A 144,179-nucleotide genomic window follows, 5' to 3' on the forward strand; every position below is an offset into this window, starting at 1 on the left:
ACAGCCATCCTGCACTGCACGTGACAAACAGGTTTGTATTTTACTTTAGTGAACAGATGATATACTCCCCACTTGTCTTGGGACTTAACTGTTTTTCCATTTTCGTGTGGCCAGTTTTGGGAAGGGGAAAGCGACGAATAGCAGACACACTAGTAATGCATTGTGGGACCTGTATGTAGCATTCTTTGTGCATGGCAAGCCAGCTCTAATACACATTTGATATGGTCTTGTGGGCCAAATATAATTAGACCGTGGGTCAAACCTGGCCCTCGGGCCTGAATTTGACGTATATGCTGTAGAACAAATGATAACTGAATGAATTTTGCCTTCCTCCAAGCAATGTGGATCGCACATTATTTGCGTATTGATTGAATGCAATCCTTTTCTGTGAGCGGAGCTGAATTCGTTTGTTAGAGCTTTAATTGAAATGTATGTGCAATCTATGTGTTTGGGAGACCCATGTTTAATTTCATCTTGATGTCTGCATGGCAACAGGATGTAAAATGACAATCCGAGAAATAATTGCACATCAGCACGATTTGACTTATAGTAAGTGTCGAATGCCAAATGCCGCCAATGACTCCTGCTAAAATGTCCTTGTGGCCAAAAGTTCTCCGGGGATGACATGAGCTCCATGTGCACTTTGATGGCTTTTATGACCCTTTTAGTGTGCTCTATCGGTAGTTTCACTGTTCTACCAGCAGATTCTGGGGATGGTCAGAGTTTAGTGTCGATTTATGCATTTCCCCACGCATAAATTTAAATTGAGAAATACCACACTTTGCATGGAAATGACAGTACATACACTTTACCGCACACTTCATAAATGAGGGCTGTTTTTTTCCCCAAAAAATTTGTTCAAAACTTAATGTCACCTCCAGTACAACCTCTATCAACTGAACAAAAAAACCCCTTATCAGTTCAGACCTGAAACAATTACTTTTATGATATCATCATTTTCTTTGAGTAGTCTATTAACTTGGTGATATTCATCCAGTTCTGTGCAAAAGGCCATGCATCTGCTTTTGTCTTCCAAGATCATTATATTTCATGTGGTGCATGCAAGTCAGCTTTCAAATAGAATTGGGAAAAAAAAAATGTTTCTCTTAACCTCAATCTAAACGGGTGGAACAACAGGGGTGTAGATACCTTGATTTTTTTCACAATGGGAATCTGTCATCTGTGTGATCGCTTTTAATAAAGTTCATCAAATGTCGCATTAAATGTTCAGTTTTATTCTTTTTCATCTTTAGGGAGATTTAACCAAAGTTTAAATACCGTGGGTTGAATAAACTCAAATCTTGGCAGTGGGTGGGGCCAGGTCAAAATATAGATTTATCAATACTGTACATTTGAATTCTTCCCTCCGCAATTCAATCCTGATTCAGCCAATCTTCTGGATCGATTCACCTAATGGACAGCGGCAGACACTTTGCATGTGATTCGTATTGTACGGAGGGAAGCAGCAGTTGACCAATCGACAACAAAATGGTAACGAAAGCAAGCGGCAGCCTCTGCATCGTGAGGCTAGCGACTTCTACTTTTAAATGTGACATTTGGGCTCATTTTGGATGACTCTGTGAATCTGGAACATAGGAAATGGACAAAAGATACCTGAACCATGAGGTGCAACACCAACACAAAGATGTCAGAAGTCGCTGTCACAAATCTGGACAAAGAGTTTAGTTTTGCACTTGGGAGTCAAGCGACACCCTATGTACATAAGTAGCACTTCTCGTTTCATCTCTAAGGGGTGCACTACAGTAATACAGCAAACTTGTTGACAAGGGTAATAAATAGAGTGGTACCGGCAATTGTCACAATGACACTAACATGTTACTTAATTAGGGAAAATAGGTATTACAAACCCTAAAAATTATTGTAACCCCAACCCTAGTCAGTAAAGAAACATGCTTCAAGTATACATTCACTTTATGTTTTCAAGAGAGAGGTGTCATTGTATCCTTACTTTTGTACTCCATACCCACAAAGAAGTTATTGTGCAAATTTCCATTTTTTTATGACAATCTCCAAGAGGAAATATTTCAATTTCCATTGTTTATATTGTACAAATTTGCTTTGAGTCACTTTCCATTTGTTTGGCAATCATAATTTGTAGTAATTTATGAGTCAAGCACAATACAGGAAATTCTAATATTTTGGGTGATCTTCGCTAATCATGGCTTTTTACTATTTGTGGTCAGGCTCAGTTCCCATCAGCTACAATATGTGGGGTCCGCGACATTTATTCCTTTATTCTATTGGAACAACGTGTTATGTTAATGGTCTTGTTTTACTTTTTGATCCACTTAAATTCAACTGTCAGAACCAAGAGTGAACCAAAGGACTCGAGACAGTAACTTAAGTGGACAACAATATTGAACACAGCAATAAAAACACAAAAATATATCAATGAAAAACATCTTTATTATAATTAGATACCCCACAGACACAAAAAAAAGTTATAATTTACATGAGGGTGAAATTTTCAGTTCTAATAAGCCTTTGCTAATGAGACAGATGATTCAAACATTGCACAGCAATTGCTTGTTCAGAACTGCTATCAGACTTGTGCAGCCTCCTTCCACCTTGGTGCGTCGATACTAAGGCTGTGCGATGAGAGATGAATGTGGGACAGGAGGCGAGATTTTGCCTGTCTTCTTACTCATGAAGTCATCTTGAGCTGCAGAGTGACTAATTCAATGAATCAAGTAATCATTTATGACTTTCTTTTTCAATCAAGGGACATTTGTAAGCTTTCCACATTCACCTCCACACTGAGAAAACAAGTGACACAAATTCTGCAACTTCCATCTGTGACAGGTTTTGGTGTCTTAATGCATCATAATAAAATATATATAAAAAAAAATATATATATATATGGGCTCAGTTTTCAGTAAACATTAGTCACCATGGGAGGGCCCGCCTAATTTAGACCAAGGGGCTTGTTACAGAAAATGACAATTCATCGAGGCTTTCTGTATTAGACTTGCGTTTTTAGTGTGGTTGACATTTCAAGCTGCATGAACTAATACATCTGTTATTTGTTGATCATTTGATTATTAACATACTTCACAAACCAAATCAGCTGCTCTGCTGGAGTTGCAGATAGAGCACATATGCCAGTCTCTCCCGCCCCCCAATTGTCTCCCTCCACACCCGCCACGCACAAGCAAACATTGGCATTGATTCACAATTCAGCCCTCAATGAAAGAGCAAAGCAGTGGAAAAAGCATTTGTCTTCCACTCTCCTGTGAACATCCTGACGCGGGCATTGAACAAAGTCACTCATCACATACTAATCTTGAATTTCAGGGCTTTTAGTTTACACATATGCTGCCCCGATGGCCTTGTGAATAATTGACAGAGAGACACCAATGCAAAATGAGTCAAAGTGGAGGCGTCACAGATCAGAAGAGATCTGCTTGGAGAGTTTTACGGAAGTCTAATCCACCTCTCTTTCATGAGTGGCACCCTCTGGCCGCCCGTTTGTGGATCTGTCCGGCTCCATATTGACGCTAGTCCGCCTGAATGCTTAGACCGCACGCCTCTTGCTTTTTCGGGCTATCATCGTCTTCTCCCTGCAAGTCAATGCGAACTTGGTCTTTCAAGTCCAAAGCCAGTGCTGTGTCAGGGCCTACGACATCACCGTTGATACCGAGTGCCCCACCCAGCGCATCCTGTGAGCTGAGGTGTCCATCTTTGACAGGGGAGGAGCTGTCTGACTCGTTACTGACAGGAGAGATGTCGCTGCTGCTGTGGTTGACTGATTGGGAGCCGGATGCTGAGGGCCCTTTCAAGGGAATCTGCCATGAGGGGATCTTAGAAATTGAGGGAGTGGAAGGAAATTGTCTCCTGTGACAGAGAATAACGACATTATCATTTAGCAATTGGAAATACAGGAGTACCTTGACCTTTTGGCCATCGTTTTTGAACATGGCAAGACTTCTAATAAAGCATACAAGACTTAAGCCTCTCTTAAGAGATTCAACTCACATACAAAGCAGAAGAGTCTCTGGCGGTGTCCAAAATTGTTTTTGTTCACTGTTTAATAGTTGAAGATGATCACTGGCCAACATGTGAATGTCTACTAATTGTGATGTAAGATTAATGATTTAAAATCACATATATAGGTGAGCAGAAGTATTGGAACAAATAGACCGATGTGAATGAGACTTCACATTTGGTTTCAAATCCTTTGATTGTTGTAATTGCTTCAAGTTTATGACCATTAACATGAACAACCTTTTGTATTATTCTTATGTGATGGTGTCCCAGACTTTCAAGGAAACCTCTTAAAAGTATGCTTTTATTTTCTTTTTTGGGAGGGCGGGTGTTGCTCCCTTTAGGCTTCCTCTTTCACAGGTTTTTGACAGTGTCTAGCCTCATCTGGCTGCATTATCATCTTTTGTTGCTTTACTTTATGCCAAATTTCAGCCTGGCGTTCCTATTCTTTTTGTACAGTATCATTTCTTTTGTCCATGGAGGTTGTTGGTGAGGTCACAATATTTTAGGCTAACGTTTATGATTTGGCAGTGCGTGTCGAATAGAACAGAGACTATCATTTTGTTTCTCTCACAGTAATTCAGATTTTAACATTTTGGCTCCTAGTTTCGACGCCGACAGTCCGCCGAGCCACCGAAGAAACATGCTGAAAACCAATGAAGAAGAGCCAAAAACCAAAGAAGTATTGAGCGGTGTTCAAAAGTTTGACTTAACTTTGTTAAAACAAATGAACAGACGCCTCAGTGCAAAACAAAGGATAATAGCATTGTATGTATTGTGCAAAGGAGGTTTCATTATGTGTACAAGTAACGGGGGTGGCTATCTTTGACAAGCCTCTGATTGCTATGAGTCTCCCTCAGCGAAGTCATAACCGGTTGAGTAAAAATAAAATGCATCTAATGCCAACATTGACGCAGCTAACAATTCAAACTGTGACTTAAAATGGTGAGTCAAAATCAATGGAAATAATCAATGAACGTTACAATATGTATTATTGATAGCAAGAATGTGCAGGAGACACTCTGTCCATACAAACACACATTACCTGAAAAGGCAGATATTGTAATGCAATAAAAAAAAATGTTTTAGAGTTTATACTTTACCTGCTGTGAAACCTGACTATACAAGCAGACATTGAATGTTCGACCAGAGACACCAACATTCTTTACCACGGTAGATGACGCGTCATACTGTGCTATCCTTGTGCAACTCTGGGCTCGTCTGACCACTGCTGTAGTGACTATGTCCCAAATCAGTAACAAGTTCCACTATCACATTCATGTGAGGTACTGTAAATATCTAGAAATAAAAGAAAATGATGACCTCGTGTCCCACAATTATTTTTGCGGTCAACCCCAAATGTTTTGAGCCAACTGCCTGCTTCACTATTCTTTTTAATTCCTTCTTCATTTTCCTTTTACTGCCACAAAAGAGAGCAAAAGTAAAGTCAAAGGACCGGTAGGTAGTAGTCTTGTTTACCTATAAAAGTATGGAAACACAAAAGACAGTGCTGAGATGCTGAAGACTGCAGTATGCTAATGGCCAAGGCAAGCTGTGAAATAAAAGTAATAGTGCGATCTGTAATATCTAGTGCCACAGTTAGATAATATCCCCAAACCCCATTTGACATTTATGGTTGTTTAAGGGTGCAAGTAGTTTGGAATACCGTATAGTGTTGTATTAATTCGTACCTGAACACAAATGTTTGTGATACCTGAAGCAGCACTACAACTTAAAATCAGGCTAAGACCACGGTGTGACACTCTTGACTTGCAAGATGATGATCTGTTCATTCAGTGTTGCGAATGAGCAATGATCATTTGGGATGACTACAACTGAGAATCACATTTTAAAACTACTAGCTTACTGAAACGATAAACTAGAATCGCACAGTGGTTAAAAAAAAAACATTATTTCAATGGCATTCTCCAACAGTTTGATATTCATGCAGTCTACTGCTTGCATTTTTTGGACAAAGGGTTAGCTGTAACTGTTCACTGTCTATTGAATCTGTTGAAAAGACACTATTGTAGGTATTGTATCTTGTGATCTAAAACACGATTTAAATTTGAACATGATTTTTGTAAAATTTTAGAAATGCAAATATGGAAAACAGTCTTTCAAATTAATAATATATTAACAAGTACTTCATAAAGTAACATGGTGTGGATGGATAAAAATGTAGCGATATTAGGCTGATTAAAATGTACACAGTTTCCCACGTGTAGGCAAGAGATTCAAGAGAGATGTTCCCGTTCAATAATGTCACATGGGAGAAATGGGACACATCCATAGAAATCCAAACAGGCTAGAAAACAACGTTGGTCTTTGGAGTGCGCACACACACACACACACACACACACACACACACACACACACACACGCATGCACACACACACACACACACACACACAACACACACACACACCACACACACACACGCACACACACACACACAACACACACACGCACGCACACACACACACGCACACACACACCACACACACCACACTGACGAGGGGACTGAATAACTTTGTTACCTGCTAAGCAGTAAACCCTTCAAAGAGACTATCTCAGCTTTCAGCTCTCCAACTATTTGGTTGTCCAGGATGCGAGTGGTTGCAGATGCCGCCTAAAGGAAAATATAACACACAATACATCCCCCAAAGTCAACAAGACTGTTTCAACGATCCCTCCATTATCACTCAGTACAAAAGGAAAAAAAAATCAAAACCAGCTTTGTTTCGAAAAAGAGACATAGGCTATTGGGTAAACAAACATGGTAAACAGAAAGCCTCGATATTTGTGTAGTCGTGAAGGTCATCTGGTCACCTTGGCAACCCCTACACTGTACAGTATATGGGTAAAGACAAACAATAACATGACAGTCAAATTGATTTGCACCACAGGGCGAATGAATCAACGATTCAGTAGTTCCCTATTACTCAGGAAAAGTTAAGGCAGTGTGGAGTGTTTTGGATAATGTAATGTAATATAATATAATGTTGATAGTGGATGGATGGATGAAATAATAATATAAATCTAAAAACATGCTTTAGCTTTGAACAATAGCTACACTCATGAGTGCAGATCGTTCCTTTAACGTATGTGAAAGATATTTGCTCTGTTACACACACATGAAACCTATGTAAAAAATAGAAAAACAATGCATACCAATAAGCAGCTTCTGGAAAAAAAAGAAAATAAAAGGGATTTATGTTTATCTGCTTGGCGTTTCATGCATATCAAATGCTATAGTACCCTAACTCTCTTTTTCTCTCTCTCATTCCTCCCTTAGAGTTTCCAGTAAAAAAAAAAAAAAAAAAAAAAAAACACTAAAATATGCTAATAGTGCTGACATAATATTATAACTATCTTTTAAAAAATCATCCCTTCCTGCCCCATTTTATGCCTCTAATTTTTGTTTTAATTAGTAGTTTACAATTGGTCACGGTGCGAGAAGAAATAACTGATTGTAAAAACAGGAGCCATGACCGAAGAGATGTCAATCATTTGCTCAACTGAACTGCCCCAAATGGAGGCTTTCGCGAACACACCTCAGTCTGTTGGAAAGGAGACTACTATAGTTTCCTTGCTGAATGATGCAACTATGGTGAGCAACAAAAGTTTAAAAAAAAAAATTGGACAGCTCTTGAGACAAATCAAGGCTAAACATATAAAACGATGGTCGCTTGCATGGGTGGGCAAAGAGAACGACAGCATACGTTATTTCATCATTCTCAGCAGGTCGTCATGTTTGTTGATGACCTCTCGGATTTTAAATGAATTGTACAATCCAAAAACTACATCAAACTGCTAACATTACATGTTTGACAGTACACCATCATGAATAAGTCATGCTAACAATGTAGCTGTCGTGTATGCACGAGAGTGTGCTGGGATGTTTCTCTGGCCAAAGACACAAAGGGGACGGGAATTGGAAGTAACCCCACAGTGTATCAGGGTTTATTGAATATTTATTATTGATGTTATGAAGGTGTTATGAATTGTATCAGGTTTATTACATTACATACATATTACAGGGTTAATTCCTTCTGTTTATTTTTTTTCCCTTTGAAATCAATTGAGATCATAGATGTCGCACTTTATATTCAACTGTTGCTCTGTTTACCACACTATTTTGGAATGTACTTGAAAGTTAATTTAAAAAAAAAAAAAAAAGTTGCATTACAGTTCATTGAAAAGGAGTGTGTTCACATGAAGTCCAAAACTCCAACTTGAACTTGAGTTACAGGCCTACCAATATTCTCGTCCGGAAATGCATTTTGAGATTATATTTCCATAACTGCCTCATTTTGTTGCTTTAGTTCACCCATGTCAATTCATTGTCTAGAAAGCATTTTGGTTTAAAAACATTGCTTGTGGTGTCAAATAAATGTACTGTCTGAAATGAAAATGCTATTAATACTGATTAATTAATTCAATTATTGACAACATGCAAGAAATTCGTCTCCAGTAGTTGGATCCGTTCTAATACGACAACAGACAGTCAATCTACAGAGAATACTTTTGAGAAATAAAAACATTGCGATAATAGTCACGGAGCAATAATTTCTTTCTTGCTTTGAAACAGGGAACTACCCGGTTGATATTTTTGTAGAATATTGTAAAAAAGAAGTAAAACAAATACATTATGTCAAAGACATTTCAGTTGCTATTTTTTACTACTACAAAGCAGAAACCACATAGAAAATTCTCATGAGTAAAAAAATAAATATAATAAAATATATAGATAGATTCCACAGCTACTACAACACGTACCAACATGTAATAGATGGCCACACGTGTGTTGTATGTGCTTGGAGACCAAATGAAAATTGTTTGTGGTGGAGTATAAAAAGGAACATGTACTGAGTTGCTCTTTAACCTCACTTACCACATGGATCTTGTTACAAAAATCATAAAATCACAAAGGCTATTGATTTTGAACTAAAAGCATTAATCCCATAAAACTTCAGGTAGAAACCTGAACAGACAGTGGACCAGCTCCAAATATAGTCCTGTTTCATCTATTTTTCAAAGTTGGAAAATGTATGTATGATATTTAGCAAATAGTACTTCCATTAGTTTTATACAACCTTCAGATGCTTTATCGTTATATGTAACTACTATCTGTTTTTTTGGCCATGTTGTACAGACAAGTTGTTCCCAGCTATGATGTGACTACGAGCGGTTTTTCGATAAAGATAAGTTGAGTGCAGCTGGACAAAGAATTCATTTGCTTTCCTATTCTTTTCTCTCTCCGCCACTTCTTTATAATGGAGGTGATTGTTTTGGTTAAACTTCAGATTTTTATTTTTTTTTTGAGATCAAAACACAAAAATTGCTTCCTTACTTATTGTGTCAGAAAAAGATATGCCTCAACAGTTGTTTTGTTTTGTCTGGATGTGGGGAAAATAGGATTGACTGCCCATCCGGGGAACTGCAGGAGTGAATGATCATGCACTCATGAGTCCTGCCTCCACCCATAGAATTAATGACGTGAAGGCGGACCTGTGGATGTCCGCTATCACCTCAGGATTTAAACGGACATGTCCTCCAAATAAAAGGTTACGGTAAAGAATATTTTAATTAAAAATGTGTATTATATTTGAAACAATCTTGTGTTTATAATAGGTGGTATTAGTAATTGCTCTGCCCACATTCCATTGGTAGGGTCCGAGTCCCGTTGTGCATGTTAAAATCTAGGTAAAAGTCTTTGAGGTTTAAGAATTTATTTAAAGTCTAGGTTAAAGCTCTTCTGGTTGGAGTCCAGACATTTGGGGTTAAGGACGCTAACAATTTCAGATTTTAAAACAATATAAAAAAAGACAAAGAAAATTATTTTTAAAAAAAAGTGCATTATTTTGACTGATTACAAAAAAAAATCTGTTGTTCACTAGGGATACTGTAAGTATCTCTGTGTTATTCTTGTAATGTATTAAGTTACTGCAGGGGAAAACAAGTTGTGGGGAAAACATTTATTTATAGTGGCATTGACTGTAAAAGGATTGTTATATGCTACAACCTGCAGTCACAAATTTGCACAGCTGTGCCTTTGTTTTATGTAGTGTAGTCTGTACGTTTATGTGCAACATTTTTTTTTTTTGGTGTTGTCTCTGTGTATATGCACAGCTGTGTGTCTTATGTTCTCATTTCTCGAGTATTGTCATGTGCTCTTAGAGTTTGGCTTAGACTTCAGTAAGCGGTAACAACTGGTGACACCTGCACCTTCACGTCTCTGTGCAAAGACTTCTTTTTTGGAATAAAAACCCACAAAGACTACTTCCTCACTTATTCCTTTAAGAAAATATTTGCTTTGAAAATCATCCCATAAGATAGAAGGATATTTTTCCACACACTTTTGGGGAAAAAAAAAAAAATCATGAAAATATTTTTGTCGGGTATTGGGAAAAAAGAAGTAAAACAAACATTATTATATATTATTATATAACAGATTCCAGTTATTGTTTTTACTACTACAAATAAAAAATGTTCTTGGAAAATTCTCGAGTAAAAAAATAATTATAATAAAATACATAGATAAAATTATTCCACAGCTATTACAAAATGCACAATCGGTAAATAGATGGCCACGTGTGCTGTGAGCTATTTCACTTGTCATTGTTGGTTCAATGCAGAAAACAGTGGAACCTCAGTTTGATGGACCGAGAGGGTCGTCCAATCAACCAATTTTTCTGTTCATTGGAAGCACTTCTTTTTGTGTCCCAAAATACCTTGTACAGTACAAAATTATTGCAAATACATCAGATGAAGTATGTACGATGTATGCACAAGACCATTCTTAACTTTGGTAGGGTCTACATCACAACGTCACTGCAAAAGCTTAAATTCGTCCTTATTTTGATATATGTGACAGTTTGGTTTTTCACGCTGTATTCTTCATATACTCTAGCCATGGAAAACCCAGACTCAAGTTTTCACCAATACTAAGGTGAGTGTGATTCCTTTTCTCACCTCCATTATGACTGGATGTCATAGTGAAGGTCTTAACAAAAATCAAAACCAATGTGAGTAGTGTTTACAGGACCGAAATCAGACTAAAATTTGTCAAGACTTACAGAAAATGCTTGACCTCTGTAATTGCCAACAAAGGGTATAAAACAAAGTATTGTGATGAACTTTTATTATTGACCAAATTGTTATTTTCCACCATAAATTTCCAATAAATTCTTTCAAAATGAGAAAATATTTTTTTTTCCCCCTCATTTTGTCTTTCATATATGAGGTGTACCACTGATGAAAATTACAGGCCGCTTGTATCTTTTTAAGTGGGAAAACTTGCACAATTGGTGGCTGACCAAATACATTTTGACCCTACCGTATGTGAGGATACTCAAGGGAGAAAGGTCAAAGTCACAGGAAAACTGGACTAAAACTAAAACTATAGCAAGTCTCGACTAACTCACCGGAGGATGCTTGCCAGGGACTGCTATTGGATAAAAGGGAAAAATTTGGACTCTATCGCTTGTAATAAAATCCAAGAGAAATTAATTGAATCAAATCTGAAAGGGATCAACTCATTTACTGAGCAAGGAGGAGGCTGAGGAGGAAAAGTAAAGAACTAAAGATGAGGAGATCAGCTGTATTTCTCAGTGGGGTTGTTTATCAGCTCCATAACCTTGTTGATGCGCAGTGTTTTAGAGGTGCTGCATTGGGAGGCCCAGGAAAACATTCTTATTATAATTATCACTTTATTACTACCATTTTAACCCCTTCCCTCCGCAAGCTATCACTATAATAAAGCATGATTAAGATTACATAAAAAAATATGTATAGGCTGATATTGGATGGTTTCCTGAGATGGTAACTTTTTTTTTTTTTTAAGACTTCCACATCACACTAATGCAGCCGCACTAATGATGTGGCTACAAACACAAGGGAGGGAGCTAGTTTAAAACAAGTCATCAGCGTTGGCAACTTTGATTTTTTTTAAGATTTCTACTTCTCTGATCCCTGTAGCGACTTTTGTTTTAAGAAAGACACTTTGAGTTTAAATCCCGCTAAGAGACCATAAAAATTCCAGAAGTGGAAAAAACAAAACAAAATCAAAACTTGTTTTGAATAATGTGTTTTGCTAATAAGCCAAGTAAAAAAAAAAAAAAAAAAAAGTGACAAACAGAACTGAAGCAGATATCCCAGTTTTATTTCATTCATTCATTCAGCAAGCATTGACTTCGCAATAGCTTTGAAAGAGTGAGATAGTTTAGAGTCAAAACAGCTCGTTGATGGTTTCAACTGCTCAACCGGGCCACGGCCCATGGGATTCTTTAGATGAACGCTCATATTTGCTTGGCAAACTTTTAAGCCAGATCCTCTTCCTGACACAACCCTTTGCATTTATACAGGCTTGGGACCGGTCTTGTGCCCCTCTAGGGCCGCATTACTATCACGTATGTACAGTGAAGAAAATAAATATTTGAACACCCTGCTATATTGCAAGTTCTCCCACTTAGAAATCATGAAGGGGTCTGAAATTTTCATCGTAGGTGCATGTCCACTGTGAGAGAGATAATCTAAAAGAAAAATCCAGAAATCAGTGTATGATTTTTTTTAATGATTTATTTGTGATACACAGCTGCAAATAAGTATTTCAACACCTGTCTATCAGCTACAATTCTGACCCTCAAAGACATGTTAGTCCGCCTTTAAAAGTCCACCTCCAATCCATGTATTATCACTGACTCAGATGCACCTATGTGAAGTTGTTAGCGGAATAAAGACACTTGTCCACCCCATACAATCAGTAAGACTCAAACTTGGAACATGGCCAAGACCAAAAAGCTGTCCAAAAACACCAGAGACAAAATTGTACAACTCCACACGCCTGGAAAAGGCTAAGGAGAAATTGCCAAACAGCATGGTGAAAAAACGTCCACTGCTCTAGCAAACATTAGAAAATGGAAAAAGCTAAACATGACTGTCAATCTCAATCGAAGTGGAGCCCCATGCAAGATATCACCTTGTAGGGTCTCAATGGTCCTTAGAAAGGTGAGGAATCAGCCCAGGACGCACGACAGGACTTGGTCAATGACCTGAAAAGAGCTGGGACCACCGTTTCCAACTTGACTGTTGGTAATACACAAAGACGTCATGGTTTAAAATGGCACTTAAGGTTCCTCTACTTAAACCAGCACATGTCAAGCCCCGTCTTAAGTTGTCCAATGACCATTTGGATGATATAGAGGAGTCATGGGAGGAGGTTTTGTGGTCAGATGACACCAAAATTGAACTTTTTGGTCATAATTCCACTAACCATGTTTGGAGGAAGACGAATGATGAGTTCCATCCCAAGGACACCATCCCTACTTTGAAGCATGGGGGTAGTAGCATCATGGTTTTGGGGTGTTTTTCTGGACATGGGACAGGATGATTGCATTGTATTAAGGAGAGGATGACCGGATATATTGTGAGATTTTGAGGAACAACCTCTTTCCTTCAGTCAGAGCATTGAAGATGGGTCGTGGCTGGGTCTTTCAACATGACAATGACCCGAAGCACACAGCCAGGAAAACCAAGGAGCGGCTCCGTAAGAAGCATATCAAGGTTCTGGCGTAGCCTAGCCGGTCTCCAGACCTAAACCCAGTAGAAAATCTTTCGGGGGAGCTGAAACTCCGTATTTCTCAGCAACAGCCCAGAAACCTGTCTGATCTAGAGATCTGTGTGGAGGAGTGGGCCAAAATCCCTCCTGCTGTGTGTGTCAACCTGGTGAACAACTACATGAAATGTTTGACCTCAGTAACTGCAAACAAAGGCTACTGTACAAAATATTACCATTGGTTTTCAAATACTTTTTTGCAGCTGTATCACACAATTAAATCGTTAAAAAAAAAAAATCATACATTGTGATTTCTGGATTTTTCTTTTCAGATTCTCTCTCTCACAGTGGACATGCACCTACGATGAAATTTCAGACCCCTCCATGATTTCTAAGTGGGAGAACTTGCAATATAGCAGGGTGTTCAATTACTCATTTTCTTCACTGTATTTATTTCAACTTGTCCCTTTAGGGATCGCCACAGCGTGTCATTAGTATTTACCGGTCTATATCTGGCTATAAGGAACCCCGAGTCAAATGTAATTTTGAATCTATGCTACAGGGTGCTACGAATGTGGATGTTCTTAATTTGAACACCCTTAATTTAAATCATGCAGACTTAATGCCACCTGCATATCGACAGGAAGTCGCGAGACTAGAGCTTTGGTGTGGCCAACACAACCTATCATCTCCCAACCTCTACACTCTAAAGACTGTAGAGATGATTGTGGACTTCAGGAGGCATCCTTCACCAGAGATCGCCCTCACGCTATCTACAGTATCTGTCTGGTGTCAACTGTCGAGACCTTAATGTAAGCAAACTAACCGAACTACTAGAGACAAATTCCTTGTTTTTGTTTTTACATACTTAGCAAAACAAAGATGACTGATGAAAGAATAAATCTTAACAATGAAACAGTTAATCTCTTGCCACATATATATTATCTTACATCGATGCTGTCAAGCAAAAGTATCTCTGACGTCTTATTAAATTCAAAGAAACCGAATCAAATGTTGATCCCGTGCTGAATTTCAGCTTTGAGATACATATGTTAGCGTGTATGAACACATATTGTCTGGAACTTCAGTGTTAAGTGCTGGCTGCAGGCTAAGTGTTGGAGTATCAATGTCCGCCGAGACTGAAAGTGCGCTCAACCTCAAGTGCTGACATATCTCACACACCGCAGAGGCATATAAGATTTGATGCTTGCACAAACTGGTTATAAACAGAATTATCAACATTGCATTCCATGGCACTGACACTTGAGATTTCACTTTCACTTTGAAATGCATGGTGACTTGGATGTTAAACTACGAATATAACAAATATTTTGCACTTTTATCACTTATCTTTACTCGGGAATTTCAGATACAAAGTTGTTTCATGTTTTACATCACATACACAGGATGTAAGTCAGCACCATTGCTAAAAGCAGTTAAGGATCGGTTCAATGGAAAATAATTTTTTGGCAGGATGGAGTGTATTTTTTTTTATTATTATTTTATTTATTTATTATTGTATTATTTTTTTTCCCCAACACTTAAATCCCTTACAGCCTGGAAGCAACACATTTGCATTTACACTTATATACTAGATTTCATTGTATCATACAACCAGGCATATTTAAAAATACATTCAACCCTTATCAACTGTTTAAGGTTTTTGTAAAATAATAGCGATTTTGCAACACAAGACATTTTACTACACTAGTCCTACAAGCTAATATTTAGCCAATTTGTGATTTCATCCTGCAGATGACATTATGCAAATAATAATTTTGAGGTCGAGCCTGCTTCCTGGAAAGCAGGTGCAGGGCTCTTTGGCATCTGTGTGGCCTTAACAGCAACTAATTGAATTGTGCACTCAGATCACTGGGTGTATTGTAAAAAAAAACCAAACAAAAAAAACCCCTACGTTACCATCCAACACTACAAACAATACTAACATATTTTAAAAAGTTCAATTTGTGAGATTTTTATTCTGTATTTAATCAACACTTTGCACACTGTGTTAAATACTATTCAAGAGATTTCTCCTGCTAATCTTTTGTAAAGAAGAATATAGATTAAACAGACTGTACAGCATGGTTAAAAAAAAAAAAAAACTAATTGGGCATATTGTAAAAAACTGCACATGCAAATATCCAAACAAAACTAAAATATTCTTAAAAGTTCATTTTAAAAGATTTGTATTTAATAATTAACCAACACTTTACACACTGTATTATTCACTGTGTTAATACGATGAAAGAGACTTCCCCTGCTAATTATTTGTAAAGAAGAATATAGATAAAACAGACTGCATTGCATGGTTAGAAAATAAGACATCAACTGCAGCAGCACCCAAGGACAACAGCTCATCTGGTTAAATGAAGATAAACGCCTCTGGACCATTAGCAAAAAAGATCTTTAACAAGCCTTGTTTAAGAGTGTCTAAAGGCAAATTAATTCAGAGCTGCTCTGCCGGCAGACACTACATTTTCAAGTAAAGCATTTATATTTATGATTGAATTGTTTTCAAAAGGAAGTCCCAAGAGGAGAGTTTTTGAGTAGAAACACTGGTACAGTGCAATTGATTTCACTCTCTTTATGGTATTTCCCATTGGCGGTTACTCTCACACAAGCTTGGAGGCAGTTTCTAATCTTCAACACTGTACCCACTAATAGAGCCAATAATCAGTGAGTTGAGACAGCAGAGAAAACACAGTTAACAGGTAAATTTGTAATGATAATGGAGCAGATATACAGTATAGCAGTAAATTTAACATCAAGGATAAAGCATCCTGAATAAAATATTACTTCAGTTCATTTCCTGGAATACAGCAAATTCAACCGAGAAAGAACTGGGGAAAATGGCAAAACAACCACGTCATAAGGTATAGATATGTACATGCGCGCGCGCACACACACACACACACACACACACACACACACACACACACACACACACACACACACACACACACACACACACACACACACACGCACACACAAATAGAATTATTCAACGTTACATGCTGTTCAGCTGGCCTGACCGACTCTTACCACTGGTCAACACAAGTAATGACAGCATCTTATTTAATTGTAAACACTTAATAGTAACTCCACTAGCAATTCAAGTAGCTTTGATCTACCCTTTTTAATGTTAATTTGCATTGAGTTTGTGTAAATGTCACCGATTGCTGAATTTCACATTGAGAGTATATCTGGTCTGTCTGCATAAGTTGCAGGCGCACTGACTGACATCCAATTCATATTATATTCATATTATATTGTAATTCACACTTAGAAGGCCTCATTTTAGGATATCATGTATTTTAGTTTTGTTTTTATGCTGCTGTGACCCATATTTGTCACTTGCACTATGTAATGTAATGCAAAAATAAATTTGTGCAAGAGATATTTTTCCCCGAGTTTTGGGTCACTAAGAAACTTTCTTACGTCTCCTCTACAAATAAGTGGTTTCCAAACTACAAGAAATAATAGCAGTCAAGAGAAACCAAAAGCACCATATGTTTTGGCTTAAAGGCACATTTCCGTGTTGAGAAGTGCAGTATAATTGCTAAGCGTTGCACACTTTGACAGCATGGTGAAGCAAACCCTTAAAGCCGCAAACGGTGAATAAGAAGTAGCTCACCAACATAAACGTGATTCTGATCTTCTACACCTGTCCTACACCTGAAAACAATTTACCAATTTCCTCCCTGGCCAACAAGACTTCCTCCGACGCAGGGGAAATTTAAGATCTATGCTGTAACTACGAGGCTGAGTTTATGATTTGTTTAATGGGTATTTTGATGTGAAATATACTTTTTATACACTACTGCTCTCCAACAAGGTACTCACAGTAAATGAGGTCAACACAGTTTAATTCAACGAGTGATTTGGGAATGAAAAATGACAAAGAAAAACATTTTTCCATCCACCTGTAATGTGGATGGACCTTATTGCCACTACGTATTTTATTAGCAGGATTCCATTCAGGGACGATTTCCTTAAACAAAAAGAATGTCACAAGCAGAAGAGTCAAAATTGGATATTAACTGAACAGTGTGTCATTCATTTTATGTGGAATAATAACAAATGCAATTTTGTTTTTCATTTTAAAAACATTTCTGCTAATCTAAACAATCGAATATGACACTGAAAACTTGAAATGGCACAAAGTGAGCGACTAATCTTTAAATCAACTTGATCTCAGGGAGGCACTTATACTTTTTCCCCCTCATTTGAGTTGAAGCAGATGTGTCCACATATGTCTCCCTGTGCTATCCAGATGCTAGCCATGTGCTTAACAAGCTGTGGACATAAAACATTGTCTAAGATTCTTTTCCAAGACAGTTTTTAGAGCCCAGAGATCATAAAGTAAATTATGAGCCATGTTATAAAAAAGTGAGCAATATTTAATGCATGCACATCACTTTTTAGAACATAGCCACTTCATCTAAACACTTAAAATTCCAAAAAGATTACCAACACCATCTATAAAAATCAAGGCAAAGACAAACGATAATATGGCTTAACATTATGGCCCCCTAATGAGATGAACCATACTTTTGTTGAGCAGCTTTCATTCTGATGATAAACTGTATAATAAGGCTGTCGATGTATGGCAGTTATGAGCGAGGGCAGCACAGGAGGTTTTAGTGCATAGAAGCCCAGAGAAACCTCTTTGCCCCTCTCCTAATCAATCTTGAGAGTTCATCTGAGCACCTTTACAGGGCTCCTTTGCAATTTCAAAGTTATTGCCTATTCAGCAATCATCAAAAACATTATAACAGTAAGTCATTTCCACATTACAGGAAAACTCTTTTCGTATTGTCACTTTGTTTTCTCATACCTGTAAGGCTTTTTTCCTTTATTGGGGGAAAAAAGAAAAAAAAAAATCACAGGAAAGAAAGTCGCTGAAAGTGGCTTTCTTTATCAGATTAAATTAAAGCTTTAAAAAACGGGCATAAAATTACTATGTTATGAGGTGTGGGTCCACCCCTGCAATGCTTGCACTACAGTAAGTATCAAAACCTATTTTTTGGGAATATTTGTAATAATAATGGGAAACTAGCATGATTCACTGTTCGTTGTTGGTAATATGTGAATAATGCCAAGATGATCATGATAGTTATGATGATGCCGATTATAAAGGGGTGACTACCTCGGCTGCAGTCAGTTCCTGGGAGAGCTCCTGGATTTTCTGCTGCTGATGGACCAGGAGCTCCTGGAGGGAAGTCAGCGTCTGCTGTAGCTGTCCAACTGATAAAAACAGAACAAAAATATACAACGTAGTAAATTGGAAAGAAAGACTCTGTTGGATGTATTTCTTTTTTTTTTTTTGCTGGTCCCCTACACACACGCACAAAATGTTCCTACTGTGTCACATATCAAAGCTGTCCACCAAGAATTATAATTAAAGGCAACTGTCAGTCGCAATTTGGTAAGAGTAACAGGGTGCCGGGTGGGAAGGGTTCTTCACATAGGATGAAGATATTAATCTTTAGTGTCTGAACTTAAATTAAATAACAGTCTCTAACCTTCCATTATCCACCCAGACACTGGCTTCTAATGCATCTTAAATCCTCAAACGATCAACAAAGAAAAAAACAAGGCTCTCATTTAGGAGGAGGCTGCCAGACAAAATGTCCCTCCTAATCCGAATAAATATTGTTCTTTTTTCCATTGACTTTGAAGATTGAATTAGTTCAAGTGTTGGTGTTGGATGCGGGTGTATGATTTCAAATAACAGCAGGCACAGTTTGTTGCCCCCTGCTTCCAGTCATGCATGTATTACCAAACAATGCATTAAGTTTCCCTGAGCTGATTATATTATAGAAAACCAATAAACATTCATATAAATCGTGGCCGTGTAAAGTGTTAAATCAAGCCGAATAGAATTAACAACGGTTATTGTGGCAGTCCACTGCTGAGGTTGTCAGGCCAATGCTTAAGTGCCAGATCTGCAGCCGGCTGGACGGGATTCAGATAACCACCTAAATGCAGGCTTGGAGAAAACATTGAGCCACTCTGTGAAGTACAAAACTGAAACAGATAAAATATTTGATCTTTCAAAGGGTCGGGTTAGTATTAATATGGGTAAAGTTCTATGATGTTTGATCTTTCCACGCTAGTGGAATCCAATAAAACAAAAGTTTGAACAAGATGGCTGGTCCCAAAATGTTTCTGACTTTGAACGAGACCAAACACTGAGGGTAGTTATAAAAGTAAATGCGACAGCCCTCTTTAAAAAGTTACTGAGATATTGTGTGCTTCATTCAATTCAAGGGTTGCCTGATTGGTTTCTAACAACACCTTACTGCAGAATGACTTCTCCATATGAGTAGGTCAGTCCGTCAGCCCGTGTTACTGAGACTTCTAAATTACCATTGGCCCAGTTTTTAAAACAACTGCTGCCAAACTGTTCACAGTCCAACCTTTGACTTCTTTGTACCAACAAAAAATGCATAACTTCTTATCCACAGTCATCACAGACATGAGGCCAAAAATAATGAAGTCAATGACTTTGGCAAAGCATGAATCAGAAGGCAGCTGTAGCTTTGACGTTTGTGTTTGCGCACGACAGAAAGATGAGACACGATGTCATGCGAGGCTTGCAGCTGCTGTTTGGAGGGTTCATATTGTCCATTCAGTAAATTATTCAGTAAATACTTCAATATAATGTACACTACATATGTCCAGCCCTGTATATCTTAATGGCCAGCTGGTCACCAATATGGTGCACAAAGACAATGCCCAAACAGACTCACAATTCCATTACAGCCTGGGTTCACTGAAGTTGTTCCAAGATCCATTCATTAATTGTCTATGTGATGTTGCAGGCAAATCATAATGGGAGTCAAGGCCCCTACTATGGCGCTGGTGCTGGCCAGGGAGAAAAATGTAGTCCACCACTCAACTGGAATCATCACCTTGTTGCACTTGGTACAAGAGAAACACATGAACTTTAACAAGATGAGGTCCAAGCAGTTGGCAGCAACGAGATGGCTGATCGCTCTTATTCAGTGCAACAAGAGGTAGAGGCAGACAAAAGGAAGCCAGTGTGAATGGTGTACAGTAATTGCAACCTCCAACCCCAATTGTTTACTACAACAGTCATTAACTACAATAGCCACTTGGCTACCAAAAGTCAGAGCAAATTAGTTCCAACACAGGCTGAGGGAAAGAACAGGTTGTTTTGTTACTCAACTGGAATCTTAAGTACTGACTGCATAAATGGATAAAACACCCTAGACCTAACAGTAGACAAGTTTAAAAACGGATTCCCAAGTTACAGCAATATTTCTAAATGTATGTTCACTGTATGGACAAAAGGCAAGAGGATCAGCTTGAAACACCCATTCATTTTCCAAGCCGTTTATCCTCATAAGGGTCGCGGGAATGGTGTAGCCTACTCTGACTCTTGAGAACGCAACACTGACTAAACAAACTAATGAACAAGAAACCAAGACAGCGCTCGGCGTGTATGTGCGGGATTGTGCATATAATCCGAACAAAAACAAGCATGACAGCAAGTCACACAATTCCCACAATGCAATGTGTGTTTATTTTTCCAATAACTTATTCCATTGTCATTGTCGTTTCTGTGTATGTTATCAGTGGTTCTTGGAATGTACAACTATTTTAAGTGTCACATTTATCCATAAAAATATTTAGGTTTCCCGTAACCTGACCGCCCGTAAATATTCAAAAGCAAATAAAATTGCCGAAGTCGGCACTTTTATTTATTTATGTATTTTTACACGAAGGGGACGTAAGTCTGGACAAGGGAAGTAACCCGTGTTCTGTCTCAAGTATAAACCAATCAGGAAGTGATTTTCTCGCCGTCTGCCTCACGCTATCGGCTATCATGGCGGGCAGAGTGCCGTTTGCTTTCTCGCTTATTTTAAATGGCGAATACATCGTGAGTAATAAGTTGAGAAAGGTGAACCCTTCTTTAACACTCCAAGATGCATTGAAACAAATTGCACTGTGACCGGAGCAAACACAAGGTGGCATCCAATGCGAATGTTCTCATGATTTTGAGACAGTTCGATCCGGATCTTAGGGTATTGATTTTTCATTTGAGGAAAAATGCAACTGCTGAACGGCCAAAAATGGATGCATTTCACTATGATGGGAGCTGCCAAGGAAAAGTCAAGACCTTTCCTTTCTGTTAAAAAAATGGTGATAAAGGAAGTCACCACCTTTTTAGCAAAGTTCTAGAAGAGGTCGACTGAGCCACAGCGCCTCATTTCAAAGTTCAGTATCCAAAGAAGAAGGTACGTATGTTATTCAGGTATGCACATCGGTGATTTTAAATCATTTTTGGGAAGTTGAAAATGTGAAGAAATAAATATTTATATAATTCATTGCTAAAAGATAATCTGCATTAACACACAGAATATATTTATTGGTTGTATACGGGCCAAAATATTTGTAGAATATCACGGAATGACTTTTGCAAAAAAAAAAAAAAAAATTACGACCCACCTACCTATTAATTTTTCCCACTCTTGTTATTGGAAACCAAAATATTTTTATGGGTGGCTTCGTTGCTGATTTATCTTGGACTTTTTTAATTTTTTGTCAATGAAACCATTACTTTAGGTACTGTGTGGAAAAAAATGACCTCTTGGTCACTTCTTTTACAATAGCTATATCAGCTAATATCAGGTCATTAAATGTCTAGCGTTAGTTAGAAGTTAGAATTAAATATAGTAATAATAGAGTTGTACATCTTGACCATAACCAGAGAGATCTGTAGCAGCATGTTGTCACTTTATATATTTTTCTGTAGTATCACAATAAGTGAGCAATAAGGACCAATAGAATGCAAAGCTTTGACATTTGGTTTCTCAGTACTGTGGTCAAAGTAGCAAGACTTTCCAAGTCATTTGGTTGAAATCCAAATGAAGTCAGGTGTCATTGCAGCTCAAGTCCAGGTCAAGTTTGAAGTCTTTGAACATATTGTCATGTTCTATCTAAAGTCATTAAATTAATAATTTATGTGACTCTGTCCACACCTTGGTTGTCTGATTATGTATGAATAAATAGTACCTCTCAGTACCCGGTTCTACCAATGGAAATGCATCAAAGTAGTTATAGTGCCGGGAAGATGAAAAGATGGCATCAGTGGAAAAAGACAGTCTCCAAGCTTTGTCAAAGGGCCTCTCTCATTTACTCCATCCTGGATTTTTAATTATATTGACGAAGAGCAGGGGGGACATCTCTCTCGCACTGTCTCGCTAGGTGTTTGACAGCTACCTTGAGATTCCTCACTTGTCCAACATGGGAGCCGCACCTGTCATTGTGTACTGTGTCTCACCCACAAGGGCCAATGCTGAGACCAGACGCCACACAGTGCCATGCCTCATGCACATCCAACCAAAACGCAAACAAGCAACACAGCAAATTAAAATGAACTCTCTCGCCACCTATGGGGCAGAGCATGGCTGCTGAAAATGACAGTAATGCACTAGATAGACCTGGTGTAGTGATTGGAGAGGGATGGGGGTTGGGGGGATGAGAAAGGGTGGGTGGGGGAGGGCAACGAAAAGTTGTCATTTGCTGACTCCTCATTAATATTCTGAGGTTAAGAGCTTTTCAGCGAAACGTAATTAATTGAGCTCGAGCTTGACAGTAAACAAGCAATTTCAAATTAAAGCGAAATGACAGCAGCATCATTTGTTAAAAATGCGCTGGGCCTCCCAATTTTGGCAACAGATAAATGAGGGAAAATGTTAAGGAGGAAAAAACTGATGAAGATATTAATCTTCACCTGTCTGTGTCACCGTGCCACTCATCGCTCCAATGTTGCTCTCTATCTTCTGCAGATGCTTCTTGTCCTCGCGGCTGTCCATAATGAGGGGAAGGATGTATTTCTGCAATTAAAAGCGTGGCACAATATTAGACTTCGCTCTGCTGGGAAGTGGAAGAAAGATGAGGAGGCAAAAAAGGCCACCAAGACGTGGCAGTGGAGGGTCAAAGACATTGTTGTATTAGACTGGTGCATCATTGTGTAAACTGTGGCTGATTAAGTGCAAGCTTCCATTTCCGAGAGTGATTCAAGTATCAAGTGTTGAAACCATTAGTAGATTAGAAAATAGCATCACAGCTGTTCTTATTTTGAGTTTTAAATTCTTGTAATCTATCAATCTGGTTCTACATTCAACTTGGAGGATTTCAATTGAATATATTCAACTATTTTAGCTTTAGATTCATTCCAATTTCACTTGTGTAAAATTTATTGGTTTTAGTCAGGGTAAATGAGGAAAAAAAAACAGCCTAGTGGATAATGACAATAATAATAATAATGACAATGGGCTAGGCCAAGTAAACACAATTCCTGCCAAGGCAAGAGCAGTTCAAGGAAACTCACGTCAATTAATATGATTAGTATTCAATCAAAAAGGAGGCCCCGTAGCTCAGTGGTTAGAGCACTGGTTTGGTAAACCAGAGGTTGTGGGTTCGTATCCCACTGGGGCCTCCACTCCCTGAGAAGGGTTGCGTCAGGAAGGGCATCCGGCGTAAAAATTGTGCCAAACATATATATGCGTTCATCTGAGATGACACGCTGTGGCGACCCCGAAAGGGACAAGCCGAAAGAAACACACAGTATTCAATCAAAAACAATACTAATGTATACTTCTGATATGTGAAAAAAGTGTTACCTGAAACAGATGGCAAAACTGAACTATTAAAGAATGTGGTGGACTACCTCCCTTCAAAGTCACCTGGGCCCCAATGTTCCGTCCTACTCATTTGACAGCAGGCTATACCAGCACAAGTAATAAACACTTTTTGGAGAAAAAAAAATTGTGTCAACGCATGGTAATTAATAACTGGATCGCTGTGACTGAGGTGTTCACAAGGTGCAGAATAACAAAGTACTGGGCAGAAGCCAGGACATATGGTGAGACTAGCGTTATGCTCTTGTGACATGACAGCAACCTGTGCTATCCCACTGGGGGATCCTAACACTCTGGTGACCGGGGGCTGGTGAACCTTGCATGAAGGAAACTGAACTGCTACACTGTCTATTTTTGCAAAGTAACATCTGTTGAGAAAGAAAATGACTTGGTGATCTGAAAACTGTGTAAATAAAGCTTGAATATAAAGAGTAACACAAAAGTCTGGCTGTGTCATGTACTCTTCAGCACTCAATGAGGAAAGCCTTCGTCCTCCAAAATTAGCATAACAGGGTTCGCATGGCCCTCAGAATGCTACTATGGTAACAACCACTTTTGTATTAATCGGACTGAGGACAAGAGGTCCAAAAGATCATGTTTAAGGGCCTTTAAGAGCACTCCTAACCAGGATGATTATTTTGAGATGGTCAGATTAAAAAAAAAAAGATGGGGTTTGAATCATCTTTGCCACAGTACATTTTAAAAGAGAAAAACAACTCAGGGGAAACCAAGGGGAGTGGAAGTAAAAGAAAAAAAGGGGTTCTAACTGACTATCTGCTTTGAAGAAAAAAGTTACATGCTGCAGGGATGGGGGCTACTTTAAACATTTGCGCTGGCCATCAATTTAAATGTAATACCCTGAGGCACTACCAACAGATCTGTGTGTGTAAAACACATCAAATCAAACAGAAAAAACTTGGTGGATGTTAGAAAACAAGCCTACCGCACCTTGTAAAGATGATGAAAACTGTAGGCTATGCCCACCATCATGATGGCGAAGGTACCATAGCTTCTCCATCTGTAGCCTTTTGGACCTTGATAAAAGGATAAAATACTTCATGTCAATACAAAAATGGCATAATTGAAGCTGAGTATGTGTCTAACATCTTTTGGGGGATTTTAACCTACAAATGTGGCACTGTGATCCACCGGTTCACACATCTCCCTCACAGTTCTTAGAAGCTGGGTTCAAAGCCAACCCCACCTGTGTCCGGTTTGTATATTGTTCCATTGCCTGGGTGGGTTTTCTCCGGATATTCTGGTTTCTTCCCACACCCCCAAAACATGCGTGCTAGGTTATTTGAACACTAACTTGCTCGTAGGTGTGAATGTTGAGTGCAAATGGTTGTCTTCCAAACGTGCTACTGACATAAAATTGTCACCAGATGTTGGGAACAGTACAAGTATTTCATATATACAAAGTAAGTAGAAAAAAATCAAATCAGAAATTAAGTTGTGTCCATCCATCCATCCATCCATCCATCCATCCATCCATTTTCTGTATGGTTTATCTTCACTAGGGTCACCAGCATTCTGAAGCCTATCCCAATCAATGACATGGCAGGTATAATCCCAACCGTTCACACTCACTTTCACACCTAGGGTCAATTTAGAGTCTTCAATAGACCTAGCACACGTTTTTGTGTTGTGCGAGGAAACCGGGATACAGGGAGAAAGGCACGGGAAGAACATGGATACGCCACATAGGTGGGGCTAGGTTTGAGCCCTGGTCCTCAGATCTGTGAGACAGATGCGCTAACCAGTCGCTCACTGTTCCAAGTCAGGAGTGTGTGTAATAATGTGAGATGACACAGGGAAAAAGTATTGAACATGTCAACTTATATTTATTTTATACTTTATAAAAAAGCCTTCGTTTGTAATGACAACTTCAAGACGCCTCCTGTATGGAAAAAAACTAGTCGCATGCGTTGCTCTGGCGTGATTTTGGTCCATTCCTCTACACATGTAGTCTTCAAATGTTGAAGGTTCTGTTGGATTCTTTAATGGCCCTTCGGTTTCAGTTCTTTCCACAGATTTTTGACAGGATTCAAGTCAAGTGATTGTCTGGGTCATTTTTACAGCATTCGGACAGTGATGTGCAGATTTTTTTAAAACCCACTATAAACAAGCCAACAACTGAAACAAGCCGAAATTAACTTGGTTGTCAATGTTTTGCTGAGTGACAGATACCCTGTTCGCGTCAATGAGTATGTGTTTAACATCTTTTGGGGGATTTTAAAACCCAGGTACTGTGAAAGTATGTCATTGTGTTAGCAGTCATAAGCACCAACTGTCTGTCAAACTGGAAATTCCCCAAATACGAAAAGTAATGAACTGAAAATGTCACTTAACAAAAAAACAGGTCTTGTTGATCTTTTTTTTTTATTTAACTAGGTGAGGCTCAAATGAAAGACCACAGGCCTCTGGAGCAGAACAGTTTTGCAGGCTTCATATGATTTGGCATGCAAAATGAAAAACTGACTGTCATTTTTTGTGGTACATAATTTCAAGGTGAATGGTATTCTTTTCATACAAGGGCATGTTTTATCGCTGCTGCAGCATTCAGGGATGATCTTGTAACCTTCACTATCAAAAATATTTGAATCATTCTCCAGCATTCATATGGTAACCACATAAATTTGGGTCTTCATCAACATTATAGCTGCGATAGATTGTCACCTGCCCCACAATACTGTGCTTCTGAAAGGCCTCAGCGTCCTTGGTATGGGTGGATGACCCTGGACAAGACTGACTGTATCACATGGGATCTTCACCTGCTCCCCCTCCCCTTTTGAACCTTTCATTCTTTGTCAGTCTCTTCCTTTTTCTCTAGCACTTCCACTCTGCCATCTTCCATTCTTTTATTTGGTCACTTAAGATGGGGAACAGTGGACTCCATCCCCCAGTTTTCCAATCTGCTCTCAAATTTATTGGGTTCAGTGGAGGCCTTCCTGTCCTTCTACTCCATGGAAATAGAGATCAGAGTATCCATTACTTCGACAGAGATGGATGCGGGTCCCCACGTACGGTCCCTATAACAAGGACATCACAGGGAGGTAGCCCTCTCTTTTCGGCATGACCCCCCTTACAAAACTCCCCACTCTCACCTCATTATGCAGCTTCCTTATAGCAGTTTTGATATAAAACCCCCCACTATGGACGGAGAGCCACGAGTCCCCCTAACTACATGGCCATCCCATCAACATCACTTTCATTACAAAACATGAGATGCCGGGAGAGCCAAGGACAGTGTAGTAATAAATGAGGGTGGAATACATCTGGAATCATTGTCATATGGGTTAAGCATTACGCATCTTCATTCTGCATTGGTAAATCAGTGGACAGCACTCATAACCCCTTGAGGTAATAAAGACAAGTTGCCTCATGGGGTCTTGCCAGGGTGGAACTGTTTGAAACGCTATGGCAAGGGCAGAGGTCATGGAGCTGTGCAGTACAATGCCATACACCAGTGGTCTAAAATCTCTATCAATGTTATTGCTGTAATACAGGGAATAGTGTAAATAAATCCAGGGAATTGTCTAAGGGACTAAAAGAGCACTCAGTAGAGCACAGTCTAAATCAATTGTAATTTCAATCAATGCTATCCCTTCATAGAGAGCCACATACATCATATGGACAAAGGAGTCAAGATTAGGGCATTCTGAAGTTAAAACTTTTTTTTGTCGTCTTGTGTGCAAGCCCCATTTCTTTACGAAATGAGTGCCCATGAAATCAACCTCTTTAACAGAAATAAGAAGGAAGAGCAAAAATTGAACTGATATTTTAAGCACAAAGCGTTTACTTCCCATGTTCTGCATAACAATGCCATTATGAGGTATGAAAAACAGTTGTCCACTCACTGTCTCGAACAGCAACTAAATGAGGAGAGTCAAGAGGATGTGGAGGGTTCACAGATCTCAAAGGTACGCCATCTTCTCTCCTGTCTGAACGCTGAATGGCCAACTCAACCTCCTCATCAGTCAAGCCTGCAATCAATTAAGACATTTAAGAAACTCCTGAAGTTTCGGTGACTTACTGTACATGTTAACAACAAAATGACTCATTTGGGACCATAATGCAATCATTAAAACTGTTAATTCTCCTCAATATGAAGTCATTCAATTTCACCAACTGTAAAGCTCAAGAATATATGTTAATTTCATAATTCAACAATTCTTGAGGGAATTTGGGGGACATCTTAAGCTTTAGCGATGTCTATCAAGGGAGACAATGTGCCAAGCGTCCCTCCACTGAAATCTGAAACTCTGCAAGTCTATTAACTGTCACCAAAGGCAAAGAAAATAAGTCTGTCCACTTCTTGTTATATTTCCCATGTGGAAATTTCATACACCCCAGACAGCTAAAACGCCTTATTTTAATTTCTTCATTGTAATGTAAATGTATTACATAAATTTGCAAATGCCAATATAATTTAATCTTCAGATCTTTTTAATGATTTTAGTTTTGATTAAATTGCAAAGGACTCCCTGATGGAGAATCAGAAGGGAGGAGAAAAAAAAATCTAATATGAACATCCCATTTTGTGGGAATAAAGGGCTGTATTCCAGTGCTGTGAGCAACCACTGATGTGGGTCTAAATTGAATGAATGTTTGAATTGAAACAAAGCATAGTGCTACATCTTCATGAATTTTTGAATTTAAAAACAAAATTTATTGAACAAATACAAATATTTCAACATAGTACACATGATAAAATAAAGAGGATCAGGGGCAGCAGTAAATGTCATCTTTTAATACAAATGTTCAATAGGAGAAGGAAGAAGTGAAACAAAAAGTGTTCTACCCCTAATTCTGAGTACAGATTTGACTTAAATAACAACAATGAAAAAGAAAGCTAGTCATATATATACAGTGGGGCACAAAAGTATTTAGTCAGTCACCAATTGTGCAAGTTCTCCCACTTAAAAAGATGAGACCTGTAATTTTCATCACTGGCATACCTCACCTGTGAGACAAAAAAGGAGCAAACACAAAATCAGCCTGATTTTTAAATAATTTTTTAGCAAATTGTGGTGGAAATAAGTATTTGGTCTCTAACGAAGGTTCATCATCATACTTTTTTATATACACTTTGTTGGCAATGAGAGAGGTCTAACATTTTCTGTAAGTCTTCGCAAGGTTTTCACATAGTTTCTGGTATTTTGACCCATTCCTCCATGTAGATCTATAGAGCTCGTGCACCTACGTCACCAAATCACGTCACTGGCCGGAAGTGTAGGTCAAGCAAACCATTCTTCAATGCCAAGTCGGTTGGAGATGACACGAAAATACGTCTTTACGATGCCCAGAGTTTTTTCCAATACCGTAAAACATTTAGAAGGTGATGATAAACGAAGATATGTGGAAAAATGAGAGACACTTGGCATAGAGGACCCATATCTGATGGCGAAGTCTATGTTTTCGCCAATAAGAAATTTTACTATTAACCAGCTTCTGCTTGTTTTGGACAACTGGATTTACACATGTATCTGTTGAGTAAGTCGTCGAGATTGTCACGGAAGAGTTTGAAAGTGTAGAAAAAGCTGGATGCATACAAATACTTCGTTGTTGGATGTGTTCTCAATCAAGAATAAATCCCACATGGAGCCACTCAGAATTTTTCAATACAAATACCAATATTTAAATAAATAACTCCTGGTTTTACACAAACTCCAATTCATTAACTATGATTGGGGGGGGGGGGGGAGAGCGAGTCGGCTCCTCCGTACATGAAGTGCGTTAAACCTCTCTGTGACCGACGGTTTGTTTTCTTTTTTTAAATACGCATTGGACTCATTTGAGAACAATGCATATTATATAAAAAAAAAAAATGTCAGGGACAGGTTTATTGAAGATTAACGTGTGGCTGCAACACGCTTCATGTACATTGGGGACGATTCCCGGGTTTGTTTTTTTTTTAAACGCATTGTTTTCAATTGAGCCAACTTGGCATTATACCGCGTTTTCACAGCTATAAGGGGCACCACATTAAAAGGTGCATCCTCAGATACGGGTGCAATTCTAGAATTTAACACACTTAAAGGCACACCGTATTATTAGGCGAAGGCAAGGTGGCGCTCACGAGACAGTGAGGCACAATTGCACCTTTATTTTTGTAAGCAGAAGAACAAGCTTACACTGTTTTCCCCTCCACTATGAGTGGTGGAAGAGAGTCATGAGTCAACACCATCTTCACCCACGGTTTCACCCAAACCAAAATCTTTACACCACAGCAAACAGAAGAGCATAAACAGCAGACAACAAAACGATGAGTGAAGAAATAATTGACACAAAACATGCACTTTAAATGTTATTTACATACATGTTTCGGGCCGCAAAGAATATAGCTATATAGCAACATTAGATTGAAGCATACGGGAGCATCCATGCACGCTATTTAAAAAGGTACCGGAAAGGAAACAGAGTTCAGTGGTACGGACTTTACTGACATATTTAACAGTGTAAATCGTGTGTTCAGTTGTACTTTAAGTGTTAATATGTAGCTATACAGTATAGCTGCATAGAGATACTAGCTGAAACCACATGGTAGCGTGTATGCACGCTTTTTAAATGCTTCACTAAAGTACAACCAAGTTCACTGTTTACAATGTTAAATACTTCATTAAAGTATAACCGAACTCAAGTTTTCCTCCGGGTGCCTTTTTAATTAGCGTGCATGCATGCTACCGTATGCTTTAACCTTGTATCGCTTTCGTATAGCTACATCATTAAATACTTGAATAAAGTACAACCGAACTCACTGCGTATATGGTATATCCCACGCCGCTCGCAACTTCAATTTGCTTACCCTGTTCGCCTCAATGTCAAGTGACTGAAGTTGCTTCGTTGTTTTTCTTTCACGGCGATTGTTTGTTCTTTGTTAATTAATCCATTGCTCGTGTTGTTCTTCCAACTTGGACCACCTCATCTTGTTTCCATGGAAATTCAGCTTGGTCTTCTCGACTTGGCAAAGCTCGTTTTCCTACTTCCTCAAGTGGAAACAGAGGTGTGAGCCCAAGCATCCACAATCCTTTCAGAAATTGTGGCTAACTCGCCCGGGGCTGCTTTTTAATAACGTTGTGTTCACCATTTGTCATCCGTCGCTCCCACATCGCTTGCAACGTCACTTTATTTTGTTCACAGCGATGTCCAGTGAATGAAGTTGCTCTGTTTTTTTTTTTTTTTTCACGGCGATTGTTTTTTCTTTGTTAATCAATTGCTCGTGTTGTTCTTCCAACTTGGGCCACTTTGTCTTGTAGGCTCCCAGTATAACAGCAAGGTCCGAGCTCATTAGCTGCACTTGTTTATTCACGGCGGTCCTTTGTTCTTTGTAAGCATCTCTCTTTGTTGGTGCCATTTTTGGGGGACCTTATCCAAAGCTGTGTTGTTTAGCACAAAACACATACTGGCATTATGTACAGTGAAGAAAATAAGTATTTGAACACCCTGCTTTATTGCAAGTTCTCCCACTTAGATATCATAGAGGGGGTCTGAAATTTTCATCATAGATGGATGTCCACTGTGTGAGAGATAATCTTAAAAGAAAAATCCAGAAATTACAACGTATGATTTTTTAAACGATTTATTTGTATGATACAGCTGCAAATAAGTATTTGAACATATGTGGATCAGCTACAATTCTGATCCTCAAAGACATGTTAGTCCGCCTTTAAAAGTCCACCTTCACTCCATGTGTTATCCTGAATCAGATGCACCTGTGTGAGGTCGTTAGCTGCATAAAGACAACTGTTCACCCCATATAATCAGTAAGACTCAAACTTGTAACATGGCCAAGACCAAAGAGCTGTCCAAAGACACCAGGGACAAAATAGTACAACTAGAAGCGGCTGGAAAGGGCTACGAAGAAATTGCCAAGCAGCTTGGTGAAAAAAGGTCCACAGTTAGAAAATGGAAGAAACTAAACATGACGGTCAATCTCAATCGGAGTGGAGCCCCATGCAAGATATCACCTCGAGGGGTCTCAATAATCCTTACAAAGGTGAGGAATAGCCTAGGACTACACGACAGGACTTGGTCAATGACCTGAAAAGAGCTGCGACCACCGTTTTCAAGGTGACTGTAGGTAATACACTAAGACGTCATGGTTTGAAATCATGCATGGCATGGAAGCTTAAACCAGCACAGGTCAAGGCCCGTCTAAAGTTTGCCAATGACCATTTGGATGATACAGATGAGTCATGGGAGAAAGTTTTGTGGTCAGATGAGACCAAAATGGAACTTTTTGGTCATAATTCCACAAACCGTGTTTGGATGAAGACGAATGATGAGTTCCATCCCAAGAACACCATCCCCTCTGTGAAGCATGGGGGTGGTAGCATCATACTTTGGGGGTGTTTTTTTCTGCACGTGGGAGAGGACGACTGCACTGTATTAAGGAGAGGATGACTCCAGCCATACATTGTGAGATTTTGGGGAACAACCTCTTTCCCTCAGTCAGAGCATTGAAGATGGGTCGTGGCTTTGTCTTTCAACATGACAATAACCCGAAGCACAAGCCAGGAAAACCAAGGAGTGGCTCTGTAAGAAGCATATCAAGGTTCTGGTGTGGCCTAGCCAGTCTCCAGACTTAAGCCCAATATAAAATCTTTGGAGGGAGCTGAAATTCTGTGTTTGTCAGCGACAGCCCAGAAACCTGTCTGATCTAGAGAAGATCTGTGAGGAGGAGTGTGCCAAAATCCCTCCTGCAGTGTGTGCAAACCTGGTGAACAACTACAGGAAACGTTTGACCTCTGTAATTGCAAACAAAGGCTACTGTACCAAATATTAACAATGGGTTTCTCAGGTGTTCAAATACTTATTTGCAGATGTATCACAAAGATAAATTGTGAAAAAATTATACATTGTGATTTCTGTATTTTCTTTTTAGATTCTCTCTCTCACAGTGGACATGCACCTACGATGAAAATTTCAGACCCCTCCATGATTTCTAAGTGGGAGAACTTGCAATATAGCAGGGTGTTCAAATACTTGTTTTCTTCACTGTACCTTCTGGGGGGCGTGCCTTTAGCATCCTCTCCACGCCCGCACTTCCTCCTGCAACTTCCACATGCTGCCTTCTCACAGGTCCGCTTTTCCTTTTATATAACTAGCATGTCAGCAGGAAATGCTTCCAGTCGGTTACAAATTTTGGACAACGGATCACGTATAAGGCGCTCCGTATTATAAGCTGCCCTGTCCGTTTTGGAGAAAATTCAATACATTTAAGTGCGCCTTACAGCCATGAAAATACGATAAATACTTCATGAGAATTTGAGATTGAGAAGAATAATTCCAACCTGAAGTGAAGTGATTGCTACACAGTTGTGTGTATTTGGTTGGGCATCATCCATCACGTTTAATTGCTGAAATCCATCGATCTTTTCTTGTCTTTTCAACTGGTATTCCATAGAATGATCTCTTTGAATATCTGTCTCATCTTTTGTCACAACCAACACCACAATAAGTCTCCGGCATTGTGTGTATTCTGCTCTGGTTCAATGTCCCCCACACTGTCGAGCAGCTCTTTTTGACCGGCAATATATGAAAATCGTGACGTCACGGTCACGAGCTCTGTAGAGTAGTAATGTTTTGGGGGTGTTATTGGGCAACAAAGACTTTCAACTCCCTCCAAAGATTTTCTATGGGGTTGAGATCTGGGGACTGGCTGGGCTTTTAAAACCTTCTTACGAAGCCACTGCTTCATTGACTCAGTGGTGTGTTTGGGATCATTGTTATGATGAAAGACCCACCCACATTTCATCTTCAAAGCCTCTGCTGGTGGGAGGAGGTTTTCACTCGAAATCTCACGATACATGGCCCCATTCATTCTCTCTCTACTTGCTGAAAACCAGCCCCAAAGCCTCATGTTTGCACCCCAACGTTCCACAGCAGGTATGGTGTTCTTTGAATGCATTTTAGCATTCTTTCTCCTTCAAACATGACATTACCTGTTTTGGTTTCTTCTGACCATATGACATTCTCCAGATCCTCATCTGGATCATACAAAGGCTCTCTACCAAACTTCAGACAGATCTCGCTGAAGCAAGGAGACGTGTCTGACACTGTAAGATTTGTATCCCTAGCAACAAGTGGAAGAGAGAGGAGCTTCTCCAAGATGTTACAGGACTGTGAGAGCCAGAAAATCTTGCTTGTTTTCAGGTCACCAAATACTTCTTTTCCATCATAATTTGCAAATTAATTATTTTAAAATCAAATTTTCTTTTTTTCTGATTTGGTCTCTCATGAATATTACAGGTCTTTTTAAGTGGGAGAACATGCACAATTGTTGGCTGACTAAATACTTTTTGGGCACACTGTCCAATACATTATGTAGGTATTAAAAAAAATAGGTCCATATAAGGCAATCAAAACAGTCAAGAGAACAACTTGCCAACTGCTTCTTCATCATCATCATCATCATGTTTTTCATCAATCATTTTAAACTCCTTTTTCAGCAAAAAAAGGAAACTACACGTTTTTACATCATTGTCAGTCATTTTACAAGTGAAATCTTCTAATGGATTAGATTATTTTATATTTGTTTTGGTCTTGGATTGTTTTTTCAATGAGTAAAATGTACATCCATCCTTATTTTTCTAAAGAACTCTTGATCTACTTGAGACTTACAACTATCAATTACTGGTATTACTCCAAGCAATTTATTTTGATACACTAGTTCTCACTTAATAGAACAGACTATGATGTTTGCAATTTTTTTTCGCATATATATATATATATATATATGCACACACACAGCGGTGCCTTGGTTCTCAAACACAATCCGTTCCAGAAGGCTGTTCGAAAACCAAAGCACATTTTCCCATGTATAGTTAAAATACTTTATAAAAATTAAATCATTGAATAAATATTTTTATTTTCTGCTTAAAATGTATACTTTAGCCTAGTAGAATATGCTAGGCTGTAGGTGCATTGCCGTATCTGTAGCGACTCGGCCCCCAGCCTTGTAAACCTTTTTTTATTAACAAAAGTGCAGAATAACTTTAAACAAGCAATAATGAGGGAGAGGGGAATTAATTGTTTTTTTCATTTGCACAGAAAGTATGTAACGTAAAAAAAATGTAACTTGCAACTAGAGGTAGGGTTAATGGAACAAAAGAAAAAAACAATGCAAAACAAACTTCAATGGGGCTAATTCGTCCCTTTTTCACAAAGAACGAATCTAATGTTTGTTTCTGCCATCTTTTAAGCACTTTTCTGAAGTGGCTCATAACATCATTAAAATTTTGCAGCGCTCTGCAACATTCAGCTTTATTCGGGTGATGAAGTTCTACAAAATTATGGATGTCGTTCTATTTAGCACAGATAGCTTTAATATCAGGACTTGAGACATCCTGCCTTCAGCCTCGTCAGACGACATCTCTTTCCTTCCTTGCCCAAACTATCCCCACCTAACTGCTGCTCGTTCATGAAAATAAGAAGCAACTTTTCAACTTCCTCCAAGATCTTTGGCCTCTGCTTGGTCAACACGGTTGCTCCTTTAGCAACATCACTTGCTTTGAGGGCGTCCTTGTGTTTCAGAACGGTGCTGATCGTCATTTTCGCTATGCCATACTTCTCCGATAGTTCAGAAACACGCACACCAGATTCATGCTCGGCTATCAAATCCTTCTTGAAGTCGACAGTTTTACGAACCACTTTCGTTTTTTCGGGACCAGCAGTTCCACTTGCCTTCTTTGGAGCCAGGATCGGGGGTTAATGTTGCTCAATTTGGAGAAAAAAGTCACTATAGTACTGGGAAATGTCCACAAGCAGAGGATTGTGTGAGTCAACTGGTTGCGCTGCGCACAGTTGCGTGCGTTACGTCTTTTCTGTCGTCAAATCGTCGTGGGCTAGCTGGTTGGGATGTACCGATTTTCGTTTGAAAACCAAAGCAAAAAAAATCTCTAAATTTTCGTCCGAAAACCGATTTGTGCGAAAACCAAGACGTTCGAAAGCCCAGGCACCACTGTGTATATATGAGGATGCAGGTGTGTACTAACTCAGGGTGTTAAAATGGGTCTGTGGCTACAATGGATTAGGAATGACTGACCAAAAACATTCAGGAATTTCCATCTAATCTATTATCTATTTATTATCTTATAGAACAAGGGGAGGCTCTGGTCTTCCCTTACTTTAATGGCAAAAGAACTTCAAATGGGCATGAAATTGGTTGAATAATTGAAAACAAATGTCTACAGAAGGTCCTGAGTGCCAGAAAGTGGTGTGAGCCATGTGCTGAGTTTGTGCAGTCAGATTGCACTGTCAAATAAGCAATAATCCGTCCCTGGACTCCAGATTCATCTGACCACAGCAGACTACATCGTGGCAGGGTATTGAGTGAGCGAGGAAGGCTCTCAGTTTCAGTAGAAGACACATTTTTCCTTTCAACTTAAAATCTAAATGTGTACTTGGCAACTAACAAGTTTAATGAATGTACAATTTAATGAGAGTTTAGTGATGTATATGATGTAAAGTTTTACAGGAAAATGCAATTCAAACCAAAATAAAGTAAAGCTCTTAACTATTCTCTGCTCTAACAAAATATAGCTGCAAAGTTGTGCTGTTGGGATAGATCTCTTTGAACACATAAGCAACAAATGAAAGAAGCCTTAGATCCAACAGAAAAAGAACAAGGTTTTACATATAAAAGGAAAGAACAAATGGTTGCTGAAATTTATTAGCGGTGCCAAAACCTGTAGAATGACCCTTGGACCCTATTTCAGATCGACCCATGGGGAGATGAATTTTTAAGACATAAATTAAACCTAATGATGACACCATAAAAAAATAAAAAAAATAATGGAAAGCTATTCTGTATTTCATTATACTGTATTATTTGGTGCACCTGATACACGGAGTGCCTGTTTATGAGTCACAGTATTAGCAGATGCTCAGCCAAAGCATTTGCTTTGACCTTGCCATTCTCATCGGGGCATGAAATTACGGTGCTGGCACTTCGATATTACAGCTATAAATACTGTAAACTGCATATCTGGACTACGTTTTCTATTGTCGGTCAACATAAACCTGATCGGTATTTATTTAAAGGAAAACCCATTGCTTGTCAGGTTATTTACAGCTCTATTTCCAGAACCTCATATTCTCTCTGCATTTTTAAGGGCAAAGAGGCAGTCAGGCTCTGTTATTAAATCAATTTTTCCAATTCTGGCACTCCTGGACAAGACCTCAGCAGGGCAGTGAATTAAAAAAACTCCACACTAAAATATTTTGGGTAAAAGGTCAAAATATTTGCCCCTAAGGTCCTTGAGAGGAATTAGCTTTTGGATATATTTTAAAACAAAAATCAACAGGACTGATTATGCCAAGTGGTAAGAAGTAAATGGGATATGAAGTGAGATGCAACATCAATGGATTTAATAAGTTGTACTGACAGTCCAGTTTAGTATGATACAACCCCTAGAAAATGTCATCCAATCTTATAGCGTATTCATTTATGTATTAAAAAAAAGGACTGTTCTCATTTCCCCACTTTTATCACCTTACTGATGACAAAGTTGGCAAGGCCTCGACTTGGTGGTGCCATGGAGTAATTTATGACCACATCAATCCCTTTACCTTCTTTGCAGGCCTTGGTCATTGTCATTTTTGTCCAAGAGGTGAGTCGCATAACCTCACTTACACATAGCATCCCATTAATAAGTGGGATGATTATCCTTACCCTTACCTTCATACCAGGCAAGGTAATAGACCAACATCGTACCTATGTTCTCAGTGACCCTCACTCACTGGCCATCTACTCAGGGTGAAATCTCTTTGCATGATTCTGTCAATACATAGCAAAGATGACAGCAATGAAGAAAGAAACCCAAGCCATCAATTAAGTGTAATTTTAATTTCATTCACCGTTCCTATTGTACATGCAAAGGAACAGTTTCCCAAACAAACTGGGTACAACTCCGCATGTCGCAGAGTCTCGGTCAAAGTGACATGTGACAAGATGGAAATGTTGCTCAATTAGTCCTGAGAATGACATTTTTTGGTAATTATGTCTGTGTAATTGTCTAAGCTAAATTGTGGCTCCAAAATGGGCTTCAACACTTTAACTGTTAAACGCTATGTTAATTGTCGAGGATGAAGACAGCACAGTCCAGTAAATGAAACTGCATCACATTATATTTCACTAAAACAGTAAATGGCAAGGAAAGGAAGGAAGGAAAAAGCAATGGAAAATTGCTGTTTGAGTCTAAATGAAATGTATTTTCAACCTTCTTTTATAAAGGAAAAAGAATGACTGTTTTATATTATCATCCATATTACAAACTAGGCGATCATATTTCAGCCAGTTCATTCGACAAGGACTCACAGCGGACAGCTACAAATTTGGTACTGCATAATTGCCAATTCACAATCAGTTGACGTAAACAGAAATTATATATATTTTCAAGATGTTTATTAAGATTTCTTTCAAAACGACATGACCACGGAGGCATCCTTCAGCGGATATTAGGGCAAAACTGTGGAATGAAATAATATACACGAGTGAGATCATTTCTCAAAGATTTTGCAACATGCAATCAAGCAGGGACTATTTTCCCCTTCATCAGCTGTCCGGCATAAATATTACCAGCAAGAGGAATCCAATTTAAATTCCATTCTACCCGGAGATGGTATTGTTTCATTTTATGTGTGCTTTGACATTTCTGCCTATTAATATGAAGTAAAATGCAGAGGTATGTACATAAATATGACATTACACTGTATTAGGAATTAAGACAGACATTGCTGTGGGAGAAGCAGGATGATTCATTTGTAGATCAAGTGGAAGAAAGGACAACAAAAACAGTAACTAAGACTGGATTTACACTGCAGGTCTCAATGCTAAAATATTGCCCTAGTGGCTCTGTGTAAATTGTCTTTTTACCTGTACACAATACCAGCAGGTATCTGATATAATTGTATTCACATTCACTAACAATTGAAACAAACCCTCATGCAAAATGTCAAAAATATTAGCATGCGGAAGTCAACAAAAATACATTTTACATATGGTTATGTTGGACGGTCTCAACAGAGAACCTCAATATTTAATAGTAATTTTTTTTTTGTAGTTTAGACTTATTCTTTCACTTCCTTAACTAGTTCTTCAGTGTTGTACTGAAATTAAAATGAACAAAAAGTTCATGAACACGTATTTTGGGTGAACATGAACTGAACGTAGGGTATTTCTGCTTGAAGAACATTATAGTGAACATGCTAATTTAGACCTCTTAATGTTTTTTTGCTCACGAGAATGTCAAGTTTCCAAAATGGTTTTCTTTTAACCACTTGATACTGTTTTCTTCAGAGAACTTAACTTGTTAATTGATGTCATTTGTGTTCATCTTTGCTTGTTTTGACTGTACTATGTATTTTGAGTAATTACTGTATCAGTCAATCATGTGTAACTACTGTACTGTGCTGTACTCATCAATTATACAGTATGTACTGTTGGTTATGTGTGGATCACAGGAAGATTCGCAAACTGCTACAACACAAGCCAATGGGGATGCCAGCTGTTTCAGACAATCATCGAAATTCCAACGAAAATACTTTGCTTACACACAGTCAACAAGCAAAGCAATTCAGTAGATTTTCACCAGCACTTGCTGAAATTGGAATCAGTGATTTAGAGCCCTTAACTATGACAGTTCCTACCAAGCTAACTGAGCTAGCTACCTTTAAATAAACAATGGTAAAGTGTCCTCGAGCCATCTCATTTTCCGGTCACACTAAAAGCAACCGCAACACCAGATTTACTTCAAATTTCAGAGAAAACATTAACAATAATAGTGAATCACATCGATTTTAGCTACTGTATCTATTGTGTCCGAACTCAATAAATGTGATTTTAGCCAGATTCGTGTTTGTGAAAACATCAAACAAACACATATATGACAATCAAAACTCCCCCAGTAAGAATCTGAAAAGTTTTCCTGTACACGTCATTGCCGATCAATTAAGAGGTTCACTTGTGTTCTTTCCATCAGTCATTCAACAGTCATTTTCAGTTTCACATTTTGCAGTCATAGTAGTGTTGTCGAAACCGTGAGTTCTTTGGCAATGTGTTTTCATCCAATTGACAACAAACGGAGGGTCCAAAGTTAAAATTAACTACTAGTACTTAAAATGCACTAGCGGATGCATAAGAAGTCATCTGTTTTTTTTGACACTGGTACTTGATTGGCTGTCATATCCCGAACATCACTAAACTGCTCAGGGGACTATTTCATTACGGACAAGACAGATAACACGAAGCTTAAAGTGGGACTGACATCCCAATAAACATTCTAAAATAGATATTGTAATGAAAAATACATATAACAGTATTCACTTCAATGTCTATACGAAAAAAAAAGTGAGCAGAGAGCACGTCATCCATGCACAAAGTTGCGCAATTGAGTGTCCCTCGACATCCAAGTGGTCGCGTCCTCTGTCCTTGACGTCATCGTCACTTCCGCCGTTGAAAACGCGCAGTGGCTGCTACTATGGAAGCCGAACAACAGAGATATTCGGATTTTTCCGACGCCCCTTCTGACACCGAAGCTCTTTTCGAAAAGGACAACACCACACAACCGAGTGAAGTTACCGGAGCAATATTACACCATTGTTTCGAGCCCTCAGGGCAATATTACACTATTGTTTCAAGCCATATTCAGATGATATCCGATCACGGCCAAACCGCATCCCGTCCGATCCACTCCCGCGGGGGAGATGAGCCATTGCGGCTCATCGCAGCTGGCCAGTGTGGCTTATGAGAGAGCCGAGCAGTGCTGCTTTAGTCACAGTCAAGCCGGGGCGCTTTATGCTTTATGCGTAACGCATTCTCGGCTGGGTTCTTCAGAGCCGCCCCCGTCGCAAAGCCTGACGCGCAGCCTTCGCAGAAGCTCTGACCGCCGAACACGGCGCCTCAGCCAGTGTGGCTGAGTTTCGGCGCCCGTGGTGGCATATAAGGAGTAGGTGTAACCAAGCTATGTTGCTTTTAGTGGTATGTTCAAAGTCGCCGCAATACACGATGAGCAGTATCGAAACATTGTTGGCTGGGAGACGCACACATCGACACATTTCATACACGGATCTTTTGTTACGTTATGAGAGAGACCGATTATGTGGTCCGGCCCAAACTATTATTTTTTTTTAGTAGCTGTATCCGCACATCAACACATTTCATACGCTGATCTTTTGCTACATTATGAGAGAGACCGATTACGTGGTCCGCCCCAAACAATTTTTTTTTTTTGGAGCTGTATACACACCTACCTGTTATTTGGAACCCACGAAGCTGTTGTCCTCTGTACCCGCGCAACCCATTTTTCACAACGAACCGGGTCTCTTGCAAACTTATGAACGGTAAATGCATCCTCCCGAGTGTTCAAGCAATCTCCAGCAATGCAATGAGCCGCCATTTTGGCTAACACGAAGGAACAACGAGGTACCTTCTCGGAGGTAAAACTAATGGAAACAAACGAGTCCACTAGGGGGCGCCTCTGTCCTGTACGTCACTTCCTGCTTCTTCTCGAAAACAAATCCCTCAAGAGGATTTTCATGGCGGGAGTTACAAAAAGATGTATACGTCAAAATCATATATATATACAAGAAGTGACGCAAAGGACAGCGGCGCCCCCTAGTGGACTCATTTTTTCCATTACTTTTACCTCCGGGAAGGTAGCTCGTTTTTCCTCCGTGTTAGCCAAAATGCCGGCTCATTCCATTGCTGGACATTGCTTGAACACTTGGGAGAATGGAATTACCCTTCATAAGTTTGAATGAGACCCTGTTCGTTGTGAAAAATGGATTGCACGGGTGCAGAGGACGAGAGCTTCGTGGGTTCCAAATAACAGGTAGGTCTGTATACAACTACTAAAAAAAATAATAGTTTGGGGTGGACCACGTAATCGGTCTCTCTCATAACGTAACAAAAGATCCGCGTATGAAATGTGTCTATGTGCGCGTCCCCCAGCCAACATTGTCTCACTCAGCCTCGTCTCAATAGTGCTCATTGCGTACTGTGGTGGCTGTGAACAACCCTCTAAAAGCAGCATGCCTTGGCTCCATCATATGCCACCACGGAGCCGAAAATCAGCCAAACCGGCTGAGGCGCCGCCTTCGGCGGTCGCAGCTTCTGCGAAAGCTGCGCGTCGGGCTTAGTGATGGGGGTGGCTCTGAAGAACCTAGCCGAGAATGCGTTACTCAGTCGCCTGCACACATAAAGCGCCCCGGCTCGACTGTGCTGCTCAGTACTGCGGCGTCTGTGAACACCCCCCTAAAGCAGCACCGCTCGGCTCTGTTATAAGCCACACTGGCCGGCTGCGATGAGCCGCGGAAGTGGATCGGACGGGGATCCTGTTTGGCTGTGATCGCATATCATCTGAATATGGCTCGAAACAATAGTGTAATATTGCCCTGAGGACTCCAAACAGTAGTGTAATATTGCCCCAGTAACTTTACTTGATTGTGTGGTGTTGTCCTTTTCGAAAAGAGCTTCGGTGTCAGAAGGGGCGTGGGAAAATCCGACTATTTCTGTTGTTCGGCTATCATAGTAGCAGGCACTGCGCGTTTTCAACGGCGGAAGTGACGATGATGTCAAGGACAGAGGACGCGACCAATATGGCGACCACTTGGATCTCGAGGGACACTCAATTGTGCAACTTTTCGCATGGATGACGCACAATCCGCTCACATTTCTTTTTTCGTGTTGACATTGAAATGAATACTGTTATGGTATTTTTCATTACAATATCTATTTTAGAATGTTTATAGGGATGACAGTCCCACTTTAAGAATGATCCTCTCAAAACTAATATACTCTGTGATGAGTGATTCATTGCCAGAGTTTCTTTCATCTTCACAATGTCTTTCACCTGAGATCGATGTCTACATGCAAATTGAGGCTTCTTGCTTAGACCAATAGTGGAACTAACTTTCCAAAATAAATCCGCATTAAAACATCATAAATATTTCATGTACTTGAAGTGCCGTAAGAGTGAACAGTTTTGAGTGCAGCAAAGACTTTGAAACAAACGACTGGCTCCTTTTATATTATTTATTTATCTTAACTACCAATCTTGGCTGTGACAAACACAGAAATAAAACATATCAAAAGCCATTTTAACCAAAGGAGAAAAGCATACTGTACAAGCAACTGTCGACAATGGATATGGTTTCAGTTCACCTACAGTTATGGAGCTGTTTGGTTCACTTTTACCGTTTTAGGGACTCAAATTCTGAAAAGTTCCTCAGAAGCATTGCCCCTGATTAAGCAAAGAAGTTGACAGAAAATCAACCCAACTTTTACAGCGTTTGTGCCTAGACAAAGACCAGTGAGAAATGTAGCACAGCTAAGACATTTTATAAGCACAATACATCGAACAAGTCAAAATAGGTAAAATGTATTTAAACAAACAATATAATAATATGCACAATTTCTTTTAAAGAAATCGTTATGAATGGCACAAAAGCCCTCTGTCAATTTTTAAATGTAGAATAATATTGAAATTAAGTAAAAGGGTTGAAATGCTGGGAGGCAATATTGATAATTCCACTGAATATACAGCGGGAGTTTGTCAATAATAATTTTCATGACCCCAAAGGAGCATCTCAACAGTGTGTCATGTATTCACAATGCCTGAATCATGAACTCTGTAAACCAAATGGACTCAATGACGTTGCCCAGAACTACAGGTCTAACCCTTGACTGACCAACTTTATAAAAACATCCATCCATCCACTTTCCAAGCTGCTTATCCGCACAAGGGTCGCAGAAATGCTGGAGCCTAAACTAGCTAACTTCAGGCTAAAGGCAGATTACACCCTGAACTGGTCACCAGTCATATCGTTAAAATGCAAAAGATTCAATCCCATCCACGTTTTAATGTCCTCACGAGATAAAAAAAAAAAAAAAAAGAGGCTTTATGGAGAAGGCATCCTTTTTCTTTAGTTGAACATGGATATGACCGTATTCCATATAACAATGAAAATGAAATGAAAAACAAAAAAAAAAAAACAACAACAATAAAAAAACAAAAACATCCCATGTTTTTGGATGCTAGCCAACGGCAGCAAAGAATACACATGCTCTTCAAACAAATATGCTGCTGCACTTTACAATACAAATGATTCATCTATAGGGTTGTGGCTCACATAGCTCTAATTTTAATTCCAATTATGATTTCAGTTTTTACAACAAGTTACAATTATTTAGATATTGCAACGCTATAATATCTTACCTTTTTTCTTTAGGAAAGCTTTTCTGGTGGCCAAGGGACTCTGACGTACCTTTGGATTTTGAAGAAATTTAATAGCTGTCGAAACCTAGGATGAGGCAACAAAAAATTAGCATAACATGACATCCAGAGTAGTGACACTATTAGAAGTTCAAACTGTCAGTAAAACCAAGTATTCGTAAGATATAAACAAATAAATACATCCAAAAAAGGACAATGAAACGATTCCATTTAACGGAGACAGCTAATAATGGAGTCCACCTGACTATTTTCTAACCACTGTAAATGGAGAGAATGACCAACTCATCAGTCATAAAATTAGCCCATCAAGAGTGCTGGACAAATGGAGGATGGAGCTTAATTTGCTATTACACTCTTAAAGCCAAAATACCATTCTTAAGTGCGCACCAAAAGAAAATCTATACTTAATGCAGAGGCAATCATTTGTATCTAATAACTTTAGAATCCTACACTGAAAACCTCTGTAATTCTTCCAGTTAAAAACCTGGGATGATCAAATCACAAAGCCTAAATGTTGTAATGACTTGAAACGTTAATGCACTAGAAACTTAAATAGCATCAGAACATCAAAAGTTTTAAGTGCACTGCTTTCATCGATTCTATTATGTTTTCCTTTGAGATGAACTTTAATTTTCCATCTCAGTATACATTTCCAAGAATTGGAAAGGGGGGAGAGGGTGTGCATCTTCCGTCAAACTGCATTAAACAATAAATTTGAAGTGAACAACGTGACTTGGAGTCTTGTAAAATGGATAAATATGGAAGAACATAGAAACGCGGAAACTGGAGAGAAGATTTATATGACTTATCAATGCGAAAGTCAACCCTCTAATAAGTTGAAAGGTTTTGATTACTCTTCTTTTGTTTTACTGTTGAAAGATACAAAGTGATTGAGCATCGTGCCAGTGGTAATTCATTCTGGTTAATGTTTGCATATACTGTGCACGCATTTCAAAGCAAATGAACGGTTAAACGTCCAGTGGGAGTTTGAGGCAGGGCATTGTGTAACAAATTATTGTGACAAACAAACACAAGCCTAGCACACCATCGCAAATTCATGGATCTTATGAAAGTGCATCTGACTTTTCATTAACATGTCTAGATTGCAATTAAGGTGAAACCAAATTAAGTATAGTTTATTGTAAGCGGGGACATAAAATATATTCTGGCATCCAATGGGGATTCTTTCAGTTTGTCCCAAATAATACTATTACATCTAACAGTAACAGTGAAGTGGTTTTCATGTACATAAGCATAACATACTGTATATAGAAATTACCAGACTCCCTCCCCATATACTGAGTGTTATAACAGTGTATTTCCTCAAATAGTAGCCTCCGCTCAACTAGATTTCCGAATTAATTCAAGGGGTTTGTCCAATTGAATAAATAATTACTTCATCTTAAATAGTTTTTAATTTTTACCCTTCAGGAACAAAAGCATAATACCTACGTGCGCGGATGCGACCTGTTACGTGCCGCAACAAAGGCTCGATTACATGGGATACCATTCATGCCCAGCGCTGATTTCTCGGATTTATCCTCATCTGATGAAGAAATAGCAGTATCGGTTGATCCGGAAGACGGAGGAATACTTCCATACATAGCCGTGACTGGCTCCGCTGCTCGGTTGACCGGGAAGACAGACAAATACTTCCATACACAGCAATGAGCGGCATAGCCGCTCGGTAGATCAGGAAGACGGAAGAATACTTCCATACACAGCCGTGAGAGGCACCACTCGCATGGCTCGGGGAGTGACCTCACGGCTCCCCTGAGCCCCGCGGCTATTAGTAACCCAAAAATGTCGTACGACAGTAACTTGGTGAACAGAAAACAGCAGAAATGACTGTCACCGTCTGACTCTTACTACAGAACAGATTAACGGAACGGATTAGGCTATTTACATGTAAAATGGGTTTCTACTTACAAAAAAGTCACGTTATGAAACGACTTCCATTTTATCACTGACTGCATTTACTAACCTCCGAATGCTATCCAGCAAGGCCTACAAAGCCACGAAGCTGCTTTGCAGCACAAACCAACTGGGGAGAAAGTGGTGGCGGTGTGAGTGGAGACACAAGCACAGCTGCTTAAAATTTAAAATCATACATTTTTGAAAATTAACTTCAATGACTGTTGCAGCATGGGAGAAATCTATACATAAAAAAAGGTGACAGTCAAAAAATATCAAAATTAGCCCTTTTAATATTATCATCATATCAAACATTTTTATACAGACTCCACACTAATTACTAATTTGTCAAATTCTTTTCTGGTTTATCGTGTTTATGACCTTTGAATGACAGATTTAATGATTGTCACCTTTATGGATAATTAAACAATTTAGAAAAAGAAATTTAAGACTTTTTAGGTCCCCAGGGAATACAGCATCTCACCCAAACCCTTCATTCCAAAACCAGATAAAGGACAATACTAATGTGGGTCAAAAGATACAGGCAAAACACTTTCAGTAATACAGCTCTGAGGGCAAAACAAAACCATTCAAGCAAGTAAAACAATCTTCTAATACAGTATTTATATTAGAGTGAGACACTATATGGAGTGAATGACCTAATGGAAAAAGAAAATGCTCAACAGACAATTTTTTTGTTTTTGTTTAACATCCCCTCAACACACCAATACAATATTATTCCTAACATTTGTGGTCATGTTAACTGTCATAAGTGCAACATTTTTGAAAGGACCATGGGTAGATCAGCGGCAAACTAAGATAGGACGTCCATTTGATTAGCAGTAGATCTTTATAGAAAGGAAAAGTGCACTTCTTAGCAGAACAACATTGCATAGTTTTGAATCTAGTCTTGTGATTGACTGACAGACGAGTAGCAAACTTGGCTTTTAGAGAGGTGGTGTGGATATATTTTATAGTTGGACAAGCAGGCAAACATCACAGTAAAAATATTAAAATTTTCACTGACAAGTGTTTTTTTTTAATTGCATTGTAACTTTTTTTTTTTACTTTACTTGCTAATGCAGCAAAGTGCTCGAACTTAAAAAAAAAAAAATCATTACAAACGAGATATCCATTAAAGTGTGAGGTGAACCTGAAAAAGAGGCAAAAACTCAATCAGAGGATCTGAGACCATTAACCAACACACTTACTCTGAGTGAAGTTGATGAGCGAACAGGATTACAGCTGTTATTGAGTTTGAATTGGACGAGACTTGGGCTACACTTCACAAAACTACTAATGTGTTTATTTGTGTTAAATGAGAATGAAATACATTTATGCTAAGACCACAAGGCAGGGGAATCCATGTAAACAATTGTGTTCAAGGTTTCTCAGAAAAGTTCCAGATCTGGTCTCACAAAAGATAATTTTAAAATTACAACTACATTTGACCCCATTTGAATAAGCTTCCTGTAGTCCAACACCATTTTCATCAGGGTTCTCTGCTACATTTTAATGTGACCTCAGTTAAAAATATGTTTTCAAAGGCTGTTTGTTATTTTTCTTTTTGGTTCTTCACTTCTGTAAGAGTGGGCTACAACTTAGCAACAATGGGAAAACAAAGGTCCCTGAGTGATTAAAGAATCACGGCCCTACGCCACACTGATATTTGGGTTTTAATGTATTTTTGAGATGCCAGTCCTTGATCTTCTATGACACACCTCATCGTGTATCTAAAACCAGTAAAATCATGTAACTATAAAACAGAAAAATTTATTTCAAGGTTACAGTTTCAGAAACAGTCACTGTAAGAGAACATGAGTCTCTAATTGAAATAATGATAGACTAGTCAGTATAAAGTTATTGGATGAATTGACTAAGCCTAATTATATTGGGCCTTTTGCAGTACAATTGACCCTGAATAAAAATTTATTTTGCCAATTTAAGCATTGTAATTTTCAAAATACAAACACCAACCTTTTTTGATAATTATACATTTTAGGAAGTCATACATAATTTTCATTCATTTGTGAGCGCTACTCTACAAATTATTATCAATCATTATTCGGAGGACATGATGCAAGTAGAATTTAGGTGGGAGGTGCAACGGAGGAGCCTAAAAGCAAATCATTAGCAAGTATGGGATTGGGTCTCAGTGTGAATCAATTAATTCCCAATTGCCCTGGCCTGTACATTTGTGGAAAAGTGCCCCTGATATGATAATAGACTGATAGACATGGACAAAAATTGTGTTAGAATGGTATCACATTTCCAACCCTAAACACAAATTAGGATGACCAAAAGCAAGAGAACGTGAGAGACAGCAAAAAATGAAGCTCTTTATTAATCTGCTTTTGCTTTCATCATAAGATGTCTTGTATGACTAAACCAAACACTTTCCTGATACAAGACCACAGCTAAAAATAAATGAAGTTTTAATTAAATTATTGTATTTCCTTTACTCGCCTCACTGCTTGATTTGGACGACAGTGCTTTTTAATCTTTTTAAAAGAGAGGCTTGGACTGCCCTTCTAATTGTGATATTGTTCCCACCTTAATATGACCTTTAGTAGAGGAAGCAATGCCTCATGGGAGGAGCTAGAGAGGATTGTTGACCCTGTTAGATATCAGACAGCACACTCCACTTAGACACTATATGTACGCCAACAGTGTGACTATTTCTTTAACTATTTCAACATTAACAGTGTGAGTTAATAATTGGAAGAAAAAGCACTGCTGTTTTTTGGTACTAAAACTGAAAAATTCACAAAAACTGTTGAATATTCAGCACCTGCAGCTACAGTATATCATTTGGGAGAAAAAAGGCAAACTTACCAAAAATCTGCGGTTTCTGACAAATAGTTTTACTACATACTTTTCAACAGTGCTGGAGACCATAAGAGGTATATAACCTTGGTACAATTTCTGTGTCCTGTGCTCTTAGAATGTGGTCAATTTTTATTGAATGATGCCCAACGTTTGAAACTTAAAAGGTCAAAGTCAACATTTCAATACATGAAACACACAATGGAAAACTGAATTGACATTTAGGTTTAAAAATAACATAGAACAGCATATCAGTGTCAAAGCCACAGGCAAGGAAGGCTACAATCAAGATATCAAACAGGCATGATGCAATTTTTCAAAGAGGACCCAAATGGAAATTTGACTTTTGTACCCTCCTCTAGATTGCATAAACTGGCTAAACTTTCCATCCATCCATCCATCCATCCAATCATTTTCTGTACTGCTTATTCTCCCTAGGGCCACTGCAGTGCTGCTGCCTAGCTATGCTAACTCTGGCCGAGAGGCGGAGTACACCCTGAACTGGTCACCAGCCATTTGCAAGGAACATAAAGACAATTCCCTCATGGGAAATTTAGTCTTCAATTAACCTACCCTGCATGTTTTTGGAATGTGGAGTACCCAAGTACCCAGAGAAAACCCACACAGGCACAGGAAGAACATGAAAACACACAGGGGAGCTGGGCCTTAATTTGCCAGTCAGCACTCTATCATCACAAACATGGAAAGTGGATAGTACGAAAAACACATCAGTAAACTATAGTTGATTCACCAGGGACAATGAAACAGTCAAACCAAAATAGATAAATAAAATGCTACTACATCTTAATAGAGAAGGTCACTCTTTAGAAGATAGGTGAAACAGTATTTATTAGAACAATAATTTTAAAGAAAGTTACTTTCAAAGGTACCTAGGATTTGGTTTCTTGAGTCACGCTATTTTTTAAAAAAAAGCAGGTGAATGGTATATTTTTAGCACATGTTTTACGTCAGCTATGAGCATTTTTTTTAACGAATCTTGGAATAGTGTCATGCAAAATGTCAGTATATTGCCTGAGACTTCAGGATATCTCAAGAGAGCTCTCAGTTCAGCTGCCAACAAAGCCTTAGCTCAAACTGGTCAAACAACATGATGACGACAACTACAGTGAATCTATTTGAAGTGTCCAGCATTGCAAAGTATGTACAGCACTCTCATGTCCCACTACTGATGACCACATGGTTGACTCAGTATAGAGAAGATTGTGAAGATGAGACTTATGTCCAAACAGTGGCATCAGGTACTAATGTCAATTTCCCATCACTATTCTACACTGGAAGAAGCAGTATAGTCCAGCCCAACTTTAATAGGCTTGTTCAAAGCTATATGGCATGAGAGAAGCACATTTTGCCTTCAGATTCTCGAGAAGAGGTGCCGAAAAAGGACACAAACAGACTTCAAAACAGAGGTAGCCACTGCTCCTCCACAAAACGCCATCATTATAAATGTCCACTGAACAGCAAAAGGAGAGTGGTCTGAAGCTGCAACATATGTAATAGTAAAGTAGCAAACAGTGGTTAATGTTTTTACTTGAATTGGGGGCTGAATCCATTTAACAATCTCCTAACTTTTATCAATTTAAATCCTTATTTTAATTCCACCGCTTTCTAGCAATGCTCTGTACTTGCAGTAACAATGTGACAAGTGACCACCTTCTTGGTAGGCTCAATCACTCCGACGACCCTTAAGTATAAGCGGCTAAGAAAATGGATTGAAAACGTATAATGAGTACCATAACAAATAAATTCACACTCAAAATAAAGAATTAATGACTACAGCTGTAAAAATTCACATTTCATTCACAGGGCATTGAATCTATCTATGGATTGTTCCATTTGTCTTGGAAGACATTTTGCCTCTCATCAGAGAAGGCTTCCTCAGTTCATGCGATACTAGTACATCAGCATGCATCAGAATGGAGATGTAGGTAGATATGTCTGTAGAGGAAGGTGGCTTGTATTGCGCCAGCGGAGCTTCAAGCTAGAGATACAGTACGTGTCGGGTAAGGTTTACAAGATCAGGATTTTAAAAAAAAAAAAAAAAAAAGAAAGAAAGATAAAGGATAAATAATCACCAATTTGATCACTTGATTCCACAACGTCTATTTTAATGACTTCTTCATTTCATGTATATACTTGTGTACTGTACACCAAGTATCTTCAAAAATATTCTCTTGCCACTTTATGTATTCTAATCAGTCAGGTCAAACCAACTTTACAATGAAAGAAATAATGCACACTCACTGTAATTAAATTCCTTTATTGTAATTAAAGAACCACACATACCAACACTTCAGAGCATGATTCAATGTAAGGCCGGCATGTTTAGATACAACCGTTACTACAAGCACTATCTTGCTGGGCAACATCACAATTTGCTGGCTGCTTGTGGGCGACATCATATTAAAAGTATGAAAATATACCTCAACTTCCCTATATGATGTCAAAAGACACGCGACAAGGCTAAAAATAAACTATATATATATAATACTAATATACTGTATACAATGGCGACATGGAGTAAATGTCTTTAGCTGGAACCAAGCAGGTATGGGAAGAGCATGCAAACTACACACAGGCAAGGCCGGATCTGAACCCTGTTCGTCAGTACTGTGAGGCAGATGTGCTAACCAGTTTTCCACCGTGCCACCACCATCATCGTCGTCATAATAAAAATGCATCCAACTTATATGGCACCTTTTCAAGGCATTCACTTTGAGGCTGAAGAGCAGCCACATTTTAAAAGTAATGTGAACAAAAACCCAGCCATCAATTTTCTATATTGCTTTTCTTCATCGGGTCACAGGTGTGCCAGAGCCCATCTCAGCTGACTTTGGATGAGAGGCAGAGTAAACGCTGGACTGGACGCCAGCCAATTGCAGTGTGAATAACCACATACACTAATGTCAGATATGCAGAAACACATGAAGTGTATACCTTAAATAAAGGGAGGAAAATCATGGTGTTTTAAAAAATGTTTAGGTTTTTACTTAAAGAAGGAAGACGTCATGAGATTGGGACAAAAAAAAAAGCTTTAATAGACCACAAATTCCTTTTATTTCAGGTAAATGGACCAAACCAGGAGTCTGATGCTGCTATGTGATATGAAGATCAACAGGGCTTAACCCATGGCACTTTAACAGTTGGGGGTGCGGAAGGGGAGTTCCTGTGAAGAAACGCAAACTACTTAGTCACCACAAAACCTTCTCGCCTCTGCTCAGCTGCGATCCAGTAATGGATACTTCCTCAGCTCCGAAATTGGTCAAAATGTTTTCATACAATAACTTAATCCAAAAACACATTTACAAAGGGTAATCAATTTTAATTAGTTGATTTTTTTTCATTCACATAAAATGTAATGTACTGCCATCGATCTCCTTTGTCCTTTAATGCAGTGTCGCCTTCCTGTAATTTGAAGCTTTCCATTTTCTTTTTCTCCCCCCCAAAATAGTAAATGATGACATTTTGTGACAAGCAATATGCTCATCAACAAAGGAGACATATCACTGTAACTTTAGATCAGTGGAATGTACCAAAGATACAGCTTTAGCACACACATGCACAACAGATGAAAAACCTATACAAAGGCAGAATGTATGAAAAAAAAACTTATGAGCTCTATGGCCAAATGTTTTTTGTTCTATATATTATGTGCACACGTGCTACATGAGGGAAGCTTCCTGGAACAGTGATCAAAACAAAGTTGATTAACGCTTTAAACAAATCTTTATTTAACTGGAATCTATTTTTAAGTTTCAAAACACACTCAAAGAACATCAAGTAAAAACAGTTTTAAGTATTTGATCAGGTTCAATGAAGATTCTAAGGTAAAGTTAAACAAATAGCTTTCAGTGTATGCATGTTAAGCATCATGCTGACCGGCATTGTCTTTCTTTTTTTTTCTTTTAATGCAGTCAAAAATATTTTGATTTGAAAATTAGGTGGTAAAGCAGCCAGATAAACCCACAATTGCATTTCTCAAGACAGATCCAGCACCGTGTGTGTGTACTTCATATTGTAAAGGCCCGGTGAGATTTCACATTCAATTAATTGATTGAGGCAAAATGCAAGCGGCACCAGCAGAAAACATGGAGAAGCTTCTGTTTAACAGGCACACCATAGAAGTCGTGCTGTGGTGTCGGGAGGACAGAGGCCTTTGTCACAGGCAACTTACTGTGACAAGCTTATCCTTTGAACAAGGAAACAGACCAACACTGAACTTGGCTTGTGTGTGCCATCCTGCCATCTGCCAAATTGACTAATAAAACCAAAATAGAGGCCAGTGGCAGTACAGAGTAGTGTCCTTTTATTGATCAAATTATTATTTCTTGGGTACACTGTGCCAACCCTCCAACACAGCGCTCACAAAGACAACCAGACAGATTGTGACATTCCCGTGACATTATAATCACACGTCAACCCCCTCACCAGTCAATAGGCCAAGCGCGCAAATCGTGTGTCCTGGATCACCAATTTCATGGTCTTCAAAGAGGGAGATGTGGGGGCAGGAATTGGTGGCATGACCCTCTGCACATGGGTGAGAGCTCCCTTTCCTCTCTGAGGATCCATAGATGGAGCAGGGGAGAATAGTGTCAGGAGGTGCTGAGGCCAGAGTGGATCTAGAGAGGATTAACATCCCCATCTACTGGTTATGGGTGGTACCTGTATTTCCATGGGGCGAGGAACGCATGCCATGCACCTTTGCGGCTTGTCTTTGGCATAGACCTGTCGGAAACATTTAGACACGCCAAAACAATGGCCTATCTACAGCGGCTGACAAGTACGAATTGCAATCAGAGGTGGGAGAAGACAGAGAGTACAGATTCAAGAAAATCTTGATAAACTTCTTCACTGGAGGTCACCAGGTATTTGTGAGGATCTGACCTACTGGAATAGGATGAACATTATAGGAGTGCAGTGCTGACAGCAAAGTAAAGTTAATGACCCACAAGGCCCACAAAATTAGAAGTTCTCTTCCTTCTATTTAAGCCCCGCTAGAGTGCACAAACATGACAGCTCGTCACATCAAATCATTCTTCATTTCAACCTATCGAAACCAGTCAGCCTGCACACTGACAATCTCACGGTTGTAAAACTGCATAAAGACAAAAGTGTGGCATTGTTTATACATAACACATAGCATGATACACCTTTTCTCAGCCCCAATTTTTGACTTGTGCAGCATACTAAGACAAGACAATTCAGATGACTGGAGAAAAGAGGAAAAGTTGAATGAATGATAGAAAAAACTAAATTTTTAAAAAAGTACTTTTTAAGACAGCTTTTATTGTAAAAAATGAAATAGCTCAGCACAAATGCTGTGTAACTGAAATTACTCGACTCTCAAACATAACACAATTCCTATTTATGAGTCTTCTTATTCTGATCTACAAAATGGAAAAAAAAAAAAAACTCTTTTTTCCAATTGAAACACTTAAATGAAATATGGCAATGTTATTCGAGTCTGTGAATTCTCTCTAAATGACAAATGTAATACCTTTATGGGGTTGGGTGATAAAATTAATATTTACAGTTGAAGCCATAAGTTTACATAAACTATGCAAAAACCCATTTCATTTTTTAGTTCACTGTCTGAAGTCAAATAAAATTAAACATCTCCTGTTTCAGGTCTGTCAAGATCACCCAATTTATTATAATTCCACAATAATGAGAGTGATTTTTTTTTTGGGGGGGGGGAATTTTACATTGTTTTCTTTGAGGTCAAAAGTCTATATACATTTCCTTAGTATCGAGGTGCATTTCCTTTTGTACTGCATGACTTGGGTTAAATGTTTTGAGTAACCTTCCCCAAGATTCTGACAGTACTCTGGTGGAATCCTGGCATAACTGAGTCAGGTTTGTCGGTTGCCTTGCTAGCACAAGCCTTTTCAGATCTGCCCACAAATTTTAAATGGGATTCAGATCAGGGCTTTGAGATGGCAACTTCAAGACATTGACTTTGTTATCCTCAACTTCCTCGATCCTCCACTTTTTAAACATTTTGGCAGTATGCTTAGAGTCATTGTCCATTTGAAAGACCCATTTGCGCCCAGATATTAGCTTCCTGGCTGATGTCTTGAGGTGTTGTCTCAATATCTTCATGCAATGTTCTGTCTTTGTGATGCCGTGTATTTTATGAAGACCTCCAGTTCTTGCTGCAGCAAAACAGCCCCACAACATGATGCTGCCACTTCCATACTTCACAGTTCTTTAAAAGTAATGGCTTCATTCTTGGTGAGTGGCCTTTCAGCCCATGTTGGTACAGGACTCGTTTCTCTGTGAATAATAATACCGGACCAAAACATATTCATCTCAGGGACACAGAGCCCGTCTCTTTCCTATGTGACGTGACAGCTCGACATTCACATGATGATTATACTTGCGTAAAATTGTTTGAACAGATGAATGTGGCTACTACAAGCATCTCAAAATTACACCCAAGGATGAGTCAGACTTGTGTAGCAATACGGTTCTCTCTCTGATTTCTTGGAAAATTTCTTTTGATTTTCCCATTATTTCAAACAAGGAAGCAGAGCGTTCGAGCTGTGGCCTTAAAAACATCCGCAGGTGTGCAGTCAATTAAATCACATGTTGTGAGTTAACCTATCAGGAGCTTCCAAAGCCATGACCTCATCATCTGGGCATCCCCATTTTCTTTGAAGACAATCATTTTTTGTGCATGTAAAGTGTTGATCTCAAAGAAAATAGAATACAATTATGTAAAAAATTTCATTTATTGAAATTACTAATAATTAAATAATTAATAAAATTATTTATAATAAATTATAATAAAAAATAAGCAGTCTAGAAAAATGGATAAAAATATATATATAAAAAAACTCTTGGTTATCCTCTTTTTAAAGTTAAAGATAATCTATATTCATCTCCATAGCATACAGCCCTACAACTTTTTGACATTTTCAAGGAAAAGTAACATTTTACTTTTGGAAAATGTAATTTAATACTCTTTATGAAGCTGCAGACACCGCGGAGAGGATATAGCACCATTCAACATCTCAACTGTCACAGAATCCACAGAGAAAGTACTTTAAAAAAATTACATATATAAAAAAAAAAATATTGAAGAGCAATCATGGACAAATTTGCTCTATTCATAGCTAAAAAGCAACACTAAGGCAAGAATAAAAATTCTATCGTGATGATGAGGTAAACAACAGATAGATTAAACAATCTAAAAACAACGGTAGGCCCGTGAACAGTAAAACCCAGGGTGGTGTGTGACACCAAAGAGGCAGAGTTGACAAGCAGCTCAGCAGCAGGGACACACCTGTTCCAATATTTTCTCTCAACATTAACACAAAGATAAATGTCAATGCCCTGTTTCTGCCATTGATCTACTTCCTGTTACTTAAAACCACTTTCCACAGCAAAAACAACTTTTGATATCGACTAACTGAACAAGGAGAACTCAAAAGAAGAGTGATACCAGCAACATTCTGTTACCAAGTCATGTTTGGGCTTTAGGGACAACCAAAGAGCAAAGAGCACTTCACTCTTTCCATTAGATTCCAGGCTGCCAGAACCATCCACAAAATAATCCAGGTTCTATTTATTGCACAGCTATTGCAATAAATACTAAGTGGATTGCTCTGAAGTTCATGGCAGCGACAATGCACACAGTCATCTATGATTGTAATCAAAGAGAAAGCAAAATACCAGTGCCAGGAGAACTGCTGCAGAAAACAAATGCAATATTCATGTTAATCACAGCATTAACAAGACGTTGACAGTCTTGACAATAGACCAATGATGGGGAAACCTAGATTTGGAATAATTGTTGGGTGATCAAGAGGAGATGGTTGCTTTTTTTCCTGTGCCAGGCTGTTTCACTCCTGATCGACACTTGTCCCAAACATAACGCTTTGCTCTTTAAAAAAAAAAAAAAAAAAAAACACGACGACACATATGGCAAACGTTTCACTGCAAAAATAACAGGTGGATATATGAGTTCAAAGGCAAAATTTGCACAAAACTGAAGAGAGTAACTTGTCTTGTCTTTAAAAATGCTTCAAGATTCCATTTTGAAAAAATTATTAAAAGTTTTTAATTACGCAGAAAAAAACAATGTATGCACAAAGACCTTTATCATGATAGCGGATTCATTTTTTAACTCAACTTTTTTTAATGTTCTAATACATTTTTGAAATGAGGCTGATTAAAGTACATAAGATTTGATGTGCTGTTTAGTTTTAAGATGATGATGGGTTTCGTTTTCATTACCCTATTTTATTAGCGCTCACGATCACTATTTTAGACTCCACAGATAAAGCCACAATCTCAGGACCCCATACACTGAGAAACTGTGAAAATCCATTAGCATTTTGCTTTCATTATTTTTTTAATCAAAACCACATAAATGACATAAATTAGACATTACTATTTTTGTCACTCTCTCAGCAAAAACTCTATTAAGGGTAGGCAATTAAGCTAAAACAACAACAAAAACCAATAATAATGAAAAAAAGTAAACATTTAGAAAATCCCTAAAGTCACTTTACTGAGAGTCCGATAAAAGTCAGATGTTTAAGACATTCTTGGTATCATATTTTATTTAACTGCTATTAAAGACGTGATGGAATAATTAGTCACTTCCTTGGAAATAAAGTGTACCATTAGTGTACATGTTTGCTTTCCTGCAATAAAACATTGAAGTGCTTTCAGACAAGTACAGGTAGATTGTTGCACATATAGAATATCTGGGGTCATTGATTGAAAAACAGTCAGGCCCTCTCGTAACATATTGAAGTAGGCGGTTTACATTAAACAACCGGTATAAAGTGCATTGATGTCTGAACCGTAACTTCATAATTTACATTCCAACATTTATTCGGTGACAAATGACAAATGAGCATTTTGTCAACTTGTGCTTTTTCTACAATGCAGTCTTCATCCAATCTATATAAATTACATCCAGCAATGGAGTCAAACAGCAAATTATTTTAATACTTATGCATGTTTGATCCGATAGGGGGCTACCACTACAAAGAAGGAATTACTTGATTAGACCAATTTCGGTGAACAAAAAAAGAAATGGGATATTGGTGGCTAGGCTAATGGAATGTCAACATACATAATTTAAATGGTCATTCTTAATTCGGTAAAGCAGACGTATACTTTATTTTCTTTAGCACAAAGCTCATCTATATCATATCCTTAACAGAAACAGTGATTATTGAATTAAAATCATGCCCAAAAGGCACTATTATGATTTATATCATTAGACTAGGCAGGCTTTTCAGAAGTGTGGTTTACAAAATGGACTTAAGAAAAGCCAGCATTAGGAGAAAATATCTATCCTCTGGCACTTTTGGGGGCAGTGCCAATAAATTGGCAAATAACTTAGGTGAAAGCAGCTGAAAAGGGGGACGGGGAGGGGTGATCCGAAGTGTCAATTACAAATAATTTTCCTTTTATTTCAAAAAAGCAGGAGAACCTAAAACACATTTTAATAGAGTGCTTCAATCAGAGGGCAATCTCATCTTTTCTTCCTGTTTTCCACATTAGTTATATATGAGGAAAAATCAGCAGCAGCGTTGTTTTGGTATGGTGTCATCTTTGAACACAACGTGGGAGAAGTTACTGGAGGCAGACAGATTAGGAAGGGGAGAATTATGGCACAGTCAGATGGAAGGATGTTCAATCAAACTCAAGATGACAACCCAAAAAGACGTGAGAAATATGCTGACAAATCAAAAGGTCTCAGTACCTGAATTACCATTAGTCATTTACCTATTAAAGTTGGGATGCTTCCTGTCAATCAACAGCTATCACATTCTCATTTTGCAGCGGAAAGCAGGCATAATTGCTTCTCATACTAATCAACACAACTTGTGTAATTATGCTTTGAAAGTGACATTGGAGCCTGAGAGCGATGTGAGCAGTCTTGACAGCGGAGACGTCTCCGATTCATCAGGAGATTTCCGACCTCGCTGCAAGGAGATAAGCCACACTCCGACCAAGTCGCTCACTCTAGCAGTTTGCAACCATAAAAACAGAGAAACAATGATAAATCAAGCGGAAGTAATTACAAAGCAGAAGAGGGAGTGAAGCTCAGCCTGGTGAGGCCACTTTTCCCACAGTACTGTAGCAAAGTGACTATTGCAATTAAATCAATTTCATATTCATGTAATTTCTCAAATAAACACACTGTGACACTTCAAGTTGAAGGAGAATGAGAAATATAGCATTGGTACCAAATCATGAGACAAAACAACAAAAAAATTTACACTGAATTGAATTCATCTTAAATCACAGACTTAACAGATGTTGCCAAACAGAACTTTGTGCAAAAATAGCTTCGACAATAACTTGTTTTTTCTAGGCTACATCTGTAACTAGTCACAATGTGGCCCAGCCAACAAGGTCAAAGCCAGGTCAAAAATAACTGCTCAAACCAAAGAGCCACAAAAGATGACACAATCCACACAAAATATGTTGACAAAAAGTGACAACAGCTTCAATACAGTCAACTTTTAAGTGAATTAAAGGATCCTCAATTTTCTCACTAAAAAAAGACAAGATAAAAGGCTGAGTTGGCAAAGCAGATCCAAGTCCAGATTTGCACAAGCAGAAACCACAAAATAGATCAAATTCATAAACTGGACTGGAATCATCTGGGCTCATCATTTTGAATGATGCGGGTGGAACCAACAGAAAGGAGTTGCCAACATCAAAAAGACAAGAACTGGTAATTCTGGCACACTATTAGGGGAATAAGCAAAATGATTTCATCTGAAGATAGAGACAAAGAATAGATTTATAGCTTTATAAAAAGTTCTTAGAAAAATTGAAAAAAATCCTCGTCTGTGTTGCTTCTCCATTCAATGCCTTCAAACTTGATCTCATGTCAAGCCTCTTTTGACATTTTTTAAAAGAAGTGCATTGTCTAGCATAAAAAAGAAAGCATGTGTGTGATTCATCCTCACATTCAACCCTAATGAGTCAAAAAATGTGACCTGCACTCAAACAAGAAGTCCGCGCCAGAAGCTGTAAACTAATTTTCCCCCATTCCAGGCACCAACGTCGGCAGCAAGATGTGCTCTGAGCATGCACGATAAATCTGATGTGAAATCATAATCATAAAAGCAATTAGCTGACCCTGTGCCACTTGTCCTTGGACATGACAGTGAGAATTCATTCAGAGTCCTCTTAGGATGCTAGCTGCGGGGTGAGTGAAGAGGGGTGGAGTGGGGAGGACTCGTGCAACACAGCAACAATAAAATGGTGGGCCCTTCCTGTATCTCTAACCACTGAAATAAGCTGCACGAGGCAGCAATACTGTAGTTTGGCAAAAACAACTTTTACACTTTTTAAAACAGAGACTCATACACTTACACTTTGAAATACTAAATCATAATTTAGTCAATCTAAGGTCACAGTTAAACCCATTCATGTAACTTGGGTGTCAGAAATCATGCACATTTTCTCACTTTCACTTCCACACCCAGTAATTAAACAGAGGCCGAACCACTGCCTGCCACCTAGTGACCATATTCCTCAATAATCATGAAATATCTGTGAGCCTCTTGCCCCCGCTCGGACCATAACTCTTCTTTATGACAGACAACTCTAATAAAGGATTACAATTACAATTAAAGTAATGAGCAAAGAGGAAAAAGGAAAGATCTCTGAAGGTTCCCTTGACTAACTAAATGGGAGCCTAGTTTCCTGACAGAAGTGAGTTAACATAGCAGAATCATTAGTGACTCCCAAATAATTAATTTGGAGAGTCCTGGAACTTGCAAGCCCTAAAATTTTAAATATAATGGATATTAAAAAGTGATGAATGAGAAATATGATTTGTCAAAAATGAGAAGAACTTGCATGGTATGGTGCTAGTTGTATTTTTGCAACCTTTTTTTGACAAACCAGAACATTTAAAGGAAAATACAATTAGAGTAGTTTCTAACACACTCCAGAGGAGGTGGAAATTCTGGATTGCATTTTGTGGTGTTGTGAACTGCCAAATCCATCAGGAGGCGCTGTGGTGTAAAAAGTTGCTTCTTGACAGTACACAGTACAGTGATATGTGTACTTACAAATTGAGGTTACGAAACGCCTCCTCTGAAAAATATTGTCTCAAGTTACAAAGGAAAATTAAGGATATGAAAGGAAAAAAAATGGGCGCTGGATTCGCAACCCCCTAATTCCACCGAACGTAAACATCCTGTATCTTGGTTTGTGAGACGTGATAGGGCTGCTCTAACATTGGCTACTGCCATAGCATCTTCCTGGGATCTCAATGGGTAAGAGGGCCATCAATCTATACCCATGATACTTTTCTTTTCTCTTAGACACTCGACTGTCACTGAATCACGCTAGTGCACATTGGTAAAATTGAATTTTTTTTTAGAGTTTTTCGTTCCTGTTTTTTGCGAGCTTATAAAATTGAATTTTTTTTTAGAGTTTTTCGTTCCTGTTTTTTGCGAGCTTATTCATCTTTATTCACCATGAGCCCCAAGAAACTTTAGTGGAATGAAGTTGTGTGCATGTATACATTTGTACGTATGTTTTCTCTCGGCTGTCAAACTTTTGCCTCTTCCATCTCCCATGATGCCTTCTTTTGCTTGTCACTAACCGTTCTCTTCACATAGTCGCCCAACGCCAAAGTTAAATAAACATAACTATAAGTTATAAGTTAAATTCTGTTATAAGTACATGATTATGTACTTTGACTGCTTATTTTTGGCACGGGGAGCGGAGCTTGGAATGGATTAGGCTACTTACATACAAAAAGCTCTTCTATTTACGAAAAATTCACGTAACAAAACTACTTCTGGAAGGAATTAATTTGTTCAGTAGAGGTACCACTGTATATATGAAATAGAGTACAAATACAAAAATAAAGTGAATGTGTTTAAATTAAACAGAAACCTAAAAATTATGTTTTAAAAGTAATTTCCTTGTCTGACTGGATTCTTACTGCCTCTCCCTATCCTTTTTCTACTATGTAGATCAGCCAAAGTAATTCAAGTATGTTGGGTAGATTCCTTTTTTTATTCTAACTGGGCTTGAGGAGAAGAGACCTGCAAATATTACCTGCAACAGGTCATCATTATAAAGAAGTGTGACAGTGACCATGCAAGAAAAGATCATTTTGAGGAGTGGGACAAAATACCAGTCAACCGGTGCACAAGTCCTGCAGAGTTAAGTTTAGGGACCATCATTTTTGTCCTGGCCAGTTTTCTATATTATTTAGCCATTTGAGACTGTTCTGTCAGACAACAATTCAAAAGTATGTTTGAACTTAATTTGTTAATGAAATATTACAGCAATATACTGTATTTTCTTTGGCGGCTGGAACACAACTGGTAGTGTGTCATCCTCACAGTTCTGAAGACTGGGGTTCATATCCAAGCCCCACTTCTGTGCACTCCGGTTTCCTCCCACATCCCAAAATATTCATTAATTGAAGACCTAAATTTCCCGTAAGTGTTAATGTGTGTACGAATAGTTGTTTGTTTATATGTGCCGTGCAAATGTCTGGCAACCATTTCAGGGTGTACCTACTTCCTGCCTAAAGATAGCTGAGATAAGCTTGAGCACTCCCACGGCCCCTCTGAGGATAAGTGGCTTGGAAAATGAATGGATGGATGTCATTCCTGTTTTAGTCAAAGTATTTTAGTGATGATTCTGTTTTTGTCTTTCTTTAATGGAAATGTACTAAAAGATTTTTTTCCTGTGTTTGTGGTATGGTCTTCTGATTTTAGCCAGGAAACCAACGATGAAAGTGTACTCCAGTGTGGTGAGTACTGTTAATTGCTAGGTGTGCAAACAATAATCCCCCACCATAGACACAAATACCATTCTCCAAAGGGAAACATTTAGAGGGGAGAAAAAGGAACTGTCACAACTGTGAGTGTGACCACAGACCTAGCAGTAATACTACTACATTACATTTATGTTACACAAATGAATCTAATACAAAATAAATATACTACTTTCAGGGCTGACACATGAGAAACATCTGCAGGACTTCAAGGCTTGTGGGGGGAGGAGCAAACTATTGTGAAGTAGAAAAACTTCAGTCAAAAGGGGACAGTACCAACAGTCGTGCCTTGATGTTTGTGGCTATACTGATTACTGCTGGCACACACAACCTCTGCCAACCAACCAGGTGCCCCAACACCGCCAGCTCCTGTGCTTAACACACAACCTTTGTGGTATGACGGCAGCTGCGGAAGGGCGACAGAAATTTGGAGACTGCTGAGCTGCAACAGATCACTTCAAAGCAGCTTATTTAACGCTCGCTAAATTTTTCATCATAGTCTCTAAATATCCTGGGGAAGAGGAGCTTTTGAAGTTGCAGCGAGAGTGGGGATGTTGCTGCAATCCTTTGTCCTACTCTAAAAATAGATTTAAAAATGTAACATAGGTTAGGCAGTTTAGGGTGCACCGCATTCAAACAACAAAATAAAATCATCATAAGCAGTATAGAGGTCTTTTTTTTTTTTTTTTTTTACAAAATACCTGTAAGATAAGCTAACTACTTTTTCTATGATTTTGACATTAAATTTCACCAAATGTGAAGCTCCTTAGTGTTGCAGATATATCTCAAGCATCTCCTTGTGTAGAAAAGAAAAACGACATTAACATTTTTTTAAAAAGTGACAATATGTATGATGAGACTGGAAAAAGGAATGAGGTTTGACAAGACTTACATGCATGTTGGTTGAATTCAGAATTGTATGAGTTGATGAGTTTTTCAATAAAAAAGAGGTTTAAAGACTATTTTACTTTTGTCACTACAGTAAACATTTCAGAAATATTATAAGAAAATAAAGACTGCTGTATTTTACAAATTACTCATGGAGATTTGGTGTCCCCCGTCCCCAAAATACAGTTGAAGCCTGAAGTTTATATACACTGTGCAAAAACACAAGTTTCATTTTTTCTCTCATTGTCTGGAATCAAATCAGACAAAACCTCCTCTGTTTGAAGTCAGTCAGGATCACTAAAATTATTGAATTTTGTTAATATGGAGAGAATTTCTTATCAAATTTCAGGTTATTTTCTTCGAGGTCAAAACTTTGCATCCACAAAAAGTACTATATCTTTAAAGAACATTGGGGAGCCCTCATGGTGAGGTCATGGTTTTGGAAGCTTGTGATAGGTTAACTCACAAAATCTGAGTTAATTGACGGCACACTTGGGGATGTATTTAAGGCCACACCTCAAACACACTGCTTCCTTGTTTGAAATCATGGGAAATAAAAAGAAATCGGCCAGAAAATCAGAGAAAGAATCGTAGTCCACTACAATCCTCGCTCATCCTTGGGTGCAATGTCCAGGATGCTTCAAGGTGCCATTTTCATCCGTTCCATCAATTCTACACAATTAAAAAACATCATGGCAATGTCCAGCTCCAAAAAGGAGACAGGCTCTGTGTCCCGAAGATAAGTGTTATGGTCTGAAATGAGTGAATCAACCCCAGAACAAAATCTAAAGACCTTGCAAAGATGCCGAATTAATCTAGTAAGAAAGTGTCTTTCGCTACAATGAAAGGAGTCCTGCACCGACATGGGCTGAAAGGCCCATCACTGAGCAAGATACCATTATGCCAAAAGAAACTTAAAAAACCCAGATTACAGTTCGCAAAAAGACACCAAGATCAAAAAATCTTAACTTTTGGAACATGCCCTGTGGTCTAATGAAACTTCTGTGGAGCTGTTTGGCCATAATGACCAATGTTATATCTGAAGGAAAATTGGGAAAGCTTTGAGACCTGAGAACACCATACCAACTGTGAAGCATAGAGGTGGCAGAATCATGTTCTAAGGCTGTTTTGCAGCTGCACGGACTGGAGCTTTTCATGAAATAGATGGTATCATGAAGAAAGAGTATTACATGGAGATATTAAGGCAACATTTCAAGGCATCAGTCAGGAAACTAAAAACATGGGCGCAAATGGGTCTTGCAATTGGCCAATGACGGCATAAGCATATTGACAAAATTGTTAAAAATTGGCTTGAGAATAAAGTCAATGTCTTGGAGTGGCCATCACACAGCCCTTATCTGAATCCAACTGAAAACTTGTGGGCAGCTCTGAAAGGAAGTGTGCAAGAAGGCAACCGCCAAACCTGACTCGGTTACAACAGTTCTTTCTGGCAGTATGGGCCAGGATTCCAGAAGAGTACATCAGAAGCTTGTGGAAAGTAACCCAAAACGTTCGACCAAAGTCATGCAGTTCAAATGAAATGCTACTCGCTATTAAGGAAACGTCTGAAAAGTTTTGATCTCAAAGAAATAATGTAAATTTCTCAAAGAAATTCTCATAAGTGTGACATTAAACAAAATTAAATAATTTTGGTGGTCCGGACTGACTTGAAACAGGAGAGATTTAGTCTGATTTGACTTCAGACGGTGAGACAAAATTTTATTTACTGCTTATTGACACAAACAAATCTAATGAGAGTTAAATTTGAAAAAAAAAAATCACATTTAAGATCATTTAAACGAAACAAAGCAAAATGTGAAACAATGATTTAAATGAAACAAATCAGTTCATACAAAACATAGTGCACAGACAGCACAAATGTGTGAAGCAGAGCAGGCTGTTGTGAGTAGTGGGCAACGAGCAGGGCCAAAGGCAAAGAGAGCGGCTGGCAGCAACTGGTACACTAGTCAACATGGTCATCTCATTCTCTCCCTCTCGCTCTCAAAACAGGTTCAGCTCTGTCCCTCTGGCCCAAATTGTGGTCAACGCCGAGGCAATTCCCCCACCTAACTCGACCTCTGGTACCAGAAAGGAAAGCCCACATGGTGTAGTGTGCCAGCGCCTGCTGATTTCGGCGAGGTACGTCAGAACCTCTTAACACACCCGGTGTCTACAGTCTGACATGCACATGTGCACATAAATGTTATACAAATGTGTGTGTGTCTCTCTATCTCTCTCTGTCTCTCGCTCCCTCCCTAACTCTCTTGCTCATTCGCCCAATGCCCTCTCAAGCCTGCCAGCACTCCCTTTCCTCTCATCCAGATAAAATCCTTTCAGACACAAATTTCAATTATTCACCTCATCCAAATAATGCCATGTGACAAGAATTATCCCTACTGTAATAATCCACTTAACTGGGAAAGAGCAACTCATCAAAAAGAGAAAGGAGAAAAGGGACTGCAAGTGAAGGCAAGGCAGTGTTGTGTGGGTGTGCGTGTGTGTACGTGGGTGTGAGCGTCGGGGTTGGGTGAGAGGGGGGTGCGCACTTGACAACCAGTCTCAGATGAAAACCTCCCAACCAGAGTTTCTTCCAGTTTTTGAGGAGGCCGTCTTGAAGCGCAGTGGGATGATGAAATTGAACTAAATTGAAAGAAAGCCTGAGAGAATGCTCCCACAATCAATAACCCAAGGATTAAATTAGTTTTGGCTTGAAGGCATGATGTGTGTGTGTGGGGGGGAGGGGGGGATGTGAATGATGGTGAATGACATTGAGACATGTTGCTTAAACAAAAGACCACTCCTAACCTGGACGCTGTGGTGAGCCTATACAAGGACATTTAATGCACACTGAACTCTACGTGATGTCGCCACTGAAAGTTGATACGGCTTAAAATGTTGCCAACCTTGTAGTCACCACTTGCATTATTAAGTCTATGTACTGTCGTCACTGTATACATTGCTCAGTTGTGGGGATGCTACATTATTGAAAAGAAAAATAAGAGTATTCAGGAGGTGAAATATTCAGGGTGAGAAATACGAAATACACTGGAAATATGTAATAGTCAAATAAAATGTGTATTCATTTAAGTGTAAGGAGTGGGAGGTGCTATGAGGCACACACTGCAGCAATTTTCTGAACGGTTGGTGGGATTTTTACCAAGACAGAAAATTAAAGAAGGACACGTAAATGGTGAAGGTTTGATGAAATGAATTAAGGGTATAGGGACATATTGAAAACTGATCATTTACTTTCTTATATACAAAATAGTCAGTTAAAAGAATAAACTTCCAATAACTAACGCATATTTAAATTTTGACCTTCTACACTCACTACTTGAATGAATCTGCACACAGACAGAAATTATGATTTTGCGTCATCTTTTTCCGGGGTGTATTTTCTCTTCATAGGCTCTTTAACCACAAGTGGCCACTCGCCTAGTTGCAATTCCTTCATTCATCATGCTAACGAAAGACTTACTCTGGCTGAGTAGTGGCTCATTTGCATGAGACAGAACTGCCAGACCAAATTATTTTTGTTTTAACAAGATTACAAGTATGGCTGTGACGATCAAATATGTTTACAATCAATTCATTGAATAATCAACACAAAAAGTAATTTTACATTAAAGCTGTTGTAAAAACATTTTTTCTGTACCTGTTTAAAAGGCAATAATTGTTGCTCATTCAGTACTGTAAACAAATGATAAACAAAAATTTATCATATGATTGGAACTGATGCGGTACTCACGTTTTTGAAATTCACAGCTACTTCTTTGGTACTGTTTAATGCAAAGGGCTACTAGTTCGATAAGAGACTTCTGAGGCTGCTACAGGTTCAATTGCAGGTTATTCATATCACGCCTACAAATAACGACTAGTTTTGCAATAAACTGTTCTTATTTCCATAAATTGAGTAGGATTTATTTACCGGTTTGGTGTGTACCATGTCATATATGAGTAAAAATGTTCATCATTGCTTTTCAAAGTAAAAGTATGTGTTTGAAATTGTCTTATTTTGATTAAAAATAAAAGATAGTCTGCTTTCAAGAAGGACTATAGAAATGAGACTATTCATTTTTAAGAGCTGAATTATGAGGATGTGGACCATTTTAAGTTAAAGAATCACTCAAAACACTTAGTCAATTGTCAAAACAGTCAATTAAGTGATTAATTTTGACACCTCCACTTAAAATTAATTCAGTGTTCTGTAATTCTTTATCCTGTGTCTTAATCCTATATCCATGTATTTAGACTGAAACATCTCAGACTATACTTACAATATTAAGACACATAGTAACTGTGTAAAATTGAACAAATTCATTATGCATCTTTTTAACAATGAAGAAAATCAGGAAATGTGGTCATCAGAGGATTGGAGAAATGGGAGCTAAGACAAAGCTTTTAACATTATTGAAAAATCATGACCAAAAAGTTACATTTAATAAATATGTAATTGTTGCTCAAAAGCATGCCGATTTTCATGAAAAACTTTGGTTGTGGTCCCATCCCTGTGAATCATGGTACATTTTCCAAAATTAATGCACACTAGAGATTTTAAGGTACACTATTTAGTCATGACATGCCACATAATTAACAATATTACCTCAATCATTTATTAAAATGTATTCATTGCAGTGCGTTTTATTGATTACACAGGATGAAATAAATGTCATACTCTTCTGCTAATATGTGCTTGCATAAGAGAAAGACAGTATAGAAAGTTTCTGCTCGAGTCTAGTTTTCATCAGTCAAGTTGTTTTCAATGAACTAATGGTTGACCCCTTACCAGTGCTTCTCTGGGGGAATCCGCTGCATCATTACCAGGAGGAACAGCCTGAGAGGGTAAACAAAAAGCAGTTTTAGACTGCCATCTGCTGGTTGACACATTAAGTTGATATTAGACTAAGTCATAGTTCATGCCACTGAAACCAAGGAAACAATGTATTATTAACTGTATATCAAACATGACGGTCTCGGCACTGACTTTAGCAGTTACTTTATCCGATATTTCTATATTATTTGCAACCTAAAGTACTGAGCAATCGCATGGTTGACAAACAAAATGTCCATGATTAAAATGAAGAATGATCCAACTCAATTTTCAACCATTTTCAGCACACTTTATTGATAAATTATCATATTTAGATGAATCTTTAATCAAAACTATATTATTATTTCATCAAATTAAAAGATTTGGCTTTTATAATATCAGAAAACCTTGATTCTTAACTTGTGGACTGGGACTAAAAAGTTTATCATGGACCCTTTTTGGGTGGGTCAAAGACAGTTGGTATAAAAATTACATGTATTTGTATGCAGATTTTTTTAAGAAATAGTACAGAGGCATATTAAGTTCCCACATACAACATTATCGGGCATGCGACAGTAAATGTGTTCTAGTCACTAGTTTATTCCCGAAAAAACACATTAACACCCAGACACTAGCGAGCAGGAAATAAGGCTTTGCACGATCAGGATTTATGGGCCCGATCACCAGCAAGTTTTAAAAATAACGATAAACCATCACCAACCCGATCACAAGGTGGAGCAATGTGTCTTTTTAAAAGACTTGTCCATTTCCTGTATACTGAGTTTCTTTAAAGGTATCTTGTCAGGTCATGTATTCTAATCAGTCAGATCAATCCAACATTATAACATGACCGAAATAATGGGTGCTAACTTAGTGTACATAAATTATTGTAATGTCATTTCCGTGCCCTGCGATTGCCTGGTGACCAGCTCAGAATGTACCCCGCCTCTCCCCAAATGATAGCTGGGATTGGCTTCAGCACGTCCACGACTCTTGTGACGATAAATGGAATGGAAGATGAATGAAAAAATAAATTACTTCACGCACACTGAAACTTTAGAGCACGATTGAATAGAATGCCTGTACAACCGTGAGAGATTTATTTTGCTGGTCTATATTAAGTTTTGTTACCGGCTTGCAAGCCATATGAAATAAAAACTATGTGAACATACCTCAAGCAAGCGTTGAATTAAAGTCCTCTCCTAAGTACCAGTGACGCCAGCACTGGTTGTTCCCCATTTTGTTCATATAATAAATGCCATGCGCTCGATTGTTGTCATGGCGATGGTAAGAAGTGTATTGTATAGTTGAAAATACAAAACCCAGTGATTGTAAAACACCAGATGCTCCGGTATCGGAATACAAAATTTTATTCCAGTAGTCTGACAAAGTGCAATTATGAATGACCAAATTTGTCTCCTTTGTTTTTTAATACCTTTATTGGCTGTCAGATATTTACAGTACTAAGTCAAAATACACGTGACAGGGCTAAAAATAATCCATCTTTTGGATTAAAATATATGCACAAGATAGCGATGCAAAGTAAATGTCTGTCATTGATCGGCTCGGCAAAATATGACATGAAAGCCAAATGGCCAGATAGCGATCAGACCAATCAGATTGCTGTAAAGTCTAGCAATATGCTTTTGGTGGCATGTCAAACTCATTGGAAACAGCGTTTAAAAATGTAATCTACTGTATAGGTGCTTATGGAGGCTATTTCTAAAGTAAAAAAATTGTTACTGCTCTCATTCTATAAAACTGGGTCGCCACTTTGCAACAAAAGGAAGATGTGGGTGACAGGTAGTGTTGCCTTCTCCTCAATAAGGAAAGTAGCTACTGGCTGCACTGAGAATAGATATAAATCTAAAGTGCCAAACCAAAAAATGCAGTGGTCCACACTATCTAAAGAAATCCACATATGCACAGGGCAAAAACTGTCCTTTTCAGCAGTTCGATCAACCAGAATGGATAATCTGCATCCCCTTTATACCGGAACAGTTTTTCTATGTCACAGGAGAGTTTATTTGAGCTTCCTCTGTAAAGTTGTTTTTTTTTTAGCTTGTAAAGTGAGCCTGAATTAATCTCTAACGCCACTTTACAGTTTGTCCTCCTTCCTTTACATACCAAATAGGTTGGTGCAAAGCAGAGAGAAGGGGAAGTCAGGCCTTTCTTTATGTAGTTACAATACGCTGTAAATGGTTGCACATAGCATCTTCGCCAATAATGGAAAAAAACAGGTGTCACGGGTGAGCATTTACTTATATACTGGGCCTACAGTATATGGGGATGTCGGCGGGAGACGAAGACACATTTGCCATCTTGATCCATATGACAACAAAAATGTCAACATTATTTTACTCGGGACTCATAATAGCTTGTTGCACGTTTTACGTCAGGAAGTTAAATTACTGTACCGCCAACATTTTACTACTCCACAAAACGTACACGTGCAAATAGAAGTGGTTACTGTATCATAACTGCCCATGTTACTTGTTTTAATCAACAGCGCTCGAAAGTTATTCAAATAAACTTCCACATGGTAAGCATAATAATTGTTCACCTCGCCATCTCCACCATGTGAACATATTAACAACTCAGTCCATGACACGCACCTTTGGTGTCATAATAAATAATGTAGTAAGACTAATAATAAACAACAAAATGAGTAAACTGATGTGATTACATTTTCTAGTTCGGGCCACCATTTCGAAAGTAAAGTACCTCAGTTCAGTCAGCGAGGAAACTTTTGAACGCTTTCAACACGCGATATCGAGTATCGCTAGCTAGCTATTACGCTAACAATCCCCGTATAAAAACAGCCAGTTAGGACCAATGTAATTGACATTTAAAGAACAATGTGCACGTTACAGGACTGCATACTCGTGTATATACATTAACAGGCTAGTGACGTTATTTCATCAATGTTAACCTGTGCTGGTGGATCAGCCTGGTCCGTGGATGCCATCTTCTTGTTAGCAAGCTGCTCGATGTTCGATTGTTTCTGCCTGAGCTCAAAGTCTACTCTCGCTGATCTGAGCACAGCCAATACTAACGTTACATTTAATTGACTCTATACAATTAAATCGTTTTATTTCAAAATAAAATGTGTTTGAAAGCCAAAGTCTCAACATATCATCGTTTTGTGAAATATTGTAGTCTGGGGAAAGTGCTGTGTGGGCCATTTTGTCGTGCGTGTACTACATATCCCAGAGTTCTTATCGCCAACGCCGTTCCAGTATTCGAAACTGCCAACTATCGCTGTCTCCTGCTGTCTTATTAATCATAATAGTTGAACCTTTCTGGGCAAAATGGCGGATCGAAAGCCGTGTAAGGTGTGCAACTTTACACGCCAGAAGTCATACGGCTTGGTTGTTCCGTCGCTTGAGGAGTTGAAGGTAAAAGGTGAGACGATACATATTTGAAACACAACTTGGTTGATGCTTAGCTGGAAAAAAAATAACCCGTGTTGCCTGTGCACAAACACTAAGCTAAAATCGAATCTAAGTTTAAAAGGGCGAATAGGAATTGGGCTGTTTTCCGTATAGATTTGATTTGAACCCCAGTTAAAGCTACATAAAAGTAATTAGTTATTTATTGAAATGTTATTAAAGACTCATCTTAAACACTGCTTTTAAGCTGATCTCACATGATAAAGAGCTGGCGTATCGTCTAGCAACATTTCTAACATGCTGAAACTCGCAGGAGTGAAGTGAAAAGAGTCAAGATAACTCCTCATTCCTGAAATGATAGTCACCACCAGGCGTTGGCCCACAACTTTCGTGGCGTTCTCTACCTGTACTTTGACGGGGTGCCAGCTCAAGGTTGTGTTTTTAAAGTGCCGAGCCACATATTTGTTGCCCCCCATGTTGTCAAGGATGACACAGTTGAATGGCTTTACGCCCATGAGCGGTAACAGAAACCCCACCACCACCCATTTTTAATGTTTATTTTTCAATTAATCGTGGGCCACTCGGTGTGGGCGCAGGCCGGGTCGCCAGTTGCCCATACCTGCTCAAGACAAATAACCATTCGCATGCACACTTATGGACAATTTATTAATCACCCATCAATTTCTGTGCCACTCATACTCACTAAGATCACAGGTATGGAGCGTATCCTAGCTGATTCTAAAGTGGTCGCCTGCCAACTGTCAGGCACATAGAAACATACAACCATTCGCACTCAGAGTTACACTTAGTCAATTTAGACAAATACAGTATACTTAAACATAATAAAAGAAATATACTGCAAATGGCATTCTTGAGCTAAACTGATCATTGTTCTTGATTTCAGGAAGTGCGTTTCTTGGTCTCACCCCACATGACCCCGTCACAGTGGTCTTAGAAGACGATGGGACAATAGTTGAGGACGAGGCGTATTTTTGGTGTTTACCCTTAAACACAAAGTTCATGCTGCTGCATGACAAGGAGACATGGTCACCACTTCGCAGGGGTGAGAATATTTAACTATGCCAAATATATTTAGATTGTACGTGTTCAGTAGATGCAGACTGGTGAGAGCCTCTGCCTCATCGTTCTGAGGACCGGGGTTCAAATCCCGGCCCCCCCTGTGTGGAGTTTGCATGTTCTCCCCGTGCCTGCATGGGTTTTATCTGGGCCCTCCCATTCCCTCACACATCACAAAAACATGCATTCATTGCAGACTCTAAATTGCCCTGAGCTGTGATTGTGAGTGCAGCTATTGTTTGTTATTATGTGCCCTGCGATTGGTTGGCAACCGGTTCAGGGTGTACCCCACATCCTGCTGAAGATAGCTGGGATAGGTTCCACCATACCCATGACAGTTGTGAGGATAAGCAGCTCAGAAAAAGGATGGATGCACAGTATTTGTTTTTATAGTGCACCTCTTTATGCTTTCCATTGTAGTTGATGGCGGCACAGCATGGATGGCGAGGGATTCCATGATGCTTGAGAGCGACGTTGTGGACACAGCTTGTGTCGTCGCACCTTGGTGGGGCTTGGCCTTACAGCTGAAACAGGACCTGACAAGCGTCATTCTTATGTCTGAGGAAGACTTACAGGTGCCAGAGTTAGTCCAGCTGCCCACTGAGTACAATTTATCATCAAGGAGGAAGTAAAGTCATTTTCTGTTAGGGATCTGTAAAAGCCAATAGGCCTTCAAACACTGCCTTCATTTATTTGTCATCTAAATGACTACTTTGTCTAAAATCCGTCTCACATGTGGTTCCAGAGCTTAGTGGATGTCCCCTGCCCTGAGCTAGCTTCTGCTCTCGGCTTCCAAGAAAAGAAGACGGAGAACCTTCAAGAAACACTGCAGAGGGTTTTGGATCGGCGTGAGGAGGAGAGGCAATCGAAAGAGTTGCTCCAGCTCTTCCTCAAAGCAGTAGAGAAAGAAGACGTACAGTCACACCAGGAGACCAGGCGACCTAGCGAGGGAGGTATGTTGAAAATAGCTAATTTTTAATATGTATCAATTAAATCACACAACTGGGCAGCACAATGGGGTAGTGCTAAACACACCTACCTCATTGTCTCATTCGAATCTTGGCTGAGGCCTACTTGCCTGGAGTTTGCATGCTCTCGCCATACCTGCATGGATTTTCCACAGGTACTCCAGATTTCTCCCACATTAAAAAAAAAAAAAAAGCATGTTTGGTTAATTGAGGACTCTTTTCTAGTTGCTTGTCTAGTTTAAGAATAGAATAAAATTTGAGTGTGGATGGTTGGTTTGGCCTTGCCTGTGTGGAGCTTACATGTTCTTCCTGTGACTGCGTAGGTTTTTCTCCAGGTACTCCAGTTTCTTCCCACATTCCAAAAAATGTGCAAGACTGTAAATTGCCCAAAGGTGTGAATGTGACTACGAATGGTTGTTTCTCTATGTCTGCCCTACAATTGCCTGGCTACCAATCCAGGGTGTACCTCGCCTCTCACTCTAAGTCAGCTGGGATGGACACCAGTACCCTCACAACCCTTCTGAGGAGAAGTGGTATGAAAAATGGTTGGATGGAAGGATGATTATTAATATTAAATAATAAGCCTCAAAGTTGCTCTGGAATATTTGTCACGCCTTTATCCACTAGATGGAGATATTGTCACAGCTGCATAGTTTGATCCCCTGAAGCCCCTTTATTTGCCAAGTATGTTTAAAAAAAAAAAAAGAAAAGGAAATTTTCTGTGGTAGTTGGAGCTGCTCGTGTGTAATCGGCTGCTATTTGTACAAAAATTACTTTTGACACTACGGAGTCACTTAGCCTCGAGCAGTTTAATGACAAGGGGGAAGAAGCTTTGGAATGTCAGCTGGTTTTAGTTTGCATTGTTCTATCGTGTCTACCTCAGGAAAGGAGTTGGATGTGGTGGTGACCAGGATGTGGAGGGTCTAAAAAGATTTTGTAAATGATTGTCTTTGTTCCGGGATCATGCAAGGCCTCAATGGTTCACTAAGGAACCTCAGAGCAACTATTTCTTCTCTTAATGTAGCAATGAATATAGGTTTGGATGCACCTGATGGAATGGAGGTGGATCAAGCATCTGGATTCATTTCCAGGACTTTGATGGTCCTGAAAGGTAAAACAAGCCCAGAGACCAGACTCTCCACTGAAGATCTGCAGGTAACTCGCACTACTTTGAATTTTCTTGAGCAAATGCAAGCAATGTGTATTTACACAGCACAACAATGAAGAGTTTTATAACTCAGCAGCTCATTATTCTTTCTTCATATTGTGACACAAGGCACTCATTGATTACAGTATACAATACAGTAATTAAAGGGATTAATTCTGTCTATGGAATGACTGCCACATTTCAGGTAAGTAACTTAATTCATTTCATTTCCAGTCTAAAATCTCCATGATTGTTAACATATGAATACAATATAGTAGAAGAGAAACTATTACTTACTGCTCTAATAAATTGTTAACAAAGTTGATATTTGGAGCATTTGCGACTTTAGAACAATTTGAATCAGCTCTTTCTGTCACGAGGGTGTGATTGTATAGGACACTGAGTTGTGTACAAAATGTCATTTAATAATACCAATTAATTGTAAAATTCACTTACAGTGAATGTTGAGGTTGAACACACCCTTGTATTATAATTTAATAGAAATAATCCTCTTTAGAATAATTTTTTCCCCTTTCTGTGTTTTACATGCAAGTCTAAATAAGTTAATACAGTTCATATTAAGATGTTAAAAACAACACTCGAGCCTTGGCACCCATTGTTGACTGTGGTTCTTCACAGTAATGACACTTTTCACTTGTCAAAGAATGGTCCTACATGACTTTACGAGATCCGAGGTATAGTAGCTGGTCAAGTATGGTTCCAAACAGAAAAGTAATGATGTATTTTGGGTAGCGTAAACCACATCTAGTCGGTCTTTGGGTGAGCAAGTACATAATTTTCATGTCCTTAACAAGTTTGCACAAGTTTAGCATTCAGAATTTTTTTTTTTTTGTTAGCGTCTTTCACACCGAATCATTTTATGACCCTTCAGACTGCAATAAATGAGTTAGTAGAGTCTTGTGGATTGAAAAGTGGGGCTAAGTACAGCTGGGGAAAACCAATATGGTCCATCCAGTGTTTCCTAAAATGCAAAACGAGCACAGAATACATACTGTTGGATTCAGTGTAATGCGCTTTTGTAAAATATGCTCAAATACCGACACCGTTCAGAACGGCAGTCAGAACTCTTGACTTTTTTTTTCTACAAAATGTTCACCAAATTATGGATTGTACAACTTCAGGAGCACCCAACTTGAGAGGTTGCTTAGTGTTGTTTTGTTGATGCCTTTTGAAAAATATGAGGCTCTTTCTCTCAGATGGTGGTGGCCAAAGGGGTCGAAGCTATGCAGCAGGTCCTACACTGGGACCAAGTCAAGACATCGGCGCTGCTTCAAGACTGCGAGTCCGAGCTAAAGCAACGTCTTCACCAGATTCAGGCTGCTCAGTCTATGAAGGGCAACACGCCGCTGTGTGACAACAGCCAGCCATCTAATGAAAAGAACAGCGAGGAGAACTAAGGAACACGCCGACTCAAAGGGGGAATTAGTCTGTTACCATATCTGAGCACAGACTCATAAGCGACTACACTGACCGCTTCAGGGCCACCAAAATGATTTTTTTTACTGGGTTACAGATACTATTCCTTACTGCAGGAGCTCATGTAAATGTAAACAATGTTGATGTTTGTAGCATTTGGCACAACTTTCAAACCACTTTAAAAGCTTTTGTCTCGAGCTGAAGTGGAGGGCTTTGCACAAATCGTGTCTTTATCAAACAACTGACAATATTTCTTATTTGGATGATAGCAGGCTACATTACGTGCATCTGTGTGAAATCCAATGTGTAACAGTTGTTGTCTGCTGACTTGTGAGAGAGTATATTTTTCTTCACCGTTGATCCACTTTATTACCTAGGTACAGTTGACTTGTCCTTACAAATGTGAAGAAATCCAGCTCGGAGCCCCAGAATCAGATGTTTCAGTTCTGTTTTTCTTGATCAAGACCAGTCATTGTTAAATACTGAGAGTATTTTCATGGAATATTATGATAACTCACTGTTTTCCCATTCATCCCTATAGAGTGCCATTACAGTCAGCCTTTCTTTTTCTATATTCACTAGAGTCACAAGTGAGCTGCAGCCTATTCGAGCTGACTTTAGGCAAGAGGTGGTGTACACCTTGAACAGGTGACCAAACAGTAACTGGACACATAAACCATTTACATGCCCATTTTTCCACAGACAATTTAGTTTCTTCAATTTTTTTATTGTGTCTTCAGTTTACCTATAGTATAATGGGAATTTTTGGATTGTGGGTGAAAGATGGGGTGCCACGGAAGCACTGTGAGAATATGTAAATGCCATACAGAAGCGCCTGAGGAGCCAAGATTCAAACTCAGAACTTTGACTTTAAGACAGACGTGTAACACTGTACTGGGTGATTCCGATCCACTTCAGTGTACAAATTTGTGGTTTTGTAGTAATCAGAGCTTGGGCAGGTGTGATCGCTTCTGTGTTCCTGTTTTTATTTCCAAGTAATGACGTTTTCTTGTCACTCATATTTTACATGGGTTTCTGTGCTCTCTGTGAGCAACAGTATTTCTAAAATATATAGTATGTAAATATTGATTATATACAGTAGGGTTCAAAATAATAGCAGTCCAATGTGACTAACATGATTAAGTCACGTTTTCTGTTTGCTACACGTCAAGTTACCAATAGGTACAGTAGATTCTCAGAAACCAACAAGACTCAGCATTCATGATACAGTATGCGTACTGTTAAGACTCTGCAAGTGGGCAATTTGTTGAAAGGGGTGTGGTGGGAAAAAAAATACCAGTCTGGCATTCAATAAGTGAGGTAATCAGTTTTGTGAAAAATAGGTGGCCCCTATTTAAGGATGAAGCCAGCACCTGTTGAACATGCATTTCTCCTTGAAAGTCTGAGTAAATGGGTCGGTCAACACACTGTTCAGAAGAACAGCGCACTTTGATTAAACGTTTGACTGGAGATGGCAAACCTGATAAAGAGGCGCAAAACATCATAGGTTGTTTAGATAAAATGCTCTCTATTGCCTTAAAAGGGAGAGCAAAACCAGAGACGCATGGCTCAAAATGGATGGCAGAATGGCAAATCCTTAGCCAATGATCAGATCCAGGATGATCAAAGACAATGTGGAGTTACCTGTAAGTACTGTGACAGTGAGGAGACGTCGGTGTGAAGCTAATCTAATTACAACAATCCCCTGCCAAGTCTCTTGGTTAAAAAGAAGGCATGTGCAGAAGAGGCTAAGATGTGCCAAAGAACACATAAACTGTCCTAAAGAGAAATGGAACATTTTTTAGACTGAGAGTAAAATTGTTCTTTTTTGGTTCCATGAGCCACAGACAATTTGTGAGACGACCTGCAAACGCTGAATTCAAGCATGTGAAGCATGGTGGTGGCAAGCACCATGGTATGGGCAACTTCCTCCTACTGTTGTGTTGGGCCTATTTATTGCATACCAGGGATCATGGATCGGTTTGCATATGTCAAAATACGTTCTTGTTGGTTTTCTGACAATCTACTACACCTACTGGTAACTTGTTTGATGTGTAGCAATAAAAAAATATGTACTGAAAACTTGGATTAATATGGTTCGTTACCATGGACTGCTATTATTTTGAACACAACTGTATTTGTATAAAGCTTGACCTTGCTGGAGATAGTGTTATAGTTGAGTGCACTGACTAATTTATCATTTTCTTAATAAAGAGTTGGACAAGATAAGATGTTAATTTCTTATGTCCAAGCTTCATTGCACACAGCCAGCCAACAATCGGGAGTAGCAAAGATGCCACTTCATCTTTGAGTTACTGTATGTCAAGTCAGTGTGAGGCCATATAGCATTATTAAACTTTGGCCATGGTTTGATAGACACATGACGCAGGTCCATGTGAGTTATGTAAGACATGATCATCTCTCCAGTGAACACACATGACAGTGCATTTGATGTTTCACAATAGTGGGCTGTAAGCGCGCAGAGAGGTCATTACGAGCTTGTTAAAAGTACTTAAATATGTGTGACGTATACAGCATGCTCCGTTAGACCTAAAGCCAGGACACCCACATATTTTTACTTATAATTGTTATCTTTGGACTGAGATATTCTTTTTGGTAAAGTGCAATATTGATTGTATGCCTTTTTAGAAATGCAGACGAGTGCAATGGTAAGTTTTGAACTTTAGTGTTACAATGAATGCAATGGCATTTTTATGAATTTAAGATAAAGACATTGCTAAAATCATGACGTCTGTAGCCGGAGGATTCGTGGCACTGCGTTGTTTTATGAAGTAGCTGTGGAGCAAAAGCAAATGGCAGCCCTGTCACCGGTAAGTCAAATAAAACCCACAAATGATTAGTGTGCATAAGTGGGGATGGATTCATGCCGTGACAGGCGGTGTGTTTAGGGCCCGGGTCCCGTTCTTTGACCTAATCCACCTTTTAATTATAATAATGTGACAAAGCTCAAATCACAAAGTCACACTTTCTCAAGGCGAGACTGTCATTGCACCTCACTTAAAGGCAATGAATGAAATAAGCCGCTTTGATTGGTGGCGACGAAAGTTGGCCGTGTTTACGCCCACCGGGGAAGACAGCCCCCTTACTTGAATACGCCACCTTGTTCCACATTGAAGCTAATATGAAGTGAATTCATACATTTTGTGCTTAACTGGCCAGCATCATAAAAAAGTGTCCAGGAAATGTTGAAAGTCATTGAGTCTCAACCTGTGGTTTGGGATCAGGAACTGTGTCGTGAAGACATTATAAGTGCATTATGGAAAGGTAGTAAAAAGATTACAAGGGGTTCTTAGATTATAACATGCAACGTGTCAAGGTTATGAAAGGTGCACAAAGAACTATTTTGTGCAGTCATGTGAGAATATGTGGTTGTGCGTCACGAGGTGGCATGCTTAGTTAATGCTGTAATTTTTCATTGGATTACTTTAAATTTATGGCCAAAACGTATTTTGACTTTACTGGTGATTAGTGATACACCAGGTACAAATTTGTGTTCATGTCACTCCTGATGGAGCTGAGAGTGAAATACTGTATTTAATGTGCAAGCAAGGTCAGACTTGTCTTTTCTTTGGACGATAACAGGCATGCACCGGGAATATTATTACTTGGGGTGTAACATATTCATATCCAGTGTGGAGTATTTTGATATCTTTGGTCTTGCAGTTGCCGCACATGATCACCCTTGGCAGTCTCAGCCGTTAAGTGACATTGGCTCTTAAGAGAAGGTTGGGGGAGTGCTGGAGTCCACATCAGCTATCTTCGGGCAGGAGGTCATCCACCCTAAATTGGTTGCCTGCCAATCGCAGGGCACAAATAAACAACCATTCACACTCACTTTCACATCTATGGGCGTTTTAGGGTCTTCAATTTACCTACAATGCAGGTTGGATGTGGGAAGAAACTGGAGCACTCAGAGAACATGCAAACTCCACACAGGTGGGGCCGTGATTTGAACCCCAGTCCACAAAACTGTGAGCCAACAGGAGTATAACTATTCTCAAAATGAGTCTTAGTCCCCACCACTACAATGTCTTGTATTTTTTCAAATTCATCCCACAGGCCGGTTTCGACCCAGAGGCCATATGTTTGACTCCTCCGATGTATATGGTAAAACCAACACTCAAACAAACAGTACTGTCTCGGCCAGTAAGGACATGAAACTGATCAAGACCTTTAGAGGAACCCTGTCTGTAATGGTTCAATAACTTTGTGCATGTGATGCAGACAATAAGCAAGTCGGCAGCATGCCGCTGCTAGAATCTACTTAATGGGCGTCATGGTGGGCGTAATTCCTGTGGAATTAGATCCGGCTGGGCTGCTGTGGGAGAACCCAATTGTGCTGGGATTTGATTTTTCGATCATGTACTGTAGTTTAAGGGCAAACTGCAGGTTTGTAGTGTGAGCAATCATGGCTTGAGGACTTTCACATTACTGATTGAAACTAACATTTGTGAACAAATGACAAGCACTGCAAAAAAGCTAATATACAGTAACCGTCCACATACTCACTCCGTCCTCCTTCTTGTCAAGCATTACAAACACATGGACTAAATCCTAAAACACGATTGTAGTTATAGTCGTAGAAACCCACCTATGTAAGGAGTAACAAAGTTAAACATGTATTGACAGAACCAATACGTACTTCAAGTCATTCACATTGCAACTGGCAAGAATCACAAAATCTTTTAAAACAAAATTATTTGCAGCAGTATAACAGTCACTGTGCTGATTTTTCATCATGTCGGCCTAATTTTACATTATTCACGGAAAAAGCCATGAAAAGAAATGACTAAATCAATACGAGGGCACTTATATGACACCTTTGTACTCTCATTTGTACTTCTCTGCCACACTTGTTGGGGGAGATGGATGAAAGCCTGGTGTGCAAGTGCAAAAGTGCCAAATTAGAAGCAATTTCATGACAGTGGAGCACCCTATAATAACTGTTTTGACAGAGATGTAGAGCTGGAATTAGGTATGAATAAACTGGATAGTGTATGAAGGTTAAAGGAGTAGGTTTCATAGATTCTTGGCTGCAAAACAGCTTTTTTTTCTTTTTTTTTTACAGGATTGATTGTCGGGGCGTTAAATGCATATTTGTCCTTAGCTATAACAAAACAATATATATTGAGATCATTCACTTTGAGGAATGACTACATTATATCAAAAGGTCTGTCCAATCCCAGAACATCTTGAAACAAATTCTCTTTTTAAATATGGTCTCAAATTGGTAAAGAATAATTTAATTCTCTTCATTTCCCAAAACATAAGGAAAAAAACAAAAATGAAAAGAAACAGCTATTATTGCGAGCTCTATTACTTTTATTCTAGTCAGGCGAGGCAGACTTCATACTTGTGTACTTGATCTTCCATCCTTTGTTTTTCCCAGTCGTGTCTGACCTGAATGCAACATGCACTTGATGACTTTCGGTTTGGATACTGGCTGGTGGTGTCGATCCGCACAATGGTCCGTACTCTCGTCCGGGTGTGGAAATCTTCAAAATAACAAGCAGTCAAGGTGATTTATGAAGCACACAACTAATGTTAAATATGCAGGAAACCGCATGGCCCAACAGTTTATCACCTTAAAGACAGCGACAGCGACAGCCTGCCTATGCACGCATGAGGAGGAATACATTGTTGACACGCTGCTTTCAAGTCATATGACTAACCTTTAACATGTCGTACGGACAGGGGACGTCTGGGTGTCCCTCTATGTCAAAAGGCTCCACAAAGTCAAGGATTATTTTGTAACCCTCTGGAAGACGGATGGTGTGGTTGCAGTGACTCATGGGTGGATACGGGCTCGGGTAACCAGGACTTGCGAGATGGCCTGACATGTTAGTCAACACCTGGCTGATGCACAGCACTGTTGAGATACACCAATTGCAGTATTTTGTGCCATCTTTCATGATCAAAAAGAGCAGGAGGGGCTTTCCCCAGGAGATGGCATAATATTTCCATTCATTCATTTTGTATTAAACATGACAGTAATTATGTTTCATCCATCCATTCATCCATCCATCCAATTTCTAAGCCGCTCATCCTCACAAGGGTCGCGGGAAGTGCTGGAGCCTATCCCAGGTGTCAACGGGCAGGAGGCGGGGTACACCCTGAACTGGTTGCCAGCCAATCACAGGGCACATGGAGACAAACAACAGTCGCAATCACAATCACACCTAAGGGGCAATTTAGAGTGTCCAATTTATTTTGCATGTTTTTGGGATGTGGGCGGAAACCGGAGTGCCCGGAGAAAACCCACGCAGGCACCGAAGAGAACATGCAAACTCCACACAGGTGGAGCCGGGATTGAACCTGGGACCTCAGAACTGTGAGGCGAACGCTCTGCTCTCATGCCACCGTGCCGCCCCAGAATAAACATATTACAATAAAACAAACTGAAAAATAGAAAATAGTCTATAATAGTAAATTACCTCACACAACCAGTCCCACCAAACTACATCCACACACCTCTCATCGATCCCACCTCGGTTACCAAATAATTTCTCAAAGGAAAAATTCATTGGTAGACTTATTTTGATTTATAGTATCCATAAACCAAAATAAGATTCCAATGGCATGAGACCCTTAAAGAGGGTCTTTGTTTTTAGTATCTGAACCTCTACTTCAATAAGTACAGAATGTGAGTAATTTTGCTACCTAAGAGAATCACGCAAATCATTATAGTGGCAGTGTAAGAAGCGACACACAATCTCAATTGAAACAAATGCTACCATAATTGGGAAATTTGATCGTGATGAAAAGATGGCAAACACGGCACAATATAAATCAATCTCGCCCCACAAAACAGTTGTTCCAGATGGCAGTTTTGTCAGGTGTGCGACATAAAGATAAATTGTCCGTGTTCAAAAACGGCAGCCGGCAATAGTCAGCACCCTCCCCCACATTGGTACAACATTAGTTGGTCGCCAATTGGTATGTTTATTCATTTTAGAAAATATGTCAATTTACACTATGTGCCAGTTATATACACATGGCGTATACATACTGCATACATACAGTACAGTGTATGTTCATTCAAATGAGGATCACGGGTGTGATGGGGCCTATCCTGCTTGAATGTAATTTTTATTGGTATGCATGTGACTAAGAAAAAGTAGACCTACTGTAGTTTTCTTCATATTCAATTGCGCCTATCCAGTTCAGGGTTATGGGGAGATGAAGCCTATCCCAGGTGACTTTGGGCGAATGACAGACTACACCCTGGACTGGTCGCCAGTCATTTTCAGCTTCACAAGGCTCATTCACACCATCACTGAGTGAGAAATAAGCCCATGCTGCCTGCATCGAGGCAGACAAATTTACCACTATATTATCAATATTTTATTGATATGTAGCCAACCAACTGGTACAAAAATAAAACAGAACTCTGTTCCAAACTTGAATTCAGAAATATCTCAGTCCCAAGAACCATGAGGTTTGGTTTCTTTGAAAAAGTAATACAGTATTTAATACAGTACACATTTCAAACGGTCACATGGTGAGTGACTGGTTAGCACATCTGCCTAAAGTTCTACAGACCTTCTACTCAACGAATGTAATTTTCGATAAATACCCACCAGAAGACAAAGAAACCACAGTGGCAGCTGAAAGAGTCACTGCGACAGTAAAACTGTTTTGCACAAAAGACACAGCCAAACAGGACAAAAAATTCTGAGGACCTGGGTTCAAATCTGGCTTCCCGTGTGGAGTTTTGTTCTCCCCGTGCCTGTGTGGGTTTTCTCCGGGTACTCTGTTTCACCTCCCACATCCCAAAAACATGCAGAGTAGGTTGATAGAAGACAAGAAATTGCCCATAGGTGTGAATGTGATTACAAAAGTTTGCATTAGTGACACAGCAAGTGTGTAGCTGTTGTCCCAGACAATACAAATGAGTGTTGCAAAGAAGTTGTAATTGAAATAATTAGTAAAATCTGTGGGCAGATAATCTTTTTTTTTTTTTGCCTACTCATTGTCTGATTTATTTTGCCTCCCTTCCACATCCTCCAGCAAAGAATGATAAGTCATGGTACGTCAATTCGGTAATTGTGATGTATTACCTCACGTTAGCCCACTCTTTATGTGTTGCACAGAGGTATCAATTTTTAATACTAATTTGAAGTCACTCCTCCCTGGAGAATCAACAGTAATTAGCCTTGTCTTTTAGTAGTTGGCAGAGATCAACTGCTTTGTGCAATTTGACTGTGAAATCTCTCAGCATGTGCCAGCTGGAATGTAATCCACAATTCTACACCTCGGAAATGGAATAGACTGTGTGGTTACTTCATAACTAAATTGGGGGGGTGTTTTTGGGAGGAGTGGGGAGAAAAACGGGCTAGCGGTCAGTTGCAGGGCTGTAAGCACATAGCTTATACTCATTCACATTCACACCATTACTGAATGGGAACTGAAGGCATGCTGCTGCCATGATGGGGAGAATGAACTCCAACAAGCCTATCCATCATCGGTGACTGTTGTAATTTAATTTCATTATTTCACAATAATTAATCACAGCAAGCAATTTTTTTTATTGGCCTATGTCAACATATGTCCTCTACTGAGCTTGTATTCAATCAGACAATTTTTTTACTCACCTGTACAAGATCTTCTGTTGTGGTGGAGGAGGTATCCTGGTCTGCATGTGCAGTAATACCCGCCAATGTAATTGTGGCAAAAATGGTCGCACGCTCTCTCATCATGCACACTGGACCGACATTCGTTGATGTCTGTTCAATCAGAGGATAAACAGTATGCTGCGTGACTGTGGTGGTCTAGATGGCTTGGAAAAGACGTGGTTGTGTTAATTGGAGGTTGAGGGTCAAAGCTGCAGCAAGGGCCCAGGTTGTAGAGTGGCATTTGTTGTGACGTCCAATTAAAATGGGAATTTAAATTGGACAAAGTATTCATAAAACTGCACAACTTAGTTCTATAACAAGATGGGTCATATAAGTCATTTACACTGTGAGACTGAAGTAATGAGCACAGGTGTTCTTTGCAACAACCTCATTGGGAGAAACTATTCATCTCTGTTAATGAATTAATTAAGACAGATGCCAACAACATAGTGAATTTAAAATAACCTCCAAAAAAGAACCATCAACCAGGGGTTTGGACTCGACTCACAGACTCGGATCATGAAATTGATGACTTAAGACTCCACTTGATAACGTTAAATACTTGCAGCTCGACTTGGAACAGCAAAAACCCGTGACTTCATTTGGACTTGAACCCATTGATTTGAAAAGACTTGCTAAACTGACCAAAGCACTAAGAAATTAACACTTTGTAGCTCTCTATTTCCGTAGCTTTATGTGCAACTTACTATTTAACGACAAGGAATTATTGTATGTGATAACATAACACTGAAGGTTTTAATAATTATTATTCAGTGTCCTTCATCACGATCACTAATGTGTCATTAGAGCTTATTACTTTTCAAAAGCTGACACCATGTTGGATACGCTCTCCTAAAGAAATTGACCAAGAGGTCATTCTTTCACACACTACATAAACTAATGAAAAAAACAATAAAAACATTTTTAAAAAGGAAACATAAATCAACAATAAATGTGATATCTAAATAAAGTATAAATTCCAACAACCACTGGTTTAGTTAGTGTAACATCTATCCATCCATCCATTTTCCAGCTGTTTGTCCTCACAAGGGTCGCGGGAGCCAGTCATCTATTTAACAAGAAAATACATTTTTCTTCTTAGTTTCTTTTTTTTCTACCTTCTTACAAAATATTTGTACATGGTTGCCCCTAGTGTTTTGATCAATATACTACAGTTGGATAAAATTGTACCATCATGAGATTTTTTTCAAATGAATGCCTTGTGTTTTTGATACAAGAAATGCCTAGTTTAAACAGAAATCTATTTCTATATAGAGATATCTATAAATATGTACAAAGATATCATGAAATTCACTTTGTATGGGGTTTAAAATCTAGTATATATTTACTTTTAACAGGTATATTTAAATGTTAGATTTAGGTATATATTTAGGTTTTACAATTACCATTCAAATATAAATGTTTTTAACATTTGTAAATGCACAGTAAAGTGACGAAAAAAATTCGCACCACTTTTTAAAACAAAGATTTAAGGTAAAATTGAACAGATGTTGCTATTATTGCAGGGGGTGACATTTTCTAAAGTGCATCCCATATGACTGGACAAATGACCTTTCCGCTCTTCTGTTAGCGTTGTCTATTGATAGAGATCAGATGAAACTCAAAATAATGTAGTAGAACAGTGATTAGCTCTGGTGACAGTGCTTGCTGCTTTTGCAATAAGGTTTTGGCCTAATGTGATTTGGTGATGAGGACAGTCTTCTTAATGAAGGATTTTTAGTGTGTCGGGACACATTATGTCTGGATTGCAGCCAGGTGGTAAAAAAAATTACAGGAGGTCGTCGGTTTACAGCAGTACCGACCTAGGTTTTGAGGTTACGAACAAGATGCAATAAATGAGTTTGTGCAGTGACATAGGACTTGTGGTCACACGACACATAAAGCTCTGCTCAATTATGCTTGTGTTTACTATTTTTCATTACATTTTCTAATGGACTACAAGTGTTTTTCAGAGAAACATTTACTGTTATTATAATTTCACTGTGTTTAGTGAATAGAACTGAGCATTCCGACTTACGTACAAATCTGGGTTACATAGCCATCATACCAGTCGAACTCTGTGTTCTCCGAATTCAGCATTGGTCTCAGTCACTCTGCATCATTTACATATTCTTGATTACTATTACCACACTACTTTACGGTTTCTATTGCTTCATGACCTTCGAAATCATTTACACATTTGTCGTTGTGTCAGCATTGGCACACTGCTGTATACATTGGTGACACCGATTTTGATTCTGAAACTAAGGACCCCCTGTGGTACATTTACATTTGTCGTATGTCAGAGTTCCTTTAACAGTATTTGTAAAATAGTATTTTGACATTACTTGGGGTAATGGTACATGTATTTATATTGTGTACACCTACTGTATGTATCACACTAAGTTCCTACATAAACATAGGGTAAAAGTGATCAGTGCCTGTATAGAAAAAGTAAAGTTGAAAAAAATACCTGTATTTTGTGCTGTTTGGATATATAATTTGACTCTATTCATTTTTGTACGTACAGTAATTGAAGACAGACAGATTTAGGCAAATGTGTGCCTTTCAGAAAAGAAAGTGTCACTATTGTATTGTGCATCACCTTCTGAGGTGTAAAATGCTTGGAAGCCGGTGAATCGCTCCTCATTAGAGTAGTCGCTCCTAAAGACCACTGACATGTGGTTGCCGGCTGACAGGATGACGGTGTTCCTTGGGGTGCTTTCGTCATTCTTCTCTTCTTCTCCACAAAACCGCACGGTATCATTCCCCTCTGCCAAAACCTGTTTAGACAGGGTCAAGGCACTTTTGACACACAGAATCAAATTGAGTGAGAAGGCTGTACCTGAATGTAGTCGTATTCACACAGGTTTGAGGGTTCGATGCTGAAGTGGGTGAAGTAGAGTTTGACCCTGTGGCCCGTCGGCACGGTGATGTTCCACACCATGCGCGTGTTATCGGGGTATGGCTGGGGGAAGTTGGGGGTGGTAAAGTTGCCGTACAAGCCTGTCATTTCCACACTCAGCGACACATGGAAGAGGGAGAACAGGACGAATACGGAGCCACCACTATCACAATTATGTGTGAGTGAAGCAGTTTCATTGAATATTTCTTAAAATCCGATACTCACCTGGTCATGTTGCTTTCAGTCCTCAGATATGTTCGCTCTCTCGCACTTTCACTCTCGATGTGTCCCCCTAAGCTCAGTGCTCTCTGGGTAACTGAACCTGTGTGTGCTTCCCAGCTGACAGTTAGGTAAACAAAGTCCGACAGGCACATGACCAGCGTCATCATCACCCACCTCCTCTGGCCACAGATGTCAGAGGAGCTAGACATCAATACCATGTTGAAACCTCTTATCTTGCTGCTTCATCCCAGCTTTCCAAGTTAAAAGGAGGATTGATGTCTCATTACCGACCTTATACAACATATTAAGGATGGAATGGGTCACAAAATCCACAGTTCAGTTCGTGTCTCGCTGTTGTTGTGATGGTTTTTGGTCTGCCTCTGTATACATTAACTCATGAAAATCAATAACCAATCAAATACGATTTCCCATGTATAATGCACATTCCACCCCCTCAGCCCCCCAAAAAAATGTAAAAGTCAATAGTGCGCATTATACAAAGGTGTAGGAGAAAATGGGAGGAGGGATTTAAGTATTCTAAATATCCTGCAACCCTTGTGAGGATAAGCAGATCAGATAATGAATGGATCCTATAACTGTCTGTCACCATTTAGAGGTTAAGAAAAAGCTGTAGACATTCATTCTAATATGCCACCGCCACCCAGAGGTCCTAAAAAAGTGTGCCTATACTTTCACTCAAATATGACAAGGGTACATATGACTGCATATATGTACATTTATGCTGATAAAGTAGCATACACAGGCATAATTTGTAAAATAGTTTTTTTTTAAATACGAGTGATGACTGAACAACAAACATTCATTTCTATATGGTTATATTTTGTTTAATTATAATGCTTTTCCAATGCAAAATTTTAATCCCATAAAATAAAATCCTTCATGTTTTCTTTAAAGATTTGCACACATCTTCTAAATTTGGCTTTGGCAATCAAATATATGACCACAACTGTATGTTTTATCATTTACTAAATAAATGCATTGCTATGAATTTTAAAAAAGCAAGTAAATAAAAACAAAGCATTAGGTGTTTGAAGAAAGTGCTTAACTTCAGAATAATTATTTGAAAAAACTAACAAAACACAGATTATACTTAATGTTTTGAGGGTAGATCCAAAATCCTGCATTGTAAAAATGCATTACACACAGGTTGAAGTGTTTTCCAGAATTTTGAGGTCCACTTTGGGGGTGCATATTATGCATGAGTGAACATTATACAGGAGAAATTATATGTTGTGTGTTTTTTGTATTATTATTTTTAAAATATTTTAGTCATCCTAAATATATCTTTGTTTGTCTGTCTATGCCAGGTGTGTTTATCGACAGCCAGAATAATTGAATGCTCTTCATTGGATGGGAAAGGTTGCAATAAACCACGGGTGGAAAACATGAATAATTATTCTGCTAAATAAAAGCTCTAGTTATCTTACATGATGCATCTATACTCACATGTTTGTTTGAACGTAGCAATATCCACCACGTTGATCCCTGCTGCATAAAATGAATGACTTTGATGTCCGTTTTATGCACTAGAAACACTATGCCAGTCTTCTGTTCGTCTGGGATGTTATGCAACTCCACTCAGAAAAGGTGTTTGGTACTGGTCACCAGTCTCTTTATGGTCTTGACAGAGACAAGTAATTTTCGCAGAGTACTAGGCAAGACGGGTCCTGCTTCAAGATGATTTGGTGCTGCATAATTTGAAGATCACAACACAAGTAATCAGAAATAAAGTGCTCTGCTACACTTGAGAGGGACCTTTTGGGAACTCAAAACTTTGTTGGAATGTGCAGAACACATGCACTCTCAGAGTAGATCGTCCACTTCAGATTGAATTACCGAATGCACCCAATGTGTTCTGTCTAGACCACTACTTAAACATGCGTGCCACCATTCTTGCTAGCATTAACGCTCCTGCAAAATTTGCATCAGTAGTAAATGACAAAAAAAAAAAAAGCAGACTTGCTCATTCCAAACTGAACAGGACTTGGGCTGAACTGAAACAGTTGCAGTGAACCACTTGGACTCTTTTCAAAAACCATTCCACCCCTCGGGCATACAACACATTTAAAAAAATAAACTTAAATACCACTTTTTCTAATGTCTCCGCACTAAATGAGTCTTCGCTGTCCATTTTCCAAGTAAAAGCCTTCTTTCCCAATGCAAAATAAGCAAACTGACATTTAGTTGCAAATGATTTATACCTTGGACAAATAAATTTGTATTTTATGTATGGGTATCCCACAGCTAGAACTAACATGAGCAAAAGTGCAGAAGACCATAAGTTATCTTGAGACCTCATGTAAATGTTTTTACTGTTTGAACAAAATGCAATTTTTGATACTTAAAGCAACAAACAGCAATGACAACATCTTTCTGGAGGAGGTAAAAAGATGTGTCCTGTAAATTGTTATTCATAAGTGAAAACACTGGTTGGACATTGATGCAGATCAGACGAGACTCCTGCAGCTAATTATTTCACAGCCTGCTCACATGGTTATTAAACGATGAGACGGTTAAATACAGTAAAAGCCCCTCTACAATGATTACACTCCCCCCATTGCTTTCAGCAGAACCCCTTTTGTTTGGACATAATCATAGCATACTGTTATTCACATTAACAATACTTTCCAAGTGAACCAGGAACGATATAGCATGTTTATTTTTCTTTGTCTGTGCCAGTCTGATGGTTAAATGGTAAGACTTCATTACGATGGTTTACATAATGGGAGACTATTAAATGAGGTCTGTTTTGATAGAATGCACATGTTAAGAGTGAGGGGCTTTCAAGCTGCACGAGTTTAACATTTTGTAAGCGTTTAATACTCAAGCACACTTTTGCAGCCTGGAGTGAATTACTATAATTATCCACATAAACATCATTGTTAACTCCCTTTTGCAAATGACCTCTCTGATGGCTCTGTCAAAATGGTGCCATAGTATTTTCTCTCCCCCCCCACCCCCCATTGACTGTGATGTCTGATTTGGGGGCATGTTGAGCCGCACTGCTGAGCATGTTTTGATGGCAGATGTTCTATTTTGTCTTTTTTGAAAATCATCCAGCTGCCACTCTGCCTTTGACGTTTCAGGAAGTCACCCTCTTACTCCAGACAAATACTTCCTCAAAAAATATCCACGATAGTCATAAAAAAGGCATTGATGCCTTTTTTAATCGAAAAAAAAAAATTTTTTTTTTTTTTTTTACATTTATGGCTCATTAGTCATCCGGTTTTGCCATCTCATTTTCGTTTCGCTGGTAGGGAAAATACATTTTGAAGTCTCAATAGGCAGCTTTTTTGTCTATCATTAAGCACCGGTTGTATGGTTATATATTGCAGTCAGAGTGATTACATCAGTGTTTCTAACTATTTGCAGCCTTTCTCAACACTGATTGAAAAGTTGCAAAATGCTGCTGGGTGACATGATGTCCTAATTAGCACATTTGTGACATCATAACATTCTGTCAGATATGTAGGCCCTTTCACACATACTCTCTTGTGACATGCTCGTCATCCATGCTTTCATAGATAATTTTATTTTGAAGTTGTTATACTGGAAATCGCAGTGGCAGGTCATGCATTTGGCAGCTGTGAATGATTCTTATATTTCATTAGTCATTAATATGTATTATTAAAGAATATAAAAATCATTAAAGGTCAAGTGTCATCTGTATAAACATTCTAAAATAGATATTGTAATGAAAAATACATATAACATTATTCACTTCAATGTCTATACAAAAAAATAAATATGAGTGGAGAGCACGTCATCCTTGCGCAAAGTTGCGGAGGTGTCATTCGACGACATCCAAGTGGTCGCCATATTGGCTGCATCCCCTGTCCGTGAATTCGTCATCGCGGCCCGGCGCCGAGGTGGCTTATCATGGCGCCGAGCCAGGCCGCTTTACGGCATTGTTCATAGCCGCCGCCGTCTGCGATGAACAACACAGCTGAGCTGGGTCGCTTTACGATGTTGTCGTCGCACGAGGCTGAGTGCGGCATTGTTGGCAGCATTGTTCAGAGCCACCGCCGTCCGCGAGCCCGACGCGCACCCATCGCCGAAGCCGTGACGTGTGGATGCGGCACCTCGGCCGGGGTGGCTCATTTTCGGCACCGAGGTGGCTTATCACGGAGCCGAGCCGGGCTGCTTCACGGCGTTGTCGTCACACGCGACTGAGTGTGCCATTGTCGGAGCGTTGTTCATAGCTGCTACCGTCCGCGAGCCTACGCAGCAGCCTTTGCTGGCGAACCCGAACTCGACACATTTAACACGCCTGTCATACATACGCGGATCTTTTATTACATTATGAGAGACGGATTACGACCATTTTGGCTAACACGAAGGAACAACGAGCTACCTTGCCGGAGGTAAAACTAATAGAAACAAACAAGTCCACTTGAGGGCGGTCCTGCCATGTACGTCACTTCCTGCTTCTTCTCAAAAACAAATCCCTCGAGAGGATTTTCATGGCAGGAGTTACAAAAAGCTGTATGTCAAAATCAAGTTTTGTGGTGAAAAAACGCATGGCTCCATCTCGGCTGACGTTTTTTTATTAATAACATACTAAAAATCATGGATTTCATGACAGTGGCCCTAATTTAAATGTAATTAAATTTTAAATTAAAAAAAAAACTGAGATAAATTATGATGAGATGAATGCCAAAACAAAGAAATACATTTCAAATAATCAATTTTAGAAGCAAAAAATAAAATGCAAATAAGATTACAGACGATTACGTACCAAAATACTTGGTGGGAAGGATTAAAGAATAGAGTGTGTGTTGCCAGAAGAGTTTTTTTAACATTCTCACAGATTTTATGAGGTAGCACTAATTTCTAGCTATGGTTTAGAATTTAGTAAGAGCTGATAGCTTCATTCTTGAATGAAGTGCATGCATACCTATGTAGGGTCTGTTGACAGTATATGTGCTTTATATTCTATCAAACAAATGTGACTTCATTAAAGTGGCGCTGCATCAAATGTCTCAAAGCAATATTTCAAGGTTAGATCTTTGCAAAGTGTCTCTGAATGTCATTCGAGAACTTGACACTCAAATGCCACAATGATTAGACATACAAGGACTGAGAACTAGTCCTTCATATTTTACTGCTTGGATGTTTTATTGACAGGATTGTAAAGATTAATTGCAGAAATAAAGAACAACCTTGGGTGTCCAGTCACACAATCAACTGTTCAAATTGTTAAATAAGTGGGTACGGAAAGTATTCTGACCCCCTTGAATTTTACACTTTGTTCAATTGCAACCATTTGCTAAAATCATTTGTTGATTTTTCTTCCTCATTCATGTACATACAGCACCCCATATTGAGAGGAAAAAATAGAATTGTTAAAATGTTTGGAGATTCATTAAAAAAGAAAAAGTTAAATATCCCATAGCCATAAGTATTCAGAACATTTGCTGTGACACTCATATATTTAACTCGGGTGCTGTCCATTTCTTTTGATCATCTTTGAGATGGTTGTAGACCTTCATTGGAGTCCAGCTGGGTTTGATGATTGGACATGTTTAGGAAAGCCACAGACCTGTCTATATAAGACCATACAGCTCATAGTGCAACTGAGAATCATATGAGGTAAAAAAAAAAAAAAACTGTGAAGAGTTCAGAAACAGAATTGTGGCAAGGCACCGATCTTGCCAAAGCTTTATGATGGATTCAAGGGTCCTAAAACCACACGGGCCTCCATAATCCTTAAATGGAAGACATTTGGGATTACCAGAACCCTTCCTGGAGCTGTCGATCTGGCCAAACTGAGCAACTAGGGGAGACAAGCCTAGGTGAAAGAGGTAAAGAAGTACCCAAAGATCACAGTGGCTTAGCTGCAGAGATGCAGTCAGGACATGGGATGAAGTTTAAGAAAGTCAACCGTCACTGCAGCCCTCCACCAATCAGGCCTTTATGAGGAGTAGCCCAATGGAAACCTCTCTTAAGTAACAGACACATGAAAGCCCATATGGAGTTTACTAAATAAAATAAAATAAAATGAAGGACTCCAAGATGGTGAGAAATAAGATTCTTTGGTCTGATAAGCAATTTTTTAGCGTTGGTTCTAAGCAGTGTGTATGGAGAAAACCAGGGAACTGCTCATCACTCGTCCAATACAGTCCTAAGAGGGAAGCACTGAGGTGGCAGCATCATGCTGTGGTTTTACTTTCGGCTGCAGGGAGAGGACGGCTGGTTGCAATTGAAGGAAAGTTGAATGTAGCCAAGAACAGCGACATCCTGGACGAAAGCTTTCTCCAGAGTGCTTAGGACCTCAGACTTGGCTGAAGGTTCACCTTCCAACAAGACCCTAAGCACACAGCTAAGAGTGGCTTCAGAACAACTACAATTTTTTGAATGACCTGACTTTAACGATCATTCCAGAAAAGACTCATGACTCTATTAGCTCAAAAGGGTGTTTATACTAAATATTGCACAATGGGTCTGAGTCCTTATGACTGTGTGATACTGTGTATTTCTTTTTTTTCTTTTTGAATCTGCAAAAATTTCAACAATTCTGTTTTTTCTTCTCTCTCTGTGTATATTAATAAGGAAAAAATTGAACTTAAATGATTTTAGCAAATGGCTGCGATATAACAGAGAAAAATTTAAGGCAGTCTACATAGCTTCCCTACCAACAGTACAATTATTATAGATTGTACGTCTATATATACTGTATGTAGAGTATGTATGTACAAACCTACAAAATAACACCCTTGCAAAAGCAGCAATCAAAACCATATATTTTTTTGTGTGTATGTAAAATCAGAATTTGAAATGGATCTTTTTGATTGCGTCTCTTTGTATTGAGAAGGTATACCTAATGAAGTGTCCAATTACGATGGACAAATTCTGCAAAGAAATTGAAAGAGTCAATTACAGCACCATAGGATGCTAGATAATCTCGTCATCTCTTTAAGGCGGGTGGACTAATACATTTTCTGAGCAATGCAGCTTTACACCTGCGTCACAAGCGAGGCCCATTTACAAGATATCAGTGCTGCATGTGCTTGTGCATGTAGCGTTAATAATTGAAACAACTCAGACGCACGTGAGCATGAAGTCCATACTTGCAGTGACCCAAGGAGGATGTCTGTGTGGTGTGCTCAAGCCACCATCCCTTAAACAAAGTGCTTCCTTCGACGAAGTCAGCCAGTCATTATAAAAGCAGCAACCAATTGAAAAGATGAAAGAGCAGCAACTGTTTGCATCTGTGGAGTGGACAAAAGATGAGGCCAGAGCCTCGGAATCATACAAAATCTGATTTTGAAAGCTTTTGCTTTGCATATTGTTCATTTCCTTCTGCTGGACTCAGTCTTGTCATAATGCTGTATTTCTTTGAACATCTTGGGCAAGAAAGAAATCAGTCTCCTGAACTTAACAGATACTTTGTGACAGTACAGTTTATCCTCTGCCATCTTCCTGCTTCTGCTCACCCCCCACCTACCCACCTATTCTTCTTTTCAGGGGCTGCAATCATAGTTTTCTCAGCCACGCACACGTTGTAAACTGTAATTATAAACTTGACTAAGTGGGGCTACGTCGCCTGAGCCGAACACAAGAAATGCAAACTTAATCAACTGCAATTGCTCACATCCACTGCGACTGCGCTGAAGTGGCAGAAGTGATACTTTTACACAGCGCATACAGTATCTGCTGCAATATTGGTATCGCATACGCTTCATGAATTGACTGAAGTGTCAGGGACAGCATGGTCTCTTCTGCTATGTTCGGAATCAATGTTTTGTAATACAAAATATGTGTCATAGCTCAAAATAGGTTGGGAAACGCTGCTATAGGAGTCTAGTTGAATAATAAAGTGGGTACATTTTTTAATACAGTATAACTATTGATGTAGAATAGCAACATTAGTTACTGTTCCAAAAGTCAAATTGAGGTAGACTGTATGATGTATCACACGCCATGTTTCAGAACAACCCCCAGTGCTATTGATCAAAAACGATCCCAGATGAATTAATGTTGAGGCTTTGTGTGCTGGAGTACGTTCCTGACATCAGGCCCATTACTCTTTCAATTTGGTCCGCCAAGGGTGCCTTTTGCCACACATAACAAATACGGTCATTTCCTTGCTAATTTGAATCCAGCCTCGGGTTGAGCAATTCAGCCATGCGAACATGAGGCTCCAAAGCCACACACTGTGACATTGCTGCCAGAAAGCAATGATGAGAAATGGCACGCAGGTGCCGCGTTTGTCGCTGATTCCTTCGTTACATTGCTTTGCCACCATTATACCTCAAACTGATTACAATTGAGGGCCAACGCAGGACTTTTAAATGGTGAGAACACAACAGACAACCATAAAGTGGATATCACTGCTTTAAAATGATACAACAATGCTGATGGACCACAACTCAATAACTCTGGTGGAGGTATGGATGTTGGTTTATTTCGGATATAATTGATGAAACATTTTCTGGTCTATTAGACTGGAGAAAAATGGTATTAACGTGAAACATGGATTTCCAATATGAGCAATGGTGTTGACAGCAGCGAGCAGTTCACATGCCATTAATTCAGAGCATTCATCACTGTTGTCTATGCTGCACTAACATATAGCATCCTAGTGGCCCCCCTCAAGTCTAATGTGCATGTGTGCGTATGTGTGCGTGTGTGTGTAATCATCTGGGTGTCTGTGTCGCGGCCTGACCATTTGACATAATAGGATTTTGTGTTGTTACAGCTACTGCAATCAGGTGTATTGCCTTGCCACAAGAGCCCAATTGTCCTGAAAATAGTCTTAAGGAGGCCATTGTGAGGCCCTCATCTGCTACTGTGGCAACAAATCTATTATAGCTGCAAAGGCAACACCAGACAAGGACTCTTCTCATAACTGATCACAGGAGTGTGATTAGACAATTATAATGTACACGTTGCACAGGACTTTGCTGTCCAGAAAGCAGATAGTATAGCTTTGGCTCTTGACTGCCTCACTGCACTCTGATTCCGTTGATGACTCGGGTAACACGAGTTGCTCACAGGCACGAAAGTGATGCTGAGAGTGGAAGAACGAAAACAAAACGAAACTTTAAAAAAAATGAAAAAACTGTGGCATTTCATCAGGACGACTGTCACCCAATGTGATAGATCATCCAGCCATCCATCCATTTTCTGAGCCACTTTTTCATCACAAGGGTCACAGGAGTGCTGGAGACTATCCCAGGTATCTTTGGGCAGCAGGTGGGGTACACCCTGAACCGGTTGCCAGCCAATCGCAGGGCACATATAAACAACCAACCATTCGCACCTACAGGCAATTTAGAGTCTTTAGTTAACCTACGCAGGCATGGGGAGAGCATGCAAACAACACACAGGCGAGGCTGGAGTTGAACCCTGGACCTCTGAACTGTGAGGCAGATGTCCTAACCAGTTTTCCACAGGGCCTTAATCACAGATATAAAATGAAGAAAATGAATATTTGAACACCCTGCTATACTGCAAGTTCTCCCACTTAGAAATCATGGAGGGGTCTGAAATTTTCATTGTTGGTACATGTCCGCTGTGAGAGAGATAATCTAAAAAGAAAAATCCAGAAATACCGATGTATGATTTTTTTAACGATTAATTTTTGTGATGCAGCTGCAAATAAGTATTTGAACACTTATCATCTAGAATTCAGACCCTCAAAGACCTGTTAGTCCGCCTTTAAAAGTCCACCTCCACTCCATGTATTATCCTGAATCAGATGCACCTGTGTGAGGTCGTTAGCTGCATAAAGACACCTGTCCACCCCATACAATCAGTAAGACTCAAACTTGTAAGATGGCCAAGAACAAAGAGCTGTCCAAAGACACGAGAGACAAAATTGTACAACTCCACATGGCTGGAAAGGACTACGGAGAAATTGCCAAGCAGCTTGGTGAAAAAAGGTACACTGTTGGAGCAATCATTAGAAAATGGAAGCAGCTAAACATGACGGTCAATCTCAATCAGAGTGGAACCCCATGCAAGATATCACTTCGTGGGGTCTCAATGAACCTCAGAAAGGTGAGGAATCAGCCCAGAACAACACGATAGGACTTGGTCAATGACCTGAAAAGAGCTGGGACCACCGCTTCCAAGGTGACTGTTGGTAATACACTAAGACATCATGGTTTGAAATCATGCATGGCACGGAAGGTTCCCCTGTTTAAACCAGCACATGTCAAGCCCCGTCTTAAGTTGTCCAATGACCATCTGGATGATATAGAGGAGTCATGGGAGGAGGTTTTGTGGTCAGATGACACCAAAATTGAACTTTTTGGTCATAATTCCACTAACCATGTTTGGAGGAAGACGAATGATGAGTTCCATCCGAAGAACACCACCCCTACTGTGAAGCATGGGGGTGGTACCATCATGCTTTGGGAATGTTTTTTCTGCACGTGGGACAGGACGACTGCACTGTATTAAGGAGAGGATGACCGTGGCCATGTATTGTGAGATTTTGGGGAACAACCTCTTTCCCTCCGTCAGAGCATTGAAGATGGGTCATGGGTGGGTCTTTCAACAAGACAATGACTCGAAGCACACAGCCAGGAAAACCAAGGAGTGGCTCCGTATGAAGCATATCAAGGTTCTGGCGTGGGCTAGCCAGTTTCCAGACCTAAACCCAATGGAAAATCTTTGGAGGGAGCTGAAATTCTGTGTTTGTCAGCGACAGCCCAGAAACCTGCATGATCTAGAGAAGAGCTACGTGGAGAAGTGGGTCCTGCAGTGTGTGCAAACCTGGTGAACAACTACAGGAAACGTTTGACCTCTGTAATTGTAAACAAAGGCTACTGTACTAAATATTACCATTGTTTTTTTCAGGTGTTCAAATACTGATTTGCAGCTATTTCACACAAATAAATCATTTTAAAAAATCATACATTGTTATTTCTGGATTTTTCTTTTCAGATTATCTCTCTCTACGATGAAAATTTCAGACCCTTCCATGATTTCTAAGTGGGAGAACTTGCAATATAGCAGGGTGCTCAAATACTTATTTTTTTCACTGTATCAAGTAAAGAATTGCACAATGAAAGCAGCAAGAAAAGTAAATTTTGAGAGAACATTCATGAGGAAAATTACATTTGCTAAAAAGACTTCACTTTTTAAATGTCATTCGTAATAACAATCTTCACAACCTGTGTTTTAGCCTGCGTTCAAAAAGCGACAGACCTGCATGTTGGCATCCAAATTTGAACAGGGTCACTATTTGTGTCTACCATGGAGGATCTCTCTTTTTCTGGGAGCCAAGCTTTAGCAGAGAAAGAGCACTCAGGGCCATGTAATGACCAGCTTAGTTTAGCGCGGGCATTTTGCACTTGAATGAGCCATCACCCGTCATTTGGCTCTGCCGCGAAAAACAAGCTCTCCATACCCATCGCCAAGACCAAACAAGATGAGAACTGTCAAAGCGAAATACATCAGACATACTTCAGCATGGTGTTAGAAAATGTGGAGAGCTTTCAGTCTGAGCTATTCTTGATGATATGACTCTAAAAAGAATCTGCTAAACGGTAGCAGTAAGTGATCATCAGGCAAAAAAAGACTAATGTTTGCACTACTGTTTTTATACAAAAATACAGACCCGTTACCTGGACTGATCATGGCTATTCCAGAAATTGACATGTAAAAAAAAAGAGTCCAGAATGACTCAGTGCTTTGCACACAAGGAATTTGAAATGATGCAAGTGACAAAACTACGTGAGCCTGACTGACGGCGATTAATAACACCACAACCAGTACGCAGGACTTTTGCCCAGTTAATAAAATCGATGTAACCATAACATGGTTTGTAATCTCAATTTTTAAGACTACCTTAACTAGCAATCTCTTTTTTAGAAACACAGACACCCCCCTCCGCCCAATATACACATCTACACACACAAGGTCAATGTGATGTTTGAATGACACTTTTCCGAGTCGGCCAATTCTTTTTTTCCTTCTTCAGATCAAAAGGAAGGTAAATAAAATGTTTGGCTTGCAGGCATCTGCTTTGATGTTGCTCCTGTGCAGACTCATATTCAAGCTGTTGAATAAAGTCTGGAGTGACCAGCACCTCAAATTGTGTCGTGTTTAGGTTTTCAAGCCTGAGGTTACTCCGCTGCAACGCAGTGCACATTTTGACATCTTTTTGATTGCCTACAACGACAACCTCCTTTTTCCATCGCTGATTTTTATTTAGTAATTTATTTTGCCCATTTTGTTAACATTGCATTGCCAGGCAGATAATAGGGTGAGTATTTATAAAGATATACTATTTGGTGCTACGTGTTGGTTGAGGTCCGGGGCCTCACTGATCACAAAGTGCGCAGGATTCTTTTTAAAAATGTAAGCAGAAAAGCTGAAAATGGTGTAAAACTAAAATCCTACAAATCGTGTGTGTGTACACAGGGACATCTGAAGGGAATTTGCCTTGAAAAAAAACGCTAATAAAATGAAAAGGCTTTTTTTTTCAGTATAGGTAAAGTCGCAAGTCGAGACATCGACATGGTTGAGAGAAAATTGAAAAAGCATTGTCCATGAAAAAAAATTTGAGTTTGAACAAATAACAGAAATAAGATAAAAGAAGATGGAATCAAGGTGGCATGGTAGAGCAATTGGTTAGACTGTTGGCCTCACAGTTCTGAAGTCCAGGGTTCAATCCCGGCCCTGACTGTATGGAGTTTGCCTCCGTGGGTTTTCTCCAGGCACTCCAGTTTCGTCCCGCATCAATGAAAACATGCATTAGTTGGGGACTCTAAATTGCCCGTAGGTGTGACTGTGAGTGTCTCCATGTGCCCTGCGATTGGCTGTGTACTCCACCTCTTGCCCGATGATAGCTGGGATAGCCGTCAGCACCACCGCGACTCTTGTGAGGATAAGTGGCTTGGAAAATGAATGAATGAATGAATGGAATGTTGGAATCACTCATCAATAGCTGATGTGCACAACTTCTAATAACAACATGGCTGTGAATAGAAAGATGCTGTTTTAAAAACCAAAGTGTTGCTAACTTAGTTGGTTGCTATATTCAGCAAATTTTCCAGTGAGTATTACAAAAAAACAAAAAAAAAAGACTGGCAAATTTAATTTTTGCTAAGAAATATTACACTTAAACAAAAATATTTTCACAATGTTTTCCATGTACCGAGAAACGAGACAGGTGCAAGGCGATCATGGAATCAATTGAGTCAAAAATTACCAAAGACGTGGTGGCCATTAACATGTACACAATGAAAAAGTACCATATTGACCACATTGGAAACTTTTGACACAAGGTGATCTTCAATGTTGTGGACATTTTGCCTCGCCTCTGCAACGTTACTTGAGAAAAGAGTTTGGGAATGCTAGATGCATGCAGGGATGGCAGATTTATCAGACACATCACAATCATATCTGTGTTTTTAATTTTCCCAAAGCTAAAAAACAAGCATTCTGTCAAATTAAATAGTGCATTAGATTCAATTTCCTCTTGATTTATGGACAAGTCAATTGGATCATTTGGCTACAGAAAAAGTCGCATAAAATCATTCATCCTTATCTGATTGAACAAACCGGGGCTCGTTTTACTTGTTTCAAATCTCTATCTGATGATATCATGTATTTTCAGATACTGCCGGTTTTACATTTTTAGAAACATACGTACCTGCTAGATTCATTAAACACTTTTCTTTTCATCACTTTCGACAGTGATATGATCTCGAGTGTATGTCTCACATGTCATCTGAACATACGAAAATGGGCAGCATTACTAATGGAGAGCCGACTCGTTACAGTAGGCAAAAATTATTATTATAGCTCAAAGCATTTATTGTATTGTGGGATTTGTACCCCAAACTTTGAAACCGTGAGGCTGACATGCGAACCACTCATTAATCATGCTGGCCACTACTACTTCAATTGTCACAAAATATGGTACTAGTGCTATGCTCTAGTGTGATGCATTACTCATGTTAACAGTCCTCCTGTCATTTCCTCTTGTGGCACGTCATCTCAGCAGAATCTCGCAAGATGTTATGTCCTGTCATTTTTACAGGAATTTTTTTTAAATGTTATTTCTCCTTTCATTCTTAAAGGGCTACTGTCATGAAATGGATGATTTTTAGTATGTTATTAATGAAAAAACGCCAGCCAATATGGGCCCACGTGTTTTTTCACCACAAAACATGATTTTGACATATACGGCTTTTTGTAACTCCCACCATGAAAATCCTCTTTAGGGATTTGTTTTCGAAAAGAAGCAGGAAGTGACGAAAAGGACAGACCCGCCCTCAAGTGGACTCGTTTGTTTCCATTAGTTTTACTTTCAGGAAGATAGTTCGTTGTTCCTTCGTATGAGCCAAAATGCCAGCTCGTTGCATTCCTGGATATTACTTGAACACTCGGAAGAATGGATTTACCCCTCATAAGTTTGCAAGAGACCCGGTTCATTGTGAAAAATGGATTGCATGGGTCCAGAGCTTCGTGGGTTCCAAACAACAGGTAGGTGTCTTTACAGCTAGTAAAAAAAAAATAATAGTTTGGGGCGGATCACGTAATCGGTCTCTCATAACATAACAAAAGATCCGCGTACGAAATATGCCAATGTGCGCGTCGGATGGGGGCAAATCTGAAGAACCCAACCAAGTATGCCTCACTGAGCCACGTGCGCGGAGTAACGCGCCCCGGCTCGACTGTGTTCATCGAGTACTGCGGCGGCTACGAACATCCCCCTAAAAACAGCACGGCTTGGTTCCTTTATATGCCACCTCAGCCGGTGTGGCTGATTTTTGGCACCGTGTTCGGCGGTCACGGCTTCTACGAAGGCTGCGCGTCGGGCTTTGCGGACGGGGGCGGCTCTGAAGAACCCAGCCGAGAATGCCTCACTCAGCCACGAGCACGCAGTACAGTGCCCCGGCTCAACTGTGTTGCTCATCACGTACTACGGCGTCTGCGAACAACCCCCCTAAAGCAGCATGGCTCGGCTCCGTCATAAGCCACACTGGCTGGCTGCGATGAACCGCAATGGCTCATCTCCGCCGCGGAAGTGGATGGGACAGGGATGTGGTTTGGCCGTGATCGCATTTCATCTGAATATGGCTCGAAACAATAGTGTAATATTGCTCCGAGGGCTTGAACCAATATTGTAATACTTCCCCGGTAACTTCACTCGGTTGTGTGGTGTTCTCCTTTTCGAAAAGAGCTTGTGTCAGAAGGGGCGCGTTTGTCTCCCATAGTTAGGGTGCATTGCGTGTTTTCATTGGCTAATGTCCAGGTTACGTCCCGGACGGAGAATGCAGCCAATATGGTGACCACTTGGATATCGTAGAATGACACTTCTGCAACTTTGTGCATGGATGACCCGCTTTCCACTCAAATTTAATTTTTCGTATAGACATTAAAGTGAATAATGTTATATGTATTTTTCATTACAATATCTATTTTAGAACGTTTATAGGGATGACACTTGGGCTTTAAAGCCCAACTTCCATGTGTTAACAATCAGTTTGTTTTGAAATGGTTTGATGCATGCCAATTTGAAAGAATAATAATCCTTCATCCACACAACAGCTAAAGGAAGTAATTACCATACATGGCTTTGAGCGCTTAGTCACCATCTAGTGACTTTCTCCTTAGATTCTGCAAGATGGGTCATTAAAGTACTTTTCTTGCAAGCTCACACTACACTAACAGAAGAATTAGATCACTGCAACCTTTAATGTTCCAGTCATGATTCAGTCAGTGCTGAGAACAATGTTAACACAACCTTTGCACTCATGAAACGAACACATTTCTGAGTCATTATCTCTGATTCATCCTGTTCTGGGCAAGTGATCCAGTAGTGTCGTTAAAAGTGAATGCAATTGCCTCTCCTCGTCGGTAGTACATTAATTAAAAAAATGTAAAAACAATTCTATTTACTAAGGGGGCACCGTGGATCATGTTTAGTCCATCTCCTTCACAGATTCTAGGTTCAAATCTTGGCTCAAATGGTTTACTGGAGTTTTAATATGTTTATATTCCAGCATCCTCTCAAGTTGGAAGCAAACGCACGTTAGGTTCATTGAAGGCACAATACATACGTGCGAATGTGAGTGTGTGACTCATTGTTTGTGTATATGTAGGAAGTGATTGGCTGGTGAACACTCTAGGATTTACAATTGACTCCAGATCACCCACTGCACTGAACAGGATAAGTGGTAGAAAATAAATATATGGATATCAATTATTGAAGCACGGTGACAGAGCTGTAGAGCTTGGACCACACAGTTCTGAGGACCGCAAATCCCAGGCCCACCTGTGTGGAGTTGGCATGATCTCCCTGTGCCTGCGTGAATTTTCTCTGGGCACTCTGTTTTCCTCCCACATCCCAAAAACATGCATTAATTGGAGACTCTAAATTACCCTTAGGTGTGATTGTGATTGCGACTGTTGTTTGTCTCCATGTGCCCTACGATTGGCTGGCAACCAGTTCAGAGTGTACCCTGCCTCCTGCCCGATGACAGCTGAGACTGGCTCCAGGACACCCGTGACACTCATGTGGATAAGTGGCTCAGACAATGAATAGATATCAATAATACTGAAAATTAAAAAAATAAATAAATAAATGAAAAAAAAATATATATACACATATACACAGTGAAGAAAATAAGTATTTGAACACCGTTCTCCCACTGAAAAATCATGGAGGGGTCTGAAATTTTCATCGTAGGTGCATGACCACTGTGAGAGAGAGAATCTAAAAAGAAAATACAGAAATCACAATGTATAATTTTTTCACAATATATCTTTGTGATACATCTGCAAATAAGTCATTGAACACCTGAGAAAACCTATGTTAATATTTGGTACAGTAGCCTTTGTTTGCAATTACAGAGGTCAAACGTTTCTTGTAGTGGCTCACCAGGTTTGTACACACTGCAGGAGGGCTTTTGGCCGACTCCTCCACACAGATCTCTAGATCAGACAGGTTTCTTGGCTGTCGCTGAGAAACACGGAGTTTCAGCTCCCTCCAAAGATTTTCCATTGAGTTTAGGTCTGGAGACTGGCTAGCCCACGCCAGAACTTTGATATGCTTCATATGGAGCCACTCCTTGGTTTTCCTGGCTGTGTGCTTCGGGTCATTGTCTTGTTGTAAGACCCACCCATGACCCATCTTCATTGCTCTGACTGAGGGAAAGAGGTTGTTCCCCAAAATCTCACAATACATGGCCACGGTCATCCTCTCCTTAATACAGTGCAGTCGTCCGATCTCATGTGCACAAAAACACCCCCAAAGCATGATGCTACCTCCCCCATGCTTCACAGCAGGGATGGTGTTCTTGGGATGGAACTCATCATTCGTCTTACTTCAAACACGGTTGGTGGAATTATGACCAAAAAGTTCAATTTTGGCGTCATCTGACCACAAACCTTTCTCCCATGACTCCTCTGTATCAACCAAATGGTCATTGGCAACGGACCTTGACATATGCTAGTTTAAGCAGGGGAACCTTCCGTGCCATGCATGATTTCAAACCATGACGTCTTAGTTTATTACCAACAGTCATCTCGGAAGCGGTGGTCCCAGCTCTTTTTAGGTCATTGACCAAGTCCTGGCATGCAGTCCTGGGCTGATTCTTCACTTTTCTAAGGATCAATGAGGCCCCACGAGGTGATACCTTGCATGGGGCTCCACTCCGATTGCGATTGACCATTATGTTTAGCTTCTTCCATTTTCTAATGATTGCTCCAACAGTGGACCTTTTTTCACCAAGCTGCTTGGCAATTTCTCCGTTGCCCTTTCCAACCATGTGGAGTTGTACAATTTTGTCTCTGGTGTCTTTGGACAGCTTTATGGTCTTGGCTATGTTACAAGTTTGAGTCTTACTGATTATATGGGGTGGACAGGTGTCTTTATGCAGCTAACGACCTCACACAGGTGCATCTGATTCAGGATAATACATGGAGTGGAGGTGAACTTTGAAAGGGGGACTAACAGGTCTTTGAGGGTCAGAATTCTAGCTGATAGGCAGGTGTTCAAATACTTATTTGCAGCTGTATCACAAAAATAAATCGTTAAAAAAATCATACATTGTGGTTTCTGGATTTGTCTTTTTAGATTATTTCTCTCACAGGGGACAAGCACCTACGATGAAAATTTCCAACCCCTCCATGATTTCTACGTGGGAGAACTTGCAATATAGCAGCGTGTTCAAATACTGGGCACAATAACAGCTGGACCTCCACAATCTTCTCTATTTCATTTCTTTATTTCATTTCATTACTTTGGATACAATGGCATCTACAACTACCATAGGATGGATAATATAATCAAGTAAGCAGGCTCATATTTAGTACAGAATGACAATTGTACAAAAAAAAAAAATAATTCTGCAGAATGGTTATAGTTAAAGTGCTTGTTTGTTTATTAAATGTTTCTAAATATAAGGATTGACAGGGTTGGCCATTTACACACACATGTAATAAATCAACATAAAGATGTTTTACTTGCAAATTGTACATTCTCACGACCCAATAGGTACACACATGAGAAACAAGCTCATAGAATGCGTCTTTCTTTGTCTGTTCTTTCTGATATTGAGGTTACAAACATGATGGCATTGCGTCCACTGTAAAAGGATTTTTTCCCCCCACTTTGGGCCTAATGACACGGGCATATGGCCGTGATTAACTAAGGATAGCTGTCAGGACAGAACAGTACCAGGTTAGTTGCTGTAGACCGGCACCAACGACTCAATGAAAATACATTTAAGGATTCTGAACTGACTCGCAAAACAATTATCTTTTAAATCTGTAAGCATTTTGATTCAGTTAAAATCAATCTTCCATCGGGTCTGGAGGAAACCAGAGTCCCTGGAGAAAACCTATGCAGGCCTGCGGAGAACATCCAAATTCTACACCAGAGGGGCCAGGATTTCACCCAAAGTCCTCAGAATTGAGGCAGACGCGCACTCTTTTTGTTTTTGATTCGTGTACGGCATGGCTAATTAAAAGTGAAAATTTGACCATTTTTGGTATTTTGAGTATTTTCCATTGTATGTAATTAATATTTGTATTAGATGACAATATTGATACAGTATTTGGAAATTGGGAGAGCATGTTTTCAGTCAAACAAATGCATTCTACTCAATCGTATGCAGAGACGCCAATTCCCAATTATGTATATGTAGGGGTTTTTTTTAAACATTAAATGCCACTGTTTGGCTTGCTTATAATTACAACTATTTATGACGTTTGCAAGCTTAAAATGTAAATATTTCAAGCAACAAAAAAGATTTGAGCCATGCATTTTGCCATCCAACATTTGTATGTTTCAAGCAGACTGATGTATTTATTTTACCGTGTTTGAATATTACAACAATGATTTGTTTTTTATCCTGAAAAGATGTCACATTCATAAATACATACATACATAGTATACATAAATAGGTACGTAAATACAGTACATGTACTGAAAAGTGACACAGTGTGTCCTGTGAAGTCCATCAATGACAGGTGGAGGTGATGCGCACAGCTGAGGTTCACTACAGTTCATGAGGAGCTGGCAGGGGCTCGGGTTGCTTCTGCTTCTCTTTATTTCTTCTTCGTCTTTTTTTTTTCTGTTAGCAGGAGGTGAACGTTTTCCAGAAGAAGTTTTTACAGGGGGCTTTGCGGTCACGCTGAGGCAGTGATAGCCTGTTGTAGACAGCCCTCTCCTCCAGGCGCGAACCCAGCGGCTCCTCCAGCTCCTCAGGCGACGTCTCCTCTGGGAGTGTGTTGGTGTCCAATGCCCCCTCCAGCAAGCTGGACACCAGCCTCAGGATCAGCTCTTTGCGCTGTTTGCCTAGGTCCTGTCCCTATCGGAAGAAAGTCCCAGATCATCTTTATTCCCATATTGCATGTTGACACCATTTGTTTCTCAACATTTAAAAAAATTGAGGGGAATTGCTATTGTTTATCTCCCTCCCTGTTTTCATAGAACACGCTCAATAAATCAATTTATCAGTAACAGCTCTCAGTATCATGATGTGCAGTTCAACATATACATACATAACTAGACTATTTTAACTATTAACTTAACTTTAAATTGAACTATTTTTTTCATGTATTAACTGTAAAATGTTTTAATTCTGTATTTTATGTTTTATATGTAATGCATCCCTCTGTGAAAAGTGCCGCCATAAAATCATATTTACTTACACCTCTGCAAACAAGAGAAAATAAACATGCAGCTTTGCAACTCTTTGACGTCAGTCAACAACGGAAGATTTTGTCTCAGTAAATGCAGAATTTTGTAGGTGTTTTTAATCTTGCCTGTGGAGTAGCCTAACAACACAACAAAAAAGACATTAAAAAAGAAGCGCATCGTCCTCACCCTGTTCAGCCCCAGCATGGGACTCCTGTCCTCCACAGGAAGCACGGCGGCTGCTCTGACACTGAACAGAACCCCCATGAAAGCTGCTACCACCACCAGGATCTGCATGCTGGGACTTTGGAGAGAGCCGCTGGGACCAGACAGAGATCCAGAGGAGGAGATGGAGTAGCAGGAGTATATATAACAAGTACTGGATAGATATTAGCCTAAGCTCAGCTGGTGGTCACCAAGATTTGGAAATCTGAGTGATGCTGCTTCTGCTCTATGTCCCACACTTTTATACAGCTCTCTGACGTGGAAGGTGGTGGGAGTATGATGGAGGAGGTATGTGTGCATGAGTTTGAAGGTTGGGTGGGTGTGAGTGGGGGGAGAGGAGGAGACGGGGGAAGGGTCAGAGCAGAACAAATGGAGGGAGTGAACAGTTAACCTTTGTGACAAATAGCGAGGTGGACACGTTCATGTGGTCCATCTGCAGCAGCAGACACGTCACCAACGCGCCACACCCCAAAAATTGGATGATCAAGAATATAAAAAGGCTTGCTTTACACACACTTTCAAAGGTCACATTTCCCTCCTGAAGCACAGCTCAAACGTAAGAAAAAAACGTGACCATAAGATGACTTGTTGTCAATGATGTGGCACCTGTGTCCTACAGCTTCTGATGAGCTTTTTGACACCTTCAAATGACAATCGAATGGTCTTACACGATACCCAAAATCGGGAAATGGACATGACAAAGTCTGGCCCGAGGAAATGTTTCAGGAGAACAACGGAGACAATCTTTTTCAAGCAAGGAGCTGAGATTTAAACTAACCATCCAATTTTCATGTACTTTCATGAACGATGGTGCTCTTATGGGTGCTGCCTGTGCTTTTGAAAAGATGTGCAACGACATCTTTGAACTTTCATCATCATAGTCAGCCCTGTCAGATTGTAGCTCTTAAATAAATCAGTAGCAAATGAAGACAATTCAGTGTATTTTTACAGCAGTAGATGACAGTTATATCAAAAAACGTTTCCTGAGTAGCAGGTTTACAGCCATGCTTTTGTTCTCAGGCGGCAATCTGTCTTGACTAATAAAGGTGAAAAGAAAGCAATATTGTACAGTGGCAGTCACGAATATCAAAAAATAAGTTTATACTGCAGTCTATAGAAGCTACAAAATCACAGCAAATGAATACTTTTGTCTAAATCAGTGCTCAGCAACCTTTTTGAGGCTGAGGGCTACTTCGTGAGCACCGATCGTATGAAGGGGTACGTGACCCATTTGCGGCAAACTTCGGACTCAGTTCATTACGCGTACATAAAATATTTTTGGTTTAATTTATTGTAGTAAATTACATAACAGGCATTTTAAATTTTTAATTCACGCAAGCAAGTCAGATTCAGAATTTAAAGCAGAAATAAAAGTAACAAATTGTGGCCTATAGTATTTTTAGAACATACCTCGCGGGCGCCTTATATGGTCCTCACGTGCTGCCATTCGCCCGCGGGCACCGCGTTGGTGACCCCTGGTCTAAATGGAGGTCCTCAATTCCTCAACATAATTCCTTGCATTTTTGAGCAGCTGCAGCACAGGAATGGCGTCTGCATTGCCTTTTCAACCTGCCACTACAGAGGAAAACGAAGAGTGAGGTGTGGGAATGGGTGAAAAAGTACATGGATTTTAAACAGGGACAGACAATGTGACGACAACACGAACTTTATAAAACTCCTTTGACCACCACATGGAGGTTACAGAGAGGTGGCCAAATGGGTCTCCGCGAGTAAAAGACAGAGGAAAGGATTTGGGCTCACAAGGATCAGAGAAAGATAAACTGACTCCGACTACAAATATGACTGGGTCAAGAAGCAGAAAAAGTATTGAACGTGAGGTGAACAAAATCCAGGCCGTCTTCAAAATCGACAAAATCACAGTCTAGAAAAACAAGTGGTGGCAAAAGAACAGTTTGAATAACTAGAGCGACTGGAAGACATGGGTGAAACGGACAGAGAACAACGAACAGGGCTTACTTGAGGACAGTAGGTGTGGTCAGCAGGCTAGGGGCGATGGGGTACAGAATGGTGGCGTGCTTCCGGTTGGGTCCTTCTTTGCAAGTTGCATTCTGTCACAGGTAGCAGTTTTCATGCCGTTGACGCAAAAGGTGGAGGACCCAAGTGTAGGGAAGAAGAAAGTAAAGGCAGAAGTTCAGAAGTCTCAAAAAGGCGTTAAAAAAAGACAAGGATCGTGGCAGCAAACACCAAATGAAATACAAAAAACAAAAACAAATCTCAATTCCAAGGTTCAAAGAAACACAAGGAAACAAACAAAAAAAAAAAACCTCACGACAAGAAACATGACGAGACTAATGCCGAAATCAGATTACACGATTTTAGCCATGATATTGGCTCGACTTGCTATCAGCCAATTTCCCAAATCGGGACTTACATACTGTAATTTTGGATGGAGCCAAAACAAACAAAAAAAAAGAAATCTTGCACCTGTAGTGTGACTGACATTCTGCGACTATAATTTGGCCCTGCGACATAACAATGAAAACTCTGGTATGTTTGATTTTTGGGCTGCGCTCCATGTAAAGTGCGACATGAAGCAATATTATAACCGGCTCATTGTTTTGCGAACTTGACATTGTCAACATTTATTCACGCACACATATCAATATTTACTGAGGCCTTCGGCACATCATGCCAACATGTTCACATACAACCGTTCGTGGCAGCACCAGCTCGCTTGGCTACTTAACGTTTTGTTACCTGTTTGCGAGCTGTATCGTATTAAAATTACGTGAACAAATCTCGAGCAAACTGAATGAACGTCCTCTCGCGTGCACCAGAGACGAACGCCACAGGTTTTTCCTCAATTTTTTATCCTTCCACACCAGTGACATGCGGTGAGGGGAATGTGAGGCACAGCCGTACTGCCCTCCAGCGGTCTTTCCTTTCCACTGCTTGTGAATAGTAAAAACAAACTTGTGATGAAATGAAATTGTTCTATTTTAGTTCTATGGTCAGTGTTTTACATTGATTATCTGTTTCAACACAGTAATGTCAACGATTTTCCCATTAAAATAGCAGAATTTTCATAATTCCTATTCAAATGCACAGGAAGCGCAGCGGCGAGTCACGTTGAGTCTTTGCTCCAACCGTGCTTCAGGAAACCCACAACATTATTTTACACATAATATAGGCCATAATATACATTTGATCACACATGTACTGTACTTGCTGACGTTTAACAGACTTTTTATTATATTTAATGAACTTGTGAGACATTTCAGTGTCTGATGATGTATATTAGATCAAATAAAAAATAAAAAAATACTGAATTTGGCTTTCTATTAAATATTCTTCAACACTGTGAAGCATTTCAGACTCAGAATCAGCTTTACTACCCAAGTGTGTAAAAACATTGGGAATTTTAAGATTTAATTTAAAGAGATTTAAAAGCAACGCATTATTTTATTATTTCAATTAAGGTCAAAATTGGAAAATAGACTTATCTTTTGTTTTGGGTTTATGTTTTTCTATCTGATTCCTCTCACCAATCATGAACCCCTCACTTACGTCAACGCCCGACACAAAATAGTTGGCGGGATCCAATGTTCCTGTCGTCACCATGGTAACGGGTGTGTCCGTTCGCATTGACTGGTGACACGTTTTCTGGTTCTGCCTCAACGACAGTGTTTGATTTGAGCAGAGGAATGCCAGCGATGTGTCAAGAATGATTATATGTGGTTCAACCATCCAAATAATAATGAAGCTGTTATTTTCTTGAAATTCTTGAATACTGTTTCTTATGAAGCATAACAACAGCACTAACATTTAGTATCTGAAACATCCATTCATCCATTTTCTGCACCGCTTCTCCTCACTAGGGTCGTAAGTGTGCTGGAGTCCGTCCCAGCTATCTTCGGGCGAGAAATGGGGTGCAGGGGTTAAGCATGTTGACGATCATTGCCAGTGGAGAGTACAGTACTACTTTTTTCCTTCCAAATGCTTGAGACTAGTGGTTGGGCTCACACCCTAAAACCCCAATCACTATTCGTATTGATAGTAATGAAAGACAATCGAATCACGATCAAATTGTTCTTCTTTTTTCTTCTACAGTACTTATTGCTGGAAAATATTTCTTAGCGATTACCAAAAGTTCATTATGATCGTGAGAAACGACCAACAATCCAGTTTACACTCAACCTACCTCTGCATTCATCAAAATGTTTCAAAGAACCCGAAGGAAGTGAAAGTCGATCATGTCTTTTGTAAACACTAGATGACATCTCGGAGTCACTAAAGATTGCAATATGGTGTAGGATCCCTTCGTGTTTCCATATATTTAACTTTTGTCCCAAGACACCAGCCATAAAGAACACTATTTTACAAATGTGGCTTTAAACAACCAGTCATGCTCATGAGCAACGCATGCACAGCATGTCAGCAATCTCATTTTCAAGGTTTGTTCACATTAGTGAAGTATTCATATTTGCAGAAACATGTTTTTAAGCACAATTACGATGTGCAAGTACAGACGAGGTCACTTGCTGGGATCAGAGTTTCCTTGCATTCTGGTTTCTCCGTCTTGGTCTGTGTGTACAAATGGATTGGCTGTGCTTCCAGACCTGTTATTGATGTGTTTGGCTCACTCTCTACTTGATCTTCGGATGGCCCCAAGCCAATCGAGAGATTAAACGATTTGAAAAAGCTACACATGAATAATCATAAAAAGTGTCTGCACCTTGTACAAGAGTTTAATATCTTGACTATCCTGGTCCCATGTGAAAGTATGAACACCGGGTTTCAAACAACACTCAAATACGGAATTGTGACACCAAGGTCAATGATGCTTGTCTGCGTGTTTTATGGGTACTGGTCATATATTGTTATCTAAACTTCATGACTTCCAGTGCCAACAAATGAGTCATTTTCAAACAATTTGACCAATTACGGTAATTTTAATATGGAGGCCCTGTAGCTCAGCGGTAAGAGCACTGGTTTGATAAACCAGGGGTTGAGGGTTCGTATCCCACTGGGGCCTCCACTCCCTGAGAAGGGTTGCGTCAGGAAGGGCATCTGGCGTAAAAATTGTGCCAAACGTATATGTGCGTTCATCTGAGATGACACGCTGTGGCGACCCCGAAAGGGACAAGCCGAAAGATACTTACTTACGGTAATTTTAATATAAAAATAACAGCAATACCCGTTTTTCTTCCTTCCCCCCCCACTTCTAAACTTGTTCATAAAACGAAAAATGTTCTGGTGTTGCCTCATTTCAAATACTATTACAGCTACTTTGTGTTAACCACGCTTCAATTAGTAACAAAAAGTCTAGATCAAAGGCTGTAATGATGTCATGAATCAACATTGATTTATTACCTTGTGATATTAAAAAGAGCTGTTCTTGCAGAGATAACTGCGGACAATTGTTTGATAGATTTACATTTCATCCTAAGCGGGCAGTTCTACTTTTTTACATCCATCCATCCATCCATCCATTTTCTGCACTATTTATCCTCATGAGGGTCGTGGGAGTGCTAGAGCCAATCCCAACTGTCATTGGGCAGGAGGCGGGGTACACCTTGAACCGGTTGCCAGTCAATCACAGGGCATAGAGAAAAACAGCCTCACTCACTATCACACCGAGGGGCAATTTGGAGTCTCCAATTAAGGCATGTTTTGGGGATGTGAAAGGAATTTGGAGTGCCCGGAGAAAACCCACGCAGGCACAGGGATAATATGTAAACTCCACACAGGCAGGGCCCGAATTTGAACCCCGATCCTCAGAAGTGCTTTACAGCTGTGCCTCTGTGCTGATAGATAGATATATATTGTGGAAACATTTATTTCCATAACTGCGTTCAAAAAGTTAAACTTTCATACTTATAAATTCAGGGACCACACTTTAAACACTTTCATGTATTTATTTGATAATTTTACATAATTTTGGCTTTCATCTCATAAAACCCAGGAAATCAGAAACTCCATAAATTAGAATACTCTCAAGAAATCACTTCTCAGTTTTTGTAGGAACAAAATAAATTAGGGTCCCATTAAACCAATCAAAATATGATACTTTCAAAATGATATGTTAATTTTGAAGAATTTAATATAATTATTATATTATATATAATAATAATAATAATAATAATAATAATACTGGGTTGGGAGTCCCATTTCCTTAATTACCCCTAAATGCATTGTGGCACCGAGGCAATCAGCGAGTTACGGAATCTCAGATAACCTTGATGTTTGCTGTCAGTTCAGACTCGTTTCCCCATGTGTCATTTTATCGTTTCAATTGTCGAATTCAATATGGGGAAAACTTGACACTTGACAACTGACCAGAAGACCATCACTGATACACTTTTTAGAATGTGTAAGCCACAAAAGTTCCAAGCATATCAATGGAAGGACAGAATGTGGAAGGAGAAAGGGCACCACCAAAAAAGCTTCAGCAGATTATCAGAGTAGATTCAAGAATCTAGAAAAGATCCAGAAAGAGCGGAATGAGACGGGATTCACAGCTTCAAAAACCACAACATTCAGACGCATCAGGGAGATGGGCTGCAACTCTTGGGTTCTTTGGGTCAAACCACTTCTGATACTGCGCCAACGGAGGAAGCATCTCAACTAGGCCAGGGAGAAGAAGGACTGGACTGTTGGCCAGTGGTCCAAAGTTGTCTTTGTAAAGTGTGAATCAAGGTCCTAGGGCTTGTGGGAAGATGGATGAAGAATAGAACCCAAGCTGCTTGAGGTACATGGGGAAATATCCCTAGTCAGTCAGGATTTAGGGTGCAATGTCCAGTGCTGGTGTTGATCAACTCTCCTTTCTTAAATCCAAACTCGCTGCAACAGTCAACCAGAACATTTGAGAGGACTTTGTGATTCCTTCTTCTAAGCATTTGTATAGAGATGCAGATTTCATCCTCCAGCAGGACAGCAGGACCTGTCCACTACTCTTACCACAAGAAGGACCAAAACCTGGTTTGATGCCCATGCCATCACAGTGCTTGACAGGACAGCCAATACAACGACTGAAACCACTTTGAGAATCTACGGGATAATATTAAGAGGTAATTGGATTGATTTAATGCGTCCCAAATTCTTTTTCTACACAAACTGAAAAGTATATAATGACTTCTTGACAGTATTTACATTTTTTGAATTCTAAAACTCCAAAAGTTTAACTTTATGAATGGAATTCTTCTTTCTTTTTCTTTCGGCTTGTCACGTTAGGGGTCGCCACAGCGTGTCATATTTTTCCATCTATGCCTATCTCGTGCATCCTCCTCTCTAACACCCCCTGTCCTCTCTCACAACATCCATCAACTTCATCCTCAGCACCCTTCTACCAACATACTCATTCTCTCGTCTCTGAACATGTCCAAACCATCGACCTCTGCTCTCGCTCACCTTGTCTCCAAAACATCCAACTTTGGCTGTCCCTCTAATGAGCTCATTTCTAATCCTATCCAACCTGGTCACTCCGAGCGAGAACCTCAACATCTTCATTTCTGCCACCTCCAGTTCTGCTTCCTGTTGTTTCTTCAGTGCCACCGTCTCTAATCCGTACATCACGGCCGGCCTCACCACTGTTTTATAAACTTTGCCCTTAATCCTAGCGGAGACTCTTCTGTCACATAGAACACCAGACACCTTCCACCAACTGTTCCACTCCGCTTGGACGCGTTTCTTCACTTCCTTACCACCCTCTCCATTGTTCTGTATTGTTGACCCCAAGTATTCGAAGTCGTCCACCTTTGCTATCTCTTCTCCATGGAGCTTCTGTCTTCCTCCTCCGCCCGTCTCATTCACGCACATCTGATCTGTTTTACTTTGACTAATCCCTAATCCTGTGTGTGTGGCGCACCGTTCGCCTCATATGAAGTACCCATTTTAGAATCTTGGTGTGTATTCGTGGCCATAACTCACTTGAAATGATCACCCCAATGTGAAATATTCTGTGGACCAAGATAAAAATACAGTAAAGGTTGCCATCTGGTGTCTGGAACCTAAATGTACAAAAGACAGAGCTGCAGCAGCACCCGGTGAAATGTATTTGCATTTTCTCATTGTGCTTACTTCTGAACTCGAGCATCATTCGCCTGCCAGGGATTAAAAGAAGCGATTTAGTTAATGTCACTTTTTCCATATGCTTTCAAGCCCGTGAGACAGCTGTACCTCCTATGTTAGAGGCAGAGGTTGTCTGTCCCTATACAGTCCTTTGATTGACAGGATTAGGGGAGGGTATACCACACCTCTGACCATAAAACAGCTTCTTTTATAAAATGAATGAACGTGACATTTACCATTAATCAAGTGAGGCATAAAAAAAACAAGTAATAAGGACTTATTGATAGACAGTCCATGCTGTACCCAATGTAGTCCCTCAACCTTTATTGACCCCAAGCACCGGTACATATTTTACATTAGATATATGTCACGGCAAATTACTATCACAAAATATACCAACACTAAAATAATGTCTTACTTTACTTACTTTGTCTCCAATTAAACGGGTCCAGATTTCACACCAAGCCATTACTCAGTTGTCTGAATGGGAGCGGGGAGATACCATGAAATCAAACCCATCTGTGATGTGGTGGAAGTTCTGCCCGTCTCTATAACACTGCTGGCATGGATAGACGAACAAAGACTATTTGTAGTCAACTTTTGGACCGATTATGTGGAATTGTATCAAGGCTCAGTGGTTGTGAATCACTGCCCTTTGGGATGCAACATCACAAGCCTTTGAAAACGGAACAACCAATGAAACCAGAACCCCTCTAAAGTGTTGTGCATTTCAAAGTCACAATACATTTTTTTTTTAAACGGATTTATTACAGTTCATGAGTTTTTTTTAATTGCATTTTTTTCCCAGACAGATCCACAGCAATTGGTTTCAGATGTTAGGTAAACAAGTGCAATGTAATATGACATCGTCCCGTGGTATGGCTTAACATAATATAAGCTTCTTCCCATCGGCCAAACCTCTAGTAACTGTATAATGAATGAGCCTTTTTACAAAATGAGACAGCTTCAGTTTTACTTATGAAGTGTATCATCCATACCAAAGCAGAGGATCAGGTGATTGTTGGGTTTTTAAAGGGAAGAGTTTTCTACCTGACTGTTAATACATACAAACCACATTAATCAAAGAACCCATTGAACCGCATTTGTTTTCAAATTCATGAGGATATGTTTGTATTCCCAACATATATAGATGGCATGCACGTTTGAACAAAGAGCATTTTTCAAAGAAAGCACAGCAATACATTGCATCTCACATACTGTATGTGAAATGCACAGATGCAATTTGAAAAGTACAGTCCTTTAGAATGAGGTTACTGTTGGATGGTATCAATTCCTCGTGAGCCAAGCTGACTAGCAACATGATTAATGGAAGGAAGTCAAACAAATTAGTGTTGTCAGACTGGATAGTAACACGAAGTCACTGACCCCATGAAATCTTGAGGGGGCAACACTTTAGAAAGAGCTTAACTCAGCTGAGGGGGAGGAGAAGCTGCATTTGTTTGTCTGTGGACTGAGGAGCAGATGGAGGATGAACACGCAGCTCAGCTGTGGCCAATCAAATGTCTTTGAGTACCTGTCAACGATCATGGGAAGTAGGAAAGATCAAGGGTTAGACCAGTGTTTGCTGACCATTATTTATTTTAAAAATCTCAGAGCACAACACCAAACAAAAATGTTCCGAAAATTATACATAGTATACCTTGAATGATGAGTTTCATTTGTTGATACTAATCTTATGACTTGATTCAAATTGGACATCAACTCATGAATTAAATTCATTTAATGTGAGAACCCACACGTTTATAAAACAGTTTCAAAAATAAAAAATAGCAATGCATTACAATTAAAAAAAAAAAAAAAAGGAGGAAAAAAAGCGAAAATATATTGGTCCCCATTTCATCCCTACTGACCGCCAGAGGTGGTGCTTCAAGTACTGAATGATCCCTCCAGCGCAAGTACAGGTCGAGATTAGAACAACAGTCACATGTGAGCTCTCGGGCATAATTACTCGGTCACAACAACTGTTCACCTGAGCTGTGCGCCTTTAATTGACCCCTCCGTGGATATTGCGCAATCCGCGTCACTGACCAATCAGAGGCCAGAGATCTGCATAAACCAAAGCCCGTTTTTGCTCCCGCCATTTTCTCAGACAACATTGCATGGCCCAGTATAGGTTTAGTTAGCGTTTTATCGCGTATTTGGGTTATTTAACAAAAAATATGGTTAAGAGGTGTCGTCACGGACTTTGTAATAGTGACGACAGGTATCCTGAAAGGCTAGTTGGTGGAGTTCGATTCGTACCCTTTCCAAAACCGAAGACCGAGTACGAAAAATGTCTTTGATGGATCAAACTTTGTGTAAGATCGCATCATCAACTGAATCCATCTAATATCAACCGGAACAGATATGTCTGCACGAAGGTATGCCCTATATTTGATTTTCAATACGTCTCGTATAAATGAATTCGAAGTTCTTCGCTACCATAACACTGCTGCGTGTGAACGATTGACACACTTATTCTTTGTTGAGCGATATTTAGCGATGATCGGACTGCACAAACGTATTGATTTCTTGCTGGCTCGCGGCCGAAAGTTAACCAGACTGTTTGCACGAAGATATGCCCTAAATTTGATTTTTAATACACGTCTCGTATAAATGAATGAGACGTTCTCCGCTAGCATAACACCGCTACGTGTGAACGATTGACACACTTATTCTTTGTTGAGCGATATTTAGCGATGATCGGACTGGACAAACGTATCGATTTCTTGCTGGCTCGCGGCCGAAAGTTCACCAGACTGTGTTTGCATGAAGATATGCCCTAAATTTGATTTTTAATCCACGTCTCGTATAAATGAATGAGACGTTCTCCGCTAGCATAACACCGCTACGTGTGAATGATTGAATGAAATCAGAAGCATGGCGTCTCTCTCAGTTAAGAATGTATTGTATTTAGAATCTATAATATATCGTTGATTTGAATGAAATCAGAAGCATGGAGTCTGTCTCAGTTCAGAATGTATTGTATTGTATTTGCCATTTTTACTGTTTGTCTTACGTCAGCGCACGTGGCGTGGCGTCACTTCAGGAGGCGTGGTTAAGTGCCCTGTACGAAGGGGTCAATTAAGGGCAGCGTGGCCTACTGAGTGGCATCAAGAACATGGCCCATTAAGTCTGTGGACCTCTTTGGAAAGTCAAACACCCTAATTTTTACAATACCTTTCTTCTCACCTTAGTGGAAAATTTTGTCGTGTATAGATGAGATGAAAAGGCGCTTCTTTTTGAACATGGGAAAAGACAGCACTGTTTAAAATGAATTTCAACTTCAGGTAGCATACTTCTGCACAGCTGCCCTGCATCAACCATTGAAACCTTCCAGTTCCTGGGAATTACAGACTCCTAGGACCAAGATCAACTTCATCCCTCAAAAAGGCCCAGCAGCAGATGTACTCTATTTCCTTTGGATTCTAAGGAAGCACAGCCAGCCACAGGAGCAGTTGAGGCGGTTTTACACAGAATCCTCCAATCAGTCGTGTGTTCATCCACACAATGTGGTTTGTTGCTGCCACAAAAAAGGACAAATTCCGACTGGAATGGACAATCAGCACTGCCGAAAAATATATTCACTACCCCTCTACACACCCATGCGAACTTGCATGCTGCCAGAACTAAGACAAGACCATGTGAAATCCTCCTATACCCTCCACATCTTGGTCAAAACGTCTTCCACCTCCTTTCTTCAGGTAGGCGCGAACAATCAATGCATAATAAAACCAGCAAATATTCCAACAGCTTCTACACTCTTGCCATTTATTTGCAAGAAGCTAAGTGACCCATTCCAATGTGTTTTTATGTTTTTTGTTTTTTTTGGGGGGTGGGGGGTGGCAAAATGTTTGTCTATTCTTGTACGAGAGCCGCTCCAAATATGGGAGGTACATTTCTTGCATGTTTTTAACATACTAACCAATAATCGGTATTGGGGTTTCACCCCCAAAGTACTGAAAAAAAAACAAAAACAAAACTCAAAAATAAACAGTGCTTAGTGTTCTGAACCAAAATCATGTAATTAGTCAGTGTATTGATCAGTTATTAATGAAATGCAAGCAGTTTGTGAAATTTTGTATTTTCTAATAATATTAATACTGTGTTGTATAAATAATGTACACAATAATTTTATATTTTGGCCAGTAGAAAAATATCTATTGGCCAACTTGGCCGGTGGATCAAAAAGTTAATTTCAGACACTGGCCAGAAAAATGCACGCTGGCTGCAGTTTTTATTACGTATGTAAAACATTGTTTGTTCTCAGCTTCTTCAAGTCTTCTCAGCTGAAAACCAAAAAAGCACTTTTGGGCCATTTTTGGATGTAAATTTTCAGTGACCAGATTTTCAGTGTATCCCCAATAGTAACAAAATGATACCTGCCCTCTCCCATTATATGAACACCCAATTGTTTACAACACTGACCTTTCTTGCAAATTCTGGGAGGACGAATGCTGCTTTGTGAATCTCAGTGTTATAATATTTCAAGTTCATGCTTTCCAGTTCTGCTTTTGAAAGTTCTTTCACCGGCTTCCAGAAATGTGTTTCCTGAAAGTGAAAGATCACTTGATGATACCCATTCAAATCAATCACTGGGGAACTGTAAATTGTGTCTTAAGTGTTAAAAAAAAACAAAACATATATATATATATATATATATATATATATATATATATATATATATATATATAAAAAACACTTACAGGGTTCTTACTGCATAGCATGAATCCAATTTGGCCACTGGGATATGTTGGGATGGTGCCGTAGGCGTAGTCCACCACTGGGAATAAGGTCTTGCAAAAGGTTTGCATTTCCTTTATCAGGTCCAAATGCAGCCATTGACACTCTCCTGCGCACATGGCAAGAACAGGCTGGACACTAAGAACTTGTGCTTGTGGTGTACATTGGTAAAAATTCAAACAAAGGCCTAAACATGAGAAGCTACATTTGCACTCGCAATTGCCTTTGAACTTACTGGAACAAAATTGGAATTATATGGCGTCAGGTGGCTATCAATAAAACGAGAGCTCAAACTACATAGAAACAAGATTAAAAACTGAAACTGAAGAGGCAACAATAAAATTGTTGGGTGTAAAATTATTATTGTGGGTACATTGCTCCATATCATGATCGGAGCGGTTGTCTTTTTTTTATTTTTCATTTTTTTAAGCTTGATCAGTGATCAGCCCCAAAAATCGTAAATGGGATAATGCCTAGCCAACATATTAGGAGAATGTTTTTTGTCAAACAAATATGTATGTATAATAGACAATTATGGTTGGTCATCAAGAATTTAGCATTATTATTTCAATCATTTCTTCCTGTGGCACAGCAGTGGCCATGAATCCGCATAATAGTGCTATTTGTTCAATGTCATTTTTGTTTTTAGATGCATCACAGGCAATTGCGTGCGCCAAAGCTGTATTGACATATTCAATCTGCTGATGTTTTCAGCCATCTTAACATTTCTGTCTTGGACAGTTTTCGCAGAGAGGTATGTTTCTTAGTTTTTTGCTCATTTTCATCTTTGCTTTTGAAGTCCGAGAAGAGATGTTCTGAAATCTTAATGTTTGTTTGGGGCATTCTCCACCTGTAAATTGCTTCCCATGGCTGTCTATTTTCCATTCAGTCACAAAAAAAGCAGATGTAGTTGAATTCAGAGTCTTAATTGACTTCTTGAGGTGACTTCTGCTCACTTCAGCCTTACGTAACAGCTCCAAAATGACCTTTTTTCACGCCTCTCCCTCGGGATATTTTTTAGCAAAGGCACAGTAGTGTTTGTTCTGGAAATGCATGGCAACAGTTGACTTTTTGTTGTTTGCCAATTTTTCACCGTGTATTAAGCAGACTGGTAAACCAGCTTAATCACGAGCAAAAGCAAAAGAATCTGCCCATGTAGCATTAAATTTATCCATAAATTACCTTCCACACAAGACTGAAAAAACTCAATAAATCCCGATGGTGGTGTGCTGGATTCATCTGGGCTGCTAGACGTGAGGTATGCCAGGTATATAAGATATTTGAGTATCACACATCGGCGGCTGTGACGCATAAAGTGGGTGGTAAGAATATTAAAAACGTTTTGTTACTCATTCACTATAACCTTCAATTTTGAATCAGATTTAAAAATGAACAAATAAAATTAATTTTAATAAAATATGTTGTTTATGGCGGCACGGTTCTGAGGACCGGGGTCCAAATCCTGGCCCTGCCTGTGTGGAATTTGGATGTCTGTGTGGGTTTTCTCTGGGCACTCATCCCCAAACATGCATTCAACCAGTTCAGGGTGTGCCCTGCCTCTTGCCCCATGATAGCTGAGATTGGCTCCGGCACTCCCGCCACCCTTTTAGGGATAAGCGACTCAGAAAATGGATGCCGATTTTATTTATTTTCCAAAGTCACGGGAAACCACAACAGAAGGAGAGTGACATGTGGCTTGTGTCACTGGCCACTGGTCTATACTGAGTAGCATGGATGACTGAAATTTAAAAAAAAAAAAAAAAAAAAAAGGTAAACTTAACAACTAAAACGGTAGACTGCACTATTGCACTAATGGTTTTGAGCATTTATTTTAGCCATAAAACCAATTAAGAGCAGAAGACAGACAAAATAATTATTTTACATTTATGGGAAAAAAGTACAAACACTCATTACATGCTTAACATTGAGCTAAAACTTCACCAAAGGTCAAAAAGGCAACTGTCCATCACAATGAATTGGGACAATATTCACATAAACTTGTCAAAATATCCCAAACAATAACCTTGGGCCTCATTAGCTGGTAGGAAAAGGAATAAACATTTTACCAAGCATTCAGATCGCAGATGAAAATGAATAAAAGTACGTTGAAATGAACCAAAAACCTACCCTGAGAGCAGAGAATTCCGCCTTTGGTCAATGCTGTCTTCATCAGTTGATAGTAACTCTCCTTGAATAAACTCTCAGCTGGGCCTGCAACATGAACAAAAATCATGTGACAGTCAAGCATGAACACATTTCGTAAGAAGATGTCCTTACACTTACCAACAGGGTCGGATGAATCAGTAATAATGACATCAAAGGCATCTTGATTTTGTTTCATAAATTCAAAGCCATCTCCAACATGGAGGGTGAGCTTTGGACTGAAGAAACCTTTGGCCATGCCCGGGAGGAACTTCTTTGACACATCAATAACGTCCTACACAGGAGACAGACAACGTTGCAGTAGCAGGATGATTCCATTCTTTTCATATTCTCGAACAAGAGGCAAAATCTGGATTTCTATGAACGTTTACTAAATGCCTTCCTGTGACTTTTCCAGTCTCAAATCTCACATTCAGCAACTACCACATCACTTACCAATGTTTTCAACTGCCTGTCGTCGTGAACGCACAAGGACATCTTACTTACCGATTATCCACTTTTCCTAAGGCATTCACAGTATTTCTGTAACATCACCACGTGGCTCTATGGTACACAACATGTTTGGAGGAACGTGTACACTATTGGCCAGTTCCCTGTGATAACGTGTTCTGATACGGTTATGTCACCTTTGTGTGGCATGGAACGTCCATCCATCAGCTGTTATTACAATTTTTCCACCCGTTAATTTACTTTTACTTTGGCCGTGTTTTCCTCCTATTGTCCACTCTCCTCCCATGGTTGAACTAGCATGAGTAATTTAGCTCACCAGTCACCGTAGGCTTGATTGCGCACTAGAAAAAGTAGCCCTGTGACACACGCTGGAAAAAGCTTAATGAAGAAAAATGTACAAGTCTAGGCTTCTGTTTAATTACACTAACTTTAAAAAACGTAATACAATTAATAATATATTGCAGCTTCGGAGGAATTGGCAGCATTATAATAATGATGTTTTTGTTACCGTTAATTATTCCCGACTAGTATCGGCTTTCTCCTTGTACTGTTAATTGATTGTTCATTTTCTCTTGTTCTGCTGTTGTTTGTCAACTGTGTTTTTGACTATTTAGAACCATAGGAACATTTTTCAAACTTTTTGTGATGAGATCTGAACACAGATTTGCTGAATGCTGTTTGCCCTCACCTCGTCGATTTCACAGAGGACCACCGACTCTACTTGAGGATTCTTCACCACTTCCCTCAGCACACCACCATCACCACCGCCAATAATGAGAACCTGTTTAAAAGTTGACACCATCTTAAGAATGACCATACACAGCTTAAGGATCACATTAAATCCTCATTCCAGTGTATGCTACCTTTCTTGGACAAGGATGGCTATACAGGGGGAGGTTGGCAATCATTTCCTGATACGCAAACTCATCCCTCTCCGTGCACTGGATCACTCCATCCAGTACCAACACGTTGCCGTACGTTTTACTGGAATGATTTAGTGACACAGTCAACAGCGTTATAGAAAAAAAGTGGTTCAGACCAATATTAGAGGTGGAAAAAAAGGGGTGGGGGGTAGACTTTAAAATAACTCACACCCTTTACAAACGAGTACACAGATAACTGGAGCATCTTTGATTTTGATTAAACGTATACAGAACCTCAAGGTAAACAATATATTCAATCACAAAGTTGAGTTGTATGAGAATACCGATAGTAGTTTAGAAATTAGCAACGTGCTACTTTGTTAGCTTAAAGTACTGAAAACGCTATCTTGAGGCAGTACTCTCAATGTGATTCATTCCATTCCATTGGTAGTACAGTAGACAGGAGCTAGCAGGGTTAGCAAAGTACGGGAGCACTAAAAATACATGTACACACCTCTTGAACACTAACACGTCTTGAAATTTGGATTTCTTGTGGTAGAGGACCTCTTCCACTTGGAGACTAGTGGCTTGGCCGGGCCATAATGTGCACGTTTCCTTAAACCAGCCGTCCCTGATATTGTCCATGCCGGTGCCCCGGGAGCTCAGATAAACGATGTTTATAAACGAGCCAACGTGACACGCGAGAACGTTTTGACACTTTCGATGACTGACAGCCATACTTGCTACTTCGCATCGGAGCGAATAGCAAGTACCTGACGTCACGACGCACGCTTATGCGAGCCAATGGGGTGCCGGGATATGAGTGCTGCGTGCATAGTTTGCTTGACGTTTCACCACTGGTGACGCCTCCAAACCCACGTGAGGCGGAGATTGAAGAGACTTGCAGCCCAGCCCTTCAAAAGCGTGGATGAACGGGACTCAATGAGAATGAGATAAATTCTGCACATATATTTACATCCAAGGTGCAATTATTACAAGTAACCCTGTTGTAACTTTATTGCGCTCTCAAAGTAATACCACTAATTATATTTGATTACTTTTTGATAAATTGCTTTTAATGTTGAATTAATGCATATACAGGGTCTTGGATGTTTCATCTAAAAAAGCAAATTAAAACCGGAGATCACTTCGGAATCAAGCATATTTATTTACACAACCTAACATGACATTTAAATAAGTCTTCTCTACATACGTGATAACTCTGTAACACTACCATGAACAAAAATTTTAGAACATCTCGATTGAAAAAAAAAAAAGTTCATTGTATTATTTTAATCTAAAAGAGAAGAACAAATTCAAATTAGAAAAGAAATCATGAAATTAAATCTCAAACAAAAAAATCATTCGAAACCCTTGACTGAATGTGCACCTTAGGCAGCTACACTGTACAAGAGTTGAACACACGTGGCATTATCTCTGAAATGGAGATGCAATATTCTTCTGTGTGGTATTTTTAGGTTGTATTGGTGTCCTTATTTTTTCCAGTTTAAGTCTGGAGACTGCCTTTCTGAAATGGACAGTACATTTTTCAGTTTCAGGTAACCATGCCTCGATTTAGCCAACTTCTGGAAGTTCACAATGTTAGTTTGTACCATTTCGTGGTATTCTTTGGATTTATACTAAATGATTTTCAACTCCCCCCTCAAAATAAATATGATCACTTTCACCGATTTTGCCATTCAATGCCATGTTAAAACAAAATGAAAATTGTGCCGCCTGCTGAAATATTAACTTCCAAGTTAGAAATACAAATACTGTCATTAAGAGGATTGCTTTGCAGAAAAGGAAAATTAATTACATGTAAAATAAATATAAAATGTTGCTGGTTATTCAAGCAACATTACTAATGTTTTAACTTGTGAAGTGTTTAGAAATCAGTATTTGGTGGAATAAAGTGGTGCAACCACACCTTTCATGGGCCTTGGCGTGTTCTTTGGTCACTTAATGCCAGTCCCAGCACATATATGAAAGCAGCTCATCTTTGTTTGACTGCTTGTAAGTATCCTTCTCTCTCTTACACACATTTCAGAAGTTGTTGGTTTGGTTTGCATCTGGAGGGTAAGATGGATATGACAAGGACTGGATTTGGTGGTCCTTCACTCACTTCTTGATGGACCTAACTGTATGGGCCAAGGAGCATTGTTCTTCTCCACCGCAAAAAAATTTAAAACAATTCCCAGAATTTGGGAACACGGTCACACAATTAGGGTCTAAAACCAAAACTTAAAATATATTTTGTAACAAAATGACAACCAATCAATTTTTCAACACTATTTTTAATAGTGCAATGTGGTTCTGCATATATAGAGGGAAAACTTTTTCACATGGAAAAAAAAAAAACACAGATGACTGAAATTTAAAAAAAAAAAAAAAAAGGTAAAATGCCTGGGATGTGAAAAGAAATTTATCTTTTGGGCCAGTTGTGCCGAAGCCCTCTGTAAAGAATGAGATGAAATAATGGTTTAGTGATGGGGGGGGGGGATGCTATTATTCATACGGCATTTATTCACCTGTTTGAGCTTCCGGCCAAGTATGACATACTTTTATTTCCAGCCACAGAATTATTCTTTTTACTGCCTGCCATTTTCTGTAAGAAAAAAAAAAGGCGGGGGGGGGGGGGGGGGGGGCAAAAAAAATCGTTATTGAAAAAAAAAAAAGGATCAAACTGGTACAATATCTACTTCAATCAAACGTACCTTTTTCTTAGGGCCTTGAGACTGCCTGTTTGGATCAAACTGTGAATTGTCCTTTGATTTAGTGTCTGGAAAAAAAACACCACAAGGGGGTAAATATATATTGAGTAACCTAATACTATAGTAATTTTCCTTTAGATGGAAAAAAAAAAAAAAACAACATACCAGAAAACACTTTGAGATCTGACTGACTGTAGTCAAATGGCTTGAAACTCTCTTGGGGAGTTTCGGTCTCAAGATTCTTCCCAGCAATTTTCTGTTTCTTACTCATCTTGGGAGTTGATGCCCCAGCCTCACTGGGCACCCTTTTATGTTTCTTTCCATCCGCTTTTCCACATTCCTGCTCAAGTAAGTGAACCACTATTAAAACCACTACACTATGTATGAGATATAATGTACTTTTGAAACCAACATTTCCGTACAGCGTACGTAATACCCAGGTCCACTAACATATGACCATTAAAAACGTCATTACACACAGTGTGACTCAGTGTAGTTTTTTCCCATTACATAGGTTTAGTGAATGATTCTTCAAAAGGTAGTACACCTGTTACACCTACAATCCCCCAAAACCTCATATAGCACAACTGTTTGTCCAAGTGATTGATGGATCAGTGCTCACACCGTAATGGGGAGTCAGACTGTTCAGTGCACGACAGATTGTAGGTGGACCCAAGGCAGGGAACAAAAACCTTGATTGTACATTCATTCCAATGTGCAGCAGCCAAAGAGTCAGCTTTTAGACCTAAACCTTCCTAAAGTATGTGTCAGGAAAATCATATGGAACTGTAGAAAATGTACCAGTGACACTGATAGTGAAACTATTCAGTGGAACTAAATAAGAACGAGACAAAAGTACTCACGGCAGCTTGCTGGCGAATGGTGGCCACGTTCTGTAAGGACTCCTTGTAGCTTTCTTTCACCTTGTGTCTTTCCTCTGATGGATTCAACAATCAAATATAATTGATATTATGATGAATATGAAGGAGACACATGGAAAATTTACATTTTAATTGCTTGTGTTGTGAAACCCTGCATATTCATGGTTTGTGAATTCCTCTATTTGTGTACTGTGGAACCTATTCTTGGCTGTCTTCACAACATGTGCAAGTACATGTGCACTTCAGGTACACTGTTGTGGTATCAAATAATCTGTAAGCCATTTATATTTTTAAAAAAGACATTCACCATTGTGCACAGTATATCTGAATCCAAAAGCTAGTTTTTTTTAATATATAGTAGTTCTTATACATTTTTTTCACGTCTTTTGACATAGAAATATCTAAATATCTAGTAAATATCTGAGCGCCACTTAATTTATTTAAAAAAAAAAATGTCGGCGGCACGGAGGAGACAACATATAATGCTTGGATCAGACTAAAAGACAAATTTGCTGTCACATGATTTCACTATGTCAGACTACTGCAATAAAATATTTTATTCTGATACCTCTGCATTTTTTTTATTTTACAATCATTGGGCTTTGTCCTATCAATTCAAATGTGACCAGATACACTTGTTACCATGGCGACGAGGACAAGAGTGGATCGCGCCAACTGTATTTTGAGGACAAAATGGGGGTTCTCAGGAAATGACTTGAATTCAAGGCTTGCTTGAGGTATGTTCATGTACTTTTAATTTGGTACTGCTTCCAAGCAGGCAACAAAACGTTATGTAGCCTTAGCAAGCTAGTGGTTGTGTGTAAACATGCTGCTGTTCTGTCAAATCATGCTGTAAAGTTTCGGTGTGGATGAAGTAATTTAACTACAGTAAAGTAGCATCAATTATTTCTGTCATGTTGTAGTGTTGATCTGACCTGACCCGAGGAGTAATTTCTATCCTTTAACAAGCCAAGGCACATATTTTACAATAAAAAATCTCACAGCAAACACACACACAAAAAAAGTCACGAAAAGTAACTACACTAGTGTATGTAGTTACTGCCATCTAATAATTAGCCATTAATTTCTTCCATCTGTCACTATGCCTCACTGGCATAAATAGATGAACATAGATACATTATTTAATGTAAATGTATTTCTTGAGTAATTAACTACACATGTACAAGTACATTAAATGAACCAGTCATTCAAACAAACACATTGCTCCATCTTGTGATCAGATCGGTGAACAGCTGTGTTTTTTTTAACCTCACTAATCAGTGATTGGCCCCAAAAATTCTGATCTTGTGAAGCCTAATTGTGATCACATTTTATTCCAATTTGTGTCCATAGTTGGTAAATTGTTGAGACTATCTGAAATTCAAGAATTTTAGCATGCATGGGAACCCTGCATAATACATGTACCACATTACCCGCTGCCTTCTTTGCTCGTTTTGCTTCCTGCTTGTCTTTCTTTGACTCCAGCTCTCTCTGCTGCTGTTCCATCGTCAGGAGTTTCCATCTTTTACTTATCTGAAAAATGAGATAGTGTGGTTAAATTTGTGGTTTTAATCTGCATTTGGTTCAAAATATTGCCGAGTTAGTGGAATTCTTTGCTGTACCTCAAATATCTTTGTAGAAGGGTCAAACTTTGCATTCTCGTTGATATGCACGCCACTCGAAGGCAAGTACTGCAATCACAAAAGAACATGTAAATGTTGGCTGTTTGAAATGAACACAAATCATTCTGAAATGTGTCTAGTCAACTCTTACCATCCTGAAAGGGTTTTCAAAAGATTCGCTGATTCGTCTGGCTTTCATTTGAGCCACAGAAACTGACTTTTGGATTTCTTTTGTTTGTGGCTCCTTCAAAAAAAAAAAAAAAGAAAAAAGAAAAAGAAAATACTTGTCAAGCTAGCTGCCCTAAGTGCAAATAAAAACATTGTAAGTAAAGCATATTGTTACCTCAAATAGTGCAATTTTGGCACATGCCACAAGTCCACTTAGTTGCTGAACATCAGTGTCGGACTTCTGGTCATCCTCAGAGAAAAGACCTCCTTGTTTAATAAGAAGTTCTGAGGGGGGGAGAAAATACATTTATTGATTAATGCCAGAAGTCAGTGATGCATACCAGAACAGTTTAATTTTCCTTTAGCGGTGTTAATGTTTGAACTGCATATTGTTACAGTGGTTTACAATAATGATACTTTTACGGAATACAACCTTGGTCTCATTTTTAATAAACACAAGCCTATGACTCTGATATTTTATTGTTGGTCACTATGGTGACACTTGCAGAGCTAAAAATTTACCATGCTACATCAGTTAACTAATAAGATAATTGCAGGTGTATTTCCTAATTAATACAAAATGTACTAGCAGATCAACTCTTGTCACCAATGTTATGTGTGCTACGCGGTTCCACTGGGACCACAATCAGGGCCACGAACCGCAGCACCTCAATGTGAAAATGCAAACGACCAGTGCAACAAATATGACACTGTCTGTTCAGAAGCGAAAAACATTCTCTAGCGGAGGATTACTGCATCTGTATTCAGTGATGGTAAATTGCAGGGAGTCCTTGTTCCGCATTGGGACTCACGGTTTCCTTGACATACAGTGTGAATCCAGGGACTCAATTAGGTCTCAAATGTAAAATGATAGATGCAATACAATAAATCTCACCATCAGCAGAAAGGTGAAGTTCGGGGCGCTCAGGGACCCTGGATGTATCATGAGGACCAAACAATGTAACCTCTGTCTGAAAAATGAGCAACAAAATCATAAATCAACATTTGAGATATTTGGCTCTATGGTGAGTGACTGGTTTCTCACCTTCTTTATGGGCATGAGTCCTTTTGTTTTTTGCATTGCGATTTCAGCCTGGGTGCAGAAACCCAAAGTGGTGACAAATAAGACAAACAGGACTATAAATAGTCCACGGGACAGAGAGTTTATTACCTTGAGGAGAGGCATTTCTCTAGCCTCCTGCACTAACAAATGTAGCTCATTGACCTTCTGCCTCACCAGGGGGGGTACGGGGTTACAGCAGGCAATGATGCCTTGAGGCTCTCTTGAGTAGAAAAAAAAAAAAAAAAAACTGCTGAGTTTACAAATAAAACAAAAATTCGGCATGAAGTGGTGAGAACTGACTGAAAGAATGAATCACTAATCAAAGGGGAGACAGTCAACTTACTTGGGCAGCTCCTCAGATATCTTAATCATCATGTGGGTAGGCAGGACATACCTAAAAAAAAAATAATAATAATAATAAATGTGTTGAGAACAATACATTGGAATTTTGCTGAGTACGTGGGCTGTGAAAACCTGTCTGAACCAGTTGCGATACATTTCCAAACAACCTACCCAGTGCTTTCATCTTCCTGCCGAGCCAGCTTGTCCCTCCAGGCAAAGAGGAGTCTGAAGGCAGTGAGCTGCTGTGTGTTAAAAGACCTTTTCTGCTTCCTCTGCACCTCCAGATAAGATTCCTCTGTGAATATTGGCTTTCCATATTTCTGTGTGGGAGATGGAACAGAGTGAACATTGTGAATATTGGAAGAGTAAAGTATTAGAGAAAGAAGACAAGGAGTAGAGAAGACAGAGAAGATGTTGGCGTAGCATTTCAATCTCTGGAACAATAAGTCAAAGTTGGACTAACCTTCAGGGAAATTTCTTTGCTCCTGTTCCAGACACACTGTAGCAGACCAGGCTGGCCGTGGTTGAAGTCTAAGAGCTGCGCCTTCATGAGGTCGTAGATGTAAAGGAGATAGTGAGTGTCGCTGCGGGCATAGAGTGCCATCTCATCTGGCAGAGGCCTATGGCGGAACGTTAGTGTTATGAACTTCTTGGAGCTACAACCTCCACAGAATGAAATCAAACTGAAAATGACAGAATACCGGATCCTCCAGTCAGCAAGCTGATAGCGTTTGTCTGAATCCACACCGCAGTAGTGCCTGAGCAGATGCTCAAGTGAATGTCTGGCTAGGTTTAACACACGGCTGGCCTGGTGCGTGTCAAACAAGTTGACCACATACAAGCCGAAGTCTCTCTGGAGCCACTCGATGTCCGAGTCCGCTCCATGAAAAACCTGACAGCCATACCATAGAAAGAATCAGTTCACTTGTAACTGCATCCATTCATATTGATTTGGTTGCATTCAATTAACAAAAACACACAGATGTGATACACATTTAAACCATGACTTTGCACAGAGCCCTCAAAGAAAAACTAAGCAATAGGAGGGTTTCCACTTTTACCAATAAATTATTTGCAGGATATTTCAGTAGTCAGTGACTACCTGACTTCTATGGCTGAATAAGTATTTACCACGTCACAATTTTTTTCATTGACATGAAAATTTCACTAGATTTAGGGAGCAACCTAAGTAAGCCATGTATAAAAAGTGAAACAAATAAGCTCAGAAATTAAGTTACGTAATAACGTGAAATAGCACAGCGGAAAACTATTGAAGACATGAAGGGAGGTGCAAAAAGGCATGGACAACCATTTAAACTCCATCAATAACTAAACAGCAATCGAGCCCATTGTCAATACTCAAGAATATCATCTGGTTCAAACCTAGTTGACGACCTACAAAAAGGTTTCACCCCAAAGTGTGAGTCGAGAGAGATCTCATGTTGGGGAACAGCAAAGAGCTGTCTCCAGACCATCGCAAACTAACTGTTGTAAAAAAAAGATGGCATTGGTTACATGGGTATATACAAGCTTCTGAATGTTCCGGTGAGCATAGTTGGGGTCATAATAGGTAAGTGAAAACTCAATCATACCACAATAAAGTGGCCTCAATCATGTACTTGACATACCAAATGGACTATTTAAAAAAATACATAAAATGAATCAGGGCTAATAATTGTGTTGGCTTCTTTTTAAAAGTTCAACTTTAAAATAAAATTACCTAAATTCATGCTATTTTCTGTAGGACCTTATTTAATATTGGTTAAAAAAAAATATATATATATATATATATATATATATATATATATATATATATATAAAATGGCTTATATGAAATAGTTATTTTGATACACTTTTCAGTCATATTGACCAGCCCTAATGAATTGTTCCCTTTTTGAGTAAAATTGCAAACATAAGACCATAAAATACAATTAGGGGAGCAGTTGCATTACTTTGACTGCAGAGGGGTTAGTGAAAGCCTCGTTCAGGATATACATCTCACTGCGGAGCTCCAAGGTGTCAATGATGAAGTCTTGTTCTCTGGTGGAGATCTGCATTAGACAGGTGACTCCCAGGAAGCTCCTGTATGAATGGTGCTGTCATGGAGTTCAGAGTGTGTCAGTCTGGAAGCTGCCAGCTATTCTAAGCCTTGATTAATGTCATCAATTCTGAATACGTATGTACCTCCAGGTCCACTGCAAACTCGGACAAATCGTTTAGCTTCTCATTCAGAGCAACCAGATCCTCCAGTGTTTCAATAAAGGAGCAGCTTGTCTCTTCTATTGGTTTGTACATCTACAAATGTGGATACAGTTGAGATCACGTTAACAGTAAGATTTAAGGGCACACGCTAACATGAAAAAAAAAAATATATATATATATATATCTCATACACACGCACGCACACATTCTTACTTTTGTCAGATTAACGTTATTTCTGTGACCACTATAGGTATTTCTGTCATTACTGGGAGGGTACCAACAATTTTCTCCAAGTGTGTAAAGCAGGATTGTACCATATCATAATCGCAGACCAATGACACCTTTGCTTGCTTTAAAGTGTTTGGCGAAGGAGCATCAATTGAGTTTTAAGAAGTCTATTTTTTAAGTCAATTTGAGACAGTTTGTCAGAACCCTTTTTTGTTTGTGTTCATAGAGACGTGGCCCAAAATAATTACCTAACCTACTATTTAGGGCGACAATGACTACTTGAGCCTTTTTGAGTACTTGCAGTAAATAAATGATCGAAACAGTTTCTTTGCCACAGGGGATAGGCTCATTCAACTCATTCACTGCCAGCCCTCCCAGTGTGAAATTATTGGTAAATACAGTAATTACTTGTCAAAGTCAGGAATGGGTTAATTATGGAAGTCAACCGAGCAGACGCAACAAGTACAATTTGCTTACATAATAAATGCAGGAGAAGAAAGCAGAACCCAGGCACACATTTGATTGAAGAATTGGTAAAATGGCATCAACGGGCAGTAATGTGATATACCGTAAATGTCGTTAAACAATGACGGAGAAAAGAAAAGTGATGTCAGAGAAGATAAATCTGAGATAAAAAAAGACTAAATCACACAAGTTTGGGAGCATTTCAGACAGGAGACCAGCGTATACGTCAATTGCTCATAACGACCATGGAGCAGTGATTCCAGTTGACTAGTTATGCCGCCATAGTTGAATATAAACAGTCCTGCAGTTATCATGTGTGTTGACGAACCCCCGTGAGTACACCATTTAGTAATGGGTTTGTATTGTGCTCATTTGTCATGCTGCTGAGTACTGCCTTTTTCAGTGACTATTTTCGGCTCGCTCCCAATTTGACAATTGTGGCTCATCCCTTTGATGGTCGTTCCGCAACTAATTAAATTCCTTAAGCACAATGTTTGTTCATAATTTGGTTACTTTTAGTATTTTGGAAGTCTGCAGGGGCGGCATGGCGGAGTAGATGTGGAGCGTTGGCCCTACAGTTCTGAGAAACTGGGGTTCAAATCCTGGCCCCCCTGTGTGGAGTTTGCACCTTCTCCACATGCCTACATGGGTTTTCTCCGGGCACTCCGGTAACTTCCCACATCCCAAAAAAACATGCAACATTAATTGGACACTTTAAATTGCCCCTAGGTGTGATTGTGAGTGAAACTGTTATCTGTCTCCATCTGCCCTTTGATTGGCTGGCAACCAGTTCAGGGTGTACCCTGCCTCCTGCCCATTGAGAGCTGAGATAGTGAGGATAAGTGGCTCAGAAAATAGACAGATGGGAGTCTGCAGAGAAGCACGGTTTAGCTGCGCACTTGTTTACATCTTTGAGTACTCATTTGGCATGTCAGGTTTGCCCTAAACATGGCCAAGCATGTTCAATTTCCAGGATGCCTGGAACCGCAGTTGACCAACAACTAAGATTGTTTAATGTAGCTCCAAGGTATATATTACTATGAAAGCATTGGTTCATGTTATGACGTTGTGTAATTTATATACAAATGTACTGCCCATGAAAAAACCTGAGACAACATATACTTAACAATATATTTTTCTAGCATAATATTACGTAAGCCCTACAGAGAGCTAAGATTTGTGGTGTGACTACTGTTGAATTTGTAGCCAGGTGGTGCTGACAACCACAGTATGTGCGTGATGAGAACGGGACTTCTCTGAGGGTCCTTGTCATATTAGCTAAAGGATAGTTTGCCTCAGTGCAGGTCAATAGTTAAACCCTGTGATACGGAGGGCCAGTGTACGACCATCAGATCTGCAACTAGCTACATTTTGAGTCATGTATTACACCTAAAAAAAGATGACGTAATGGGTTTGGCACTGACATGTCTGAAAAAATAATGTTGGTTGAAAAATGGCAAATTTCATCAGAGAGGACTTAAGAGTAAAATGGTTCATCGTACCCAAACACAATGAATGTTATATTTATGTTTCCTTCAGAGGTTTCTTCATTTTAGTTCTGTCAGCTGGTCTGAGCTCATAAACACACAACCACGAACCTACTGTATTATTATGTCACATGCTAAAATGCTAGCTGCTCAAGTTAAGGTGTACAATATAAAGGCTGTTTATGCTGTTTGTAATTAACCCCTTGTTATTTTAATACAAGAAAGCCTACGTTCAAAATGAAGTGCTCATTTTAATTACTTTCAAGCTGCTTCACCGAAAATGTGAATTGACAAGACAAGAATTTGCTGGACAGTGTGAATTTCAGAAATATTTGATTATCTATCTATATTAAAACAAATAACCCATAGGTTCTTTACGAAGTTATCCCCCCCCCTCATTTGTATTCAGAATTGTTCTTTCACCAAGCAAAAATATTAAAAGCCAATAATTTGCTCAAATCTTTCGTAATTCTACAAGGATAATCAAATACCAAAATATTCAATAACTGTAGTCCTAGTACTACTATTATTACAAGGTACCTTAGGCTCTGTCTTCGACAGAAGGCTATCTGGTACTGTTAGGCGATCCAATTCAAATTGGTAAGGGTGCAAAAACCTATTGGGAAAAGATGAAGAGACTCAGAAAAAAAAAAAAAGTAAAATCCAAAAATATCTCAAGAAGGTTAAATTCTTACATATCTTCTACATGTTCTTGTATTCGCTGCTGGTGAATAAAGTCGGCCAACGCCGCCGGGACATCTAGATCTTCCGGTCGCTCTTGACGGATTTGTTTGGTGGTAAAATCTGTTCAAGACCGTAAAAGGAGCAGTAGAAATGGATAGAAATGCTAAGAATCTGAAAGACTGGACTATGCAACAAGAAGAAAATGTTTTCCTAATATCGTTATGAGGATTATAACATCATACATGAAGGAAGTGGTTTCAGCGCATTGGGCTTGATAAAAATCTTGGGAATAAACGGTGTGTTGCTGTTGTCAACTTTTTCTTTGAATTTCAACTGAGGTCTTTGGATATTCTTGGCTTGAAGCAGTTTGAATGTCTCGGAGCGTCTGACAGAGCCCGAACCCTGATCAACACAATTGGTATTTAGCTCAGGTGAGAGGCAAAGACGTCAGATCCAAAAAAGCGAGAGGAAAACCTGCCAACCTTGCGGTTCCAGCTGGAAACAACAATCTTGGGAGGTTGAAACCCTGCAGGCATGACAGGCTGCTGGCTCCTGTTCAAACCATCAGCCTCATCTAGAAGAATCCCCTGGGAATTGGACACAAGTTGGCACCAAGCATTTTCAAAGCAATCTGTGTCACAGAAAAGTTGGAGCGCATACCACTTTCTCCAAGATCACATCGTTGGAATCCACGACCAAGTCAAACCTCTCCTCAAGCCCGGTGAGTTTATCACGGTCTCTCATGCGAGATCGGCAGTTGTGATGTTGCATGATTTGACTCATGCTGGCACAGAGAAAACAAATTTATCAGGATATATGTTCCAATCCAAAATTACTAAATTTGGAATGACATAAAAGATTGTTATGAGGTAAGAAATTAGGAGTTCATCTTTAATTTCCACATATTTACATGTGAATCTGATACTAACATAAGTATGCAAAAGCACTGGAGCAGAAATAAATGAAATACAGTATACAGTATAAAATACAGTAGATTGAATGGAAAAAAAAAAAATCATTACCAAGCAGTAACTGCATCATTTGACAGTCATACTTATACATACTTACATACATGGGAATTGGTATCACTGTAGCAATTTGGAGCAGAGTATACATCAAAATGGCATATGCTGCAAACGCGTTATTCTTAATCTACTATATAGCAGATATCTGTTCTCAGACAGGTGCATGTTTATTGCCTCAAAGGAAGCATCATTATGATTGAGAAACTCACCAGAGCAAGAGCTGATCCCCTTGTACTTCACAGAACTCCTGGAAACCGGGGAAGCTGCGATAGAAATCAAACTCATCCCCAGTTTGTGGCAAGCCGCTCGATGCTTTGGTGGCCAACAGCACTGAACCCAATCCATACTGCGCAGAGGGGACATCACTCACATTGAAAAACCTGCTCAAGATTATGTCACTTCAGACACTCATGGATGTTTTTTCTCCAGGTTCTTGAAAAAGAGTGATACTGGGGTACAGAGAAATGATGCAGCAAGGACTATGATGATGTAGAACAAGAAATACTTGAGCAAACAACCAAACGCATGTGTAAACCAAACGGATTGTATGGAGAATAATTGAGCAATTGCAAGTCTGGTGTAAATACAGAAAATAAAATCAATTGTGGCAATGATTGATACTTATGCTTGGTTTTGGAGGACAAAACATACTACACTCATTTTATGCAGTTTTGATTTGTTTGTTTATCACCAGTTGTGTTTTTCCCCGCCGTAATCAAGCCATAACCTCACGCAAAAATATACCAAAACACTAGTAGTAACTTTAAACATTCTTATTGACCAGTGAAATACTTAATATGCATCCCATGTCAGACAAGCCTTTTATTTGGAAACATTATGTAGACAGGCATACATAAGAAAGGTCATGACCCTGTTTAAACTGTGTGTGAATTTGTGTTAACAGAAAACAGTTGGATAAGGTCGCCCCCCCTCCCCCAAAAAAAGATCAGTGCCAAGTTATTAATAAAATTTACAAGATGATGTTCAATTTTTCTACACAGTTGCGTTACCAAGTCCATCCTGTTGATTCGTTAAGGCACTCTGAAATCCGCCTTTAAACCAAGCATTTTTCTAAATTTATATGTATCGCACATATTTTAACATTTTTTAATTGGATCGCGTCTCAGCGACACAGGCATTGTCCCTGGATGACAACAGTTATGAAAGACTGGTATAGAGATTTTAATACAGTAGTAAGCAAATATTTACTGAGATTATAGTGAACTATAAACAAGCTAACGTGGCTCCATTTTGCTAGTCTCGTAAAAAAGAAAACAAAAAACGCTTACTTTAACGAAGTCGTCGACGTCTTTGTAACCGGGACAAAACTGTTTGTCCTCCACGCCTTGGGAGTCGAGGTTAGTGCCATGTGAGCCACTGTTTGGGGCCTCGTTTTGTTTTAAAGAGTCCATCGGCGAGAGCAACTTACCGTACATGTGAAACTGACTGGGTGACAACTTCCGCGTTGTCTTCTTCTACGCTGCTAATAACACGGACGTAAATGTGGTGCCAGTGATGGTTAGCGACGTGGCATGCGGCGTCAGTAAAACGTAACTGCAGTTCAACGCACGGACGGACGTCTTGTCAAATGATCATCACGAAGTAGTACTGTACTTAATTTGAATGAATAGTACTTAACGTGTGCACCATCAGTGCAATGTTTTTTTTTAATTCGAATAGTTCCTACATACACTATTATATACATGTTATTATCATCGTTATTTGTTTTCATTTGGAGTGACTGCATGGGCTGTTTCTGTTTCTTCATTGAGGAAGGAGACAGTGCAGAAGCGCCCTTTGACTGCACCAAAATGCTGGACCCGCGGGGAGGCAGTGTTGACATTTGTTGTTAATTACTCATGGCAGCGCTGAATTGCGAGTTCGCACTTCTCCTTTGTAGTTTTGAGCTCCTGGGTTTAAAACTCAACTCTTGTGTGGAATTTCCATGTTCTCCACTTTGGGAATGGAGTGGTGGAAATCCTAGGCCAGCAAGTCTTTTTTTTTTCTCTGTTGGCCTAAACAATACCAGAAACCTAAACTAGCATTATTTTATTTTTTCTGCAATTTGTGCCCTGGCTGCCTTACCCCACCTTTTGCCAAATTCGGCTGGTGTAGGCTCCAGCTCACCCATGTCCGAAATGAGGGAACACGTGGTACACAATCAGGGCCTTCAAGGAAATTCTCTCCTGGCTAAAACACTAACAGAAACACTGACATACAGTCACAACTTCAGAGGAAATTGCTTTATCTTCAACAGTGTATTATCCTCATTTCATACCCATATTTTGGGTTGTCAATTTTCCACCAGTGTGTTTGTTACATCTTTTTCAGATTCAGCACGCTTAGTCTTGAATGACTGACATTTTTCTATCCTCTGATTGGTTGAGCTTAATAGTTTTGCAACGTACTAACAGTTGATAGAGGAAGAATATTGGACATTAGAATTTCAAGTCCAAGGTGGAATTTTCTGGAAAAAAACTGAGATTGTGAGGGTAGGCTACTAGTTGGCTCAGTGCAGCACGTGTGAGCTCTACAGGGAGAAGCAAAGATAGGAGGTAGATATATCCATCCATCCATCCATCCATCCATTTTCTCAGCCACTTATCCTGACAAGGTTCCCAGGGAGTGCTGGAGCCTATCCCAGCTGTCAATGGGCAGGAGGCAGGGTACACCCTGAACTGGTTGCCAGCAAATCGCAGGGCACAAAGAGACAAACAGCCGCACTCACAATTAGACCTAGGGGAAATTTAGTGGCCAATTAATGTTGCATGTTTTTGGGATGTGGGAGGAAACCAGAGTGGCCAGAGAAAACCCACACAGGCACGGGGAGAACATACAAACTCCACACAGGCGGGTCTGGGATCGAACCAGGGACCTCAGAACTGTGAGACCAATGCTTTCCAGCTGCTTCACCGTGCTTCCAGGGAGATATAATTCTTGGATTTTCTGATTTTAAATATTCAGCAACTCTGTTGAGTCGAATTTATGTTATTGAAAATTTTATATGCTTTTTGGCATGTTAGTAGATAAATGTTATTTTTCAACTACTTCCAATGATATTCCAGAGCATTGTTGTCAAACTCAAGGCCCGGGAGTCCAATCCAGTGTTCTGTAGATTCAAGCAGCTTTGTTAAACATTAACTTTTGCTAGTTATTGATTAACGCCAATATTCAACAGTTCGATCATTCCGACAAGCAAGGTAAACTATTTGATACATCTTTGATACTTCTTGTATCTTCGAAAAAAGGTGCATCTTATTGCTGCATATAGATAAATTAAATCTTCTACATAATTAAGGTTGTTTTAGGAACATTAGAATAATTATCCTTACGTCATTGAAAATTAGTCAGTAATAGCATTCCTGTTGAGTTTGGCTTGTGGTCCTGAGCTGCCTTTGAGCCAAACTGACAGTGGCTCAGCTTCTGCATGCGCAGAAGCGCGAGACAGAAGCAGCTCGACAAGAAGCTTGTTTCGATAAAACATCGGCTTGCCACATCATTTTATGGACGACACCACTTTTTAGACAGTGACTAGTACAACTATTTGAGCTGGAGTAGTCACTGATACCAAATAACTCGTACTGATGCCATACTATGATTCCCCAGTGTGTTTCTTGTGTCTCTGGTACCACTCATTGTTGCATTAGATTTTTGTATATTGTATTGTAAAATTGCAACGTGATAGTGGTGATATTGAAGTGCAGATTAATCCATTTAAGTCTCCGCTACATCCAAAATGTATCGCCCACCGCTGGGAAAAGTGCTATGGAAAATGGATGGATGCGATTCACTGCCAGCCTCTTCCCCGATGAGAGGTGATACACAACTCAGCCGCTACACCTTGGAGAACAAATCAACCAAAATGCTATTCAGAAATAGACCTTCATACAAAGAAGTTTTACCCGTTATGCACAAGTTCCTTAACCATTTCCTGCTGTCTGTACTGCAAAAGAAAGTTTCACTTTCATGATAGGGTGATGCAGTGGTCAATACATAAAGGTGAAAAGCCATTGCTAAGTATCGACACCCCAGCTCGTTATGGATGATCTGTGGTGTGTGGGGAGAAACCTCTCTTTTTCTCACTTCCTCTCCTCATTGATCCCCTCCACAGGGTCCTCTACTCCTTATTATCTTAAAAGCATCTCTGCAACACTGCCTGAATCAATATTTCACAGTAGCTTTCCATGTCATTTTGTTATTTTAGTGCTTACTACGTGGACCTCAGCCTATGTCGGCTTTAATGAAACTGTACGGTTGGAAGACGATGAGTTAAACGCGACATACTGTATAATTAAAAAAAGACTTTTTCATGTTTTGTATAATATTTTTTTTTGTCTCTGGAATGCCTACCCACCCTCAAGTGTGAAATTAAACAACCAAGTAAATGGTTTAGTTATCTACCTATTTTAATAAATGGGTCTGAAAGGGAGCTGTTCTGTGCTTCTGTTCCATTTTTATGAAACAGTGGGGTTAAGTGATATATTAAGAAAAAAAATGCTAATGACTTGGCAGCTTAGTTGGAGAAAGTTCCAGCACAAACGAATCACAATAAAGTAGCAGCCAAGCATTATAATGTCACATAAAAAAGGAGCTGCAGTGTGGGGTACGCATTTGCCAACACCATGCGTCGCACCCTGAAATTAATTGACAGTTGTATTTCAGTTGCTTGGTGATGAAATCCTGCATGTGCTAATGCAATTGGACATCTTGAGGGGGGCTTGCATTTAGTGCGTGTGGTGGGGGGGCAGCATGTGGTTAAATAGATTGGTTGAGAAGTCACCTATTTGTGCCAAATAAATGTTCCATCCATCCATCCATCTCTACACTGCTTATATTCATTACCTTCACGGGTATGCAGGAGCGTAACTTCTGGCAAGAGGCGGCGTGCCAGTATTATGGCATGAGCAATGCCAAACTGTTACTTGTTATTTGGAAGAGGCTTCCTGGTGTTTATTGACACCAAACAATAACAAAGAACTGTAAAGTTTGTAGGGCCACACTTGCTCGTGTCATTAAAGCAGATCACATACTACAAGACTGATAGGCTCGCGGTTCACCGTGTAGATGTACTGAAGGTGAAGAGGTAATGAAATCAATTATTCACCAATGACCATGTCAGTGGTCTGATCACAACCCAATAGAGCATGTTTTTGACTGAGTGAAGAGTTACTGAGAATACTGAAGGCAGCCTGAACCACAAATAAGCGCCAAGTGAAAGCGGGTGCAGTGTTGCACCAAGTGCTGATACGAGTGTCATACCAAGGTATTTTGATGTTAAAAAAACAACAACAACAGAGTACTAGTTTTATTTCAGCACCAGTAGTTAAAACAAACAAACAAAAAGTAATAATTCTCACTTCATGTTGTCTTAAAGGCCACTAGCCAAAAAGCTGACAGTCAACCAATGATTGGCTGTCTTTGAACAAGTTGTGTGCCCACGACTGTGTGGGAGCTGGGAGAAGGAAATGGCTTCAAACTGCCGACTAGCTCCTGTGGACATGTTAGCACATTTTAGCCTCAGGGACATAGCCATCTCACATGGCTACATGAAGGAATTCCCCATTATCAGCAGTAGATTTTCTTGTGCTGTTGGGGAAACAATGCATTCAATAGATGCACACAAGGGTCGGAATTACCAGCAGGAGTTGCCTTATTAGGATTCCCACATAGTTTCCAGGCAAGGTAAAGCAGGACACGCCTTGCTCCAATATTACTTACTCCAGGACACACAATGCCACAGTATGATTGGATGCTGTATCCCACCAGAACATGTGCTATAGAAATAAGATTGGTTTAATTGGTTGAGCTATATAGTTTTGCAACGTACAAACAGTTGGTAGAGGATGAATATTGGACATTAGAATTTCAAGTTCAAGGTGGAATTTTCTGGAAAAAACTGAGATTGCGAGGATTGGCTGCCAGTGGGCTCAGGGCAGCATGTGCGAGCACTACAGGGAGAAGCAAAGATAGGAGGTAGATATATCCATCCATCCAGTTTCTTAGTTGCTTATCCTCACAGTGTTCGTGGGGAGTGCTGGCGCCTATCCCAGCTGTCAATGGGACAGACATCCCACACAGGGAGGGCTGGGATTGAACCCAGGTCCTCAGGACTGTGAGGCCAACGCTCTCTGGCTGCTCTTTTGTCAACTTTTGTTTTTATTTCGTGCATATGTGATA

General features: G+C 39.5%; 6 protein-coding genes and 1 non-coding gene across 8 annotated transcripts; 2 read left to right on the forward strand and 5 right to left on the reverse strand.

The window, feature by feature from the left end:
* Positions 1-2,407: 2,407 nt before the first annotated feature.
* On the reverse strand, positions 2,408-71,828 carry pex14 (peroxisomal biogenesis factor 14). The gene is made up of 9 exons (XM_061834175.1): positions 71,661-71,828; positions 68,705-68,752; positions 44,466-44,550; positions 28,104-28,229; positions 25,192-25,277; positions 23,334-23,436; positions 18,717-18,814; positions 6,546-6,637; positions 2,408-3,855 (listed from the first exon to the last, which is right to left on the reverse strand). The coding sequence occupies exons 1-9, from the start codon at positions 71,694-71,696 to the stop codon at positions 3,519-3,521; spliced, it is 1,011 nt and encodes a 336-aa protein (XP_061690159.1). The 5' UTR covers positions 71,697-71,828; the 3' UTR covers positions 2,408-3,518.
* trnat-ggu (transfer RNA threonine (anticodon GGU)) lies at positions 23,969-24,041 on the forward strand. The gene has a single exon. It is a non-coding gene; the product is annotated as a tRNA-Thr (tRNA).
* Positions 71,829-71,910: 82 nt separating the features above from the next.
* On the forward strand, positions 71,911-79,010 carry dffa (DNA fragmentation factor, alpha polypeptide). Its single transcript, XM_061834188.1, has 6 exons — positions 71,911-72,133; positions 73,025-73,183; positions 73,618-73,772; positions 73,943-74,150; positions 75,190-75,320; positions 76,530-79,010. The coding sequence occupies exons 1-6, from the start codon at positions 72,040-72,042 to the stop codon at positions 76,728-76,730; spliced, it is 948 nt and encodes a 315-aa protein (XP_061690172.1). The 5' UTR covers positions 71,911-72,039; the 3' UTR covers positions 76,731-79,010.
* Positions 79,011-82,097: 3,087 nt separating this feature from the next.
* masp2 (MBL associated serine protease 2) lies at positions 82,098-88,500 on the reverse strand. Its single transcript, XM_061809289.1, has 5 exons — positions 88,231-88,500; positions 87,991-88,168; positions 85,365-85,496; positions 82,443-82,639; positions 82,098-82,265 (listed from the first exon to the last, which is right to left on the reverse strand). Exons 1-5 carry the CDS (start codon positions 88,396-88,398, stop codon positions 82,098-82,100), a joined length of 843 nt encoding a protein of 280 aa, XP_061665273.1. The 5' UTR covers positions 88,399-88,500.
* An 18,299-nt stretch (positions 88,501-106,799) lies between these two features.
* On the reverse strand, positions 106,800-117,552 carry sst7 (somatostatin family member 7). The gene is made up of 5 exons (XM_061834225.1): positions 117,330-117,552; positions 110,849-110,940; positions 110,282-110,446; positions 108,836-108,965; positions 106,800-108,317 (listed from the first exon to the last, which is right to left on the reverse strand). The coding sequence occupies exons 4-5, from the start codon at positions 108,941-108,943 to the stop codon at positions 108,084-108,086; spliced, it is 342 nt and encodes a 113-aa protein (XP_061690209.1). The 5' UTR covers positions 108,944-108,965; positions 110,282-110,446; positions 110,849-110,940; positions 117,330-117,552; the 3' UTR covers positions 106,800-108,083.
* Positions 117,553-117,691: 139 nt separating this feature from the next.
* On the reverse strand, positions 117,692-125,913 carry srm (spermidine synthase). 2 transcript variants are annotated; one of them, XM_061834202.1, is made up of 8 exons: positions 125,636-125,909; positions 125,122-125,242; positions 124,947-125,039; positions 123,929-124,082; positions 123,773-123,856; positions 121,609-121,754; positions 121,331-121,453; positions 117,719-118,436 (listed from the first exon to the last, which is right to left on the reverse strand). In XM_061834202.1, exons 1-8 carry the CDS (start codon positions 125,857-125,859, stop codon positions 118,419-118,421), a joined length of 963 nt encoding a protein of 320 aa, XP_061690186.1. In that variant the 5' UTR covers positions 125,860-125,909; the 3' UTR covers positions 117,719-118,418. The 2 variants fall into 2 exon arrangements, with proteins under 2 accessions (XP_061690195.1, XP_061690186.1); XM_061834211.1 differs by lacking the exon at positions 121,331-121,453 and having other exon boundaries at positions 117,692-118,436; positions 125,636-125,913.
* A 1,485-nt stretch (positions 125,914-127,398) lies between these two features.
* Positions 127,399-139,486, reverse strand: exosc10 (exosome component 10). The gene is made up of 25 exons (XM_061834237.1): positions 139,292-139,486; positions 138,212-138,348; positions 137,638-137,761; positions 137,460-137,564; positions 137,220-137,379; positions 136,989-137,097; positions 136,834-136,909; positions 134,096-134,206; positions 133,864-134,007; positions 132,613-132,803; positions 132,375-132,531; positions 132,083-132,231; positions 131,913-131,963; positions 131,678-131,789; positions 131,552-131,599; positions 131,402-131,477; positions 130,682-130,791; positions 130,490-130,582; positions 130,339-130,407; positions 130,150-130,249; positions 128,699-128,772; positions 128,001-128,175; positions 127,839-127,903; positions 127,653-127,729; positions 127,399-127,577 (listed from the first exon to the last, which is right to left on the reverse strand). The coding sequence occupies exons 1-25, from the start codon at positions 139,436-139,438 to the stop codon at positions 127,547-127,549; spliced, it is 2,691 nt and encodes an 896-aa protein (XP_061690221.1). The 5' UTR covers positions 139,439-139,486; the 3' UTR covers positions 127,399-127,546.
* Positions 139,487-144,179: the final 4,693 nt, after the last annotated feature.

This window comes from Syngnathoides biaculeatus, chromosome 2 (genome assembly GCF_019802595.1).
Source record: "Syngnathoides biaculeatus isolate LvHL_M chromosome 2, ASM1980259v1, whole genome shotgun sequence".
NCBI classification, from domain to species: Eukaryota; Metazoa; Chordata; class Actinopteri; order Syngnathiformes; family Syngnathidae; genus Syngnathoides; species Syngnathoides biaculeatus.

What these genes read in the sequence shown, in the direction of transcription:
- pex14 (XM_061834175.1), bottom strand. Translation starts at nt 71,696, where the DNA reads ATGGCATCCACGGACCAGGCTGATCCACCAGCACAG. An exon ending in ATTCCCCCAGAGAAGCACTG is followed by an intron (nt 44,551 to 68,704) that starts GTAAGGGGTCAA and finishes GCCTCATCCTAG; the next exon opens with GTTTCGACAGCTATTAAATT. An exon ending in AGGAACTGACTGCAGCCGAG is followed by an intron (nt 6,638 to 18,716) that starts GTAGTCACCCCT and finishes ATTTTCCTTTAG; the next exon opens with GCGGCATCTGCAACCACTCG.
- dffa (XM_061834188.1), top strand. Translation starts at nt 72,040, where the DNA reads ATGGCGGATCGAAAGCCGTGTAAGGTGTGCAACTTTACACGCCAGAAG. An exon ending in ATGGTCACCACTTCGCAGGG is followed by an intron (nt 73,184 to 73,617) that starts GTGAGAATATTT and finishes TTTCCATTGTAG; the next exon opens with TTGATGGCGGCACAGCATGG. An exon ending in TCTCCACTGAAGATCTGCAG is followed by an intron (nt 75,321 to 76,529) that starts GTAACTCGCACT and finishes TCTTTCTCTCAG; the next exon opens with ATGGTGGTGGCCAAAGGGGT.
- masp2 (XM_061809289.1), bottom strand. Translation starts at nt 88,398, where the DNA reads ATGACAGGCTTGTACGGCAACTTTACCACCCCCAACTTCCCCCAGCCA. An exon ending in GTGAATACGACTACATTCAG is followed by an intron (nt 88,169 to 88,230) that starts GTACAGCCTTCT and finishes CTGTCTAAACAG; the next exon opens with GTTTTGGCAGAGGGGAATGA. An exon ending in AGCATTTTACACCTCAGAAG is followed by an intron (nt 85,497 to 87,990) that starts GTGATGCACAAT and finishes CTGATTGAACAG; the next exon opens with ACATCAACGAATGTCGGTCC.
- sst7 (XM_061834225.1), bottom strand. Translation starts at nt 108,943, where the DNA reads ATGCAGATCCTGGTGGTGGTAGCAGCTTTCATGGGGGTTCTGTTCAGT. An exon ending in CCATGCTGGGGCTGAACAGG is followed by an intron (nt 108,318 to 108,835) that starts GTGAGGACGATG and finishes TTCTTCCGATAG; the next exon opens with GGACAGGACCTAGGCAAACA.
- srm (XM_061834202.1), bottom strand. Translation starts at nt 125,859, where the DNA reads ATGGCTGTCAGTCATCGAAAGTGTCAAAACGTTCTCGCGTGTCACGTT. An exon ending in TCCTCTGTGAAATCGACGAG is followed by an intron (nt 124,083 to 124,946) that starts GTGAGGGCAAAC and finishes TCTCCTGTGTAG; the next exon opens with GACGTTATTGATGTGTCAAA. An exon ending in TGATTCATCCGACCCTGTTG is followed by an intron (nt 123,857 to 123,928) that starts GTAAGTGTAAGG and finishes TTCATGTTGCAG; the next exon opens with GCCCAGCTGAGAGTTTATTC.
- exosc10 (XM_061834237.1), bottom strand. Translation starts at nt 139,438, where the DNA reads ATGTACGGTAAGTTGCTCTCGCCGATGGACTCTTTAAAACAAAACGAG. An exon ending in ATATCTGAGGAGCTGCCCAA is followed by an intron (nt 131,790 to 131,912) that starts GTAAGTTGACTG and finishes TTTCTACTCAAG; the next exon opens with AGAGCCTCAAGGCATCATTG. An exon ending in ACGAGCAAAGAAGGCAGCGG is followed by an intron (nt 128,773 to 130,149) that starts GTAATGTGGTAC and finishes TGAATCCATCAG; the next exon opens with AGGAAAGACACAAGGTGAAA.